At 46.2% G+C, this 144,179-nt stretch overlaps 1 protein-coding gene and 4 long non-coding RNA genes across 5 annotated transcripts; 4 read left to right on the forward strand and 1 right to left on the reverse strand.

Moving 5' to 3' along the window:
• The first annotated feature begins 13,078 nt into the window (after positions 1-13,078).
• LOC135365807 (uncharacterized) lies at positions 13,079-13,770 on the forward strand. The gene is made up of 2 exons (XR_010413925.1): positions 13,079-13,241; positions 13,594-13,770. It is a non-coding gene; the product is annotated as an uncharacterized LOC135365807 (long non-coding RNA).
• Positions 13,771-23,268: 9,498 nt separating this feature from the next.
• Positions 23,269-25,059, forward strand: LOC135365808 (uncharacterized). The gene is made up of 2 exons (XR_010413926.1): positions 23,269-24,576; positions 24,913-25,059. It is a non-coding gene; the product is annotated as an uncharacterized LOC135365808 (long non-coding RNA).
• An 8,264-nt stretch (positions 25,060-33,323) lies between these two features.
• Positions 33,324-69,128, reverse strand: LOC135365809 (prostatic acid phosphatase-like). Its single transcript, XM_064598522.1, has 4 exons — positions 69,091-69,128; positions 68,178-68,669; positions 51,070-51,360; positions 33,324-33,850 (listed from the first exon to the last, which is right to left on the reverse strand). Exons 2-4 carry the CDS (start codon positions 68,627-68,629, stop codon positions 33,427-33,429), a joined length of 1,167 nt encoding a protein of 388 aa, XP_064454592.1. The 5' UTR covers positions 68,630-68,669; positions 69,091-69,128; the 3' UTR covers positions 33,324-33,426.
• An 18,854-nt stretch (positions 69,129-87,982) lies between these two features.
• On the forward strand, positions 87,983-88,728 carry LOC135365811 (uncharacterized). Its single transcript, XR_010413928.1, has 3 exons — positions 87,983-88,066; positions 88,486-88,605; positions 88,702-88,728. It is a non-coding gene; the product is annotated as an uncharacterized LOC135365811 (long non-coding RNA).
• On the forward strand, positions 88,717-89,827 carry LOC135365810 (uncharacterized). Its single transcript, XR_010413927.1, has 3 exons — positions 88,717-88,801; positions 88,886-89,074; positions 89,713-89,827. It is a non-coding gene; the product is annotated as an uncharacterized LOC135365810 (long non-coding RNA).
• Positions 89,828-144,179: the final 54,352 nt, after the last annotated feature.

A 144,179-nucleotide genomic window follows, 5' to 3' on the forward strand; every position in this document is an offset into this window, starting at 1 on the left:
TCAAGTTCCTTTGGTAGGGGGATAGTTGACCCTCGTCCACGGTTCTGTGTTCGGGTGCCAGAGGGAAGTCCCTCGTGAGCGCGTGCAGTTCTTCGGGATAGGTCAGGTCTACCACGTACAGTATCCCACTTCTGAATCGTGAGGAATTTTGAGAAAATCGATATCGCCCCAGCTGGAAGGATCGACCCACTCAAAACCACCTGTCGGAAGATGGAAAGTCATGGCATAAGCGTACAAACTGTTTACATCTAAGTACTGAATAAATTTTTTCTCTTGTTGAGGGTCGTAATCGTCGCATCCCTCGTGATTAGCCCGACAATATCTGTGGAAGCTGTTACAAATGCCTCCCCTGATTCCCTTTTCGATCGTTTCGTACATTTCACGATCGCTCATGAGCTCGAGTTTGACTTTGGTGAGCTTCAGTGCGCTGCTCCACGCGTAACTGGCGTGGATACGGTGCGTAAGATATCTATCCCATCCGTCTCTAGCGTATCTTCCTGAAATACAGCACGACGTCGCAGAGCTGACAGGTGTCGAGCGTGACGTAGAGACGCGTGTAATCGCCAAGGTTGCTACATTCAAAATATTCAAAAATATCACGGGCGTACTGATAGTCCTCGTCCGAGATATCTTCATCGTTCAGGTCATTTTTGAAAGCTTCCTTTGGCGGTAGCGCGGGCAAATCGTACGCTTCGAAACTGTCGACGAAGGTGTACGGATAAACGCCTTTCCTTAGGAGACAGCGGAAACGGTCATCAAACATTTGGCGCGTACAAAGGAAGGCGCTTTCGCCACCGCTGGTAAGTAGCGTTTCCACCAGGTTCGACAAGGAGAGGTTGAAAAACTGTGTAGTATCGCGGAAATGGAGATCCCCAATGTTGAACCCTCTTATCTTTTCCGAACTCGAAGCTAAGATCCACGGTTCACCCAGATTTAGAACGTGCATTGTGGCGGAGAAGGGAGCTCAAATCGTATTGCAGGTTGTGCACTAACACGACGAGTTCTTTGGTGTTACGACACGTAAGGTTACACGTATCACACAGCGTCGCGACAAAATTCGAGGATCCGGGCTCTACGAAACGGGTGTGGTCGTGATGCGAGACCTTCCGCGTCTGACGGTTAAATTCTACCCCACAATATTTACAGTGTGTTGCGCATTGGTGACAAAGGTGGTCTTCCGGACTCATGACCAACGGAGAGGGGAGGCGGTTCAACCTATCGATTTGTTCGCTAAATCCCTTGAGCGCGAGCAAGCATTTTTCTGACGCGTTAGGTCCCAAATACCCATCTGCGTCCATTATTTTTCCATCGCACTTCTTACTAGAACGATGCAGTACGAGCTCATCCTGTGCACACTCACTGCGTCCTTAACGAGCGCGTCCTTTTCCAAAACGCTTTCCGTGTCCAGTACCGCGAAATACGGGTAGGGATGCATGTACTGTATCTTGTTGAAGGAGACACTTTCTCCCGCTTTTGGCATTTCAAAATCGTTTCATTTACGTCCCGGCATAGGCGTTCGTGGCGCTCCAACGCCTCTCTCGTTAGATGCCCCTTGGTGCATTTCTCGCAATAAAAATAGTCACTTCGTCCCATGAAAGTGCTAAATTTTCTGATTCCATAGAAATGACCCCTAACCTCGAGCAAATGTACTTTATCCGTATACAGCATAGAGGGAACCCTCCCCGTGCTCACCGTCGACGTTTGCTCGTCGAACACGTAGATGTACACGGAGATTTTTGTTTTTTCTCTCCCACAGGGAAATGTCTTCGTAAGTGACTGGGAAGCAGGGCGGCCAGTACGTTACGGCGCGTCTCCGGATTCGTAGGATCCGTGTATTTCTGTATCTGACGAAATCGTTGGGGTTATTTTTTAGCGGATGTAAGAGCGCCAGCACGCTATACTTGAAACACTCATTTTCGTGGTTCCACGTAGCTTGACGTTTGTCAGGATCCTTCTTTTTTTCTTTAAGGACGCGGGAAGTTCGATAGTGCACCCAATCCGCTTCGGTTTCAAACGTATTATTTTTAGGTCGACACATTGAACGTCTCTGGAAGTGAAGCCCGACCCTTCTCTCGAATGTTTTCGACGCGCTGCGAGGACTCTGCGATGGCAGCATTTAACGCGCCTTCGATTTCATTGACGGTTATAAACCACTCTCATGTGAAGATTTACGTGAAGGAGGTGCGAAGTTATCCCGTCGGCTCCGTCCTTAACCATGAGCGCCTTCGAGCACAGACAAAATTTGAAAGGGCATGGGATAAGCTTCCAGGACGCGCATGATTACAGGAGCTATGCTCGGTAGATAGAGTCGCAAATCGTCAACCGTTGTCGTCGTGCGGGGAACAGAGAAGCGTGTACCTAGTAGCCCGTTCCGTCAAATGGCTCATCTGTGACAAAAAAAGGAAGGAATCGACTACCTCCGTGGACGGAGGGATGATTCTCTACGACGTGTCTCGTAATTCTACGATTCTGCGACCCTCCACGGGGACATCTTCCCATCGAAATTCTGGGCTTGCATCTGGTGTTTCAACTCCCACCCACCCAGACAGAGGAATGAAATCTGCATACGACTGATCCCCTTCCCACATGAGTAGTTCGTCCTGCATTGTCGTGCCCATCTAGGGGCTCGTCGTCGTCGGTCGATTCATCATCTGTTTGATTCATTACAAAAGACGGACTGATAAGTGTTTCGTCATCATCATCATCATCATCATTATCATCTGAAATGACTATCGGGCTGTTACCGAGATTCTCTATTCTATCCTCGTGTTCTCTTTCTACGGCCACGAGCATGGCGTCGATGGGGTCGTACTGGCATACGAGACAGCGTGGCACTGCGACCAAGCACAATCAATACGAGATTCCCCCTCTAAAAAAAAAAAAAAAAAAAAAATACTCACTCTTCTTCTTGATAAGAAACACTTGAGGTAGTAGTTGTTTCTGTTGATGTTGTGGTTGTTGGGGAAAGGATGGACACAGTTAACGGTGCCCCTGTAGAACTTGTGCGTGATGAAAGATTGTGTCAGCGACTATCATCCCCCCTAAAAGTACAAAATTTAGAACAAACATAGCAATCATCAAACACATTCGACTTACATGTTTGTTTTCAACGAAACGGTCCACGTCGTTGAGGGATGGCCCCTTGCGGGCTTGCAATAATTCCCTGCGAAGACTGTCTTTTTATAGTTGACACCGCTCTCCTCTTTCTCTCCCCCTCTCAGTCTTACCGGAGTGAAATCGACACTTGCGTTCCAAGCTCCACCTCTTTTTTTTTTCTGTCGTAACCGTCGTTTCGATGCTCTTGATTTTTGTTGTCTTGTTGTTGTTGTTGTTGTCACCGTAACCATTGTTTCGGAAGCTCGTTGCTTGTACATGAAGGCAATTGATGTTCTCAGGCCTGAACACAGAAGATGAGGGTTCGTGTCCAGCCTCCTGTTTTCATCACGTTGCTTGTGGTTGTTGTAACCGTTGTTTTCGAAGCACGTTACCACGTGCAAAAAAAAAAAAAAAAGAAAAAAAAAAGAAGGGAGGGTCTTGGATGAAATCAAAAGCACCGTTAGGAAGACAACTTATCTTTAACGAGTATCCTAACCTAGCGTCCTCGCCCTACGTCCCCCGCATCATCCTCCGGGTCGTGCACTATCAACCTGCTAATATAGAATCACGAGAGTGATTATCTTGTCAAAAATAAAATAATAAAGAGCTTAATGGATTACGAATTGGGGTCCGCTTCGCCTGTGCGCGCAGTATTCCACTGGAAGATCAGGGAGTGCATAATCTCCTCGATCATTCCATTGGATAGGTGGGATGGCTCATCGACATCGAGGTCGGTGAGGTCATCCACCCAGGCTCCTGGGCACTGACACAAGGTTCTGGTATAAACGGGTGGCGATGTTGACCCCTTGCCCTCCCATTCCTCCCTGTAATAGGCGAGGAGGATGTGTTGAGGGCCTCCTCAACGGCGTCGTCCAGGGGGAAAACGAGGAACTCCCAAAAAGTCCTCGAAGACCACCCTGGGGACGTCGTTGTAATCCACGAGTTGAAGACAGCGACACGATACCCAGGATGGTGTACCCTATGCAAATGTTAAATAAATAAATAAATAAACAACACATTCTATGATGATGAGCACTCACCGCTCGACGGCTCCATGACCCGCAACAACTGCGTCACACTTTCGAAACGCCTCATCGCGAATTTCGGATGGACTTTTCGAATGAAGACTAACTGGTTGACTGACTGAGTGCATGTTGGGTAGGTTGCTCCCACATATTCACTTGTCATGCTCAGGTTGCACGGTTTCGTATTCCTCTATTGAGCAGGGTTCTCACGAACGATTAGCTAGCGCGCGCGCGCGCGCGAGAGAGAGAGAGAGAGAATGAAGACAGGGAAAATTTTTATTCGGTATATACAGTTATTCGACCTCGTCGACGTCTCCTCCTTGCCTCCTCCTCCTCCTCGTCATGTTCATCGAGGATCCAAGGGTCGTGCCTCTATAAATAAACAAAAAGAATGAAACATCGAACAAGAAAGATCTCTCGGAAAACTTACGGGATTTGCGTTCGCATCCACCGTTCGAGGATGTCTCTCCATCCCGCACTGCTCACTTGGTCCACTGAGTGGTGAGGGACCGGAGGAGGCGCTCTGCGGCCTCAAAACTTAGGGGAAGAATACCTTCAAGACAGAGCTCTCCCGCTAAGTTTCGGGGGAGTCTAAAAAAATAGCTCTCCGTCCAGTCCCCGACGCATAGCAAATCTGCGTCACATCAGTCACGTAGTAGCCCATGAAAACTGCCACCCGTTGCGTCCCTGAATTTCAACGTCCTCACTGAACGTGAAGCACTGAAAGAAGGCCTCCACGTCCATGCGGGGGGACGTCGCACCCCGTCGCCGGTATCAGTTGGAAGAACGCTTCTACCACTGCGATAACTGTAAACCCTACAGAAAATGCATGAAATAAAATAAATAAATAAATAAATAAACAAGACGCTATACGATGTCGAACAGACTTACCAAAGAGGGGACGGATGTGGACAAGGAGGTCGAAGATGGATTGGAAACGACGAGCCATATCGCTTGGTAGGTTGGTTGGTTGGTTGGTTGGTTGATGATAGGCAGGGAATAGAAGATGAGGTGGCAAGAGGAACGGTCCATCTTATAACCGTGCTTTCTCACGCTCGCATGCATCCGGCGTAATAGTATCGCTTACGGGAAACCGCCATTTTCTCGTTCAATATGACGCGCGCGCCCGCGCGCGCGCAATTCAAATGTTAATAAGACAGTTGTTATCGTTGCTTCCAAATGATGGTTCTGACCGCTGTTTCCAAACATGTCCCAACACGTTCAAGGACGATAGAGAGAGAGGGAATAAACGTTAGTATAAATTTCGAAGCAGTAGCGACAGTTTGAGCAATCGTATAGAAAACCATGCTCAGCTTGGAAGATCCTCGTAAGTGATGGCCGTTTTGAGAAAAAAAGTTTGTTTGAAGTGTTTCGTTTTCAGTTTTCAACAACTTTGCGGCTCGTGAAGTCGGTTTCTTCCCACCTCACGTGTTCGGGAGATTGGCAGCGCACGCTTCTTCTGCACCAACTGCGGTGGTTTGTGGTCCAAAGGTACGCTTCCTCGTTATTTTTTTTTTAATGCGTTCTATAACCAGTCACATTTTTTCAGAGCAAAAGCATTGGACGGACCGATTGATTCGACCGTTTCTCGGCTGTCGGACGGTACCGTTCGACGTGCATTGTAAAGGAATTCGTCTCGTAAAGCAACAAGAACAAGAAGAAGAAGAAGATGGAGGAGATGGATCATCAGTGTCACTCTGTGACTGAAGAAGACTGTGCGTGTATCTGTTTTTTTTTTGTTTTTTTAATACGTGCTTCTTACACTCCTTTCGTGCAGATTACGAATGGCTACTGACGGGAGATCTGCCCTTGGTCCTAACCTTCAAGCCTCCTCCGAAGACGTTCTTTTTGCGGATTGGTGATCAGCTGAGAACCTGTCGTTGCGGTGGACTTTGGTCGAGAAACCCAGCCATTGGTTAGACTCGAGCCTTCGCCCCTATTTGGGCTGTCTTCCTGGCTACGAAACCAAAGCTGGAGGCTAACTCTCTCTCTCTCATGTAACCTCTCACGATAAATAAATAAAAAAAAACGGTTGTCTACTCTCATTCATGTGTCAGTCATGACGCCCGAGCAGCGGTTTGCAACCTTTGTGCAAATGCGAATGTATCGGGACTTGCTACGATTACGCGATTATATTCACGGTGATGGCTGCGAGGGTGACTTTCGCTCGATTCTCAAGACGATACCCTTACGTCTGTTCAGCACCAGTGGGAGGATTACAAAGAAAATGAAGCGATTCGTAGATTACAAGCTCGAGCTGTTGGAAAAGTATAAACGAGGACTGTCAATTGACCCGTGTCTCATCAACGCGGGTTTCAACCGACCTATCGTCCGTCGCTACTGGCTTCTCCACACATCCCTCGACGTCACGGTGACCGGCAACGACGGCGAGCGTCGGGTCAGCACGTTGGAAGATCGTCTCGCAAGGGTCTTGTGTATGTCGTGAATAAATAGACTATTTTTTACGAAACGAGTTCGCTCACGAGGAGACGTTTATTGTTTCGTCATTCTCTTCGAGGTTACAGGAAAATATGGATACACAATTTTTCAAGCTGTAGCGGTTTCGACATGCGCGTGGCTACGTAGATACAAAAAAGCCCGCAGTAAGGCGAAAAGGGTGATTGAATACACTGGTCGTTATACTCGTCCACTAGTAAAGTCCTTCGAAGGTTTGCTTCGATGGGGGAAGTCCGTAGCTGTCGAAAAACACTGCAGACCCGTCGTAGTTTTTCATGTAAAGCACCCAGTGCTGCCCGCGATTTCTTCGCTCTTCGGTATTGATGATTAAATAGCCGGGCTTGCGTAAAACGAAGGCTTCGTCGGAAGCGCAAATGCCTCTCAGCATGGAGGAAGCGAGGGGGTTCAGGGACACGAGTTCCAAGATGTCGCTCTCGTACATTTGTTCTATGGGAAGGTGACCGTGCGGTCCTTGTCGACGCACATGAGCTTGGGACACTCGGAAATCAAGAGGACGGTGACCGCGTGTGGAAGGGCTTTAGCGAAACGTAATTGCAGGCGAACGTTTCCTTTTCGCCACTCGTTCAAATGCGAAGGAGAAGAACACTTGTCCACGTCCAAGTTGAAGTAGAGAAGGAACCCGTTCGTTTTTAAATCGGTCGTAGCTATACTTGAAATGTTTCTCTCCCAGTTCTTGCAAGAAGTTAAAGTAGGGAATTTTGACGAGGTCGTTCTGAAAGTCGTACTCGGCTCGCACTTGCTGACCGTCCACGGAGAGCATCGAATGAGACAGGTCGTAATGGCGGAATTTGTAGGGGTTCGACTGGATGTCACCGAGAAAGTCGGACGTGGCGAGCAGGACGACGCATAATTTGGAAGGCACCCTTTCGGGATAAACGTTTTCAAAGTGAGCGTCCAAGCTCCCGGCACTCAAACTCCGCACTTTGGTTTCCAATCCGCGTAAGACGTAGATAGCAGGTGTGCTCTGAAGGCGCCGCTCGTATTCCAAAAACAGGGAAGGTGCCAGCGTCACCTTTTTCAAGTGTAACGTCATTTCTTTAATGTCCACCTCGTAATTGTACGTTTTCTTGTCTTTCGGGACCGATAAGAGTTTAAATTCGTCGTTGTTTAATAGGAAAATGATGCGAATTTCGACGGCAGGTAGCATCAGTCGCGGCTGTTGGAACAGGTCGGTATTGATCTGACCGACCAGGTTAAAGTATTTTCCACCCTTCGTCGCTTCGTAACGTTGTTTCGGACCGCGAGACGAGACGTCGTAATCGTTCTTTAAATGTTCGTCCGTCCTCGACATAGAGTCCAGCCGCGTGCACTGTTTCTTGAGCCATAAGCGTGGAATGTAGCACGACGTCCAAAATACTCCTGTAGGCGTACAACTCGTTGGAACTGACGAGCTTGTTGTTCGCATAAACGGTGACCGTCTTAAACATGCCGCTCAACAGATGGTTTATTGGGAAAACGACATCTTTCTCGTCCATTTCTTCCCCGTCGTCGCGAACAATGCGCGCGGTCAAAGACACAAAGCTACCGTAGAGATCCAAGTGCGCCCTTTGTAAATTTTGAATACAAAACTCGATCACGGAATTATTTACTCCGTTGACCGGATAAAAAAGTTGGTACGAAGTATCTTCCACTCCGTATGAACAGAAGGGCGGTCGAATATCATCACGTCACTCGTAAGACAATGCGGTGACCGTTGAGTCTGTATTTTTCCTTTCGTTGACGTCATGACGGGAGCGAAGTGGATATGTGACCCTCTCGCTCAAAAAGAACCAAAGATGTCTGCAGGTGCTTCGACAGGTGTGGCTTTTTGTTGTCTTTTGCGGCGTATCCTCCCATTGTTCTTCCCCGAGCCCTGCATGGAATCCAACACGTCTCTCCCCGTCGCAATTGCTGTTTTTTTTACTGCGCGCGATATTCCTTCGCCGTCGGCCAAATTTCGCGCCAAGCGCTTTAACGTTTTCTTGGCGATAGGTTTTATTTGTTGCCAGATGGGTACAATAAATTTGGATATGTTGCTCAACACACCGCCACCGCGTTGAAAAAGGGGACCCGTATACACGGGGATTATTTTTGAAGAATTACGGTACATATTTGAAATGCAACGTTAGATTGGTTCTACCTTTAGATCGCAAAGGTAAACGTCTTCCCGTTTCGTCTGCGAGAACGATCGTCACTGAGGGAATTTCGAATTGAGACAGGTTAAAATACTGGATGTTATCTAACGTGTAGGTAACGACGTGCTTGTCTTTCTCGTAATAAAAGGGTAGTATTTTTAATATCGGTTTTTTTCCGCTCCCCACGTAGGTGGGTTCTACGATATCCGTGTAGACGATTATGTTGTGAAATGGAGGTTCCAGGAGTACCTCGACTGAGCTCGTGGCATCCTCCTCCTCCCATGTGAACAGGGTACGCGATTCGAAACCCAAAAGCACGGCCAGGTACTCGGAAAGTCTTAGGGTGGAGGTTCCCTCGGAAAGCCGAATTTTACATTTCTGTTCGGCTCGATCGAAGCTGAAGTGCACGCGTTCACCAACGCGTTGGTTAATCGCATCCAGAAGTGCTTGGGGCGTAGCATAATAGCCGGGAGGTAGATGTACTTGCAATGATCGAGGAATTTTCGTCTTGATCACGAAAGAAAATTGACGCGTTACAGGGAGCGAGGTGCGCAGAGTTCCTTCTTGCCCCTCGACGGGTGTGAACTGTAGCAGCTTTAAAAAAGGTTCTGGAATGTTGAACTCTTTCGGTGTTTTCAGAGAGTAGACGTTATCCGCGAATTCTAGCGTTGCTTCCATCTTGTGCGTCTGGAAATACTTGTTGAGTGTGTTACGAAGGGACGTGGTTTGCGAATTCAAAGTGACGTCGCCGAAAGCGACGGGTGAGGCGTGCTCCAATAAGATGGAGGTGGCTTCGCGCTCGCTCATTTTAAGAGGCTTCACCGCACGACCTGATTCGCGTGATGCCAGTAACGAGTCGAGCGCCTGTGCGAGCCGAGGGTCCAATTCCACGGCTTTCACGTCTTCGGGTAGTACAAAGTCGTATCGCGATTTATTGTACACGAAAGAAACGCTAAATTCCGAAAGGGCTTTTCCCAAATCCCTCTCGAGATCCGAGGTGACGCGAAAAGTTCTCCCTGCTTCGACCGTGTCCTCGAAAGAAACCTCGATTTTTGCATCTTGCTTTTCGTATCCGATATTTAAAAAATCGTTACTTATGCTGAGATCCATCAGGCCGACTTTATAGCGATCCGAGAGTTGAAGGGGAGTATCGAAAGCTACCGTGAAGGCATTGAGTTTATTCGAAGGAAACTTATCCATGCTGGCGTTCGAGAGCAGGTGGACGTAGATGTCTGACGTCATTTCCCAATCTTGACCACGTCGCTGCTCGGAACCCAACTGTCGTGTTCTTTGTCGTAACCGAACCAGCGAACCAAGGAGAAGCTCTGACCGTTCAGTTGCTTCTTTCTCAGCACTTTCGTTACTGGCCAAGGCTGATTGGCGTCTCGGGTTACGACGAGTACCTCCTCCGGGTAGAAAGATCCGTCCACTTCCTTACCCCGGTAATCTTCCAGGTGTACGACGGGAGGAGAGGTGTCTCTCAGGCGGGAGACGGTGAAAATCTGAGGCGACCAACTCCCTTCCGAGCTCTTATGAAAACCTTTTCTGTGAAGTAGGACCCTCACTTTATCCCCCAGTTTGAGCTTCTTTTTCACGGAGGGTACGACGGGCTTCCCATTTATCTTATTGAACAGCTCCAATTCGTTTTCGGGTGTGACTTCGGACGGGCTGATGCCCAAAGTCCTGTGTTTGGTGTTGTTGTAGTCGCGCACGATCTTGGGAAGCGCGGAAACAAAGTGGTATTTTCCCGTTACTCTAAAATAACGGAATATTCTGTCGCGTAAAGTGCGTATCACGCGTTCTGCCTGCGATGCTTTGATTACTGGAGAGAAGGTCGAATACAAGTGTACCTTCTTTCGTGAGAGATACTCCTTGACGGTCTTGTTGTAGAATTCCCGCCTCTGTCGCAAAAGATGCGTGTAGGTACGTTACCACCCCGAAAAAGTCGCATCATGGCCTTTTCATTTCGGCGGGGCGTTTCGTCTTTAGCGGGAGGGTGCGCAGAAAGCGGGAGAGGGAATCAATCGCCACGAGAATGTAGCGGTAGCCACCGTTGAATCTCTTGTATTTTGAAAAGTCGGCGAGATCCATTTGCCACACGTCGTTGATCTTGAGCGCGATGATGCGTCTCCTATTAAATTTTCTTCTCACCGGATGGTGAAGGGTGTAGGCGTCCAGCTTTCTGAGAATGGCAAGAGCCTTCTTTTTGCTCAAGTGATGCGCTTTTCTATAACGTTCCACACCCCCCAAACCACCCTCTGGTTTCTCATATCCCTCCATAAGTCGTCCACGCAATTGAGGCTTGCTGCTGCTGCTGCTGCTGCTGCTGCTGAGACTCGCGAGGTTTGGGAAGGGAAATCAGGCGCAATAGTTTCGAGACTTTGGGGAACCAGGAAGGTTTCTTCCCCGTCTTACGTTGTAACAAATAATTAACGAGTTCGTAAACGGAGGAGTGTCTGATGGGCTTGCCCGACACGGAGACACAACCCTCGCTATCCCAGGAAATAACTTTTTTTAATTCCGAGACGACTCTTTCCGCTTCCTCTTCGTCAACCTCTGGAGAGAGGAGCGAATAGTCAAAGTCATTTGTAGCGTCGGACGTCTTGTTTTTATTGTCGTAGGGATCGAATCCGTACTGCTTGAGTATGCGGTACAGTGCCTGCAGTATGAGTTTCACTTTGACGTCGTCACTCTCCTTAGAAGAAAGAATATTTCCGATAGAACTGGTCACTTCAATTCTCTTGGCCATTGTCGAAAAGGTTCAACACGGCGGAAAGCAGGAGAGGAACCACCGACGAAAGAACGCCCTGCCCTCGCTGCTGAGACAGATAGTGCTTCAAACGTTGCGGATTCTTGTGAATCTTTTTGTATGCGAGCCGGCGTAAGAAGCGTTTGTGCTTCTTCAAACGCGCGAACGTATCTGGAGCCAACGACACTTTTCCGTTCAATACATTGAGACAAATTTCGGAGAGGTGTTTCATGTCGGAGGAGGAAGAACGTCTCAAGACGTGACGACGGCGCGGAGGGGGTAAAGTGGAAAGTACTTTGAGTAAAGTGAGATGAGGACGGAGATTCATTTCGGAGCGTAGATATATTGACGTTCTCCCGGAAAAATATTGCTACGCAACCTGTGGTCCTCGTGCGTATAGTTGTGAAGATCCACGAGTAAATAAGCGTGGGGTGACGACATCGCTTGTTTATATGCGTCCAGAAAATACTCTAATCTTTTTCTACCGAATAGCTGTTGGCCGAAATGTTCCATCTGGTGCACGCTGCGCACGGTGCGCCACAGGACGACGTAACTGGCGTTGTAGGATATAGTTCTAAAATGGCTACTGTTGAAAAAGATGTTTTGTACGAGTAAGAAGATCGACGCGTTGGCGTGGTGAGAACCCCGAATGAAAAGATCGGTCACCTCCTTCAAGGAATTGGCGTCGGTCATATGATCGTCGACGATGATGAGCGTGGCGCGCGACGTATCCCACTCGCGAGGTAGCTCCTTGGTAAATTTTACGGAGTCCCCAAATTCGTCCTGCATGCTCGGTGACGCATATTTCTGCACGTAGAATATTTGCGAGGGAGGCTTGTCCACGACGTTGTTCAGGTTCCTCAACACGTTCGTTACGAATGTGGATTTACCGCACATGGAGGGGCCGCTTAAAATACAACGAAAAGGATGGCGGAAACGAAAAGGTTCGGGGTTAGACATGACGTGTGTGCACACGTTGCGCGAAGAAAAAGAAGAGACTGAGACTCATAGAGAAATACATCGCTTTATTTACACGTCGTCGTCGTCGTCGTGCTCGAGGTCCGAACTGCGTTCCCAATACAGATTATCCAGACTAAAGGTGGACTTTTTTCTCGTCAGTCTGTCCGCCGCTAAGATGCGGTCGAGCGTCTTCATCTTGTCCTGACACATTTCTTGACGTGCTTGCAACCATTCCAGGCGGTGGACTTGAAAAGCTTCCTCCACGATGCCGCGAATAAATTCGCGAAGTTCTTCGTTTTTTGTCTTTTCCTGGCGACGGCGAGAAACGCAGGAGAATAAACCACACATGGTGTTTTCCAAGTATTGGTCTGAATGATAACGCGCGGATAGCGCGCTCTCCCTTTATACGGCGCTTCCAAATAAAAAACGTAAAGAAATGGGCGTCAGAACGAAAGCGAATCCTCCACCACCACCGCCACCACCGTGCTCGAAGCGCATGCGCGAGACGTGAAGGGCGACGAGACCAAAACCGAAACGTCCGACGGCAGACGTGGTGGCGCTGCGAGCGCGCGAGACGTGAAGGGCGACGAGACCAAAACCGAAACGTCCGACGGCAGACGTGGTGGCGCTGCGAGCGCGCGCGCGTGTGACGTATGCTCCGCGGAGAGGGCGCCAGATTCAGTTTTCTGTTTGCCTCTCGTCGGGTGCGGACGTCTGGCGCGTCGCTCGTATCGTGACCGTTGATGTGCTGGTGAACTCTTTAGTCATGTAAAGAAGATGGAGGGCGGTGTGTGTGCACACAGATATGCTTGGATGTCGGTGAGTTGTCGTTTTAATACTTCTTCTTCTGTTGTCGCGTTTACCTACCCCCTAACTGCGATTACTTGTCAGCGTGTATTGGAGTAGTGTATGTTTGGCGATTTATCTTGTTGCGATTAGTAGAAAGTCTTCCCCTTGTTGTTATTATTCTTGTCCGTGCATGCCCAAACATGTTTGCAATTCCCTTGTACGCCATTCTGTCAATGACCCTTGTTGCTATACTCGTCGGTGCATGCCCGCACATATTCGCGATGGTGAAAATTTTGTGTGTGTGTGTGTGTGCCTGTTTTCGCGCGTGTTTTCCCCTCGTTAGCACTTTTTTTGTTTTGTTTCTTTCTGCATTCCACGGAAGTCCCCATGATGACAGCGGTGCTGCCACCTGACGTGATGCTTTCCGACCTGCCTGGTGTGACGCTTTGCAAATGGCGGCGCCCATGGGCTGATGCTGTTACCGAACCTGGACTGACACATTAATGAATTGAATGTGTATAGTAATGACTTGAATTATTAAATGAGTTTAGAAAGTGCATTTATGCGTATGTGCGCTTCTTTTCGTGTGTCTCATTATAGAATAACACGACTTAACGATAATTTGATATTTTCCTCCTCTCTCTCTCTCGTTGGAATGAATAGTAATTGAATTTATTAATTGAAAATTATATTCTACGCTCTATTATCGCATTCTTATGCGTGTATGAGCGATTTTAAGTGAAAAATCGAAAAAAAAATTTTTTTAAAAAATTGGGTGGGGGTGCAAATTGCAAAATTGGGGGTAACAGGGGGGGTGAGAGAGGAGGGAGGTGTCAAATTGCTCGCTAAGTCGTATTATTCTTTTACTATTCTTCGTTACATTTTGCGCACGTTAACATTACTTGTAACGAGTTCTTTTTGACGGGTAACTTCCCGACCTATGCTCCAGGGCGTATCTTGTTTACTGGGACGTTCTAAGTAGTAATGTAACAACCCAAGATTTACACAGAAAATCCACGGCAAGTATTGCACTTTTTACTTTAAATTATTTTAAAATTACTTTTAAAATTTTTAAAAATTTAAATTTTTAAAATTTTTAAATTGGGCAAAATCTGACTCAGTGCAATACTTGTCGTGGATTTTCTATGTAAAACTCGGGTTGTAGGAAATAAAAAACTAGATAGAAAGGAAGCAGACAGTGGGAAATGATTTATTTGAAAATCAACGACGCCATCATGAAGAAATCACGCCGGTGCGGGCGACTGGAGCACGACGGTTGCAGAGGCAGGTGGCACGCTAGTTCCAAGGCATCACACCAGATGGCGCCAGCATCGTAGCTCTGTACGAGAAACACAGAGAACAAGAAAGTACTAGCGACACGTAAAAATGGCAACACTGCTCGACAAGTCTAAGCATGCCAGAGCGCGGGGAAAAGGCCTAACCGCTACTGCTAAACAGCACGGAGAAAACACTACACATTGGGGGGAAAGGCTTAAGGCAATCGACTAGGCCTAACCACAGCGTCACAACACTTCGCGGCTAACACAAGACGGGAACCACACGATGGTAAACGTGCGTCAACAGGCTTGGACACCGCTAAACAAGTCTAAACATGCGAGAAAAGGCTTAACACGAGCACGGTAAAACAACGCGCAAACATCGGTAAATCACTCACCTTTTTCCCCGCTGCGACGGAGCGTCCGCTCTCGTCGACAGCCAGGGATCAAGTGACGACGGAGCGAACGACCGCACGTCTTTTCCCAACGAGAGCCAGAGGTGGACTGACGTAAGCGCCACTCTACGGGTGCTACGCATGCGCGCACTCGTAGCGCCCTCTGCGCGCTCCTCCCGCCACCTGCGAGAGGCTAAGCGCGAAGAGCATTCCTGCGCCCTCTTCTCTCGTTGCTCATTGGTCGGGAGGCTAAGTGAGAAGAGCATTCCTGCGCCCTCTGCTGCCCGTTCTCATTGGTCCAGACATCATCCTATTGTCTCAGGGCTACACTGTTTTTTTTCCACTAATGCTCCTCTAGACAAGGTCAATCTGCAGTGAAGCCACGGTATGACGTCATCATGCACCTGCGTGGCTCAAGGACGCGTGCGCTCTAGACAGGGGACTTATTATTTATTGAATCACTATCCCAAGATTATTTCCTTTATTCTTCTATAACGATTGCATAGGAAACTATTGCAGAAGAGCACCATGCATGAAAGCTGATCGAAGGAATTCCAAAGTCTTACTAAATGAGACTTGCAAAAGAACAGAATATCCTAACATGTAACTCCATCAACGGCTAATAAGAGGACTAGGCACTCAACAAATCAACGCGCGCAGAACTCAGGGCAGCGCTATCGTCAAGACGACAATGTTCCTTGTCAAAAAAGACAAAATACAAAGCGTTAACAAAGGAAAGCATGCATATCGGGGCATGTCAGGACACGTCAGGACGAATTCGCACGACTGTTGGGCAACAGAGGAAAACGAACACTTGAACAGAGTGAAAAGACGCTCACTATCATCGGACACGTACACTACATTCCCTCATTGTAAATCCGCTCGTCACAAAATCCACCTGCATCGTCGAACACCATTCACCAGTGACGAACCACACATCCGCACCCCATCAGAGGCAGACAGAACCCCACCTAAGCTAAGCTCTTCTACTGACGATCAACGCCAGGATCATAATTACCGTGTCTACACCCGCCAGTGTCCAAGAGAGAAGTGAATCCTTGCGCCCCCTGCAGGCCAGTCTCATTGGACGTGACGGCATCCTATTGTCTCAGGGCTACCCTGTTTTTTTCCACTAATGCTCCTCTAGACAAGGTCAACCTGCAGTGAAGCCACGGTATGACGTCAACGCATGCAGGTGTGTGGCTCAAGGACGCGTACGCTCTAGACAGGGGACCTGTTATTTATTGAATCACTATCCCAAGACTATTGCAAAAGAGCACCATATATGAGAGGAGATTATAGCATTTCATTCCCAAAGTCTTACTAAATTAGACTTTCAAAAGAACAAAATATCCTAACACCTTCAATGCCTACATACAACGAGCTAATCGAGACATGTCCATCCCTTCCGAGAGCCTGGCAGCTAACTGAATAATGTCGCTTTGTTCCTCGACTGTATAAAGTCATGCACCTGTCCCCCTTGCGGTTACTCTCTGAACTAAATGAATCACAAAATTATTAAGAATAGCACTACTCCCATTCAAGGCAGCACTATCGTCAAGAATGTTCCTTGTCAAAAAAGAAAAAAAACTACATTTAGAAGGAAAACATGACAGAACAGGCCAGGGCATGTCAGCGCATGTTTGTCAGACAACAAGGGGGAAAAGCAAAGATAAACACTTGAACAAAGCAAAAAACCAACATCAAACTATTTCTAAGCACACGCACTCCTCTTATTCAAAAACAGTGCTCATCATAAATCCGTCCAGGACAATACATACCATTTTTCTATTGCTACGCTTTTTTCCAGTAACGGTCAATGCATTGCTACAGACTGCGTGACGTCATCACATCCTGCCTGAAGAAGACAGCGGCAAAGACAGACTCCTATTATTTATTGAATCACAAGATTATTTCCTTTGTCCTACTCTTAGTGATATTCATTCTTACATTAAAATTCAACAAAAAAGCACACCAGTAAACTACCACTGCTCTTTTAAAATAAGAAGTGAGTCCACTCAACATCATCGCCAGGCTTATGTAATACACGACCCTTTCTATGCTCGTATACTCATTGTCTGAGGCTACACCTGCGAGAAAAAATGCGCGAAAGCGAAAGGGGCAAAGTTCCATTCGCGCTCGACGGAGGACTAGACAGAACGCCTTTACGGGAACATGATGGCATTCCAACCATATTAATGATTATTGCATTGCAGTTTAGAAAAACTACTACAAAACTATAATTTTAGGAGCCTATTAAAATTCTACTTTCTATGGAAACTATAATTGCCCTGTTACTTGGATCGCTATTAATGAAGCGCTCCAATTTTTTCTCTCTTCCCATATCAGCCTTGTCATGTAGTGAAGCAGACTCACATCCAAAATAATTAATTTACACCGAGGGTGCCGTGCTTCAGGAATTCCTATCCTGCGCTCAGATGCAAGCATTTCTTCACGGATACCTTTAACAGCTGACTTCCTCAACATACCGAGCTCCTAACAACATCTAACAAACAATCAGAGAAACCCTCTTCTCAGCTGTATCATGCGACTTTCTTCTGCGTAAAATCGGTGATTTGAGGAAGAGAGCAGCGACAAATTGCGCGCACTTGTGCTTGACTTAAAAAACCTGAAGCATAGGCTAATAAACTAAGAAAAAGACACTCATGTCTGGTATCTAATAGTGCCACATACACAGACGCATTGCCATTGCGTAAAGAAAGCACAGGACAGGGATACACAAATTCCTTTAAGCGAGAAGGGAAAAGGCTTAAAACCTCAGGTCACCACACTTCGCTACGCGGCTACGGATCGCGCGCGTCCAAACCGCGGGGCCCGCGTTGCGCTCGCACGGGGAATCGCGCGCGTCGCGTCCCGAGAACGGGCCCGCGTGCGGCTCGCGTGGGGCGCGGTTCGGGTGCACTGTTTTATCACTTAAACAGCAACAGAGCTGACATTGTAGTACCGTCGCGATAAATTTTTTATTCCGGCGACAGCAGAACGTATTCAGAGAAGGCTTTGGGTGTGTAAAGTCAGCCCAAGGCGTGTTGATGGAAGCGCGCTGCTCTGTTGTGTACGCAAGCTTGCAGCCAGCGATGCTGGAATGATTATTTTATTTGATTTTATTTAGAGTCATTATCGGCTCGCCTATTTAGTGAAGACCTATGAACACATGTTAAGTGGTTTGGTTTAAAAATGGTGAGAGCTACAGTGTGTAGCGAATGATGTTCACATTTACGCGTCTGTATAATGATCGCTGCGTAGAAGCACGGCACCGTTTTCTTCGTAGCGAACATGCATTCCTTTCTTTCTTTATTGGTTCGCGCCGGCCGAGTGGCGATATCCTATTACATCCGGAACGAGGACCGATTGTCTTGCGTAAGCATACATATCTGTGCCGTCTTTTGGCGATGGTAGGATAATTATTGACCTGAGGAATAATATGGATTTATGTGGTTGTGAAAATAGACTTTGTGTGTGTGAGTGTGAGAATGTGAGTGTATGTGTGTCTGTGTGTGCGCGCGCGCACGCGCTGGGACCCCACTTGACACGTAAGTGTTTGCCTTTTCGTGTAACACGAGTGACACATTTATGTACTATTGCGTGAAATAGTGGTTTAAAAAATAAGGGCAGTATCGTTTGCATTGCTATCTGTAGGATAGGACGAGCGTTTTTAATGGAATTACCTCGCGAACCTAGTGAAGTCTTCGTTTTGGACAGGGTATTTTATGACAGCCGGTCCTGCTGTTGTTTGTTTGTTAGTATGTGTCTGTCACGTTCGTAGCGCTGTTCAAGCTTTATTTGCTTTGCAAAAATTCAGACTTTATGGTATTAAGCTGTTCGAGTAGAAGTGACTTTCCCTGCTCGCTTAAGATAAATTGTGTATCCCTGTCCTGTGCTTCCTTCATGCAGGGACAATGCAAATGAGTATTTAGCATTATGCAGTAATTATCTGATAGCAGAAATGGGTGTCTTTGTCACAGTTTATTAGCGTGTGCGTCGTTATTTTATTTTTCTCTTATAGCTATGCGAGCAAAAGTGCGTGTAATTTTTCGTTGCTCTTTTCTTATTGGCATTCCAACCATATTAATGATTATTGCATTGCAGTTTAGAAAAACTACTACAAAACTATAATTTTAGGAGCCTATTAAAATTCTACTTTCTATGGAAACTATAATTGCCCTGTTACTTGGATCGCTATTAATGAAGCGCTCCAATGTTTTCTCTCTTCCCATTTCAGCCTTGTCATGTAGTGAAGCAGACTCACATCCAAAATAATTAATTTACACCGAGGGTGCCGTGCTTCAGGAATTCCTATCCTGCGCTCATATGCAAGCATTTCTTCACGGATACCTTTAACAGCTGAACAGCCGAGCTCCTAACAACATCTAACAAACAATCAGAGAAACCCTCTTCTCAGCTGTATCATGCGACTTTCTTTGCGTAAAATCGGTGATTTGAGGAAGAGAGCAGCGACAAATTGCGCGCACTTGTGCTTGACTTAAAAAAACCTGAAGCATATGGTAATAAACTAAGAAAAAGACACTCATGTCTGGTATCTAATAGTGCCACATACACATACGCATTGCCATTGCGTAAAGAAAGCACAGGACAGGGATACACAAATTCCTTTAAGCGAGAAGGAAAAAGGCTTAAGACCTCAGGTCACCACACTTCGCTACGCGGCTAACACAAGATAACAACAACAAGATAATAGCGGCGGGTAAAATTGCAACACTGCTAAACAAGCCCCAACATGCCATGATGACGTCGCAAGGCAGGAAAAAAAAGCACGCGCGCAGACACAGCAGCTCAGAAATGCACAAGGAGAGGTGCTTTATTGTAATTTCTCCTCCACGCTCACATACCAGCACAAATACTTATAACTGCATACAGCTTACTCCATCATCATATCGAGTAAAGTGAATACTGACACTCAACAACATCTAACAAAAAACACACAAATTCCATTCTCATGAACTCTCCTCTACCGAGCGGCTTTCTCCTGCTCTACCTCGATGCTGACTTCCCCCCCCCCCTCACCTACATTGTGAGTAAAAGCAGTGAAAGAAGAAAAGAACCGCGAAAAATTACACGCATTTGTGTCACAGGACAGGGATACACAAATTTCCTTAAGTGAGCAGGGGAAAGGCTTAAGTCGAACCGCTCAGGAATAATCGGAGAATCACGGCTTATCGCTATACGCGGCTAGCACATCATGACAGCAACAGGATATTAGCGAATGGTAAAATTTGCAAGACATTACTGAACAAGTCCAGACATGCGACATCGCATACAAAATACTGCTCATCGGGGAAAAGGCCTAAGTCTGCGGCGGATCATCATAGAGCATACACAACTTCATTTTTTTCTATTTTGCGTAAACTAAACGCGGTTTGCTTGGAAAACGACGTGCAAATTTTCTTAGGGAGCAGAGAAATATAGAAATTTCTACTCCGTGCTCAGATACCAGCATTTCTGCTCAAAAACCTGCAAAATTAAGCACTGCTTACTTCGTCAAGATATCGAACACCCAACAAAATCAAACAAACTACCCCACTTCCACTGATAGAACATTATTCAGCTATTACGCAGGAGGCTTTCTTCTACATAAAAGTAGAGAAAATAAGAAAAGAGCAACGAAAAATTACACGCACTTTTGCTCGCATAGCTATAAGAGAAAAATAAAATAACGAGGCACACGCTAATAAACTGTGACAAAGACACCCATTTCTGCTATCAGATAATTACTGCATAATGCTAAATACTCATTTGCATTGTCCCTGCGTGAAGGAAGCACAGGACAGGGATACACAATTTATCTTAAGCGAGCAGGGAAAGTCACTTCTACTCGAACAGCTTAATACCATAAAGTCTGAATTTTTGCAAAGCAAATAAAGCTTGAACAGCGCTACGAACGTGACAGACACATACTAACAAACAAACAACAGCAGGACCGGCTGTCATAAAATACCCTGTCCAAAACGAAGACTTCACTAGGTTCGCGAGGTAATTCCATTAAAAACGCTCGTCCTATCCTACAGATAGCAATGCAAACGGTACTGCCCTTATTTTTTAAACCACTATTTCACGCAATAGTACATAAATGTGTCACTCGTGTTACACGAAAAGGCAAACACTTACTTGTCAAGTGGGGTCCCAGCGCGTGCGCGCGCACACACACAGACACACATACACTCACATTCTCACACTCACAAACACAAAGTCTATTTTCACAACCACATAAATCCATATTATTCCTCAGGTCAATAATTATCCTACCATCGCCAAAAGACGGCACAGATATGTATGCTTACGCAAGACAATCGGTCCTCGTTCCGGATGTAATAGGATATCGCCACTCGGCCGGCGCGAACCAATAAAGAAAGAAAGGAATGCATGTTCGCTACGAAGAAAACGGTGCCGTGCTTCTACGCAGCGATCATTATACAGACGCGTAAATGTGAACATCATTCGCTACACACTGTAGCTCTCACCATTTTTAAACCAAACCACTTAACATGTGTTCATAGGTCTTCACTAAATAGGCGAGCCGATAATGACTCTAAATGAAATCAAATAAAATAATCATTCCAGCATCGCTGGCTGCAAGCTTGCGTACACAACAGAGCAGCGCGCTTCCATCAACACGCCTTGGGCTGACTTTACACACCCAAAGCCTTCTCTGAATACGTTCTGCTGTCGCCGGAATAAAAAAATTATCGCGACGGTACTACAATGTCAGCTCTGTTGCTGTTTAAGTGATAAAACAGTGCACCCGAACCGCGCCCCACGCGAGCCGCACGCGGGCCCGTTCTCGGGACGCGACGCGCGCGATTCCCCGTGCGAGCGCAACGCGGGCCCCGCGGTTTGGACGCGCGCGATCCGTAGCCGCGTAGCGAAGTGTGGTGACCTGAGGTTTTAAGCCTTTTCCCTTCTCGCTTAAAGGAATTTGTGTATCCCTGTCCTGTGCTTTCTTTACGCAATGGCAATGCGTCTGTGTATGTGGCACTATTAGATACCAGACATGAGTGTCTTTTTCTTAGTTTATTAGCCTATGCTTCAGGTTTTTTAAGTCAAGCACAAGTGCGCGCAATTTGTCGCTGCTCTCTTCCTCAAATCCCCGATTTTACGCAGAAGAAAGTCGCATGATACAGCTGAGAAGAGGGTTTCTCTGATTGTTTGTTAGATGTTGTTAGGAGCTCGGTATGTTGAGGAAGTCAGCTGTTAAAGGTATCCGTGAAGAAATGCTTGCATCTGAGCGCAGGATAGGAATTCCTGAAGCACGGCACCCTCGGTGTAAATTAATTATTTTGGATGTGAGTCTGCTTCACTACATGACAAGGCTGATATGGGAAGAGAGAAAAAATTGGAGCGCTTCATTAATAGCGATCCAAGTAACAGGGCAATTATAGTTTCCATAGAAAGTAGAATTTTAATAGGCTCCTAAAATTATAGTTTTGTAGTAGTTTTTCTAAACTGCAATGCAATAATCATTAATATGGTTGGAATGCCATCATGTTCCCGTAAAGGCGTTCTGTCTAGTCCTCCGTCGAGCGCGAATGGAACTTTGCCCCTTTCGCTTTCGCGCATTTTTTCTCGCAGGTGTAGCCTCAGACAATGAGTATACGAGCATAGAAAGGGTCGTGTATTACATAAGCCTGGTGATGATGTTGATTGGACTCACTTCTTATTTTAAAAGAGCACTGGTAGTTTACTGGTGTGCTTTTTTGTTGAATTTTAATGTAAGAATGAATATCACTAAGAGTAGGACAAAGGAAATAATCTTGTGATTCAATAAATAATAGGAGTCTGTCTTTGCCGCTGTCTTCTTCAGGCAGGATGTGATGACGTCACGCAGTCTGTAGCAATGCATTGACCGTTACTGGAAAAAAGCGTAGCAATAGAAAAATGGTATGTATTGTCCTGGACGGATTTATGATGAGCACTGTTTTTGAATAAGAGGAGTGCGTGTGCTTAGAAATAGTTTGATGTTGGTTTTTTGCTTTGTTCAAGTGTTTATCTTTGCTTTTCCCCCCTTGTTGTCTGACAAACATGCGCTGACATGCCCTGGCCTGTTCTGTCATGTTTTCCTTCTAAATGTAGTTTTTTTCTTTTTTGACAAGGAACATTCTTGACGATAGTGCTGCCTTGAATGGGAGTAGTGCTATTCTTAATAATTTTGTGATTCATTTAGTTCAGAGAGTAACCGCAAGGGGGACAGGTGCATGACTTTATACAGTCGAGGAACAAAGCGACATTATTCAGTTAGCTGCCAGGCTCTCGGAAGGGATGGACATGTCTCGATTAGCTCGTTGTATGTAGGCATTGAAGGTGTTAGGATATTTTGTTCTTTTGAAAGTCTAATTTAGTAAGACTTTGGGAATGAAATGCTATAATCTCCTCTCATATATGGTGCTCTTTTGCAATAGTCTTGGGATAGTGATTCAATAAATAACAGGTCCCCTGTCTAGAGCGTACGCGTCCTTGAGCCACACACCTGCATGCGTTGACGTCATACCGTGGCTTCACTGCAGGTTGACCTTGTCTAGAGGAGCATTAGTGGAAAAAAACAGGGTAGCCCTGAGACAATAGGATGCCGTCACGTCCAATGAGACTGGCCTGCAGGGGGCGCAAGGATTCACTTCTCTCTTGGACACTGGCGGGTGTAGACACGGTAATTATGATCCTGGCGTTGATCGTCAGTAGAAGAGCGTAGCTTAGGTGGGGTTCTGTCTGCCTCTGATGGGGTGCGGATGTGTGGTTCGTCACTGGTGAATGGTGTTCGACGATGCAGGTGGATTTTGTGACGAGCGGATTTACAATGAGGGAATGTAGTGTACGTGTCCGATGATAGTGAGCGTCTTTTCACTCTGTTCAAGTGTTCGTTTTCCTCTGTTGCCCAACAGTCGTGCGAATTTGTCCTGACGTGTCCTGACATGCCCCGATATGCATGCTTTCCTTTGTTAACGCTTTGTATTTTGTCTTTTTTGACAAGGAACATTGTCGTCTTGACGATAGCGCTGCCCTGAGTTCTGCGCGCGTTGATTTGTTGAGTGCCTAGTCCTCTTATTAGCCGTTGATGGAGTTACATGTTAGGATATTCTGTTCTTTTGCAAGTCTCATTTAGTAAGACTTTGGAATTCCTTCGATCAGCTTTCATGCATGGTGCTCTTCTGCAATAGTTTCCTATGCAATCGTTATAGAAGAATAAAGGAAATAATCTTGGGATAGTGATTCAATAAATAATAAGTCCCCTGTCTAGAGCGCACGCGTCCTTGAGCCACGCAGGTGCATGATGACGTCATACCGTGGCTTCACTGCAGATTGACCTTGTCTAGAGGAGCATTAGTGAAAAAAAAAACAGTGTAGCCCTGAGACAATAGGATGATGTCTGGACCAATGAGAACGGGCAGCAGAGGGCGCAGGAATGCTCTTCTCACTTAGCCTCACGACCAATGAGCAACGAGAGAAGAGGGCGCAGGAATGCTCTTCGCGCTTAGCCTCTCGCAGGTGGCGGTAGGAGCGCGCAGAGGGCGCTACGAGTGCGCGCATGCGTAGCACCCGTAGAGTGGCGCTTACGTCAGTCCACCTCTGGCTCTCGTTGGGAAAAGACGTGCGGTCGTTCGCTCCGTCGTCACTTGATCCCTGGCTGTCGACGAGAGCGGACGCTCCGTCGCAGCGGGGAAAAAGGTGAGTGATTTACCGATGTTTGCGCGTTGTTTTACCGTGCTCGTGTTAAGCCTTTTCTCGCATGTTTAGACTTGTTTAGCGGTGTCCAAGCCTGTTGACGCACGTTTACCATCGTGTGGTTCCCGTCTTGTGTTAGCCGCGAAGTGTTGTGACGCTGTGGTTAGGCCTAGTCGATTGCCTTAAGCCTTTCCCCCCAATGTGTAGTGTTTTCTCCGTGCTGTTTAGCAGTAGCGGTTAGGCCTTTTCCCCGCGCTCTGGCATGCTTAGACTTGTCGAGCAGTGTTGCCATTTTTACGTGTCGCTAGTACTTTCTTGTTCTCTGTGTTTCTCGTACAGAGCTACGATGCTGGCGCCATCTGGTGTGATGCCTTGGAACTAGCGTGCCACCTGCCTCTGCAACCGTCGTGCTCCAGTCGCCCGCACCGGCGTGATTTCTTCAAGATGGCGTCGTTGATTTTCAAATAAATCATTTCCCACTGTCTGCTTCCTTTCTATCTAGTTTTTTATTTCCTACAACCCGAGTTTTACAAAGAAAATCCACGACAAGTATTGCACTGAGTCAGATTTTGCCCAATTTAAAAATTTTAAAAATTTAAATTTTTTAAAAATTTTAAAAGTAATTTTAAAATAATTTAAAGTAAAAAGTGCAATACTTGCCGTGGATTTTCTGTGTAAATCTTGGGTTGTTACATTACTACTGTTCTAAACCTCAACGTGGCTGGACGTGTCTTGTAAACTAAGTGGACGTGTCTTGTACGGAGCTGCCTGTGTCTTAACGCTACAGGCAAGCTCCGCTGCGTGATGGGCTACAAATAAAGCTTTCAGTGCAACAGTTTGCTGTGGATCTCTCGTGGCACAATCTTTTGTTTGCCATTTAGTTGATTATTTCATGGGGTCTGTTCTCTGCTTTACGAGCCTAGATAAGTGGGCCTCTTGGTTTACGGTTTAGTAACTCCTTATAGTGCAGGCCCGCGGGGAAAGTAAACAGCCTGTGAACATCAGTAATGCTCCCTAATGTGTTTTTTTTCTTGTTTTCTGCTTACCCCGCAATTGAAACTCTCAGGTTCTACTATAGGACGGCACATAACTGGTAAGTCAACAGGAGCAATGCCAAAAGTCAATCAATGAAGTAAAAAGGGCAAAACCTAAAGTACACTAAGTAGCGAGCGCTAGGTAGCGTAAAGTAGCGAGCGACAGGCCAAATATGAATACGGCCGCCAGATACCAGCAATGTCAATAACACTACTGCTAAAAGTCAATTACTAAAATAAATCGTATCTGGTATCTGGGGGTACGGTTGCTGTCAAGCTGCCTCTGCAGCTTTTTTGCTGTACCTCTCTTTTCCTTTGGAAATAAACACGAAAGTAAAAAAAAAATGCTCGCAATAACGAACCACGGGCAAGATATCAATAAAAAGTGAATCACATGCCAAACATTTGGCTATTCTAGGTCGACCTGAAACTGCAGTGTTCACATGGCTCAATTGACTGTCCATTACAAGACAACATATATTTTTCTAAGGGTAATAATTTTCATGCAAAAAAAGACAAAGAGCAGCAGTGGGCCAATTTTACTTGTACATTCCCGGAAGTTTGGTTTTTATTACATGCTGTTCGCATAACGGCTATTCGTAATTTTAAACTTAAAACCGCATAACATCAATGTATTTACATGCGTTCACCTGACTGTGTCTATTTATTTCGAAACACATTTTTTCGCCAGTTGTCGGCTTGCGCAATTTTGCACCGACACGCGGAATCGTACAAAGGTTGGGTTCAATGCAGAAGTAGGACAGCGGGAACTATCAAAAGAATGCGAACATAGTCGAAATGCGGGAGGACTGGCTTTAAAATAGCACAAAGCTGCTGTACCCTGGAAACCGATGCGCAGATTCCAAGTCCTCGTGCCTTTCTGTCCCGCTGTTTATAACTTTTGTGCTGGAAAATCGCTTGGTAAAACAAAGAGGTTTCCAAGCCACGTTAAAAGCAACTTCCTTGCAGCTTTCAAAGCAACAACAACAACAACTTTATTTTGACTTTGGAGAGTGGGGAGGTTCATCGCCAGTAGCGATACTCTACCCCATTGCTGGTGGGGATGTGGGGAATAAAATAACGAGCCCATTCACAATAACGATCGAAGTCCGATGGTGTCCAGAAATGTCAAAAGAGCTTTGAGCGCAGATCGTTGCTGGGCTGGATTGGGCCAGGGACCAAGCAATTTCCATAGGGAGAAGGGGCGAGAGTCCAGCTGTCGAAGAGACTCGGAGAGAGCGATTCGAGAAGGTTGGTAGTGGGGGCAATGAAGAAGAATATCCTCCAGGTCACAGTGGCAGCAGGAGGGAGAGTCAACTTGTCTCAAGCGGTAACGCCACTGAGCTGCAAAGGCCACATCGAGGCGCATTCGGTGGATTAATGCAGCATCTTGACGAGAGGTGTTTCGTGGCATGCGGAAAGCGAGCGTTGGATCAACTCTGCTCAACATAGAGGGGGGAAGAATGTCGGTTGTCCATTGGCGGGAAGCCAGTGGTGTCACGAGGCGTCGCAGAATGGAACGGCAGTCTCCTCTCAGCAGAACAATACTTGTCCCTTTCCGATACGAGAGTGCTGCTTCTGGGGCGCTGTCGGCCTGCTCGTTCCCCACGACACCACAATGGGCTGGAACCCACTGGAGAACTAGCCTGTGGCCTGCTGCGTAGATAGTGTGGTAAGCCATTAACACATCTGTGACTAGGGGTGCGGATGGGCCTCGTATGCCGGAATTTTCAATTGCTTGAAGCGCAGATTTGGAGTCTGTGAAGACTGCCCATTCCCGCGGTGTAAAATCAGCGATATGTTGTTGAAAGAAATGGATGGCATAGAGTTCCGCAGCTGTGGAGGAGGTTGGATGTGAAAGGCGTCGTCCGTACATTAGGCCTTCGGATGGTATGACGAATGCTGAGGCGGACTTGTTGTTTCTGGATGCGCCATCGGTATATGCTGTCGTAAACTCAGAAAACTTGTCGTCTACCAGAGCATGAAATTGGGCTCGGAGGACTTGAGGGGGGACCTGATCTCTTCTTTCCAGAAGGTTTGGAAGGCGTACAATAGTGGGCGGTACCGGCAGAGACCAGGGGGCTTCCGGCGGTATAATGTCCTTAGCTATGAAGCCAGTGAGAGTCTGGCGTGTCCCCTGCGCTACTCGATAGAAGTCGCTTTCAGGGCGGTATCGAATTTTCCTGAGGAGAGGGTGACGGGGAATGTGAGCACGCAAACGGAGGAAGGGCCGAGCCGTTTCATGTTCACGTAGAACCTCAATCGGGAGTTCACCAGCTTCAGCCAGTACTTGTCGTGTTTCAGCCATCCTTGGAACTCCGAGGCAGCGACGAAGGCTTCGAGCAAACAGGGACCGAAGGGTATTTAATGATGTTGTTGATATCCTGTGCAGAATAGGAAGGCTGTAAAGCACAGTCCCCTCACCAGCGCCGCGTGAACTGCGAGCAGGGAACGCGGATCACAGCCCATCCTGAGCCAGAAATATGTTGAACTGCGGGGAGCCATCGCTGCACTTTAGTTGCAAAGTTTTTAATGTGCCGAGCCCAGCGCAAGTCCTAGTCGATTACCACGCCAAGGAAGCGGTGGAAGCGTACCGGCTCAAACTTCTTTGCACCAACCCAAAGAGGGAAATTGGCCATAGCTTTACGTGTGAAAGGGAGCTCGACGCACTTTTCGGGTGAAAGGTCCATCCCAAAGTGCATGAGGTACGTATGTACATTATTTAAAGCGAGCTGCAGGCGGCGCTGTAGGGTTGGGCGTGATTTTCCTACTGTCCAAAGGGCGACGTCATCTGCATACACGGAAAACGACACTTTGCGAGGAATTAGTGATTGTAGGCCGGCCATCACCACATTAAAGAGTGTCGGACTCAGAATACTTGCTTGGGGGACTCCTTGATGAACAGGATGCTGAGGGCTTTGGCATTGGGACGTTTGGACAGCGACAGTTCGGTCCGTAAGGAAGTCTTGGAGCCAGATGAAGAGCCGACCGGATACCCCAAACGAGCGCAAGGCGTGCAGCACACAAATGTGCGAGGCGGTATCATGCCTGCGCTTGATGTCGAGGAAAACGGATAGGACGATCCGCCGATGGGCACGAGCATGTTGGACAGTAGAGACTAGGAGAACATGGAGCTTCGGTGACGACAAAATCCAGCCATTTCTTGAGGGAACGCACGTTGTTTTTCGAGCCACCAGTCGAGGCGATGCAAAACCATTCTCTCCATCAGTTTTCCCATACAGCTTGTCAGGCCCACAGGGCGAAAGAAGGACGGGGTATTTGGGGGTTTGCCTCGTTTCAAGATGGGAACAAGCAATGCCTCCTTCCAGATAGATGGTAAAGATCCTTGTTGCCAAGACGTATTATACACATGAAGGAAAGCTTGGAGTGACCGCCCGTCAAGGTTTCGAAGTGCGGCATAGGTGATTTGACCGGTTCCTGAGGACCAGCCGGCGTTCATAAGCTTCATCGCTGCCTTTAGCTCGATTAGTGTGAAGTCAGGGTTCATAACTTCCGGGGAACGGGGCCAGTCTTGGCGAAGTTCAAATGTCAAACTGTGGACAAAACTGCGGTGTAGTGGCGTCGTCGAGGCAGCCGCCGGAGTCGTTAGTACCACACAGAAGTTCGTCGCTAGCGTGTTTTCGTCTGCACGCTTAACGATAGCCAAGGCCGCGAGAGGATTCTTTTGAGGAGGCGCCTCCTTCAGAGATCGGATTGTCCGCCAGATCTTCGTGGCCGGATCAAACGGTGGAAGATGGTGGCAAAACTTACGCCAACGCTTCCTGTCCTCTTACTTGTGTTACTTGTGTGTTACTTGTCTTAATTGTGTTACTTTAGCTTTCATCCGGCGGTATTCCACAATGTCCGTAAGTTGCCCTGTCCGACGAGCCGTTCTTTCTACTCGGCGACGTAGTGCTCTAAGGTGGTTAATTGCTGGGGAATAACCGACATGGCCTGTTACCCTTTTAGACATGACCACCGCTTCCTGAATACCGCGGGTAATTGCTTGCGAGAGAGCCTCTGGGGACATACCGGTGTGCACAGATGTTCTGAGGCCCGCACGAAAAAGTCTCCAGTTTGTGAAAGAAATCAGTCCAGTAGTTGCTGAGAGGGGCAGTCTGTCGTGCGAAATATATAGAGGAAAATGATCCTACCTCTAGTGCCGACGTCCGTAGCGCACGACAAGTGGCGAATTATGTCGGTTGAGCACCACGAGAGGTCCAATACATCGAGTGACGTTGGGGATCGCATGTAAGTGGGCTCGCGATTGTTCTGCAGGCACATATTATTATTCTCCATTGCCTCCAACAACCTCCTTCCCCTACCGTCCGTCATTCGGCTTCCCAAAGCCGAGTGATGGGCATTGAAGTCTCCCAGTACGAGCGCCGGGGCTTCCAGAGAACCAAGTAAGCGTTCGATGTCACGCGGGACGTATATAGATACTGACGACCGTTAACAGCATGGGGCCAAGGCGGATCCTGCAGGTGACGTAATCATAAGAGCGATGACAAACTGACCCGATAGGCGCAACAACGAGGTCATTACGAACGTACAGCGCTGTTCTGCTCTCAGAGGATTGATGAGATCGATAGATCGTGTATCCATTAACGCGATGTGTAGAATCCATGCCGTGTTCGCATACAGCTATGAAAGGGAACTTGTACTGTTGTAGATGTAAGTTAAAATCTGGGAGCTTGTTACGCAGGCTTCGAGGATTCCACTGCATTGCCATGGCCTTTTTATACAATGCCGTCATGCTGATGCAAAGATAATGCCTCCAGTGCCAGAAGCGCTTGGACCTCGGGCAGTTGCGACGCACCAGGGAAAGCAGAGACAATTGCCTTAAGGGCAGCGAGTACCGCTGAGAAGAGTCCCAGAGAAGGCTAATCTTCAGGGGTTGATGAAGGTAACTGTCTCCTCGTGCCTGCTGGTTCCGTCACACTGGCGTAAGTCTTTGTAATCTGCCTTGATGGACGAGGACGCGGTGGGTGGCTGCTTGTGATGGGCTTAGACGCGATTGTGTTCAGCGACCCTCGTTCACCTGGTGCAGATCGAGGGGGTAGTGCAGGAAATTCTTGTGCATTTGTACCAGACGGGAGTGTGGCACTACCACCCCTAGGAGCGTCAGACGAAAGTCGTAGTGTTCGGTCTTGGTGCCTTTTGGTGGCGGCGGTCTTCACAGGGCATAAAGATAATGATGCGGGATGGCTGGATGTGCAGTTAGCACACTTCGACTCTCTTTTATTGTTGCAGTCTGATCTCTGGTGAGGCCCGGCGCTTATGCCGTACCGTGTAGAACCTCGGCAATTTCGTGTAATATGGCCAAATCGTTGGCAGTTATACCACTGTATGGGGCCTTCTATGTACTCTTGGACTGTGAAGGTCGGAAAGCCGAGGGCAATTCGGTGGGGAAGACGGATTTTAGGTTCAAAAGTCAGGATAACGCTCCGTAACGGGGTAAACACATCACTGCCATCTTCTGCCATGGAATGCCGAACCTGTCGCCGTGCAGATAAAACCCCTGCGTCTTTGAGGTAGAGCACGAGGTCGTCGTTCGAATACTCTCTTGGAACATCATATATCTTGCCCATATTTCTGACATACGATTGGGGTATTGATGGTATCACCGGAAACCAGTGATGGGCAAAGTACCTCAAAATTATACTTAAAGTAAAGTACCAAGTACTTGGTGTCATTAGTACTTCAAGTACAGTACAAAGTACCCAATTCCAAATATACTTCAAGTAAAGTACAAAGTACTAGGCAAAGTACTTCAAGTACTCATCAAGTACATCGCCAATTTAATTTGTATCACTTTGCATTTCACTGTTTAGTATCTGTCTTGGCAAAACTTTAGCGAGCATTCTTGACAAATGCTCTGAAACCATAAAGTCCTAGGTTAAGTGCCAACCCGTGTATATGAACTTAATCAGATGTTCTAATTTGCAGTTACATGTAGAGAGGTAATCAGTCAGCTGTGCTGTGATTATGCAAAATGGTACGTATTATACCCTGACTGATCCAAGATCACCCGCCTAGTGTGGTGTTCCGGTACTAATCTTCGGGTATAAGAGGCTAGATAATTTCAGGGGAAAAAAGTACAAGCCAACAGAGATTATACATTTCTGGGCATTCCTTGCTGCTTTTTGAAATACAACACGTTTAAAAAAAGAATATAAAGAAAATTAAAAAGGACGAAACACGATGTAAGCCTTCATTTTTATACGACTGTGATATGCAACAATGTAATCCATGTGGCCAATTACAAAAACGTAAAATGTAAAAATGAAAGCATGTGTGTCTTTCAGAGTGTTCATCGTGTAATGCAATCACACATTGTGATATAAATTGATTATTCATTGCCAATGAAGGAAACAATACAAAAAAAAAAGAGCATAGAACCTTGCATTGGGAGAACTGAAATGACAATTGACCAAGTCATTGTGCTGCCGGTTGCAGTGTCATAATGTGTGCGTGTCTTTGCATTCCATTCGTGTTACATAATCATAGAAGTGTTGATACTTTTTCAACATTTCAAACCTCTCAACGTAAGATTTGCTTCAACAAATATGCTCTTTAAAAGCCCAAAAATCCCTTTTGGTAAAATGTCATACTGGGAATCTTGGTACTGCATCCCACTAGAAGCGCTAAAATGACGGCAAGAAGACGAAACCTCAGAGATAGCCCTATTTTCGTCTTCTTGTTGTCATTTTAGCGCTTTTAGTGGGGTGCATTTTTGGTACTCTTTTGTGATTTTTTGTCTGGAGTCCAAGTTTGGGTACTTGAGTACTTGATGGAAAAGTACTCGGAAAAAAGTACTTTAAGTACAGTACAAAGTACACAATTTAAAATGTACTTAAAGTAAAGTACAAGTACACAGAAATGTACTTAAAGTACTACTTGAGTACTTGGTACTTCAAGTACTGCCCATCACTGCCGGAAACCCAGCTAAGCACTTGGCTGACAAAAGGTTGCGGGCAGCTGCTTCGGACCGTACGAAGACGAAGAGAGAACCATCTCGGTGGAAACGGTGGTGCATAACCAGTTGTTGGGCTAGCAGGCTCACTAGTGACCGCATTAGGATTCACCTTCCAGAAGGAGTAGTCAGTAGTTGCTGGTCGAAACAGTATGGGAATACCGCCGGCTTGGTTCTTCCTGTAGGTGACAGTGGGGAACGGGTCACGAAGAGAAGTGGCAAGGTTGCCATCGTTAATCTCATGTGTCTGCTGAGGAGCTGCCGGTACCGAAGTGTCCATGGTGTTATCGGGAACATTCGCGGCCTGTGGATTGTCGGGATCACCAGAGGAAGGGCTCCCTACCCGATGTCGTTTGGCAGGGCTGACGGGGACCTGTGGACCTGTGGGAAGTGTCATACAGACGTTGGACCTCCCGTCCAGATTACGGCGGGAGACCCGTGAAAGGTTAGATCGCTCCTCTCAAAAGGCTCCGAAAAAGCCTAAGGGCCGCTCCACATGACGATGGTTATCGTCATTGCTGCTTCGTTCGTGCTAAGGAAGGTACAAAAATGACAACAAAGGTATTTGAAATATTGAGTACGGTACCGAATGGGTACACACGTCTCAGCTATAGCGGTAAGAATCCTGTAGGCTGACAGCAGTCAATGCAGTAAAAACCGTAGGCAGTTCTAGTCCATTGAGTCAGCCACTGCGCCTGGACACCAGCCTCTATAAACCATGAACGCATATTTGCGCGAAGTGCACTTCATCCAGCTTTTTATTACTCCATATATGTTATACAGAACTTCCATGTGTGCGTCGATAAATCCCCAAATTAGATATATCATTCGCGAGACAATATATCAGAGTAGCACAAACTGCTCCTCGCTTACTCCGCACTGTTCGGCAGTCACAGGCTTGAAGGTTTTCTTCACAAAGTCGTTAAACTTGGGAATTGTACACGGAGCCGGGCAGCCAGTTATACGAACAGGAACTCGCTTTTCGGTCCCTTTCCTGTAGAATACTTCAATCTGACGTTCATTTTGACCACTCGGCTTTTTAACCTCGAAGAAAATTGTGGAGCCGTAAGGAGGTCGTTCCTTTAAAGTGCTATTGTTCAGACTAAACATGACAGCGATTACATTTAGATCGTGATAAGAATACAGGTGGAGATTCTTTTTCGTGACGTCACTTTCGGGGATATCCAACGGAGCAAATCCTTTCATGCCAGGCACTGTCTTTGATCCTCGTGGACTGAAGAAGCTCTGCACCTTTTCAGCGATGTCTCTGTAATAATAATCATAAAATAATAATAATTATTATTATTGTGGACATTTTTATAGTTATTATAATAATCATTACTTAACTGACACGCAATGATTAGTGTGACATCTAGAGGATGTCCGCCTGGCCATATAACTGGCCATTTGTAAAGAATTAAAAAAAAAAGCCCTGTATAACTAGGCAACCGCCTGCCCCGCAGTTTTGAAGCAGGGCGACAACAAGAACTACCTGGTAAATTCGTAGTGGTCGGAGAGCTCCAAGAGGACGCGCTCGCTCGGCAGAACTTTTACCAAGGAAACACAACTGTTCAGGAGCTGCAAAATCCAGGATCTAGAAGGATCCTTGTGTTCTTGGTAGCAGCTATGCGCATGAGCTGGTCAACTGATTGATCGGTGAACCAACCACACACATGCTTCGAGAGACTTAGGGCCAGTTCTCACTTGGCGACGCCCGACGCGGCGTCGTGAGCGGGCGGCGGAAATAGACGCGCATTTCCGGAGCCGGGAGAGGAGGGAGGTCGAGCCAAAAAACTGCTATGCCGACATACTTTCACGACATCGGCGAGAGCTGCCGAGAACGACAGCTGGCGACCAATTAGGTGACACAGAAAGGTCACGCCTCCTGATTTTTCGTCTGCTTTGGACGGCGGAATGCCACTGTGGTGGGAACATGAAAATCGTGCGCGCTGACGCGGCGGCGGAAATGCGCCTCTACTTCCGCCGCCCGCTGACGCCGCCGCGTCGGGCGTCGCCAAGTGAGAACTGGCCCTTACAGTACGCCGAGTTGAACTGAAAATTTCTGTTGTGCACGACTTCTGCAAATCTTTCTTACGATATTCTTCTGCTTCTTTGGCTTTCTCTTGAGTAGGTTCACATAGAACTGGCCAACCATGTTTTATTTTTTATTTTTCTTGTGAAATTTCTACGTGTACACTTACTTTATATCACCAGAAAATGCTTTGGCATTGTCACAGCGAAACGAGCGTGCTGTGGTATGAACCCAAAACTACAGACAGTCAAAAGCTTGAAACTGTGTGTGGGGGGGGGGGGGCATCTGGCCACCACTCAAAACATACAGATGTCAAACTGAAACCAAAACTACACGTGCTCAGAAAGGGCAACCAACTTCGGCGGCAATCGGAGACATCAATTTTTGAAACCGACACCGAAACTACAGACGGCCAAAACCTAAAAGCTAGTGGGCGCTTGGTGGGAATTTCAGGCCGAAACCAAAACTACACATGGTCAGAAACCAACCAATCTACCTGACGCTCTAACGCGGCAAGCAACCTGGGTGACGGACTGATCGTGACGTCAACCCGATCGGAAAATGCTATTAAATGTCATCGGATGTTATTGCGCGTTATTAAATTTCATTTGCGTGTTATTATATGTCATTGCGTGTTATTAAACATCGTTGCGTGTCATTCAAATGCTACTAAATGTGCATCCAGGTGTCTATCAAACACTATTGACACATGAGTTCCCATTGTTTAACTGTGTTAACCGTTACCTTATCCTGGCAGCGCGAGTTATTGAAACCTGGGAACCCATTGTTCCCAGGTATCTTATCGTGCGTGTTGCATGTAACCTGAGCGGCCCACTGTTACGTACTGCCATATCTATCACTACTATGTTGGTCACAAGTAAGGTGCTCTTCCAGAGCCCTCAAGGGTTACGTTCAAGTAGTTGCATGTGTGCAACAGCACATACCTTGTCTAAGTTTCGAGTAAGGTAAATCGAAATCTTGCAGTTCATGTGTTTCGGTCATAAATTATGTTTTTCGAAACGTTTCAGGGTTACATTCAAACAGCACTATGTTTGTAACAGTCCATGTTTTTTCTCAGGTTTAAGTAAGGTTTAAGGCTGTTGTATTCTGGCAATGCAACAAAAGCTTGTGTTGCATTCAAGTGGTATCATGTGTACAAAAACTTGTTTTATGCCTTCCCTATAGCAAAAAGCACTAGAATCATTCTGGTGTTTTTGGTGGCTGTGATTTAGGACATTCCTTGTATCGTCAACTGATTTCTTCTCTGATGTTACCATCAGAATTCCCTGGTATTCCTACTGTCTGTTCTCTGATGTTCCACACTAGGACCTCTGATGTGTGTGCTCTGGTGTTGCACACCAGTATCTCTGGTGAGTAGTAGAGGGGCAAGGATTAAATCGACATGGATAGATTCGACCATCGCTACCCTCTGATATCGGAAGATATTTGGAGCAGGATACTTTCCGCCCAAGGAGGAGCGCGAGCCAAGACCGCCCCCGCGCGTTTCGCGGCCGCGCGTAGAGAGGGGTTTCCTTCTCGCGCTTGAACATGCATGAACATGCAAAATACATCTTATTCCCTTTCCACATCTTTTAATACATCCCCGAGCGGGGAGTTTTAATCGTCATTTACCAACGATCAACTCACCTATCAACTTTCTACACAAAATGGGAGCTGCATGGAAGCTTTTCACTCGATGTTTTGGAAAGGAATATGATGATGAGCGGGAGACGGCGGACGAGAAAAAATGGCGACTTAAACAAGAAATATATGAAGCAAAAGCAGAAGCTGTGAGGAGGTTCCTCGCACACGAGCGTCTTATACAAATGAAGCGTCGTTCCGCAAAAAGTCAAGACGATCAAATCGATTGGTGAGATGTACAACAAATCCATTTCTCACACTATCACTTATTCATTGTCTCATTTACTTTTGCATCGTGATGTCTGACGCAGGTCGATTTGCTTTTATCCACCCTGCAAGGGTTATTATTTGCGGTCCTTCCATGTCGGGTAAAACCTATCTCGTTCGTAACATTTTAAGAAATCTTACAGTTGTAGCGGGCCGTGGACAATAACGAAGATGGCCACGCGCCTGAAGCACCTGCCTCAGTTCCACCGGCGCGGCCATGGAGATAGGCCACCGTCATCGCCGCTCCGTGGCATACCATCATCGCCGGTCGGGGCTCATGTAGAGGAAGACCACCGTCCTCTACATTTGGTGACCCGAACAACGAACACCATGTTCGGAGCAATTCGGCTCTTTACTATCCCAAATTCCTGATGACGCCTTCGACGAGCACTACCACAGCGCCCTATACTTGGACCCACCGCCTGCAAACCCCACCGTTAACGTACCCGGCGCCTTTCTACCTGCGGCCTCACTGTCCAGCACGGCCCGCCCACCTCTGCAGCCGTGCAGCATTTCACCGTCCGGCTCACGACGACAGCATCACGTCTGCCCTTCTCCTGTCGACTGACGCGCCGACGCTCACGTACTGCCCCCCTCCACGGTACCGATTCGGACGACCATGCAACGCTCCGACCGGTCACTCGTCATACGATCCTCTAACCAACCATCGCTTGACGGATCCCGGGGACAGCCCTGCGCTGTGCACGGACCCCGGCACACTCACTACCCGCCACTTCCCTTCCGCCTCTCGACGCACATTCGCAGCCGGCCGCGACAACGGAGCAAAGTGCTCGCCTGCTGGTTTCGGCAGTCGCGGCCGCCGACGCCACGGCCCGCATTAGCCAGCGTCTCGGCAGTCTTCACGGCAATCCTCACGGGTACGCAGCATCATTTCCTGGGACCCTATGAGCTCACGCTCCCGTGCCGGTTGCGGCACCCCAGGCCACGACTCTCACGCCCAACGATTCGCCCTTCATCTGCCTCGCTCATCGAGAGCTTCACGCAACGGGTATTGTGCCGTCCCACGAATTCGTCCTGTAGTGCACGTCATCCACGGCCGCTCTCGCTCTCTCCCTCCGGTATAGACGTGATTCTTCCATCTTTCTTATCGCCGCTCCGCGTCTGAGGGGGGAGCCCTGTAGCGGGCCGTGGACAATAACGAAGATGGCCACGCGCCTGAAGCACCTGCCTCAGTTCCACCGGCGCGGCCATGGAGATAGGCCACGGTCATCGCCGCTCCGTGGCATACCATCATCGCCGGTCGGGGCTCATGTAGAGGAAGACCACCGTCCTCTACACAGTATTCACTGTAGTCCCAGAGCAAATCTTTTACGTTAGCAAATATGATGCGACCTGGCAAAATGAATTCGCAAATGATGTTACATTTCAGAAAGAGCTACCAAAGACATGGGATGAGAGCGTGCCTACTTTGATTATAGTCGACGATCTCATGACTGAGAAGAATGTGATGCAAGAAATGGTTCATCTCTATACGAGAGCATCACATCATAAGAACGCATCCATTGTTTTTCTTTGTCAGTACTTATTTCACAACGACGTCAACTATAGAACATTATCTCACAATAGCACATATATAATATTATTTAATAATTTAAGGTCACGCACGCAGCTGGAACTTTTAGGACGCCAGATCTTCGGCAAAGCTCAATTACCATACTTTATCAGTGCATTTGAGCAGGCAATAGAGAAACCATTTGGTTATCTAGTGATTGACCTACACCCTCTGACGCAGTCTCAATTTCGTCTGCGAACAGGCATTACTGGAAACGTTCGACAGTTTGTTTTCTTGCCAAAATGAAAACTCTGCGTCATCATTTAACTTTTCTAAAAGTCCTTGCAACATGTACTACGATAGGAGTTTAATTTCATCAAATCCTTGTACATCAGCCATTGTACCGTCAAAGCAAATCGTTCACTGGGCTTCATGGTTGATCCGAGCTTGGATGGCAACCGAGATAAGGTCGGATGTTATTGTCTAGCCAATGAGATGGATTCGATGACCACAATCCACCACAACGACAGCGTCGCAGATGCTCATCATATTGTATAAAGAAAGTTCTGGGTGGTGGCTTCAATGTCTTCACAAGAGGAAGATCCCCCGTCAGGAGACAATCAGAATCTTAACAACGAATCACATTTTTTTAGAGAGGGAAAAATGGGAAAACTTTCTATACATACAATCGTCCTCGGAGACCGCGTAGCACTTCTGCGCTTCCATCGTCGACTGTGAGGAGGATGTTGAAAAGGAATCCGATGGAGAGGATGTGCATACTATCCCTATTGGTTACGTTTTTCCTTAGTTTGCAATTGGTTGTTTATTACAAAGACTTTTGCTACAAGTGGATTTCTCTAGCCCGCCCCCACATCAACATTTTCACCCTATAAATTCGAGCATGGCGTGCAGTGTTTCTCCAACAAGTTCTGTTGCCCTGGTTGCAGTGCTTGTTTCATTTTGCCTGCCAAATTTTGTTTGGTGTGTGCTGCCCTCCTGCTCAAGTTCCAGGCCAAATTTTGTTTGGTGTGCTGCCTCCTGCTCAAGTTCGAGACCAAAGCTTGTTTGTTGTGTTGCCTCCTCCCCAAGTTTCTTACTAGACCTGCTGAGAGTGAGTATTTTTCTTGATTTATCTTCAGATATTATAACTGAGACCTTTCCATTTTCTTTTTTTATTTAGTGCCTCGCTGTGGAATTTGTGGGTATGATGGTATTGAACAATTAATACAACGTATTGAGGAGAGGGAGCAAGCTTTGCAAATTGATGTTGGTGGTGTGGAAGCGAATCATCCGGAGTGGGAATTGGATTTAAATATGTTACTGAATGATGGACTGTTTGATTCGGATACTCCAATAGATGCCATTCAAAATGACAATTTTGCCGAATTAAACAACCCATTACCACCAGAGCCAAATGTCGATCAGGTACAAGAGCTCTCAGAACATATTAGAGGTGCCCACCCCGGCGTTGAAGTTCCATACCTACCATTCTTTCTAACTCAGAGTGCATTTGGTGGTCATAATAGATGTTTTGTGCTGTTTGCTTCTCCACATGATGACAGTGTGGAAGATCCAATCGATTATGTTCTTTTGTATCAGCATGATATAGTACGAATGTTGCAGGATCAGTGTATACCTGTCCGATTTTATATGCGACTAATTTTGCACATGGTGAAAGAAGTAGGTGACAATATCACAACTAACATTGCATACATATCAACAACATCACAAGAGATACATAATCTTTCAGATATAATGGTTGCACTAAATGAGAGCTTTTCTGAACTCTCGCAAAACGTGGAAAACTATCAACGAGTTGGTAGTGGGTTTGTTTCCAGGGATGTTTTGGAACTTGAGGTAACTATCACCAAATTAAAGAAGAAGCGCATTGGGTGTAAAACAGCTATACCCGATGAGTTGAAAAAAAGATGGAAGACAATTACCAATGTGGACACTCCACCCAACGCCCCTCACGAGTGCTTTAAATATAACACATTGGCTTTGTTGCATCCTCAGAAGAGGCGTAAAAATAATTGGCAAACATATACAAAATACTTGGAAAATTGTGAGTCAAATCCTATTGCTCGTGTGAGGTGGTGGCCTGAGGGTCCAGTCTCATATTCTGATATAGATCTCTGGGAAAATCGTAATCAAGTTGGTGTGTTTATTTACAAGTATGAAGATGGGACATTCATGCCTCTCGCATACCAAAAACGGAATTCTGTGATAGTGTTAAGTTGTTGGAAGTGAATGATCACTTTTTTGGTATCAGAAATTTCAATGCTCTGATGAGTCGTAACGGTCGGGTATTCTGCGAGAAATGTACTCGTGGATTTTGTACAAATGATTCGCTAATCAGGCATCGTCGTGTGTGTAGGAACTTGAAGGAAGTCATCTTACAGTTCCCACCACCGGGCAAAAATATAATAAAATTTAATCAATATTTCAATATGTTCGCCTATCCTTATGTGATAGGACTTGACACTGAGTCCATTCTGGACCCTAATACAGCAGTCAAAAATGCCGTACAACGCCACGTAATGAGTTCATTTTGTGCAGTTCTAGTACGAACTCACGACTCGCAGATCATTGCAAAAGATGTATATTTGGGACCTGATGCTGGTTCCAAGTGTGTAGAATATCTCATGCTTCTACACGACATCGCAGCAATGTATAACAGCGAACCAGCACCTATAATATTCTCAGCTGAGCAAGAGAGTAAACACAATGCAGCCATTCAGTGCGAGTACTGCGGTGTTCTCTTTGATCAAGCTCACCCTAAAACTTGTCATCATGACCACAGTAGGTATGATGGCCCAAACTTTTTGGCCTCTTTGTGCAACCAATGCAACGTTGGTTGTGCAAATAAAGGTAAGATACCAGTGTTGGTACACAATTTGGCCTATGACATCAGTTCTCTGCTTCGTGGTTTCCACGACATGAAATGGAAAACACCACCCAAACTTATTGCAACAAGTAGTGAAAAAATACGGAACTTTGAGTATGGTAATTTCATTTTCCGTGACACTACTCAATATTTGAATCAATCAGTGTCCTGTCTTGTTGACAGTTTAATGGTTTCTGAGGGTGTTCAAGCATTCAAGTGTCTGAAGCAGGTATATGGCGAAGATTTTCTTCGTCTGACTCGGAAAGGTGTCTTTCCATATTCCTACATTAAGAGCTTTGATGTGTACAAAGAGGAAAGTCTTCCACCTAAGGAAGCTTTTTTTAATGATCTAACTAGGACACCTGTGAGCGACGATGACTATGCCTATGCACAGGATATATTTAATCACTTTTCTTGCAGGACCCTCACCGATTACAACAACCTTTATTTGTTATGTGACACACTGTTATTGTTGGATGTAATGCAGCATTTTAGGTTTCTATCCATGAAGACGTATGGGTTGGAAGTGCTTCGCTTTGTGAGTTTCCCAGGTTTCAGCTGGCAAGCCGCTCTGAAGCACACTTCGGCGGAAATAGAGCTCTTCACTGATGAAGAAATGTACCGTACGATTGAGGGCTCCATTCGTGGAGGTATTTGCCAACAATCGAAACGCTATGCTCGAGCTAACAATAAGGATTGCCCTGATTACGATGAAGAAAGACCATCGAGCTATTTGGCCTACTATGATGCCAATTCTTTGTATGGTGGTTGTCTCACAAAGTGCCTTCCAGTTGGAGGGTTCGAATGGGTGCCTGAAGAAAAGTTCTCGAGTATCGATTTTGTTAATCACCCAGAGGATGCAGCTATCGGTTATATATATGTATGCGATCTAGTATACCCTCCAGAGTTGCATGAGAAGACACGGTATTTCCCGCTGGCGCCGCTCAAGCAGAAGGTGGACTCAAGTTGGCTGTCAACGTACCAACATCAACTAATTGAGCAGCTTAATTACAGGACATCCGCTCAAGAGAAGTTGCTTCTCACATGTATGGACAAAACAGGGTATGTTGTGCACTATCGCTTGCTGGGGTTGTACTATAGATTGGGTATGAAAGTGAGCAAGATCCATAAAATACTACAATTCAAGCAGAGCAAGATATTTGAACCATATATCATGATGAACATTGAGCGTCGTAGAGCAGCACAAACAGAGTTTGAGAAGAGCTTGATGAAGCTCTCTATAAATAGTATCTTTGGAAGAAGTCTTCTTAATCCTTCTCGTTTCAGGAACATTAAGGTAGCCTTTAGTCTAGAGGAAGCTGAGCGGTACAGCAGTTCAAATGACTGTGTTCACTTCGAAATTCTCTCTGAGAATTGTGTGCTGTACGAATTGAAAAAAAGAACTATCAAATGTAACTTCCCATTGCAGATTGGATTCTGCGTGCTTGAGCACTCGAAGTATGTCATGTATGAGTTCCTCTATTGTACTCTACAGAGCAAGCTCTCCTGTACAGTCATTCCCATGTACACGGACACTGATAGTTTTATCCTAGAGTTGATGACTGACGATTATGAAGGTGAACTGAAGAAAATTGCAGATGAACATCTGGACCTGTCATCATATCCTGGAGATCATGCATTGTACAGTGACAAAAATAAGGGTAAGTTGTTTAGATTCAAGTGTGAGACCGGTGGTCGTATAATTGAGGAGGTAGTTGCTCTAAAGGCTAAAATGTATTCGATAAAGTTGGTTGGCGATGATCAAATAGCTAGAGCAAAAGGAGTGAAGAAGGATATACTTCGCAAGCATTTGCTTCATGATGTGTACAAAAATGTGTTGTTCAATAGTGAAAAGGTATCTCATGTGCAAAGATCAATATGTAGCAAACGTCAGTGCATGTATACCTTGGAGAATACCAAGCTTGCTCTCATGCCCTATGATGATAAACGTTATCAATTCAATGCCATCGATTCATACCCTTATGGAAGTTGTCAAATCAAGGAACAAAATGTGTGAGTATGTTTCATTCTCATGTTTTAATTGCCATCCTGTAGCATCTTTGTTGTCTTGTATGTTTCTTCCGTTTCAGGTGTGAAGGTTTTTCCGCTGGGGTTTTCTCCTTCACACAGATTGGCAACACAATTGGCAACATAATTGGCAATCCCCCCTAGCACCATTGGCTTTAATTGGCATTACTAAGCATCATTGGCTTTAATTGGCATTAATAAAATATTTTTCACTTGTACAAATGTGTATGTCTATTGCTTGCATGTCTTCAGGAGGAAAGTATGCTATGTTAAGTGCGGTAGGAAAACTCCCCGCTCGGGGATGTATTAAAAGATGTGGAAAGGGAATAAGATGTATTTTGCATGTTCATGCATGTTCAAACGCGAGAAGGAAACCCCTCTCTACGCGCGGCCGCGAAACGCGCGGGGGCGGTCTTGGCTCGCGCTCCTCCTTGGGCGGAAAGTATCCTGCTCCAAATATCCTCCGATATCAGAGGGTAGCGATGGTCGAATCTATCCATGTCGATTTAATCCTTGCCCCTCTACTACTCTGGTGTTCTGTGACGCTCCACTGTTGAACATTATGATGTCTCATCTCGTTATGTACTGGTTCAATCCCGTGATGTACTTGGTCCGTCAGGAACCTCACAATGCACTAAAAGCTGTGCATAGCTGTAGATGTGTGTGTGTCAGAGAGAGAGAGAGAGAGAGAAAGCAGGACAGTGCAAGAGCGTCACCACAGTACGAACACGGTGTTAGTGCTGTCCTGTTTGTTTTTCTCTAAGTGTTCAAAACTATGCACAGCTTTCAGAGCCTCGTGAAGGGAGGAGAGGAGCCAAGTACCTCACGGGATCGAATGCGTGAAACAGCATAATGTTCAATAGTCGAGCATCATAAAACATCACGAAGGGATCCTGCCATGCATACACGAATGTGCAACATTCAACCAACACGGTCTGCTCGTTATTCTGGTACTAAAGCTGCTTGGGAAGCTGCTTGGGATCATTAATGTTAGCGACTCATCAAACCAGTCAACAATACAAGAAGACATCAAAGGTTTCTTTCTACTGCAAAGGTGTCCCAGCTGTTAGCAGGCTACTAATTGTTTGCATATAGTATATACTGAGAATCAGAAATGGGAACAGACAAGCACGTGTGGCTTTCGGTTGCTGCTTCCGTCTATCTTAATCAGCTCTGCTCTCCATTCTTGGTCCACGGCTGGGTGACGGCGAGAGCGAAGACGGCGACTACCGTCCCACGTGGAGGCTCGGTCGCAGGAGCTAGGCCCTCGTCGATCCGACTCTTTGCTCGCCACATCGTCGTCGGGTGCCCCTCTCTTCGGTCAGCCGCAGCCACTTGGGCCTCTATGTCCTAACTTCGGTTGCCACGACGTTAGGGCTGTTGGAAGGAGACTCCGGAGAGGAACCCTCAGGTTGAAGGTGGGTTCCAGGTATCAATGCGCCGCCGTCCATCTTCCTCCGGGCATCCCTCCAGACTCCCGCTCTGGATTGCATATCGATGAGTCTCCGCTGGTTCAGACCCTCGACGCAAACTACTACGACTAATTGTTACGGCCAACCCTCACTTTCTTCTCACTCTCTCTTCCTCTCCAAGTCATCCCATGTTTATGTAACCTTCCCGCGACATGTCACAGTCCGGGTCAGTCACGTACGCAAAGCCAAGAACACATGTGCGTCCGACACTGCATTCTAAGAACGCTGTATTTTCCATTCTTTCCGTTAACATACAGTTATGCTGCCCTTCTACACAAGGCCGCCTCTAGCGGAAAACAAAACTGTCTAAGGGGGATCAGATGTCACCTTTCCCACGGAGAGACACTGCTTACATGTCAACCAAAGTTTTATGGCTTTCAACTGTGGGGGAACACGAACTATTGGGACCGTTTGAAACTAACAGGGCGCGCTGTCCCTTTGATGCGAGAAAATTAGAAAAAGTTTCGCAAACCGATTTTTATCGAAAAGCCCAGCAACATTGCAGCAACAATGCCATGCAATATTCATGTTATGTTGCTAATGACCGCTTTTTTGTTATGCTGCAACGACGTTATTAAAATAACATTGCGAAAAATATAATAATTTATTTATTTATTTATTTGAAAGATACTGCCGGCCATCTCTTGATGGCCATGGCAGAGGAGGCGAGTACACTACATACAACACATACAACATACAGCTATACACAGTGCAAAATGTCAAGCGTTAAACATCTGAAGGCAAGAAAGAAAGTTAGTCTACAAGACCTTGTAAAAACTGGGTTGATGATGAAATTTGTGTAACACAAGAGGGCAATTTGTTCCATTCTCGTACTGTGCGAGGAAAAAAAGAAAATTTAAACACATCTTTATTGCAACGAAACTCACGGATTAATTTACTATGTTTCAGTCTTGTGGATCGGCTCGAATTGTAAGTTAAGTAATCGCAGAACTTGAGCCCATTAGTACCGCCGACTATATCGTGCAAAAACTTGAGACGCCGAATATTCCTTCGTTGAGCCAAGGTTGGCAAACCAGATTTAGCATAGAGTGAAGTCGAAGATGTGTGCTGACCATATGCATTATATATAAATCGAAGGGCTTTTTTCTGCACAGATTCTAGCATGTTAGTATGCGTCTGTACGTAGGGATCCCAAAGAATATCCGCGTACTCTAAAATTGGCCGCACTAACGTAGTGTAAGCCGTCAGCTTCGTTGCAGGCGTACAGTGGCGCATCGTCCTCCTCAGTGACCAAAGTTTACGGGATGCTTTGGTAGCAACTTGTTCAACATGCTCGGCCCAGCTTAGGTTTGATGCTATTGATACACCGAGGTATTTTTGGTTCTCCACTTTACTCAACACAGTAGTGTTAATGCTATACGGAAAGGACAATGACGTTTTCTTCGTTGTAACACACATGAACACACACTTTTTCACATTGAGCTCCATCTGCCACATTTCACACCACGTAACAATAGATTGCACACAGTTGTTCAATTTGACTTGGTCGTTAGTAGTGTTTATACTAGAATACAAAATGCAATCATCAGCAAAGAAACGACACTGGATTCCCGGAATGGCGATGCAGAGGTCATTTATAAAAATTAGAAACAACAACGGTCCAAGCACGGACCCCTGTGGTACTCCGGAGAGAACTGCCAAGGAATGCGAATGGGCTCCACCAACACTCACGAACTGTTTACGATTAGTAAGATAGGAGTGAAACCACTGCAGTATACGATCATTACTTATTATGTTTTTCAATTTATACAACAGCTTAGTGTGCGAAACTCTGTCGAATGCCTTTGATAGGTCTAAAAACACAACGTCCGTTTGACCACCTTTGTCTACAACAGAGGCAAAGTCATGAACTATGTGAACAAGTTGCGTAACTGTTGAGTAACCTCGCCTAAAGCCGTGCTGCTCTTTCACCAAGAAATCACTTTCTTCCAAAACGCTAATTATGTGTTTAAAGACAATGTGTTCCAGAACTTTGCTACTAGTACTTAGTAGTGATACCGGCCTGTAGTTAGTAATGTTTGATTTATCACCGCTTTTAAATATTGGTACCACTTTGGCTACCTTCCAGTCAGACGGGATTTCACCCGATCTTAAACTGGATTGGTAAATGATACAAAGAAACTTTGAACACCACTCTGCATACCGCTGTAAAAAAGCATTGGGTATCCCGTCTGGACCACACGCCTTCTTCGTGTCCAGCCGGAGGAGCCTATCTAAGACACCCTCTGTGAACACTTCGACATCGCTCAGACCAAAGCAGGTAGAAGAGAAAGGTGGTTCTGTACAGTCGTCGTTGGTGTACACAGAGGCAAACCACCCGTTGAATTCATCCGCGATTCTCGCGCCGTCGACAACTGCCACCCCATTGAGTTTAATCTCTTTAATCTTATTGTCCTTTTTAACCAGATGACTCCAGAAGCGTCTTGGATTATGTTTAAGAAAGTTGTGCATAGTAACATTAAAGAAGTGGAAACGAGAACGGCGTACTAGTAAACGCAATTTTTGACGCAATACCGGGAGTGAGCCTTTGTGCCCTGGATGGAACCTTTCTATCCTATTTATTTTACGTTTCAACTGTAAAATCTCACGCGTTACCCAAGGATTACGCTTCTTCCGCTTCACTGTGCGCAAAGGCACAAACTTTTCGATGCACTCCAGCGCCAAATTCTTAAAGAAAAGCCACCTTTTGTCAACAGAGACTGCGGTATCCTCACAAAGCACAACAAATCGGTCAAAAGATTCTTCCAGCATGTCCACAACATCAGTATCACTTGCCCTGCTGAAATCACGATATTTGTTGGTCTCAATATTTGTCCCCCAGTTAATTGACATGTTCAATGTGCAAACAACTGCATCGTGGTCAGATATTCCGTCTGCGATCGACACATCAATTAGCGTATTTGCTGCAGCGTAAGATAAGAAAACGAGGTCAATCAACGACTCGCCATCATTGGTCCTACGCGTGGGAGCATCTACCACCTGCGATAAGTTGTTATCAAAAGCAATATCAGTTAAGAGCCGAGAGTGTTCACATCCGGCTGCAGGCAACATGTTTTTCCAGTCTATTAGCGGGAGGTTGAAGTCACCAGCCAAAATCACAGATGGAAATTCCTTAGATTTCGTGTCGAGAAAGTGGGACAATTCATGAAGTACATCTGTACTTGCTCGAGGGCACCTGTAGAATCCTCCCACCAAAATCGAACAGGTGTGACTCTTTACAGCAACCCAAACCATCTCGCACCCGTGGTCATGTTCAACAACTGATGCAGAGAAGCACTCCTTAACAAGTATGGCTACACCGCCTCCACGCGAACCACGGTCACGGCGGAAAACGCTGAATCCATCAGGAAAGATCTCGCTATCTTGAATGTTTTCGTTCAACCAAGTTTCAGTCACTACTGTAATGTCAGGATCGAACGCAAGTAATATTGACTCTAGCTCCGCCACTTTGTTGACAACACTCCTAGCATTGATATTTAGCAACCTAAAGGGGCGCCGTCAACACGTGTCGTATCAGACGTAAGATTGTCGACATGAATTTTGGCACCAAAGCGAAGCCGCCCAAGGAAAGGCCTAAAAAGGCAGCCTTCAGGCCATACATTGGGGCAAAGAAGCCTATCAAAATCAGCCTCCTGTACCGATATGTGGAATGAAGCGTATGACGCATGCCTCGCGGGCATCTTGGTACATGTAAACTGATCGTTGTTCAATGCGTTTGATACGACCTCAGACAGGTCCTCACTAGAGGTCGAGGGATGCAGCCTGGATACAAAGATGGCTTTCTCCCGCGGAGGTTTTGCCACAGCTCGCAACTTACTGTCTTTGGATGAGCCGATCGATGGCTGGACGCGCCGTCTCGGTAGGATCATACGAAACCCTTCATCGTCCACTGGCCCCTTCGAAGTATCGATGCTCCCTGACTGCTCTGGAAACTTGTTCCGATCATTGGTAGCCACCGTGTTGGGAAGCTGCCGTGCGATGCGACGTTGATTACCACGCTGGCCAACCATTTCTTCCGCCGGCGGTCCCATCGGTGCGAAACGAGTCAAGCTTGTCGGAGAAGCTGTGGTGGATGTCGACGAAGCAGCAGCACCATGAATTAGTACTTCCGCGTATCTGTCACACGGCGTCTTAACAGCGTCTTCGACGGTGGTTGACTGCGACATGTACCTTCGAAGAAGTTCCGTGTTGCGTGAAAGATGCACAAACAGGGCACCATTTTCCGCTCGCAGGGACTTGACCTCCCTCTCGAGAGCGCTAACCTTTTCCAACAGTGTCCCTAGCAACTTGCATGCGTTCGTAGGCAGGTCATCCGTCGAAACCTGCACCCCGCAGTCAACGGCTTCTGTAGCAAGTGTGGAGGCAACGAAAGAGTCGTCAGGATTCCGTCGTTTGGTGCAGTCAGCGCACTTGAACTTGCTCACGCCTTCGCTGACAAGGAAATCGTATTCCGCATCGGTGATGTTGACGCATTCGCAGTGAAAACTACGGGAACAGGCTCCCGAGCAGATAATAAACTGCATGCGGCCCGACAACGAGCGAGCGCAGCAGCCACACACGTCCGCTCCGCGCGACATCATGAACGATATGTTAATATCGTTAAATATAATCGTCTATAATATATCGTATAATATCGTCTATAAATAAAATCTAAAAAATATAAAATCGTCTATAATATATGTCGTATTATATATCGTATAATAATAATAATAATAATAATAATAATAATAATAATAATAATAATAATTTTTATTAGTGCCCAAGAATGGCCGCTAAGGCCATGGTGTTGGCGCACACAATACACATAACTCACAGTGGATACAGTGGATCCTAACAGAGGTACATTACAAACATAACAGGCCTACGTACTTACATATTTACAGACAAATATACCACGCAGTACACGCGATGAAACATCAGCAACAAAACTACATAACACGCATACGTACTTACATATTTACAGACAAATATACCACGCAGTACACGCAATGAAACATCAGCAACAAAACTACAATACATAGATTACGCGCAGCACATAAGTTATAAGATGGAATGAGACGATATACGGTACAAAACAAAGGAAAGAATCACGATTGAAAATTCACTGATGAAGGAAAGAAATAACGTCGCGTTCAAGGGATGCGCTGGAGGCGTGGAAAATATCACATGTGGGGGGAGGCGAGTTCAGAAGCATTTGGCATCGGGTAATTGGATCGCTGAAGCAGAAGCGTTTAACGTAGAAGACTGCTGGATTACGAAAAGCCGCGCGAGAAATACAAAAGTTTAGGAGGCTCAGCAGGAGTGGCGAATCAACACGGGCATGGACGCATTTGTACAGAAATAGGGCGTCGGCGATAGAGCGACGTGTGGCCAGTGGGTGAAGGTGAAAATAGTGCAATAGTGTGTCATATCATACAACAACTTTTTTCCGTAAAAAAAAACATTGTGTATGATATGGAGCGCTCGTTTTTGTACAGCCTCGAGACGCTTTGTATCAGTACTTGAAAGTGCGTTCCAAGCAACAGAGGCATATTCAAGCCTGGGAAGAGCATAGGACTTGTAAAGTTTCACGAAGACAGCAGGAGTCTGAAACTCATTGCATGTATATGACAGGAGGCCCAGCGTGCGAAGAGCGGAAGAACGAACCGCTGTAACATGTTCAAGGAATAGCAGCTTGGCATCAAAAATAACGCCTAAATCTCGGATACTGTCAACACGACATATTTCAATGTCGGAGAAGTATCGAAACACAGAGATATTTGTCTTGCGTGTGAACGAGACAACCTTCGTCTTTGCGCTGTTAATTTGGAGACCGTTAGCACTGCACGATGACAGTATATTGGATACATCTGCATGTAGCCTATAGCTGATTGCTAAAGACCGGCTTCGTTATTTTGCAACAATATTACAGAAACAACATTGCAAAATATTTGATATTGCAATGTTGGTGCAACACTGCCAATGGCCAGTTATTTTACAGTGTAGCAACGTTGGAAAAGGAACACCGGTGGAACACTACAGTCTTGGTGATATATGTGCAAGTGAACACAGTATGCTTGCACGTTCAACAGTCGTCCTGCTCCTTGGCCGACTTCAGGGGAATGATGCCGACATTCGTCTGAAAAGCCTACGGGGAACCTCTGGGAATACCGCAGACAGAACAGTCAGGATTCCCCGAACCCGTGTTACCTCCCAGTCTTTCCAGAGAAGGCGATCATTCTAACCACTATGCCACGCGAGGGCTGTGATCGCACACATGCAATGGAAGGACGCTATATAGAGGGTCAGCACGCATTCACATGTGCGTAAGAATGGATTCTAATTAATTTCAAATTTTTGGTCAGATTACTTTTCCTTGAGGTTATATTGTCCTCGTCTCGATCGTTTTGTCTAGAGCCATCTCGTATAGTGGGTCCACAGTTTTATTCCAGAATATGTGTCTCACAGTCTGAATTAATTCTACCCATAATGGTCACAGTAATTATAATGTTACCTCACTGCAGCACATGAAACACTGCCTAAGGAACATAATCATCATGTTTCCAAAATGCATCGTGCTGCACCAACATTGAACTAGAGAGAGAGAAAAAAAAACACAATCATGAAGGTTAGCAAAACATCTTACCTCAACATCTCACCACCCATTATTGGCGAGAGTGCAGCGCCAAGAAGCAGATACAGCTCGTCATTGAGGACTTTGAGGGCCGGTATTTGGCTCCGAAGTGCATCAGGTAGTGTGAGATTATTTTCGTGCTGCACCAGAAAAGCATCAGTGGCGTCTAAAAGCTTTCTGGATTCAGTCGGTGAAATGCCAGTCAGTTGTGCCACACGCTGTACAGGATTAAGTTTCCCTTGACTACCTCCCGATGAGAGCAATGTCGTCAGCATTGTTTTAATCATCCTGGGGCAATAAAACCTGAGGAATAAAAAGACAAAGAAGACAAAGAATCAGACACATCTGAATTTTTAATAAATTAAGTTTTAAAAAGGTATTTTCGCAAGATGACACTTGGTGAATGTGACACGGGAATTGGAATGTCTCGTGTCACATTCATCTCGGAAATTATCACGTTCGAAAAGTGACATTCGCCAATGATGGCGATGGACAGACCTGCAAAAACAACTTTTTCACAGGTAACTGAATTACCTGAATTGAAGTCGTTGAGTTATATTCATTGCAATATATAATATTAGATTGTAAATTTCTTCTTCTTGCCAGAGTAACGCAGTGTAAATACTAAAATATTTATGGAAGGGTCGACAAATGAACCGGCTAGTGGAGTATGACGACCAGAAATTTTTTATCAGCAGAAACATAGAAGCAAGCCAGAACTGAGGCTGGAAAAGCATATCGCAGAAATTTGGTGAATCCCTGAACAACACTAAAGTAAAACGGTAAAAAACGCAAAGCATGCTAAAAGTAACACTCAATGCATTACGAAATACTTACAAAAGCAAATAATTTACGGTTACAATTACTGATTAATTACGTTATTGTGTTTCTCGGTATTAATTACTTTACACGTCTGCAAGGAATACCCCCAAAGTGTTTGAAATGTACATGGCTAACCATTAATGTATACTTTAATAATGACTCCGTTGCAGGCTGAGCTTGTTTGGGGACCCTATACTTATATCTTCACGTTTCGAGGCTGAAGACAGATTACTGTGTTTCACAATTTTTGCATCTTTGTTTTGTCCCCTAGTCAATATTTCCCGGTCGATCTTCGCCCCAGATACAGGGTAATGTCACAGTCCAACAACAAATTTCGTGTAACATAAGAAAAAAAACACTGGTAATAAGTGAAAGCAAGAAAAAAAAAAGTATATGTTCAGTCGGATACGAAATACGAGTGCCACCAGCAGGTGGCACTCGTCTTGCAATCAATCAAATCCAATCACATTCAAGTTTCAATCGCTTTTTATCAATGAATAAAGTACAGTGAATAAAGTACCAATTTGGGCCTGTGGGTCGCACACAATAAAATCGCTAAAACAGTGCTAAAAACAATAAAGGAGACACAGTTGAATGCACTTGTGCAGAAGCAGTGCGTCCGTCCTGCGCCGTCCTTATTGTTTAAAGCCATTTTATCATACATCAGCGGACTCTAGGGGAAGAGGTTGGTCGAAATACCCTGGTCCTAGGCACACGGATACACTTAATATCATGGTTTCTCCCACCGTACTTTGACAGTGAATAATGGCATCTCTTCTGCGTTGCAGGCCGCAACAAGTAAATGATACCACACCACTTGGCATTACGTTGCAAGTTACGTGAGCAGTGCACGAAGCATAGGTCGGCGAATTCACTCACAGTGGCCATCACCGACATCACTGACCATCCCATCACTCAGAATTGTTGTAGTTGTTAATTTCATATCTCTGATTAGGTAATACACAATGTGAGGGAGGCCCTGTAGCAAAGCTAGAAAACGGGACCCCCAAAGAAGAAACTTATACAAACATAAAGTTAGATTGTGGTGACAAACAATCTAACCAAACATGTGACAAACTATCGAGTACGGAGTGACAATTGAACACATCGTGAATGATACAAAGCATTCATAAAGAAGAAAACATACATATACAAGTACAGTTATGAGCACCAGTGAGACACAAAATAAGGAAACTGAAAAGTTATATTAGAATAAGTGTAAATTAGGAAGTGGGAAGGATATGTGAGGTTGAATGATGGCAATGATGCGATGTGACGTTGATGTTGAATGATGGTTAATGATGTGATGTGATGCTCAGTTTGATTTTGAGTGACGGGTAATGATCTGATGTGATGTTGCAGTTGATGTTGATTTATGAGTAAGGATGTGATGTTGAGTGTGATGCTGAGTGACTGGTAATGATGTGATGTTGACTGTGATGTTGAATGACGGGTAATGATGTGATGTTGAGTTTGAAGCCCTGCGCTGAGTTTGACAGATCCAGGGAGGAGTTGTACAGAAGTATGCTTTGACCATTCATGAATATGGTGCCCCAGTTCCAGTGCACCTGTCCTCGTGTCTTGTGGTAATCTGAGTTTACTGTTAGCGGGAAGGTTCCAGTCCTATGCGTGACCTTGCTTCCGATGGGTGGGATGAGAGGGGTGTTTCCTGTTTAGCGTTGTATTCAAACTTCAGAGTCGGGGTCTCGGTCGGTTGGGGGGCGCTGCGCTTGGATGGCTTAAAGGGACACTTCGCAAGGATTACCGGCCTTTGTGGCCCAGTCGGTAGCGTGTTCGCATTCTGATCCTGAGATCGCTACTTGGAACCTGCCCGAGGACGCACCAACGTGGTGGCAGGGTACAGGCTGCATAGACAAGCCATGCCATAACGTGCAAAACATATATTTATACCCTTTAGTCGGCCCCAAACACGAGCAAAAGTGTTCTTATCATCAAGATACGACATTATATCAAGAGAGAAACACTATGCATTGGCATGAAAATTCGCAATCTAATTATTGCATATTTGCAATATACAAATTTCAAAGCCGCGATTCAAAACGCAGAACACGCAAATATCCGGCCAGGAAGAAAGTGGCTGGGAAGAAGTGGAAGAAAGTGGCTCTGTGAATACCCGACACAAAAAAACAGGGCGAAGTCACAATTCTTCCCCTCACCCTCTACTGGTTCATGCCGACATGCCTCCGTCCACCATGAGGTCCCGGTCATTGCCTCAACCCTGTGCCAGTGCGAGCAGTCTCTGAGCGTGGCCGACTACCGGCGAGCAGTTTCATCACCGCCAAAATTACAATGGTTCCACATACGTAGAAGATGACGAAAACGTGTTAGCCGTACAAGGAGCAGTAGCGCAGCGTCAAGAAAGTTGATTCCATAAAGCCACCAGGGGCAGAGATCTGTTATCGTGTGCAACACACTCGATCGATGCATTGCGCAACAATTCGAAGACTAGGCGGCGGCATACCAGATGCCACTGCAGCCAGTCCTTCCTATTCCACGCACCTCACCTTTACATACACTATTTCAGTACAGCACTACAGCCACCCGCCCTTACCCTCGCCCCGCGAAGACTCGCTCCAAGCAGTGGGCGGGCGCCCCGCCTGCCATTACGACACCAACACAACACAGCGCGCGTTCAATTTATGAATGTGACCTTAAACGGCTGCCTCTCTAGTTCAACATGAAATCTGCCCAGGTGCCAGCGCACGGTCGCAAAAGCCAAGTCATCGCCGAACGCCGACATGCTGCTCAGTATCCAAAGCCTTCGGTCTCGTAATCGGTCCCTGATGTTTAACTTCAAAGTCCATCTTCAAAATGAAGTTGTATTCAGAACGAGTTCTGAAGTTGAATTCTGACCTATGATACCATGGGCTGTGATGTCAAATGATGGGTAATGATGTGATGGGCTGTGAATGATGGCTAATGATGTGGAGAGCTGTGATGTTGAATGATGGGCTGTGTATGATGGGCTTATGTTATGGGCTGTGATGTTGAATGATGGGCTATTATGTGATGGGCTGTGGTGTTGAATGATGCGTAATGATGTGATGAGTTGTGATGTTGATGTTGAATGATGGGTAATGATGTGATGGGATGTGATGGTGACATCGAATGATGGGTTATGGTGTGATGAGCTGTGGTGGTGATGTGATGTTAGGGACTGTGGGAAAGACCGGACATGATGTGACGTTGAATGTGTGGCGGCCCGTGGATGACGATGAATACATGTCTCTGCTGCCGCGTGCCACTGCGCCTGGCAGCCAGTTGTACCGGCACCGTCCTAGCGTGAGGCCACGTCCATCGGCCCGCAGGGACATTCCATCATCGTCGGTCAGGACTAATGTACAGGAACACCACCTCCTCTACAAATTAATATTTCGGGAAATGCCGACCTATGCCACGAAGGGTGTGTAGTGTGCACAGCATTGCGACCACATGAACAGTTTTCCATGCACTCTGGATCACACATCTCTCATGTTCATGATCATATCACCTGCTACCGGTGACGTAGCGCCATTCCCACTGGCGAACTGGCTTGAGGCGACCTTGAAGTGAGCAGATGTTGCAAATGACGTCAGGACTCTTGTAGTGGGTGCGCTGTTGCAGCCGCTCGACGCTTCCTTTGGGCTTAAGCTACACCCAGCTTGAATGCAATATGAGAAAAATCTTATATAACCCCTCCCTTTAATAACCCCTCCCCATGTTATTTTTGGAGGAGAGAGGGAACATATCTGCAGCAGCGCTACTCGTAGTGGCTTATTCGTTCCGCGCATGACAACGGACCGCACAACGCAACGTTGGGAACAGCAACCCTCGTTTCCACGGTCTTGTTTCTTCTTCTGAAGGCATTGTGTAGAACGACAACTTGATGGAAGGTAATTATTCCGAGGCTGGAATATACATACGTTCGTGTCGGTTTACTCTGTTGATGAGCATACGAGCCTACCTTATAGTGTTGGCAAGGCAATTCCTCCAATGGTTCCCTCCAATGGTTCCAATCCCCGATGTGGTATCCAGCTCTCCTGGCATCTTATGTCTTTTTTCCTCAGCCTAAACGTAAAAAAGAGGGAAGGACCTGGTGGGATTCCAAACGGTTTCTTGAGGCGCTACGCAGGGGGGATTTCACTTTACTTACAGTTGATATATGAGAAAGCATGTGAATCAGGGCGGATTCCTCGTGCTTGGAAAATTATTGCGAAAGTTATTCCAATTCCGAAAAAAATCCCTGGCGTCATCCGTCAAAGATTATTGACCTATTTCATTGCTGTCAAGTTGTTCTAAGATTTTCGAGAACATAGTTTACTGTCACCTGTCTAGTTTCGTTGAAGAACATTCTGTGATAAGTGAGCTCCAGTATGGCTTTCGAAAGCGTTCCTCTAGCATATACCAACTTATTGAGTTTGTACATGATCTTGCGACATCCATTAAGGCTGGCAAAGAGGTGGACGTGATATTTCTTGATCTTGAAAAGCTTTTGACAGGGTGTGTCACTCAAAGCTACTCTTAAAACTTGGTTCAATTTTTAATAATAACAAACTTATATCCTGTCTCGAATCTTACCTTACTGAAAGGCAACAGTTTGTGTACCTTGATGGTATAAACTCACGTGTTTTGAATGTAAGCTCTGGAGTTCCACAAGGATCAGTCCTTAGCCCTTTGTTCTTCTTACTTTATATTAATGATATGCCAAATGCAGTTATCTCTAGTATTAAATTGTTTGCAGATGACCGCGTGTCGTACAGGGAAGTAGGGTCACGCCAAGACCAGGAATGTTTGCAAACAAGCCTTGACTCCGTTAAAAGTTGGCGCGACTCTTGGCAGATGTCCATTAATACGCAAAAAAGTGTGCAAATAACAACTAAAAAGAAAAATGTTCTGTCTTTCGAGTAATCTGTCAGCTCTGGGCGACCACTTAGGCAAGTCAGTAAACATAAATACCTAGGTTTTACATTTAGCGAGGACTTGAACTGGGATCAACATCTAAACGATGTTATCAGCAGGGCCAGTAGAAACAACAACAACAACAATAAATGAAGAAGTGATGATGACATGGGATGTTTCCCCGTGGTAGCTACAGGACCCTACCCCACTTCACAGTGGTTAATATGAGAGGATGAATTATGGCTTGCATGAAAGCAAAAAGGGAGCGAAGAGCCCGGGACTGATGCGCAGGGGAGCTCCATGGGCCAAGTACTTTGGACAGGCTGAATGGTCTATGGTCGAGGAGTTCAAGTTGGCGTCGAAGTACCTCGCGTTCACACGTGTATGCTCACAGTCCTCGATGATATGGAGGATCGTAGCTGGGGTGCGGCAAGCTAGGCACAGCGCCGTATTACTGTAACCCAGCTAAACACGGAACACAGGAGTGAAGGCGACGTGGAGTCGTAGACGCCGCAGGAGTGTCGTAAAGCTGCGAGGGAAGCCACCTGGCATCCTAAATGATAATGACGGGTCCACTGCATGGAGGAGCGACCATTGAGTGATGTCACGGAGCCATTGCTGGCGGGCCAAGGGTGACACCAACGCAGACAAGTAGGAGCGCCTATCTCCGTTGGAGAGGATAATGGGCACGGCTCTGGAGATACGGTGGGCCGCAGCAGCCGTCAAATCTGCCTCTTCATTGCCCTGAATGCCGGTGTGGCCGGGAACCCACTGTAGGGTCACCCGGTGTCCCTGATCGCCGAGAACCTTGAGCGCCGTCAGGATACAAACTACCACCGGGGCCAACGAGCCGCGGATGCCCATGGTTCCTACACTTTGCAGGGCTGATTTTCAGTCAGTGTATATCACCCAGGATCGGGGAGGGTATTTGGAGACAGACTTTAGAGATAACAAGATGGCATACAGCTACGCAGAGGTCGACGAAGTGCGACGTGACAGGCGGAACCCACATGAGAGGGACTCCTCCGGTATGACAAAGGCAGCGGAGGAGCCATCCGACGTAGACGAACCATCTGTGAACACAGCCGTGCGGCCTCTGTACTTTGTATCCATCATTTCCAAACTAGACTGCTTAAAAACCGAAACGGGGATCTGGCTCCCCGGCCAGGAGGCCAGGGATGTGTGTCGAGAGGGATGGGCTCGGCAGTGTCCATGGTGCCACTGAAGGGGCGGGCGGGGCAACAGTGAAGCCAGGGATGTTTCCAGATGTTGCTGAAACACATAGCGAGAGTTTACTGTTCTTCCGCCTACGTAGCTTGTGAACCAGAGGGTGGCGCCGGTGGTGAGGGAGCAACCGTAGGTAGTGTCGGATGGTTTCTCTTCGGCGGAGGACATCGATGGGTATTTCCCCGGCGTCGGCGATCACCATCCGTGTCTCAGCGCTGCGCGGGACACCAATGCACGTCCGCAGGCTGCGTGCCAGTGTATACCGAAGCTTGTGTTCAGACGTGGCTGATATACCGTGCAATACCGGCAAGCTGTATAGCAGGGACCCGCGATCCAGAGTTTTGCGGAGCACCAGAAGATCCCGCTCAGTGCAGCCCCAGCGCACGCTGGCAAAGTGACGAATCACATTCCCCTAGCGCTGAGCCTTTGAGATAATGAAGTCAATGTGCCTTCTCCACGACAGGTTGCGGTCCAGGATAACACCCAGGAACCTGTGAAACTTGATTTGTATGAGGGGGCAATCACCAATCCGCAGTTGGAACTTCCGCATCTCTCTTCGAGTAAAAGGAAGGACAGCGCTTTTTTCGGTGGAGATATCCATCCCCGCGTTCAAGAAGAAGCTGTTGATGGCATCCAGCGCTCTTTGCAACCGATGTTGAATTGCCGGCCTGGACTTTCCGACAGTCCAGATACACACATCGTCCGCATATATGGAGAGATTTGCTCTCCTCGGTAGACATTCCTTGAGGTCAACCATGACAATATTAAATAGGAACGGGCTTAGGACACTTCCTTGCGGGACACCCTGCGGGACAGCAGTCTTCTTTGTGTCACCTTCGCCTGTTCTGACAAAAATTTTCCTTTGGCTCAGGAAGTCGGAAAGCCACGCAAGCGCGGAGTAACGCATGAAGAACACCGGGGGGACTTACGGTGTCATACGCCCGCTTGACGTCCAGGAAGACAGCCATCACGATTTGCCTCCGGGCTTTCGCTTCCTCAACAGCAGAGACCAAATCCATCACCGAATCCATTGAACTACGATGCCTACGGAAGCCTGACATTTCCTGGGCGAAAACACTTCTCCTCTCAAGCCACCACTCGAGCCTGTGCAGCACCATGCGCTCCAGGACTTTACCTAGGCAGCTGGTAAGGCTGACAGGCCGAAAAGACGCCAGATCCAAGGGGTGTTTTCCAGGTTTCAGTATGGGAACCACTAGGGCCTCCTTCCACTGAGCAGGGACTTGTCCATCCCTCCATGATTTATTGTAGATCTCTAAGAGGACCAGAAGGCAGGTGTCATTCAGGTTACGGAGCGCAGCATAGGTGACCAAGTCCGGACCAGGTGACGACTTTTTCCGAGAAAACGCCAGGGCCGCCTTGAGTTCTGCAATCGTGAAGTCTGCATACAAGTCGGGGTCCGATGATGGAGGAGCTTGGCTAATAGCGCGCTGTAGCTGCACAACATGTTCTTGAAAGCCTGAGCATTTCGCTGCCTCGGAGCTCGCTGCTATGGTCTTGCAAAATTCGTATGCAACTTCCTTCTCGGGCTTGGAAATCGAGAGAGACATAGATCGCCAGTAGAAAGCTTTGTATGTTGAGGAGAAATCTTTGCGATTACGATCACCACGTGAAGCTAATTGCTTATGAAACCTTAGTACGTTCGGTTATTGATTATGGGTCTCTCGTTTGGCTTCCGAGAGCTAGAACGAGATTAAAAGAGCTTGAAATGAATCAAAGAAGATGTATTGGTTTCGCGAACAACACATTTTCCCGTTTTGAATCACCAAGTCAAATGCTCCACTCGGCAGGGCTTCTGAGTCTTCATATCAGAAACAAAATAATGTGCCTAAAAATTCTCTGGTCTATACTTAACGACGAAACTTGCATTCCCAAGGCCAAGTACTTGACAATTTCCGAAACTGGTAGTCATCGCAGAAAGCACACCAAACATTTAGTGCAATATCGCTTCAAAACTAACTGCTTACGGTACTCCTTCTTCACTAAAACCATTGAAGAATGGAATACGTGACAGCAGACGGCCATTGACTGCGACACCCTCCCTTGTTTTGTCTCCTGTACTACTGAACTTTATCGTGACTCATAACTGGGTTTCCTTTATATATGTGTATGTGTGTGTATGTGTGTATATAAGCATATGTATAGCTAATGTAGTATATTGAGTACAGATTCATGTTTGCTGGCGTATCGTTTTCGTTTTATTTTATTATGATTCTTATTGTTGTTGCCGTTATATTGGTAATGGAATATGCGCACTATGTATGTCCGTCCTTCCACGGCGAGTGAAACGCCAGAAGTATTTCAAATAAATAAATAAATAAAATACAAAGGGACAACCGCAACACAAGCTTCAAGTTGCCTGGGTGCATGAACAGCTGAAATATGGCAGTCCTCGTAGAAGCTAAGGAGCGGCGAGATTTGAATCACGCATCTCTCGTTTACCGGTCGAGTGCTTGCACCAATTCAACCACGCTGGCATCCGCTTTCCGACGACTCAACCGGTTGCCTCATTTGACTCAGTGGACACACATTCACTCTCACATTCTCTCCTACAGTTCCCCTTTCACACAGACATTCATGCGACACAAGCGGGGGGCACGGCATCTGATTAACGTAATGGATTTTTCAAATTTTCAACGATATCTTGTCGTTTGGGTCGTCCAAGTACTTCAAACAAAGAGAGGAAGGTTGATAGCTGGACGTCGAGAAATTGAGCACCTACTACGAACTAATAATACCTATATGAATAAAGTAACACACATACACAGTTTTTCTTTGATGTATTGTACTTTAAAGAAGAACTTTGACATACTTAGTCAGAGTAATTAAACCACTAATTACTTTCGCTCTCGTGTTCTCATAATTTGTATTCATGCGGAAATTTCCTACAATGCAGCATTACAGAAGTAGACCTATGCCGAACCAGCTTCATTTTCCTCCTTGAGGGGCCTGCGTCTCGAGCAGAACAAAGCTCCTCATTTCCTAAATATCTGCTGTCTCAGTCGGCTCGAGAACTAGAACTTGAACCAATGAGCATTGCGATTTGAAAGAGCCTGCAAGTTTGTTGAACGTGGACCTCCCGAAAAGGTATGGTTTCTTTGGTCGTTTCTGTAGAGGGATCTGTAACAATCACTTGTTCTCCTGAGATTACGATTGTTGCTACGATTTGCCAGGAAATTTAGCGAAGCAACTCTCGAAGATCAATGGCGAAGATTCTCGGCTGCTGGCTTGCCCATCTGGTACGCTCTTGTCGACTTCCTTACCGCTTCAAACCTGCTTGACACCCTGTGACAACTTGTGTGACACTGTGTTCGCGCGGTATCTGACATTACGAACCAGTGAGTGTTTCTCTGTGCCTAACGTCTCTCCCTCTCCTTTTCCCCGCCTTCCTTTATGCCTTCTTCTGCTTTACCCACTCTACCTTATTCCTGTTTTTTTTTGTCCCTATTTTTCCCCCAGAAACGCGTTTTGGAGTAGCCAGTCCTGTCTGGGTCTGGACTAGCATCTCCATATTTTTCTTTCATTTCCAATTCCAGTTTCCAATCAACGGTGAAATCTGTAGCACTGTTTTAGTTCGCAAGCAGGAACAAAAGTACGTCTTTTTGGAAACAATCGATCGACCAATAAATAAATAAATTAAGAAATGCCAAATTCGTGTTACTCCGTCACGAAACTCGGAATCCGCGTTACGCCGTCACGAAACTCGGAATCCGCGTTCTTCGCATTTTTCCGCCACAAACGGAATCCTTGGCTCGTCACCATATCACTTATGTAGATTTTTAACCTAGCTCTTTTAATACATTTGTTTTGTTGTGGTATGAGTGCGACACTTTAATGATGGGTGCCACGTCTAGTGCCATAGAACGATTAATTTAACATCGATATTAGATGGCTTTCTTCCTTCTGTTCAAGTGATCCGCATCAATTTCGCTGACCTATATTTGCATCATTATAGTTCACTGTGCAAATTATTTACTACTCGAATGCGGGAAACGTTGTGATATCTGGCCGCTTTAAACAGACACTGCAAGAGGTAACTCAATAGTAACCGAATCACATTTGATGAGTACCTATAAGTGCTGTTTGGTCTTGGCAGCTTTTCCTGTAAATGAATTACTTTCTGGGTCGTGTAACTTTAAATTAATTGTCTTTTCTGAGTAACTAATGCCGCTCTGAATAAAGTACTTTTTCAATGATGTAGTACTGTGCTCCAAATATTATTTTCCTAAATATTTCTATTGCATCCTAGGTACATTACCCCCTCTGTATATGGTATCGTATATGTATACATAATTACAGTACTTGTACGTGTCTGAGCACACGCCGCGTGACTTGGTTTGTATTTCATTTGACACTCAAAGACGTCAATAACACAACGTTCCAAAACTGCCACGAGTCCTACCAAGCTTAGGATTATCCTTACGCTGCGCAATGCTTATCAAGTCCCACATGTGTGGTGAACGCCGTTGTCATCTCACGTTACGGTAACAACAACGTCGGGGTTTCGCTATCAAGTTGCGACTTCAGCGAAGCTATACCATAATTATTGCAGCTGTCAACACACATCGTGGATTATAACAAGTCGCTTCTCGCGTACAGGTGTCTACATGACCCCACTTGCAAATTGCACCTCGGATCGCCGCGAAGGATGAAACTGAAGCAATCCACCGCACATACGCGGGAAAAAGAAATATGTGGCTGGATGATACATCACACTCCGCAGATATGATTACCACAGACTTGAGAATTTCGCGTTCTAAAGTGTGTGATGAAGGCCAACTCCACTTAGCTTCTGGTTTCGGACATTGTAGAAGGTGCATAATGTAAAACTCCGAGACTAGGGAACACGAAGGAACAGACACAACACGAAGTCTTACGGTCTTACTGTTGGTCTTACGGCAAATGTCAAGCTAAACCCATTTTGCCCGCTTCAAGTTGTCATTCTAAAACTGTAAAACGGGTTTTGGTCACACATATCCTACCAAATGCCGTAAAAAATCTTGTTGTCATCATTCCCTCTGTGGGAAGTCAGCTTCTCCGTTTGAATGATGCTGGTTACCCCATCACATGTTACTTGGTGCTTTAAATGTTTTGTTAAACACCTTGCTTCCTGGTTCGCCTGAAACTAAGCCCTCTGTCCCCAAACGGGTGGTTTTACCTTACTTTCACAAAGTGTCTCACAAGTTGTTAGCCGTTGCGAAGAAGTTTCAAGTCAACCTCGTTTTCAAGAACAACCTCCGTCTTGACCACCTCACGCCTTTCGCCAAACCTCAAGTTTTTTGCAAGAATCACCGGAATATGTTTGTCCCCTGTTCTTCAAACGTTGTTTACCAGATCCCCTTAGCTTGTGGTTTCTGTTATATTGGCCAGACAAAACATTGCTTAAATGATCGTTTGAGAGAGCATTCATTAAAAGTAAAAAATGAAACTTCAAACTCTGAAATTGCAAAACATTTGGAAGAATGCTCAGATTGCTTCCCTCTATGGGATGAAACAATTGTAAAGGCACCCGAAGTGGACCCTCACAGAAGGCTTTTGAGAGAGACCCTTTTCATAACTTCTTGTGGGAACTGTGTCAGCAAACCATCCGTAATCCTTGGTCCGGCCTTAAACAGACTGCTCGTTCCCCCGAAATGACCTACTATTTTGTCCTCAACTGGCGTTCCCTTCCCTTCTGTTTGTATATATTTCTTGTATGTGAAGTAAAATTTTCAGCTCTGTTGGAGACTTCGTGTTGTGTCTGTCCCTTCGTGTTCCCTAGTCTCGGGGTTTTACCTTATGCATCATCTTCACCAGCTCGCTTGTTTCCTAGCCATTTTTTTTCATTGTAGAAGGTTTTCGGAATTTCCGGCTGCATGCTTTTGATTTATGCAGCCAGGCTTGTATGTTATTGTACACCGCAGCATAAGCTTGACACGCGGTGCATTGACACACAGAGACATTTTGTACACATAATTATTAAGTGGGTTGTGTTGGTTTGTGTGAAAAAGAGAAATATGGAGATGTTGGGCGAACTCTGCGTTGCGCTGGCTATTCCGTTACGCTGAGTGTAGCGAGGTATCGCAATGCCAAGTATTCTAAAGGGATGTTTGTTCCACAAAAGTCTAAGGAAGGAGATCACAGAGTGTGAAACACGTCCAGGTGCTGCTGGCCAGTCACCAAATACTTTCTCGAGGTCACGGGGGGCGTTGTCGTGTCTCATCAAGACATTTTGGAATAACTTTAGGTGAATTTTAAGTGGGAGCGATTGACGATCATGATATACGATCTGAAAATCACAATTTCTTGCCATTGTTGCTCAATTTCCGAAAACAGCGATACGTATTAATAATTTCAGACTTTCGAATGTTCGAAATTGTCGAGGAGACACCTAAGCCAATCCTTGGCATCAAATTACGCAAAGTGCAGAAGGTCTCTTTATTAACCTCGTAACCTCGTAACGTGTACTCGAGTCGTAAGCCACACATGTGTGGCGAACAGCCTACTAAAGGTAATCGAACGTGGCATCATATGCTGTTGAGATAGAAAGTCATATTCAATAAGTACACTCGGTCTCGCTTGATACGCATGCTGTACAATACAGCGCTTTCGCTTACGAGTTGAAAACAGGGTTTATACACTATGGCAGTGCTCCACAAACTCGGCCACCCAAGGAAATACAACCAAATATATCCTCTAGAAACACGAAACGTCGCGTCGCGAACAACCGCCCCCTTTTCCTGTTTTTCGCGATGCAATAACATTTTCGATTTCAGTGCGTGAACAGTAATTTACGAAAGTGGCGCAGCAATTTTATTTGACAATTAAAGCCAAGGAAACCAGCTGGGCTAGAAACCATCGTACAAAGAAATAACAACAAAAGGCAACGCGTGGCAGTTGGAGCCCCAGTTCCTACTGGCAGTGTAGGACTTGTTTGTTAGAGTGAAGCTTCAAAATCGTGGGCATGGTTTGGACACAGTAGCTCACATTTACGGATCCACATTGAGCATGTCCATGACACCACCGAGAAGCCAAGTTCGCAAAGTACATAATGGCAAACGAAATGACGGCTTTCTTGGGAGTGCTAAGGAGTAGGTACTTTCCTAGTAATCCCACCCTAGCTTTGGGAAGTGGCTTCAGCAGAAAATGCAGACCCAAACCCATGCCGCTCGCGAGCCTCTTCACGACCCCCTGCTGAATCTGCCGCGACCTTCAAGGGGGTCGCGACCCACAGTTTGTGAAACACTGCACCACGAGTTAGAACGCCGTTCTATACTTCAGAAAAAGGCACCGACTGTCGGTTTTATTAGGTATCGCGGTTCATGTCGAGCGTCGCTGCTTTAATTTTGTTTTGTGCTTCTTGGTCAAGGAAAGTTTTGTGTACGCGCTACGAATCAAGCAGCAATGATTCCAACGCTCAGCCGTTTGATAGCATAGATGTTTTTCTTTTTGCTTTTTATTCTTTAACCTCGGACACTAATAATGTTTTCAAACTGCTCGGGCCTTAACGCAATACATATGGTGAATATTCCCGGAAGAAGGACGCTGTAACTTAGGGCCGCAGGCGCAAAGATTTACTTTATCGTTCTTACGTCGAACTTTAACGACCTGCCATCCAACTACCATCCAACGGGCTAATAGAATACATACGCGCCACACAGTATATACAAAATAGTGTGTTTCAGAACCTCATTTCCTTCATTTTTTACATGGACTCTCATTTAAAAAAAATAGCGGGCGACACGGAGTGGATTTACGCAGTTATGACGTGACTCTGAACAGCAAACGCGTTATCGCTCAAGTCCTTGCCACTTCTCCGAGTACACCCCTTAATGGGCATGGGACAGGAGGAATAGAAAGACAAGGAAACACCAGCGGTTTATCATGCAACCACAACAAGAGATGTTGCACCTTGCAGCATTGCACCTGATGTAGCCGCATTCCTTCAAGTAAATAATCAAATATATTGCTGTGTATAACATATTGACCGTCCTATACACAGGCTATGACTCAATGTACCGTACAAATCACGTCTTCTCTTCAAACTCAGCATGCGTGACTCTCTGAACTGAAGTGAGTGTGGCGTTGAAGAGGACGCAGAACACATTCTTCTCAGGCGTCGACAATACGTTCACGTTCGAAGGGCTTTAGAGGCGACCATGTCTCGTGTGGATTGGCGACCGTTTGACATCACGAAACTGTTAGGGCCTCAGTCGTCGTGCAAGGGGCTGAGACTTTGGAAGTACAACTGGGCTACTGGACGTTTTATGACTTAGTAAGTTTGTGTGCGCTCTCATAGTGATTCCTCTTGTTTGACATTTTACACTGACTTGTTTGGAACTGTTGAACTACATGTTGCGCTCCTGCATTTTATGCCGTTCATATTTTTCTATTCTTGTTATTATCTGTGTAGGCGTCCTGGGATAGCCAGTCCGACTCACATTCCTTTTCTTTTCTTTATCACATCACATATCGAAAGCGTATTTGATGAAGCAGTGGTCAGTAAAGCACGGCACCTGTCCTAAAACACTGCGCGATCCTACGTTTATCGGTCGGCCCGTGCTCGAAGCGACGAAGCCGTACCTGGGCCTGACTCAACCGACGACGACTTGGTGTGCGCATGCCACTTCCCTACTGACGATTGCAGCCAGATACGGTGTACAAGGAAACGGCTGAAGCGGGACCCCAAACACTTTGCCCTTTGGACTTGGCCCGACCCGTGCTCTAACTTGTGAGCACGGGCCGGGAGCACTCCTTACAGACCGATCACGTCTTCCCGAAATATGCGTTTTCCTGTACCGTCTGAGCAAGGCTACTTAATGATGTGTCCCTTCACTTCACGCAGAAGGTCCACACGTACAGTACATTACATAGTGTAGTGGTTCCCAAACTGTAGGTCGCGCCCCCCAGGGAGACCGCGACACATTCCGGGAGGGGTCCTGAAGCGGCCCACAAATCTTAAAAAAATGCCACGCCGTGCCTGCTATTCTGCGTTACCAGGAAGCAGGCGGAAGCAGACCCAGAGGTGTCTCATAAACGCGCTTTCATGAGGGGTACGCGACGTTTTCGATGCATCACGCAGCCTTGTTTTCACGTCTGTTTTCACTTGTGCACGAAGGCCAAAGTCTATATCGTAAGGTTCACTCACTCCCACTGAAAGCCACAGAATCTGCGTCTTATCTTGCGTGCACGGACGCCACTCGTTTACGGTGCACCGCGCAGCATCGTCTTCTCGAGCTGTGCTTGGCTGAGGCTGGCCCACACTGCAACTCCTCTCCGTTACGGCCACGGTACGTACCCAGTGCGAAGTTGGTGGTCGTATGGCACGCTTGTGAGCGAAGTGCGTTCTTGATACGGAAAACACGTGTGTTGGACCAGTCACACCTCCATTCCACTGACAACAATGAACGAGCAATAGTGCTATGGTCGGCGGAACTTTGAGTTGTATCGAAGCTTCTACGGCATACGGAGCAAGTAGAGCTTTTTGTTTCGCCAACGTGCTTTCAACGGAGGCAGCCATGTTGGGAAACCAACGGCGACAGCACAGCAGTGATGGGATGCGCTCCCGCGGTGCGCCTTCGCTCATTGGTCAGCTGAATGGCCGGAGGTACCATAACCCATACCGCGTAGAGTTCAGTCGAGCTCAACTTTTTCGGTGCGTGTGCTTTTAGTTTCGCCGTGCTTGCTTGCCATGACAACCGTGCCGCGCTGTATTCGTAACGAATGCAAATGCAACAGTGCGTACCGAGCATCGAGGCCACGGAGTAAGTCTTCTTACTCCGTGATCGAGGCCAAAAACCTAAGAAAAACGTTTCGCGTAGGTTGTCTGTGAGCGAAGCACAGACTAGTGGGTATTTCTTGTAGCTAATTGCGCCGTTAGCAATGCAACGGGTTTAGCGCGGCAACAAAACGTTCGCACGCTACATGCGGCAAACTGAGCTGGCTAGAAGACAGCTGTTAACGCCAGATGCGTCCACTCGAGGTCGCACCGCGGCGCCATCGCCTTGCCGCATGGTCCCTGTAAATGGGGCGTTGTTTATATGTCTAGATAATAATAGAAGGCAAAAAAATAAATAATGATCGAAAGGCAATCGGGAAGCCAAGCAGCCGGACGAACACAATGAAAGGTTGAATTTGTGGAGACCCTGAGGGTGAAAATATGGATAAATACTTACGTGTACTTGTCATTATGCTTGGGTAGACTCATGATGGGTACTGGCTGCCAATCTCGTCCCGCTTTCCATCTTTGATATTCTTCTTTAATGGGGTACATACCGTACAGCAGCAATGCCACGCTGTCAAAGCACCTTGGTTCTGGACTACTTCGAGCCCATACTTCACGTGGGTCAAAAGACAAGCTTGTACGGTATCTCTTCCGAAGATACTCCCCTATCTGGTGCATAGCTAGCCTTCCTTGCTTCGTTAACTGGCCAAAACCATATTGCCAGTGGTGGTTTTTATTTGGATCCCTGGGAAAAGTTCCCAGAGGCGCTCTGGCTCCATGTCGAAACACGACAACGACAAGTTCCTTGCGCACGTCAGCTTTTTGAGGAGCCGCTGAGGTTAAGCTTGTCGTAATGCAGAGTAGGATGCACGCAAATTTTGTGCAAAAATACAGAAGCTGCATTTTGGTGCAGACAGGAAGGGCTGCTTTCTTCTACTGCGCTCTGAAAGACAAGAAAACAGATACCGTATCTTATGAAATGAAAGGCGAATATTTGCAATACAAAAAAAAAAGACTAATGGCATATATTACTATATCCTATGAAATCACAGTAGGGGCTGTAAGTACGTCGTCTTTAATTTCTAAACGAATAGGAGTACCCAAGTAGCTGCATGGCTAATCTTTTGAGTTCTAGGAAGCTCTATCACAATATTTCTGCCCTTCTCTGACCGCATGGCCACTTTGTAAGTTAGAACAAGGACGACGCTAATGGCAAGGTCAGTGGAGCAACGTTCTTTGCTTTCAAACTCCGCTAATTAATTACTGGTTGCTCCATTATCTTTCTGTGATACGTTTGACACAAATGGAATATGAAATTAAAGAGAAAAAACTACAGACACTCAGCGCAAAAAGTGACAACTTACATTGCTAGACCCTGCATGATGTGAGACCATGAGACGCCAGAAGCCAGAGTGACCGTTAACCAAGCGAAAGAAAAGACGCTTTGCACACGGAACCATGCACGTGTTCTCAGAAGGCAGGGCCCGTATAACAATTGAAAAATCATCAGCGTCAATATAAGCGTAAAGGGCTAAAATGAGACGCCAGAAGCCAGAGTGACCGTTAACCAAGCAAAAGAAAAGACGCTTTGCACACGGAACCATGCACATGTTCTCAGAAGGCAGGGCCCGTATAATGATTGAAAAAGAATACGCGTTAATATAGGCGTAAAGGTGATGATGATGATGATGATGATGATTTGGGGTTTTGTGGCGCAGCGACAACACAGGTCATAATGCGCCAACACTGTGATTAAAATGTGACTAGTTAAAAATAGGTGCGATGTTTAAAAAAGAGAGAAAAACAACTGATGAAAAGCAAGCCTAAAACTACAAAACATTCACAATTCCAATGTCTTTTAAAAAACTGAAAACTCGACTAAAAGGGATGATAGCCTCATCACCGAGCAATAGTGCTGGGTGAAGAGGTAAGAAATATGTATAAAACTCCTTAAAATGACGCTGACGATGAGTTTCGTGATGTGGACATGTGATGAGTATGTGCATAACAGAAAGAAGCTCACCACAATGCGTGCATTGAGGCGGCTCCTCTCTGTGAAGTAAAAACTTGTGTGTAACGTATGTATGACCTATCCGTAATCTTGATTGTAACAGACTACACAGACGATTTTCCAGGTACTCTGCATGACTTTGAATGTGAGGTTTGATCAAGTGGAGTTTGTTGCATGTCTGTGTATCCCAGAAGCTCTGCCACTTAGCGTAAATTGATTTCTTGAGTGTTGACCTAATATCTTGGATGGGGATTTCAAATGGGGTAATGTCACTGGAAGTTGCAGCTGCAGCAGCCTGGTCTGCTAATTCATTACCCAATATGCCAATGTGGCTCGGCACCCAGCACAGGATAACAGAATAACCCCTCTTCTGTGCAGAGCTGGCCAAGGATTGTGCGCGTTGCACAAGGAAATTCTTTTGTTTCTGTCTGCTACAGATGGCATTAATGAAGCTCAAGGAATCACTGTATATGATGGCTGATTTTATGCAACCTTGAAGAATGTAGCTCAGTGCAAGGATAATGGCATACACCTCTGCAGTAAAAATGGAAGCTATATTTTTTATACGATGTGACCTTGTGCATGTTCCAGAAATATAGCACAAGTCACTCCTGCGCTAGACTTCGACCCATCAGTATAAATTTCAACATGATTTCCAAAACTTTCTTTCAAGTGTTCGAATTCCTGTTGTAGTGCTGATGTAGCAGTTTCCTGTTTCCTGTACTTTGTCAATGTAGTATCAGACCTTGGAGGTGGTTCCCAAGGTGGGAGCCTTTTACCACACTCCAAAACAGGGGTGTCATAGCACGAAAATTCGTGATCCAGAACATCCCCCTCAATGCGCATAGAAAAAGGAGGGGCTACCGAGGGTCTGTTTATAAAGAGTTGCTTAAACCGTGTACTTGTGACAGAAGTGAATGCTGGATGTTGCGGAAAAGTTCTTATTCTTAGTGCATATGATGCTGCGAGGTAAAATCGCCGTCTTTTTAAGGAATATTGATGAGATTCGACATACAGGCTTTCGACCGGTGAGGTTCGGAAAGCACCGAGAACGAGCCTGAGTCCCTGGTGATGAACAGTATCTAAGGATTTCAACACAGACTGACGGGCAGAGCCATAGACGACGGACCCGTAATCTATCTTCGAGCGAATGCAAGATGTATACACACGACGGAGTGTTTCCTGGTCAGCACCCCAGGATCTGTGAGAGAGGATTTTCACTAAATTCATTGACTTGGGGCACTTCACCTTCAAGTTTTGAATATGAGACTTGAAGGAGAGCTTAGAGTCGAATATGACACCAAGAAATCTGCTCTCCGATTTTACAGGTATATCTTGCCCATTAAGTTTGAGCGTGGGTGGTGGAAATGCTCCTCTCATTCTCACAAAGTGGACACACACTGTTTTCTCTGTGGAGAATTTAAACCCGTTCAGTGAAGACCATTTGGCCATTTTATTTATACACAGCTGCATCTGTCGTTCACATCTTGACAAGCTTCCCGAACAACATGATATTTGGACGTCATCCACATACAAAGAGTACGATATGGAAGGTGGAATGACACTTGCTATAGAGTTAATTTTAACCAAGAATAATGTCACACTAAGAACGGATCCCTGCGGGACACCATTCTCTTGCACAAATGAACGGGATAAAGTAGTTCCAAGCTGTACTCTAAATGTTCTGTGCTGAAGGAAATCAGCAATGCATTTAAAAAGGCGACCTCTTACACCAATGGAACAGAGGTCCTGCAGGATACCGTATCGCCAGGCGGTGTCATACGCTTTTTCCATATCAAAGAAAACTGACAAACAGTGTTGCCTTCGGACAAAAGCTTCACGAATAGTTGTTTCTAGACGAATGAGGTGATCCACTGTGGAACACCCCATTCGGAAACCGCACTGGAATTCAGATATACAATAATTTGTTTCTAGGAGGTGAATCAGTCGGTTGTTTACCATTCGCTCGAAGGTTTTACCTATGCAGCTCGTGAGAGCAATAGGACGGTAACTGGCTGGATCTGAACCTTCCTTCCCTGGTTTTAGGAGGGGTATTACAGTGGCAATTTTCCATGCAGATGGTAATGTGCCCTGTATCCAAACATGGTTGAAGAAGTTGAGTAAACATTTTTTTGATAAGTCAGACAGGTGGTCGAGCATGGAATATGTAACTCGATCTGGGCCTGGAGCAGTTGCTTTTGCAGCTAATAACGAGCGTGAAAGTTCTACCATGGTGAATGGTTGGTTGTACGCAGAACCATCGCCATCATGTATCGCAAGTTTTTGTTTTTCAGCTCTTTGTTTAGTTTTAAGAAATTCACTTGTATAATGGGAAGAACTGGAAATGCTTTCGAAGTGTTCACCGAGGACATTAGCCTGTTCTTCTAGGCTTTGGCATGCTTGGCCATTGACTTCTAAAAGAGGAACTGAACGACTGAGATGTTCCCCTCTGATTTTGCGGAGTCTGTCCCACACCACTTTGGATGGGGTGTTACAGGACAGAGAAGAAACAAAGTTGCGCCAAGAGGACCGCTTAGCTTGTTTTCGCGTCCATCTGGCCTTTGCTCTGGCCTTTTTAAAGAGTAAGAGATTTTGTGCTGTGGGGTACCTCCGAAATATACCCCACGCCCGATTTTGAAGTTTGCGAGTTTCCTCGCATTCACTATTCCACCAGGGTTTAGGTCGCTTTGGGAGACGACCAGAAGTCTGGGGAATGGATCGTATTGCCGCATCAAGGATGACGTTGTTGATAAGATTGCTAGCTTCCTCGATCGTCACTGTATCAAGAGGAATCAGTGAGAGGTCACATTTTTTTGAGAACTGATCCCAATCGGCCAGTTGAAATTTCCATCTGGGAGGGCGTGTTGTCAGAGTGTTGATTAGAGTACGAAATTTTAACACTACTGGGAAGTGATCACTCCCCCGAGGATTCTGTTCAACTGTCCAGTCGAGAAACTGAACAATCGATGGGCTGCATAGTGAAATGTCTATGGAAGAAAAATTTTGTGTTGCAGAGTTCACATAGGTAGGTAACCCAGTATTCAGGAGGCAGAGTGACCCCGAAAGGAGGACCCTCTCCAACATTTTCCCCCGTGCATCTAGCTTTGCACTTCCCCACAAAGGATTGTGAGCATTCAGGTCGCCCAAAATTATAAACGGCTGGGGGAGTTGATTGCATAGATTTTCAAAATCTCTTTGCTCTATTAACACTGATGGGGGCAGGTAGAGTGAACATACTGTCAAAGTCCTGTCGAGGCACACTTCGACTGCTACTGCCTCCAAGTCTGTAACGAGTGGGAAGTGTTTTGCAGGTATGCACTGCGGAAGGACCACAGCCACACCACCAGATGCACGTGCGCTGTCTGTGCGGTCCTTCCTGAAAACATTATGGCGACGGAAAGGGTTTGTTTTCTTTGTGTAGGTATGTTTCTTGCAGGCAGAAGCAGACAGCTCTGTACTTTTCAAAAAGATCGTGTACATCATCAATGTTACTGTGGAGGCCTCGACAGTTCCATTGAAGGAATACCTGTCCCATAATTAGAATGGAAATAAAGAAGAGCAAATGGACTCTGTACATTGTGTGTTAAGGGGGTGTGACCCTTGGCGGGGGAAGCCTCTGTTTCTCTTTTGCCTTGCCTCTACCTCGACCTCCATGTTTTTCTCTTTGCTCCTTCCCTTGGGAAGGAGCTCCCTGGTCCAGCGTACTCGGAAGACTTGACGACGATTTCTGCGACATGCAGTCATCGTCGTCAAGCTCCATTGAGTGTGTGGCAGTCTGGGATGAGCTCCCAGTGAGCCCATCCCAAACTGAAAGCGCGCCATCAACCTCCGTTGAGATTGTGGCGGAAGCCGGCGGAGGCGGACACTCCGCAGACTTTTCTTGTGTTTGGGGAGTGTGGAGTGGAGGCCCACAAGTTTGGGTCCCCACGGATACTCTGAGCGATGCCACTCCCCGACGCACCGCTTCAGAGAAAGATCCCTTTTTCTGAAACTCCAGTTGTATTTTCGCTTCTTTGTATGTCAGCTGCTGTACAGTCTTAATTCTCAAGATTTCTTTTTCATCGCTAAAGCGTGGGCAGCTTCTTGAATAAGAGGGGTGGTTGCCTTCGCAGTTCACACAATGGAAAGCACTCTTACACGACTCTGCTGTATGGTCATTACCGTCGCCCGCGCACTTGGGGCATATCAGGTGTCCACGGCACACTTGGGAATGGTGGCCAAATCTCTGGCATTTAAAACATCGACGCGGGTTGGGTATGTAAGGTCGGACGTGACAGTTTACATACCCAGCCTTTATTTCTGTGGGGAGCGTGTGCAATTGGAAAGACAGAATAATGTGCCTAGTCCGTATTTCCTTGTTGTCCCTGCGGATGGATATCCGTTTGGCATTTATCATCCCTTGGTCTCTTAGGCCCTCCTCGATCTCTGTTTCGGAGCACTGCAGTAGCTCCTCACTAGATATAACGCCTCGGACTGTGTTGAGTGTGCGGTGTGCAGTCACTGAAACTCGAATATCACCAATTTGCTTTAGGGACAACAGTGCTGAGCTCTGCTGCCTGCTCTGTACCTCAACCTGGATGTCACCAGTTCTCAACTTTTTTGCATTGTATACTTTACCAATGACTTGTTCAAAAGTTTTCGCAACGAGGAAAGGAGATACGCTAGCTAGGGGTTTTGATTGATCTTCAGCATGAACGATGAGGATCTTAGGGAACCATGGTTCTGCAGTGGAGTTGAAGAACTGTAATGTTTGGACCTCGGTGCGGTGCCTTTTGTGGCGCCGATCAGGTTTTTTTGAGTGTGTGTTATCCATAAAGTGGAGGATGTGATTCGGTGCAGAAGTGTGTCACCCACCATGGAGCCCAACAAGGGAACGTGTCCCACACGTTAACACTGCCTCTGCACTATACCCGAGTGCAGTTTTCTAAGGAAGAAGTACTGCCCAAGGTTGACCCTTGCCGCCAAAGAAGGTGAATAAGAAAAACAGAGCAGGGAGGAGGAGATGAAAAGACAAAGTAAGGAAAATAGGAGATGGCGACTAGCTGAATAGTCCTGGCCGGGCCTTCCAGGACCACCCGTCTATGGGAAGCAGAGGCCAAAGTGGTGTATTGCTTTCCCAGAGGGGCCCCGAGGGGTCCAAAACAACCTCTGGTTCAACTCAACCACCAGGATCCCCCTTTCCCCAAACACGGAACAGCCACGCACAGCTATACGTGGGGGTCTCCCTCCTGCGGCGACCCACCCGTGAGTGCAGGAGGGGGCTACTGCGGCTGCTGCCGGGCGATGGGGGCGCCAAGTTCCCGACGCCGGGATAGGCGTAAAGGGCTAATATACTGCAACGCAAAGCATCGGTTTATCGGTCAAGACGAAATCTTATGCGTCAGAATATAAGAGTAAATCATGTTCTCCGTGTCATTTACGCATAAACCTCCGCCCTTTACGCTTACAGCGAGCGCGTTTACGGGTACTAGGAATAAAACAGAGATTGACGGATACGGCGTACGCGATTTTGTCGAAATTTATGCTTAGTAAGGGTAAGATAGGACGTAAGCGTAAATTTATACGTTTCGTTTCTGACAGTGTAGGGACAAGGCTTTAATACATGTTTGAAAGAGAAAAAACATATTACAAGTCGACCAGACCACCCTGCCTGATCCGGCGCGAAATCACCCTGTTATTCCCCAACCATTGTCAGCCAATAAGTGTATTTTGCCACGACACGATTACACCCTGACTGTCAAACGAATGTTTCGAAGAAAATATATAGAGCCTCGTATTATCGTACCTAGTCAGGAAAATACGCAACATATCAAAGGCTTCCTTAATTCTGAAGACGCGAGTTGCTAACCGTTGTGCAGCACTTTAGCATGTGTAAAGTAACCGTTTAATAGCACAGATATATAAGATGAGTGTTGCGTCAGACTGACAGGTGGCCTGACTTAGTTGGCATCCAGTTAGAAAGTAAGCGTTTAATAGCACAGATATATAAGATGAGTGTTGCGTCAGACTGACAGGTGGCCTGACCTAGTTGGCATCCAGTTAGAAAGATGCAGCTCCCTGTGAGACGTCAGTGGCATGTCAACGTCCGAAGAAACACGCCGTGAAGTTGTGTGTAAGAGAAAAGTTATTTCAAAAGCCAATTTGCTCGATTTATTCAACTTGTGTTAAAGTACTTTCGTCCACGGGTCCCTAAGCAGTCGTTGGTATTCGCCTTAAAATGGAACTCCGAAACAAAATCATCAGAAAGATTGTGGGTAACCCCTCCTAACCCCTGCGATGCCAGGAACATCTGTATGAAATATCTCTCGTTCAAAATTCTATGAAAATCTCACTGAACCTATTGGATATCATGTACACAAATCTCATTCAGTGACAGTAGTAGACGGTCGAGGATATTAGCTGTATCCCCAGAAATAGGAGGATAGATTCGACCATGGCTACCCTCCTCGTCTGATATCGGAGGATATTTGGAGCAGGGTACTTTGCGACAAGGAGGAGCGCGCGCCAAGACCGCCCCGCGCGTTTCGCGGCCGCGCGTAGAGAGGGGTTTCCTTCTCAGATTCGAGTATGCATGAACATGCAAAGTACATAACCACCAACTAAAATGTTATTGCCCGCCCATCTTATACCCTAGTCAGACAGCATTTCAAATGTCAATTGCGAGAAATGGCCTTCGGCCTCTCAAATGGCCTTTGTTCGGGGGCGCCTGCCAGACAGGCGGGAAAGGAGTGCTCCTCAACTGACTGCCCTCACCGGCTCCCTTTTTTGGTTTCGTTTTCCCTGTCTGCTGTGGAAATTTGAAGTTGGTCTGTGCGCCACAAATCAAGATGCAGAAGCCATATGCATTTACACAGTTTCACTCCATTATGCACATTTTATAGGTTTTCCTACATTCAGCTACATTGGGCGCGAGGGTACAATGGCATAACACTGTTGTCGAGATTGCTCCTTCTGCTCCTCAAATGTCGTTGGGGGCCTCCTTTCGCGTTGATGGTCATTTCGTAGAAAGGTCCTTTAAGGTGCCGTCTGACACGACTGTTAATCTAGTCCCCATACAATTTTCATTCTAAGAGACACTACAAACCTTACTTTGTTTTATGAATCCAACACACAAAATATATAAAAAAATGAACTTCACCCCATAGCACGCTCCTAGCCAACAATCAGCTCTAATAATATCTGCCCTGATTTGTTGAAGACGGGAGGCGTACGCCTGTTTTATGACAGTTATGAACATTTTCGAGCACAATAGGGAAGATAAGTTGTTTGTTCCAACATTACTCAATTAATGAATTTCTTATTAAGTAAACAGCATAGACATACGGAAATAATGAGAAACACGAATAACAGCTAATAAAGAACCAAAACCCATCACATAAACAACAGACACATGCAGGAAAATAAATGAAAAAAGAATCTATCAAAACGATAAACATGCACGGACGAATAGTAGAGAAACACTTTGAACGACACATGATGAATAATTTAATACAGCGCAGAGCTAACGCTGAATAGCAGAGAAACACTCTAAACGGCGCATCTGCCAACATGTAAACAACAGACAGGAAAATATTATTGAAACAAGATCAACAGCTAATAGAGAGCCAAAATCCAACACGTACACAAGAGGTACACAAAGGAAAATAGTTGAAGAACAATGTAACAAAACGAGAAACATGCACGGATGAATAGCAGAGAAACACTCTAAACAGCGCATCTACCAACGGTAAACAACATGCTGGAAAATAATTGAAAAAGAGTATATCAAAACGAGAAACATGAACGGATGAATAGCAGAGAAACACTTTGAACGATGCATCTACCAACATGTAAACAGCACACAGGAAAATAATAGCAAAACAAACTGCCAAACATTACGAATTGAAATGGAAGTAATATATCTTTTGAACTATCATAAAATCAACCTTGCGACCTAACAATATAGAATTTTCATCCTACTCAGGCACTATAAACATTACCTTGACAGAGCTATCCAAACACGCAGCACAGCTGTGCTTTGCACAGTACAACCAGACTCGAGACCCGGTGGGGTCACTATCTCCCTCTATACAGCCCAAAGCGAGGAAACCGAACCTCCTTTGTCAATCTGTGGGGTGAGGAAACCCTCTCTCTTTTTCACATTCTTTCCTCCAAAAGGAAATATTCTTAGGACCGGTGTACAGAGGCGAAATTTTTTATTGATCGCAAATGGACATTGGAATTATTCGATTCTCAAGAACACAATAAGAATTCTATCAACAAACAATAGCACGCAAAAAATCCAGGAATAGACGTCAATATCCATGCAAACTGGTTTTTAGAGAAACATTATCTAAGCAAATGAGAAATATTATCAGCGCAAACAATACCAAACGCTGCATTTTAATGTATTTCAGATCAGACTCAACTATCATGCATACATTATTCTAAACTCACAAAATATCAATCGAGTGAACCTCTGAAGCAAAGAGAGAAAGTCAAGTTTATTAAATGATAGAAACAATACTATTGACAGACGTATCCAAAACACGCAGCACAGCTAAGCTTTACACAGTGCAACCAGACTGGAGCCCGGCGGGGTCACTCTCTCCCTCTATACAGACCCAAAGCGAAAAATCTGTTGTCAATCTATGGAGTGGGGAAACCCTCGCTCTTTTCACATTTTTTCCTCCAAAAGGAAATATTCTTAGGAGTGGTGTACAGAGAGGAAATTTTTTATTCATCGCAAATAGACATTGGAAGTATTCGATTCTCAAGAACACAATAAGAACTCTATCAACAAACAATAGCATGCAAACAATCTAAGAATAGACTTTCTGTCAGTGCAAACTGGTTTTGGAGAAACATTATCTAAGCAAACGAGAAATATTACAAACAATACTCACGCAAACAATACTCAACCAAAACGAGAAACGATGCATTTTAACGTATTTCAAACCTGACACAACTATTATGCATACATTATTCTCAACTCACAAAACATCGATCGAATGAATATCTGAAGCAAAAAGAGAAAGTCAAATTTATTCAATGATAGAAACAATACTTATTCGAAAACGATTATCAAATTTAAATACATCGTTTTATGACAACTTTGCAATAGTAATTTCTACACGCAGAAGCCACAAACAATGCACACAACTTAAAAATACATTCCCAACTAGTAGAATATTTTTATTAATATCAATCAAGTGATCATCTGAAACAAAACCAAAAGCAGTAATTAATTTAGGCAAACATTTTTCGTAACCACGCAGCGCAAATATACATCACAGAAACATGTCTTTTTCATTCAGGGCCCACTAGTGGAAACGAAGTGAGAGAGGGAAGCTGAGTTCCCGTACACTTTCGTTAAGGTTACGCCCGCAGGGAGTAGGGGAATCCAACAATGGTCTTGGCATACAATGTGTAGTTATAAAGCCATAAACTGATTCCCGCAAGTCAAGTTAGGGAAGGAGGGTCTCTAGCGCTGTCTTGTACGTAGAATCATTGAAAGCACACGTTTTTTCCTTACACATCACATTTTTTTGTAAATTGAATTTCATAATTCTCACGACAGGTGGAACGTTCTAAACGCGATAACATAATAAATTTTTAACACTACAGAACAGAACAGACAATTGCTATACATTGAAGAAATGGACGGATTTTGTACTCGTTACCATAGGTCATGGGAGGACCTGATAAACAGCTGTTTCGAAAAGGAGGAGCCTCGAAACGATTCAATTATCGATGCATTTCGATACATCCTAGACATGGTCGTATTCGGAGATATGGCGCAAATTATGGAATTCAAGATGCGAGAACTTGTATGCCGAATCTACAATAGTTATAAAAATATTTGCACGTCAACATCGGAAGGAAAGGATTGATGGTGGAGTTTTTGAGGTTTGCTAACGAAGAATTGAAATACACTAGACCAAACGTAATTGTAATCATTGCAATGGGCATTGCATTAATCAAGAAAGCAATCAGATCAAATTATCATATACAAGCAGTCTATATCGCACGATTCATTACGGATTTGTTGAAATTACACTTAACGGTTGAAAGGGAAAGTACATAAAAAATCTTATCACGTGATATATTCCACCCTAGATGCTGTCTGACCATGTGCATGTTTATTCGCTTTCACTGAGATGAAGCTCTCACTTTTCTTTCAGGTGCTTGTACGCTGCATTGAATGCCTCCCATCTTGACAGCAGTACACGGAATGGTTTGAACACTGCTTGATCACAACAGTATCCCTTTCATGAACAGAGCTCCTAGAGCTTCTACACATTTCTTTTATTCTACCAGTCAATGATGTCGAATGAACAGAAGTTCAATATTGTCGTGCAAGGTCTGATGTATCATCACTTATTGAAACTCAACAAACATATCAATTGCGGTGGACCACAGGACGATTTTCATCTAATATTCTCTTGTACGCCATTCAAGAATCTTCATACAAACAAAGGAAACATCAATAAGAGGCTATGCAAGTTCATTGCTGCAAAGTGCAAGTTGTTGAAGCAATACAAACACGGCGACAACATATCACCCGCGTCAATCAACGCTGGATTCAAGCGCAAAATAATCAGAATAAACTACTTGATGTCTTCGGTATTCATCAATCAAGACAACAAACGAAATAATAATTGTTAATAATTGGGTGTTTACGTCGCGAGACAACTGAGATCATGAGCGACGCCACAGCGGTCGGTCTGTGGATTGATTTTTGCCCACCTGAGGGTTCTTTAACGTGCGATGAAAGCTCATCACACGGCACCCCGTATTTAACGTCCCTCGCGGAAGACGGCGTGTCTAAGCAACTTGTACCCTGCCACCAAGTTAATGGCGTCCTGGGCCGGGTTCGAACCCGCGATCTCGGGATCAGAAGGCGAACACGCTACCAACTGAGCCACCGAGGCCGGTCCAACAAACGAAAACTTCAAAGTTTGGATAGAACTGTAATTTATCGAAATAAACATGTGTATAAATGAAATAATAATTGTATTCTTTGTCATCATTGTAATGCATTCTACACATCGCAACGAAAACAGCTTATGACTAGATTGAAGATTGCTAAGGAGACGTTTATTCCGCACTATGTACAAGGATCTTCGCATGGAATCAGCGCTGGCAATCAAAGAGATATTACACGACCACACTCTATACAACACCGACACCCGAAGGAAAGAATTGAAGAAGAATCGCTAATAGAAATTTAGAGGCATGTTACATCAATTTTTGTTTACAAAAGAGCATCACTAATATTTTGCGAAAGCTTATTTTATGAATTAAATTGCACAGTGTATATATTTTCTCAAACGATTGCACAGTTGACAATACTATGTTGAAAGGAATCCATTATCAAATGACGCGATGCAAGTGATGGACAAGCACGATGCGCTAGCGGAGTCTACAATTGTAATCATCATAACATGCGGCACACAGTTCCAATAAGATTTTGGGAGAATTGAATCACACAACTGTCATCAAAAATGTTTAACCACTATACAATGAAGATGAGCACTATCCATAAGATATGTAATTATAATAAGTAAATATTCCTTTCGCAAACTTAACCAAAGCAGCACACATAAACGTAGCTCCATTTCACAGAATTCATTAGCCATTCTGAAAAACTATGGGTCTATTCATTATGTCACGGCATATGAGGCACTACAAATGCGAAGGACATACTTTAATTTTAGGAGATTTTAGCTCATAATGAAACACAAACTCCAACACCAAACGTTCTTGTTTAAATTTTCAAAGTCAAAACTGTACACTCTTTCTTGCAATTTTTTAAGATATTGATTAAAAAGATGTCTATATAGTCACACATTGTATGCAAGATATTTGTTTGTACATTAATTGCTAAAATTTATCAGATCACATTCCAGAGCAGCGGTGACAATCACACATCAGTAAGTGTTTAATTAAAATTTGAACTGCTGCCGCAATTTACGAATTGACTTGTAGAAAGTGTAATTTCTCAGCTTTAGCTGGCTCACTTTGATACGCGAAGGTTTTAAGAACTCTTTCACGGTGACGAGGAATTGAATCGAGTGTATTGATATTTTCTATATACTCTATAACGTAATGTGAATTCTCCATGTCGCGGATAGTGAAAGTTATGAATATTTTTGGAACGAAATTTCCGAAGAAACGGTCATCCGCGTCGTCGAACCCGTTTCCGGAAGAAAGCAACACGCACGCGTGGGATGCCGCGTTAACGCGTCGGGCGCCGAATCGCGTTCGGTTTCGGAAGGGTGTCCGGCAAACGCTGGCTGGCTTGTTGCCGAAACGCATTCGACGACGCGGATGACCGTTTCTTCGTAAATTTCGTTCGAAAAGTAATAATATAAAATAAAAACAGATATAGGGGTGCAAATACTGATCGTCGGATTTTAAAGGAATCCGTCCATGTGCTGTGTTTGACGTGCAGTAAAATATAGCTTGCTAGACCTTTCACTGCGGTCTTATTGCATGAATGTCTGCAAAGGGTGCCTGGCAGGAGGTTGCAGGGGGCATTTTATTTCCGAACCGACAAAAATAATAGCGTTTCACTGCCCAAGCTCCACATACGATGCATGCCTGAAACCAAACCAGTAAGAAACACGGACACTGCCTTGATAGCGATATAATACTCCAAGGAATTTCTCACTTCATTGTTGGTTATGTGCGAAATCAAGTTAAACTTAGATACCTCACGCTTTGTTTTGACTGAGATGCGAAGAGGACTCCCGAATATGCTGAAGTTCGGAAGACAAGCAATAAGTTGTATCTGTTCTGTCTCGGAAAGGAAATGCTGCTGCATCTAATGCATTTCTAAGTTGTTTTGCTTGTCTTAGTGGCCTACGGGCCTTTTATATATCTCTCTTTTTTGCTTTTTAAACTGTGACACTCACTGTTTGTGATGAGAAATACGCTAAACAAATACAGATGAGAAACCACGAATGGTAGCTGGTGACTGAGGTTGAAAATATACAAAAACACACACATGCTGACTGGGTGCTGCAAATGTGCCCTCACTTCCCAAAATAAATAATTCACTAAGGTACCTGCTTGCTCCCAGAATTGTACAAGCCGCATCATTTGGTAGCTCCCATAGGAGGTCCTGAGGATATGACGGGGAGTGTCACTTTGTCACATTTCTAACAAATTGAAGACCTCGTACGGAAGTCCTGGGGCTGTTATCCCTGTCCGCTGATGACTTTCCTTTGACGTACACAGGAGGTCATTGTGTTCTTGGGGCAGGTGGCTCTAGGGACCATTAGGAAAGCTGAAAGCACTGCAGAAAAGTCCTCGAAGCATGTGCTGTACATGCCATAACGGAAAACTTTCCTTCTGAAGCGCACAAAGGTTTTTGCCTTTTTGACGTGTGATGCAGTAGATGCTGTCTGACCATGTGCATGTTTATTCGCTTTCACTGAGATGAAGCTCTCACTTTTCTTTCAGGTGCTTGTACGCTGCATTGAATGCCTCCCATCTTGACAGCAGTACACTGAATGGTTTGAACACTGCTTGATCACAACAGTATCCCTTTCATGAACAATAGAGGTCTGCCATATACCCTTCTGGACTAACCAGACAGCCATTATACAGTAAAATACATTCGACAGACATCAAAGCTTGTAATGTTGCTTTATTGATCACTGTGTTTATGAATGAGCATACAAGTGATAGCAGTAAACAAGCAAACAATGAAGGAGAATTTGAAGAAAGAATTTGAATTTGAATGAAGGAGAATCAATTTGCAAGTGCTACTTCGCACCAACCAGTAACGCAATGTATGTATGCTTTTTTTTATTCTGTTCAGTGCACAGGTGTTTGCCACAAGCACGTTCCAGTCCATAAGGTCTAAGAGAACATAGGCTATCACCTTGTCTATAATCGATTTATATATCGACTTATGTATCGATATGTATCCATCTTATATATCGATTTATATATGGTGACTTATTTGGCGTCGTACGCCAACTTCGATGCCTCCTTCATGATGGGTCCAAAGCAAGGCCAGTTTGTGCCTCGACATCTACATGGTTTTGTCTCTGTCGTAGTATTCGTTTTTGTTTTATTTGATGTAATTATGGTGTTTTAATTAATTTCTTTGCATTGACTGTTTGTATGGTGCACCATTAGGGAGGCCCTCTGGCCGTTCACGGGCACCAGAAAAAAAGAAATAAATAAATACAAAAATACAAAATCTCGCGTTCATGACTTTATTAGTATAAGAAGGCCTTAGGTGGGGTCATGCCAATGGCATCAACAGAGGCTTCTCTTCAGAGGCATCCCTGTCGTTGACAAAAATTTTAGACCTTTTCGGTGTCTGTGCACATTCACCTTTGCAACACTTTCTCAATTTCTTATTATAAATCTCCCATGTTTTCCCTCATACCAGTCCAATTGCAGCCATTGTTGCGGGCTCAGGCCTTTTGCAGACCGCTACTATTTCACTGTAGCTCACATCTTGTTGCTGTTTCACTCAGGAGGTGATCTACATCCTCTGCGAAGATAAGGTATGGTTATGGCTAAGTGTCTTCCCTATGCTCTTTCTATCGAAACATGGTCCCTCATGGCTGTCATGGCTGTTGACAGCGTGCCAGGTCAAACCTAGACACATTGTCTCGAAATCTTGTATATATTGTTTCCTGAGTGACAGCTGATGTGTATATGTAAGCTCATACTTCTCCACATGCTAAGTTGAAGCTCTGCATTTCCCTCAGAATTGGAACTACACCTGTGAAGGTGGTTACAAGTACGCTGTATCTACGGGTTTAGCTCAGCAAGTGCACGGAACTTGACTGCAGATTCAATATTTTCTTAACCCTCTGTTACAAGATCCTCTTGTGGACTACATGGCCACTAAGCATTCCCGAGCATGGCATTTGCATATTGCAATCGTACAAGCTTGCTCATTTTACCTTTTACTTCATGAAATCTTTTATGTCATTGTTGCAGATAGAATTATTGTAACAGAAAATTCAACTACGCAAAGCCTGTGTGCCTTGTTTTGTATTATTTTTTTCGTCCCCTCAATACTTTCTAACAAGAATTTGGATTTCCTCCTCACTCCCTTCTTTGTTCCCTTTCTCTAATGTACATCAGTATAAATATCTGTACCAATTATGCTTGTATCATGCCTAATAAAGGACAGACTCTATTCGAAAGCTTGTGTTTCAGTAAGATTATTCGGATGTTTGTCTCTTATGACCGTGAGTTCTCATAATCCTACCTGTGTCGGTAAAGGGAGCCTGCGACCTTTCTGGTAGGTGCTGTAGGTGAGGTCTGTTGAGGTGACTTTAATATTAATCAGCTCGAGTAACCACGGAACCTGGTCAGCAGCAAATACTACCAGGTGTCATTTGAACCTGTGAATACATAAGGCGCTGTGAATTCACACCTTGGCTGCACTGAAAAGGATTGTGCACGGCAGCAGGATGTTTCCTGCAGCCATCTTGTTCACTTCTGGCCGAAGTTTCCAAGATAAATTGTGTTCACTTGGGCACTCTGCTTTTGTTGTGAGAAGCGTGATGCGAACATATGTGGCCACTTTGAGAGATGCACCGGAAGTTCTGAATATGATGCACATTTGATGTACTTCTTCTGGTCTGGTGAAGCACAGGGCACAACATTGCAAAGTAGAAGAGCTTTTGGTATCGGCAAACTTGTATCAGCAGGCCATTCAAAACTGTTGTCTTCAGATTTCCAGAATTACTCAACAGCTGGTTCCACCAGTGCACTGTTAAAAAAGACCGTAAATTTACAGAACGCCGCCCACGGAACGAGAGCTTCTCTTTTTCATTGCTGCTCCAATTCCGCAGCGGCACATGAACCGTTGCTATCCCGTCGTCTTTTCTAGGAATGAGTAGAGCAATATCGCTGAAAATGAAATATTTTGTTCAGACCACGTCACGATTATACTAGCAGAAATATGGAAGACGATACATGTCTTCAGCGAAGCATATATTTACCGTTTTTGAACGATCCAACAGTGATATCGCAATAGTCGGGCCTAACTTTTTGCTCGGATGAATGTGGCAGGCTCAAGGGCGCCGGCGTCTCGCCGTCAGCGAGTGCGCAGCGCGGAGCAATACAGCATTGTCACCTGAGCCGCTACTCCAAGAACACACACAGTCCTCAAGATGTCCCCACAGTGTCATCGTGTCATCGTCCTTCGAAGTCTCTCCCCAGAGCGTCCTGAGGATGAGACTCGTGGATTGTCCGTGGACAGTCATTCAGGTACGTCCTGTGCCCGTCCCTAGGGGAAGCTAGAGGGACGGGAATATTACTTTATATTCAGTTTACCTGCTAAGACTCCCAAAATATTGAGTGACACATTTGTTTTGTTCTTCGGGCCAATCCTACGGGTTGAATGCCGTTTTTCAGAAAAAAGAAAAAGAAACAAAACATTTCTCTATCACCAAAAAGGGTGACTGGCCATGACATGGAGCATTTATCGCGGAAAATGCAAACGCGCAATTCTGGCGCACTGTTTTTAACTTTCGAACGCCATACCCCAATGCCTCAGCCCAACAACAGTAAAAAACATGGACTTCGCTGTAAGGGAGAGTCGAGACTTCAAGCAATTCCTCGCTTGAATGTTGTTTGTTTCTGTAATAGAAATAAACTCTGACAGCTCACCGTTTGTGTTTTAGTGGGAGGCTAGCAAGACTATCGGATTCACAGAAGGTCGCATAGCAAGTAATAAGTAGTATCTGTTGTCTTTTCAGAAAGCAGCTTCGGTACCTTTCGAAGTGAATTTCTCGGACTTTGTCACTGGTGTGCCTGGCAAGGTTTATTGTTGATCTTTTATATTTCTGCTCTTGCTTTTTATTGAGCCCTACCCATTGTCCGTTGGAGAAAAACGAACAGCTAGACATTATAGCGGCAGCTTATCAAGACAAATGGACAGTAATCAGTGAAACAGAATGTAGTGGTCTCTGACAGAAACAAATAAGGTACAGTAGAAGGAATCTAGAGTTTGTCCCTGATGTGCCATCACACTGTCCTAAAATTGTCCTTAAGGATGACCTGTGGACATTCTGAGTATACTGTGGGGACGCGGTGTAGTGCCAAATTGACACATTGAGGACGATTTGAGGATCAGGTTTGACCCTCCTGAGGACGGCACCCCGTCCGTGAATGATATGCTTAGGCTATCCCAAGGATGACAATGTGTTCTTGGGGAAGCCCGCGAAATTCTTTCCTCGTAGACGCATGAGACGCTCCGTGAAGTTTTAAGTGTTTGGATGTGCATCTGGTGTTTGGTCTTTGGCCGACTGTACCCCCGCAAAGCAAAGGTGAGTTCAAAACCTGTTTCGTTGTTCAACCACTATACCAAGTCAAATACGAGCACCACTTGTAAGCTTGGTTGCAAAAATTGTTTCGTTGCATACGCGTCTCAGCAACGGTGTGTAACAGCAGGAAAGCAGTGTCTGTGTGTGTCACTGTGTGTAGATCATGAGTAGAAACGTAAAGAGTTGCCTAACGTTCAGTCGTTCAGGGGGAGGCTACTGAAATAATTTGTGTTTTGCTGTGATCTCGCGCAAAAAAATGATAAATGTTGTGACTCTATTTCCCCCCCTTGGAGCTGGAGTAAACGGAATTCCTCTGTTGTGGAATGTTCACCTGAAAGTGTCCCAATCTCCAAAGTGGATATCATTCCGATATGGCCTGTTATACTTTCCATTGAAATCTGTTGCATTTGCACTATAGGAAGGCCTCCTGTTTGCAAAATTCCGATCCTCTACAGTTGGCAATTCATCAAAGAGGTCACATTTCACAGTCTTTCCAAACAAATGTACCTTTCACTAGTCTTAGCGGCGTCAAAATTTTCACCAGTAACGGTTTCATGCTCGCACAGCTGAAGGCTGTTTATAAATGGATCCCTTTTTTGCACTCTCTTGGTAGGTGATATACGGGTGCACTTTGTTGCTGCAGAAATTTTCTTCTCGTCGAGCTCTTTTCGACCATCTGCTATCACATGAAGATTTTGCAAGTGATGTTCCTTGTACCACAGAGGGACGTAATGGTGCTTCCAAGAACTATAGAACCAATTCCTCCATGAGTCATCCTGACGAAACGCCAACACATTCAACACAAAAAGTATTGTCTTGAAAGTTTTATTCTGTGGCTTCTTGCAGCCAGCCGTGTGGACAGTGAAGAAGCAGATATTGCACGCTGAAAACAGATGCATCGTGCACTGTGAGTTGACAGTCCCTTCTTGTGTGCTTCGGAAATCACTATTCTTGGGACACTATCTTGTGGTCTCCAGAGACGAGTACAACCTGCGCTATGGGAAACCGGTACACATCTTTGTGGAAACTGGCCCTGAGGTGATGCCAATTTTTCTTTTTTACGTAACACCATCAAGCTTTCTACCAGACCTCAGGCTATACCATTCATACCAGGTCTTGAATCCCAGAGACAAGTTTATATTGTTGTGTGCGACCCTCAGAGTTAATGGACAGTCATCCATATTCAGCTTATGAAGTAATAAACTCTGTTGTTGTCTCCGTCAGAATATTGCTGCTCAGCCATGATTATGGAGGTATATATAGCCTGTTTAACCAAATTTTTGCAAAATATATACGCTACTTCCGGTTTTGCTTAATAACTTCGTTTTCTGACACAGAAAGTTCCATATGAGAGGTACATATCTTTCCCTGTACATGCTACAGTTGTTGCTATATGTGTGTGGTCTTCAGAGCTTGCTCAATGCTGCTTCTTTTTCTCTTTCTTTCTTGTTTACTAGACGTTTCTGAAGATCAGGAGTAGAGATCACAAAACGAAAAACTTTGTGTCAGTAACATGTCTTGAGGAGCTAATCAGAGTTGCTGTGGGTCATGGAATTTGTCAGGAGGGCAACATACAGGTATGCCACTTTTGTTATAACGTTTATAACGCTCGTATGAGCTTCAATTGCATTGTTGTTCTAAAAATCTTTGTAACACCAGTTATTTCTTTCTAGGTGTATTTAATGGATGAGTTATCACTTCGATCTATGGTTGCTGGTGCTGAGAAATGCCTCGATGACATTTTCATTGTTAAAAATGGACTATGGAAACAAGGTATAGTGCATACATCTCCAGATGCCACTTTGCCCTCTTGCTTGGGGCTTTAAGTGCCATTTTTTGTTTTGCTTTCCTGTTTAGATCAGTCAACATGTGTGAGTGCACCTTCACCAATCCCACAAATGCCTCTGCTCTCACGAATTTATTACCCTTGGGAGAGCCTCAGCAAGACAGTACTTGATGCATTGGAAGCAGACAATATTCTGCTTCCCTCTCAACGACAGGAAGTGGCACACATGGCAGCGTCATGGCCCTGCATATCCATTGAAGGTGGGAGGCACTCCTGATATTTATTCACAGGTATATTTGCTGTTTGCATGGCTTACCTGGATAGGGTACAGCAGATATAAAAAAATGTGGTGACATGCATTGAAATGTTGTAGGAGAGCATATGACATACTGGTAAAATATAGCATTTTGAAACTCACGTGATGTAGTAGAGTAACAAAAAACTGGTTTGGAAGTTTAGATGGTGCTCTAGCTTAGATTATCTGCGGGCCTGTCTTGCAAGAACCCTCCTTATATTATACTACATATTTACTCGGCTGGTACGATACATACTGCGGTAAATACAGCAGGCGATGTAACACATACGTATAGCAGAGGCCATATCAACTGCTACCCTTTCAGAGACATTCATATGCTTCACATATGGTGGTGTCTCTGCCATGCTGAACTATGCTCATAAGCATGTTTCACGGATGAAAAAAAAATCCTATCTATGTGCTCAGAAATTTGTAGTGCCAATTACAGTGGTGGACGTGTAGTGTTCTTCATAAACTTATTTGGAATGTTGGTAGAGAAATGGAGTGATTGTCCTGATCATTACACCATGTGAAACTAAGAATATTTCATGCAATTATTTTGAATACTCATAAGGAAATTTTATTAATTGCTTGTGATCTTAGGCACCTGGTTGGTATCATTGAGAACGAAGGGAGCCAGCAGGCATAAAAAAATCAAGAGGGCTACATACATAAATGCGTGAGGCAATGAGGGCCGCAGATGAATATAGCAAGAAGTGGGAACATGTAAGTTGTAAGTGCTTCCTATGAGCATATTACATGTTTTTATTCATCAAATAATTTAATTTGTTGTGGAAGTATTATGACTAAGGAGGCTCAGTAATGCTTTCTTTTCTTTTCAGCTCATGTGATACATAGCGGTCAAATGTTCCGCCACCAAAGTCATGCACAAGTTATTTGTAGTCTTTTGAGTAATTTCCAAAATAAAGGGTTATTATTGAAAAGCTATCCTCTCTGGACACACAAAATATGAGAATTGAACAATTAACAATGAAACAAAATCTCTGGACATCTCGCATTGATCATAAGGACTGTAAAGGAAAACAACAGGAAACCAGCTAGCATCATGGTCGACAGCATTTATCCCTGTTTTAAAGCGGAATCATCGTTTCATTACTACTCAGGGCCCCGTCATTATAATTAGTGAATTGCTGCCGTAATGAAGAGGCACATCACGAGTACAGTTTCCTATACTTACTGATATATAGCAGTACCTTGCCCAAACGGCACTTCAGCCGTGATGATGTACTATTTACTGAGTGGTAGCCGTTGGCAGTTCACAACAGACTCAACACCGTTTTTCTCAGTTACGGGTGCATTCCTGTACATTCGCCGTCTACCATCAGAGCCGTAACGGAAGACTACGAGGACTTGGCTGGCATCAACGGATAGCAGCATTCGGTCCCGTTTTGAAACGGAATATTTTCTTACAGTGTGGTGCAGATATTGTCATATCATGCACCTGCAAGGCATGCAGAAGTTAAAATATTAAACAAAACAAGAGCTTGACCCACGTGTGAGCATGAGTGTGTATGGACAATAGGTGTTGAATTCATCACTGGATAAAGGTTGAGAGGTGTTGACGGTAAATCATCCGTTGACACGCTTTTACTTCCGAGTTTCACATTCTTGTCAGTCACGATGGAAGCCTGTGTCGCTGATATGAATGAAGAATCCGGTCAGTGTCTACAGCGCATAATTTATTTGACACTTATATTCTCCTGCGAGAGCTCGGGGCCCCCCAGGGGAAGGAAATATTGCGTTTGGTACATTACGCAGCGTAGGCATCACAAAAATCTATTTGAATTTCAAGTGAACCACATATATATGTATCATTCTTGTGCATCGGTAAATACATACCTCGTCTGCACTGGTGTTCGCATCGTCAGACGTCACACGTTGAAACACTGGTGTCGGGAACTGTGTCCGTGTGAAAAGTTTTCGACAGCTACCATTTCCTACAACTCCTCAGAGAAATGGGTTGAGCAAAGACGCCGTGGCTCACGAATGTCTTGACCAAGCGCTTGCAACAACTTTCGTTTCCGTGCATTTTCCGTTGAAATCTTGTGGCACACAACTGGCGAAAGAGCATACTATGTCGAAAGAGCAAACGGATGTCCTGACACAGGTGAAGCTGTGTTCAATTTCGGAAGGAAGTGAACTTTTTTCCGTACACAAACCTCGGAAGGCGGCAAGAAACGCCGTCGCCGTGCAGTGTGGTTGGGAGGAGAGCAAAGAGAGGGCGCTGACCGTATTTTGGTATACTGTTTCTTCGATATTTTGAAGAATTGTCTCAGTAATTCTTGTGATTCTAAAAGTAGTGTTTATTGGAGATTAGTAGCCGGTCGTAAGTTGATTCCTATTGCTAGCTATTGCTACTGCTAGCTATTGCTATTGCTAGTTGATTGCTAGCTATCACGTGACAGGAGTACTCCCATCATCACTTTTTTAGCTGTTACGGGGAGCAACCTACCGTCCGATTTAATTTTTCTAATTTATGTTGTGTAATAATTAACCCGCTTTGAGTGCTTAGGCTCTATGTGAGGCATCACACAGGCAAACACTACCAGGTCGCACACAGAAACAGGGGGTAAAATTTCACTTTACAGTTCCTTTGAAAAGGCGTATGACAGTGTGCAATCTAAATCAATTTTGCGAGCACTCCGAGATGCCAACGTAGGAGTTCTCTTCCCGTCATGGCTGCGAGACTTCATCACAGACCGTTCTCTCTTAGTACGCACTACGGAGGGGATACTGCTTCGCATCAGGTCCAACGAGGTGACCCACATGTAGCGTACTCAGCCTCCTATTGTTTAATCTCGTCGGGCCTCGCTTTCAGCACAGCTGCCAAAGCACTCGCGTTACAGTCTATGCGGGCGATATTTGTATTTGGACATCTACCCTTCGTCGTGATGTGATCCAACGTCGTCTGTCATTATCTCCCCGACCGACGCCTAACGATCTCACCTGCCAGACTGTAGCCATGGCCTTTTCAGTGAAATCATTTCACAAGAACCCATTATCCCTTGCCGGGTCGCCCATCACATTTGTCTCAACGTGCCGTTACTTGGGTTTCACCGTTGACTGAGGCTTGACATGATCCCCTCACGTGAAGACACTTGCTGCTAAAGCTTCGAGCCTGGTTAACTTCCTTAAGCGTGTCGCATGTGCGTCCTGGGGCCTCTCCAGCCGTGACCTTCACAGAGTCCATACGGCTCTTCTCTTGGGCTCACTACTTTATGGCCTCCCTATCCTCCATGCAATCAGTCCCACCCAAGACCGCGAGCTTCTCAACATTCAAGCCGGCAGCCTCCGTGTCTCCCTAGGGGTCCCTCGGACAACGGAGACCTACTCCGTCCTCGCACAAGCTAGAGAACACCCTATTCCTACTCCACGGGACTGCACCACCCTGCGCGTATACGCCCGCTGTCTGACCCACTCTTCCCATCTCCTCTGTCAGACTGAAGAAAGCTCCTTGCTTCCGCCTTCGGTACTGCAATTGCCCCCCTAAGGGATTAACCCCGCCCACGACACCTACTCCCTCCTTGGTACCAGCTATGTCGACCCTTGAGCGTCCTGTCATTCAACCTGCAATTCCGGACATTCCTCGAAGACACGAAGCTCCTCCAGTAGTAGCCAATCAGCTCTCATTGGCAAATATACCCGTGCTGTCGTCAAATCATCATACGTGACCTGCCCAGCATGCTCATTCAGGCATACAATCAGCTCTGTGTAAATGGTGACGTTCTTTCTCTGCAGTGGATTCCCGGCTTGCCTGGTGACTAACACGCAGATGCGGCTGCACGACGTGCTGGCACAAGTTGTGCCCCTTACTGTTTCTGCTTGTTGTATGTCTATACGTCTCCGGTGTGCTGCTCGGGCCCAAGCTTTCGGAGCTGAGGTTGCCTGATACAACAGTCACCTGCAATCAATGGAACCCGCAGTGGACAGCGGTATTACGTGTTGCTGCACTCGTCACGAGGAATAGCTCCTGCACAGTCTTCGTCTAAACGTCGCCCGCACACCGCTTAAACTGTTCAAAATGGGTCAATCTAGCAGTCCCTTCTGCACTAGCTGTGGTGTGATGGGTGATATTCCCCAATGCATCCTAATCTGCCAGCAACACCTTCTGCACTGTGACGCCCTCTGTCGTCGTCTATCCCAGCTTGGCTACGACACTATAACACTGGCTACCTTACTGGGTTCGCGTTCGTCAGTCGACCCACTGGGCAGTCACCACTGCGCTCCTCCGCTTTCTCCACGCCTCGAACCTTGTCAACGTCTTGTGTGACCATGTGTGTGACTTTTCAATTTTAGTTTTGTGTTCTTCCTTTCCTTTTGTTCTTTGTCTTTTCATTTCCTTTTCTATTTTTTTCTTCCCCCACAAGAGGAAATAAAATCTATACCACTACAAGGAAGATATTCTTAATCAGTATGATTACAATCAAATTACAAGTTGTATTATAAAAAGTTCAATATTCCTATATGTGAGAACCATCATTGCAATAGCGTGAATATCTGTCATAACATTTCGAGCGCGATAGGGAATCTAAGTTTCATATTGCAACATTACACAACTTTTAATTAATTAATTTCTTATACAGCATACGTAAGATAACAGCATAGACGTAACGAAATAACGAGAAACAACACAATCAACAGCTACAATTAATAGAGAGCCAAACCTGCGCACCATCCAACACTTAGAGAAATAATAGCTAATCAATCTATCAAAAGGAGAAATATTACAAATTTAACACTATGGCGCGGACTTAACGCTGAAGAACAAAGGAACTCTCTAAGCGGCGACACGTAAACAACAACAGAGGAAAATAATCTATCATTGAACCATCATAAGATCGTCCAATATACAATTTTCATTCTAACAAACACTACGAACCTTGATGTAGGTATCTCAGACATAGAAAATATGCACTGTTTTTATCTCGTTTTTTTTAAACTCTTTTCCTCAAAGCCAGGAGACTTTATGCCTCTATCTCTATGACCAAAACGAAGCAACTCCCATGCTTAATCACTCAAAGGGTTGAGGGCTATATTCCTTACTCCAGCAAACAGGGCGCTCTCGAGGTCAGATAAGATAGTTCAAAGGCGATATATTTTATTGTACATATTTTATCGCAAATAGATGTCGGCATTATTCGCGAGAATCACTGTGTTTTCGTATCCTTTCCTCGAAACGGAAGTCTTTCGTCAAAGTGGTTGACAAGACAGCTAAGTGAACATCTAGAGAAAGTCCAAATTATTAAATGATAGCAACAATACTCAATCAAAAATGAGAAACTAATGACATCATTTTTGTGATAGCTTGAAAGTTCCACATAGAGCAACCACTCAGAAATATCAAATGTGAAATGCAACTCAGAGATAAGAGGTATTGCCATCTTAGAGAATATTTTTACCATGTCAATCGAGTGAACAATTGAGACAAAGTCAACACAATAATTCTCACGACAGGCTGATATTATAGTATTCTAGAACAGATAATAAAATTTTAATCAATAAAATGAGCATAGATATGCTTTTAATTAAGTGTAGACGTGCACTTGAAAACAGAAGAGACAATTACTCTACATTGAAGAGATGGACGGATTTTGTACTCGATACCATAACTCATGGGAAGATGTCATAAAACACTGCTTCGAACAGGAAGAGCCGCGAAACGATTCCATTATCGCTGCATTTCAATACGTCCTTGACATGGTCGTATTCGAAATTTACTTAAAACTCGAAGAAAGGGTCAACCGCGTCGAGGAACCCGTTTCCGGAAAAAGCAACACGCTCGCGTGCGGTACCGCGTTAACGCGTCGGGCGCAGAATCACGTTCGGTTTCGGGTACGGCATTGGGGAAACGCCGCCCGGCGTGTTGCCGAAACGTCTTCGTCGACGCAGATGACCCTTTCTTCGAGTTTTAAGTAAATTTCGTTCGGAAAATATTCGTAACTTTTAATATCCACGACATTATGTTATAGTGTATATAGAAAATATCAATCCATTCGATTAAATTGTCTGTCATCATGAAAGAGTGCTCGTCGAAGTGAGCGAGTTAAAGTTTGCGTATTGTGAAATTACACATTCTACAACACTGATCATAAAGCGCAACACCTGTTCAAATTTTAATTAAACTCTTACTGATGTGTGGTAGTCACCACTTCTCCTTAATGTGAATTGATAAATTTTAGCATTTAAGCAACAACCAAATATCTTGTATAGTATGTGTGACTATATGCAGAACTTCTTAATCTATATCTTTAAAAAATGCAAGAAATAGTGTGCAGTTTTGACTTTGAAAACTTAAAGAAGAAAATGATCTTTAGTGTGGAGTTTGCGTCTTACAACATTATGAGCTAAAAACTTATAAAATTAAAGTATGGCCTTTCCATTTGTGGTGCCCGGATGCTATGACACTAAAATAATGTGATAGTTTTTCTGTATGGCTACGGGAAATCTCGAGTATATTTTGAGAATTGGATCTACGTTTATGTGTGACGTGCGCTGATCTGCTTATTATAATTAATATAACATATATTCCATTGCGTTTATGCATAACGCTCATCTTCATTGTACATTGGTTAAGCATTTTATGATGGCGGTTATGTGATCCGCTTCTCTCAAGATCTGATTGCCACTTGGAAATTATTTCATATACGTTTGTGTGCCGTGTGTTACGAAGATTACGTGATTAGAAATGTAGACTTCGCACATCATGCTGCATCATGTGTACTCCACATCATGCTTGTAAAATAATTCATTTGCATCGCGGCATTTGATGATAGATTCGCTTTTCGCGAAGGCTTCGTGTTATCTCACAGGCACAGAACTCGAATGCAATTATAAAAGTTGATGACACTGTGTCGCGAACGCTTTCACTTATCCCGCCGCAATCAGTTATCTAGCCTTATTTCCCGTTTTGTCCTATCTTGGACGGCTCATTTTTCCTATCCAGTCATACAAACGGACAACTGTTTTGACGAAAATATTTATTCCGCACTCCATTCGGGTTGCTTGTCAAAGACGCCTTTTCTTCTTTTACTACGTCTGCAACTGTTTGAGAAATATGCATGCACTGTAGAATTTAATTCATGAAATATGATACGTTTTCACAAAAAATTAGTGATCCTATTTTTGTCATCATAGACTGATATATCATGCCTCTAAATTTCAATGACCGATCCTTCTCTGGCAATTCTATCCTTCGGATGTTGAACTTGTACAGAGTGTAGTCGGGTAAAACTTATCTCATGGTCACCTCTGATTCCATATGAGAATTCTTACACACAGTGTCGTTTCCTTAGCGATCACTGTTCGCAGTCTAGCCATGCTAAATGCAAAGTGTTTTTCATTGTGATGCGTAGAATTCATTATAATGATGAAAAGATTACATTTATTGTTTCAGTTATATGCTTGTTTATTCTGATAAATTACAATTGTCCTATTCCAATCCTTGAAGTTGCGTTTGTTGCCTTGATTGATGAATTCGGAATGTATTACAAATGATGTCTTATTATCGGTCGCTTGTATCCAACGTTCATTAATACAATCCATACCTTGTCGCCGCATTTGTATCGCTTCAGTAACTTGCACTCTGTTGCGACGAACTTGCACAATCTCTTATTGATGCTTCCTTTCTTTGTATGAATGTTCTTGAATGGCGTATAAGACAGTATTAGATGAAAATCGTCCGGTGGTCCACCGCAGTTGATATTTATTTATTTATTTACAATACCCCAAAGGCTCTTGCGAGCATTGCATGGGGGAGTGGGGTTGTACAGATATTAGGTATAACAATAAATGCACTTGACAAATAACGGTGTGAAAAGAAAGGAATCAATTCATTATTAGTGAATGGTTAAATGGTAGATGATATCTTCCTATGAAACGTGGTGTGATCAGTGAGCTCAAGCAATATTCAAGGGCAGATCATTCCAGTTAATAGTAGTCTTACAAAAATGATTTAGCAAAGATATCAGTGTGGCAGGCGAAACGAGTTACCTTGTACAAATGGTCGAAGCGGGGAAAGATTGTGGAAGAACGAGTGATAGGGGAAATGCTAGGCGGAATGGTATGAATGAACTTGTGAAACAGAGACAACCTTGCAATGTACCGACGTCTTTCTACCCAAGCAGCACAATGTACTGAAAGTCGAGTGCAATAGGGGTGGACGGTATGTGTCTTATCAATGTTCTTTAGTTTCATCAGTCTGTTCAAGGCCTTCCACCTACCCGTCCACCCCTATTGCACTCGACTTTCAGTACATTTTGCTGCTTGGGTAGGTTAGGGAGTTGAACTTGTTGTTTAATTACCGAGACTGAAGAATGACGTGAATCACCAACGATGAAACGGGCTGCTCTATTCTGGATGGCTTCAAGAGCGCAGGATAAGTATTGTTGAGGAGGGTCCCACAAAGCTGAGGCATACTCCAGTTTTGAACGTACTAGTGATAAGTATGCTAGTTTTCTACTTTCCTGGGGTGCGAGTTTCAGGTTACGTCGAATATAGCCAAGAGCCCGGTTAGCATTGCCAGCAGTGAATTCAATGTGCTTGTTCCAAGTTAGGTATTGGGAGAGATGAATGCCAAGATACTTATAAGAGCTTACTTTAGTAAGAGCAATGTCGTTTAGTGAGTATGGATATGGAGAAAAACGGCCGTAATTGCGACGGGCAAAAGTAATAACATTACAGTTGTTAAGGTTAAGAGGCATCTGCCAGGTTCAGCACCACGAATGAACTAGTGAGAGGTCATGTTGTAGAGCAACCTGACCAGAAAAGGAAGAAATCTTGCGATAGATAACAGTCATCGGCAAATAGCCGTGTGGTGGAAGAAATATTATTAGGGAGGTCGTTAATATAAATAAGGAAGAGAAGGGGACCAAGCACCGATCCCTGAGGGATACCAGATGTTACAGCAAAAAAATCGGAACGATGATCATTGCATATTACGAAGGAAGGAGCGATTCGTGAGGAAGTCTTGTATCCAATAATAGGTTTTACAGTCAATATTAGTAGCACGAAGTTTCTGTAAGAGGTAATTATGAGGCACTTTGTCAAAAGCCTTACGGAAATCTAGAAATACGGCGTCAGTTTGTGCAGATACGTCAGCGTTAGAAAAGAGGTCATGAAGAAAAGATGCAAGCTGAGTTTCGCAGGAACGGTCCCTACGGAAACCGTGTTGGAGTGGGTAGAAGAAGTCATTCTTCTCGAGAAATCTCGCAACATGTGAATAAATAATGTGTTCTAGTAGTTTACAGCAGATACTTGTTAGCGATATGGGTCGGTAGTTACTAGCTAATTGGGTGTCGCGAGACTTAAACACTGGGATGATCTTCCCTACTTTCCAATCATACGGTAGCATTGAATTATGCAAGGACTGTGAAAAGATGTAGGCCAGAATCATACTAGAGGTTTGCCTGGTCATGATTAGTACTTTGGTATTGATATCATCTGGCCCGGAGGATGTGGATGATTTGAGTGACTCGATTAGCTTGCAGATGCCTTGGGAAGTGATACATTCCAATGGCACGCATCCTTCTTGAGGTATGTACGTAGTATGGTCCTTATGGCTTATAGTGAAGACAGAGGAAAAATGTGCAGCAAATAATGAAGCACACTCGTTCGGGGGTATTGAAATCCCACCGGAGTCGGACAGACGGATGGCGTTGTCCTTAACAGGAGATATCTCATTCCAGAATCTCCTCGGGTTGTGAACAAGGAGCGAAGGTAAATCCTGGCGGAAGTATTTGTTTTTGGCTTTTTTTAGTGCACATTTGTAAGAGCGAGCGCACTCGTGATATTCGTTCCGGTGGTCAAGAGCAGTTGAGGCCTTGACCTTCTTAAATAATCGCTTCTTTTTGTTACGAATGACTTTTAGTTATTTCCTAAACCAAGGAGCCCTTTTGTGAGTTATTATGCGTAACTTAGGAACATGAAAGTCGACAAGCCAGTTACGAGTGTCGCGAAAAAGACACCAGTTTTCGTCAACAGATCGCTTGTGAAAACACAAAACAAACTCATCATGAAATGTTCGTAGACCGCCGTTAATCGCGTCAAAATCGGCGCGTTTATAGTCTCGAATAGTTTTGGTGACTATGCTATTATGGTGGATGGATGAGGCAGAACATGAAATGTACAATCTTATGGTCACTTAACCCATCAAAAACAGAGAGGGAGGTAACGTCCTCTGGATGCGAGGCAAAAACAAGATCAAGTATGGATTCAATTGAAACAGTACTTCTAGTTGGTACAGATACAAGTTGCTGTAAATTAAAAGTTAACGAAAGGTCGATAAAAGCTCTAGCATCTGGAGATGAGCGGGCACTCAGGTTAGTCCAAATCACCATAGTGAAATCACCAAGCAGAAGAACATGACTTTTTGGATGCTTATTGCCGATGCTAAAATGTCACGCAAATATTGGACAAACAAAGCAGAGCAATTAGGTGGGCGGTGACACACATCAATGACAAAGTCAGGGTAGGTATGGGACAGCGACACCCAACATGATTCAATTTCAGTATCAACATGAATAGAGGTAGCGGACAAGTGCTTTTTAACGACTATCAGTACACCACCTCCTTTACTTGCCTATCACATCTAAATACATGATAGTCGCCAAAGCAAGTGTTCATCTCTATATCGTGTATATCAGGTGACAACCAGGTCTCTGTTAAGATGACGATATCCGAGGAACAGTCGTACAAAACACTACATAAAGTGTCAAATTTTGGAATAACACTCCTAATGTTCATAAAAACCACGGAAAGCGAAGACACTGATCTGCTATTAACAACAGGTGATACACTACTCACATCTTGTAGCTACGCCGTTAATTCTTCAACATGGGATTCGTCGTGGTTGTATTGGTAGCACTTCGAACCGAAGCTTGTCATACCTGAGCTTAAAGGGCTGTGACTGATTTTTGCCAAATTCGACCAGTTTGCGGCGGTTGAGTCGCGTGGCACTAGAGAAATCGTTCGAGATGCTTAAGTCGGTACCCTTAAGCGCTTTTCTACACGTTAGAACCTGATCTTTAAGCTTGAAGGAACAGAACTTTGCGATAATCGACCGAGTCTTATTCGTACAGAATGTGCCTATGCGGTGAACACGCTCAAAATCAGAGGGCGTACACTGCATGCCTAACTTTGTATTGTGAGAGCTTTATTCGATAGGTCAGATCGCCAGGGATGCTGATCAGCAAAAACGAGCGAAAATCGCGCCGCGGGCTACGGGGCACCAGTCGACAATAGCGATGCGTCTGCATCTAATTCATTCTCACAGTATTACATACATCAATAACCTTGTGGGGGAAAAGAGGACGAAGAAGTTGGGAGGTTGGAGGACGACGAGGAAGTTAGTGACAGGTGGTAAAAAGGGAGGACGACGAAGGGTTTTGGACGCAGTGTGGACGTGGAAGCACACGGTAACGGACCTCAACGGAGTGTGGACGTGGAAGCACACGCTAACGGACCTCAAGACGGTGGACCTGGAAGCGCGCAGGAACAGACTGCAACATGTGAGTCATTAAAGCAGCGGTTGTTAAGTATATCTTGTAGTTGCATTTATGCCTCGCTTTCCACGGGAGTCGAATGAACGGGCTTTGCCCCCGAGAGTGGGAACAGGCTCCCACAAATGGCGCCCAGACGTGGGGCTCGAGCTCGTTCGCTCGATGACGTGGAGGACGTGGCACGTTCTATTTTTTTCGTTCCATTTTAGTGTGTCAAGTTTTGTTTCAGTGTGATACCGCCGGATTGTGGTAGTTCAATTACTTCGTGTTCTTTCATTTTTTTCTTTGTATCTCGCTTTGTTGGGGCAGCATTTTTGCTGCTCGTTTTGTTTGAGTATTCTAGTTGTGCCCGGTGCATGACCCGTGGAGCTGATGGACCGTACACCGCCTCGCGGGTACAACCTCCGGAGTGGAGCAAAAGCTCCGGCACCCCCACGGTCCCACTCAGAGGAGCGGCCGGTACACGTCGCCCCGGCGCCTACGGAGCCTAGAGGACCGGCCAACGATGTGAAGGCACCTGCCATGTGCCTCCATCCCAAGGTACGTCGACTACGGTACCTGCAGTGCCACAGTCAGACACCACAGCAACGGCAGAGCTTCTGTCACGTATGGCAGAGCTGTGCTCGTTGATGACGCGACGCCTTGATGCCGGGTTGGTTTCGCTCTGCAGGCACAAGCGCCCGTCCGACTGACAATCCCTGTTCCTACCTTTTCAGGGTATACCGATAGAAAGTCAGTCGCAGACTTCTTAGATGACCTTACCGCCTATCAGGCTGGAATGGGAGTCTCAGAGGAAGTCCTGATCCAACGTATCCTGCAGGTTGCTTTGGTAGGAGACGCCGCCCGCTGGCTTCGACTGCAGTCGAGATTCACGTCCTTGCAGGATTTCAAGGAGCGGTTTAAAAACGAATTCCTTCCCCCGGATTACGAATATCGTATCCTGGAGGAGCTGCACAAACGTACTCAGCATCCAGATGAGATGTTGGCAGAATTCGTACGGGCCCTGCAAGAGCTGTACAGCAGAGCAGAACCAACTGCAACAGAGCAGCAGCGAGTAGCACGGGCTATCCGTCAGTGCCACCCCCGCTTCCGGCCCTACCTTCGAGCCCATCGCTTTGATAGTCTTGAAGCGTTGGCGCAGGAGGCTCGTACCATACAGGGCGACCTCCTAGCCGAACTCGAATATCGGCCCGCGCCGCCGCATGAATGGGCGTTAGAACCAGCGGGAGCAGCCTCGGTCGAACGCCTACCTGCAGTGGGACAGGATGAGCACCACCGCAATCCTTATGCGGAGCCATCCCGCCGAGCAATTGATCCCTTCCGTCATGGACAGAGGGCGATCCCCGCAGGAACGAGCCATGACAGACCCGTCCTGCCTAATTATCGTGGTCAACCCGGCAATACAGCTGGCGAAACTACCGACAGGCAGCGGGAACGGCAGCGTCTGCCGCGCCCGCAGCCGCAAAGGTTAGTCGGCTGTTGGAATTGCGGCAGCCCCGAACATTTCCGTCGGGACTGTCCGCACCGAGGGCCGAATACCCGTAATGTGCCAACGGGAAACGGCCGCAGCCGACGTCCATGAACGCTCGCTTAACGACGTCGGCTATCTGCCGAGAGAGCGAACGAACGGTCGCTAGCAGCGGCCTTGATCATGCAAAAGCTGGCTCTGCAAGCAGCAAGGCAACCAAAGGAGACGCATTAGCTCCTTTTGCTCTCTCTGTTCGGAATGGCATTCAGGACAGAGAACCAAATATCGCAGTTCGCATTTTGGGCAGAAACTACATCGCCCTTATCGATACGGGAGCTACACTCTCTCTCATCGGTGACTGTGTTTACGAGCACTGCCTGCAAAGACAAGTAGTTCTGCAGACTACTGAGGTCACCCTTCGTCTTGCTTTCAATGACGTCATTCCAGCACAATCTGCAGTTGTGCTCTGGCTCCGTTTCGATGGGAGACGGCGAAAGCAGCGCTTCGTCCACCTTCCTGGCCTGGCAGTGCCCGTCATCCTGGGCAGGGATTTCATCATCCGGCACAAGTTGGCTCTGGACCTGCCCAATGGAGGATACGTATACCACGGCTCGACAGGGTTCTTCCCCTTCGCCACGGCAGCGGACGATTGCACGGCACAGCAAGCTGCAGCAGTCTCCACCGAACCGTCTGCACTCCCGACTGTCTTGGGGTCATTCCATGGTCCTGAGGAGGAGCGCCGTCAGCTTCAACAAGTACTGCGGCAGTACGACGGTATCTTTACGGAAAAAACCGGTAAGACGTCTCTGTTACAGCATAACATAGACACGGGTAACGCTATGCCCTGGCGTTGTAATCCAAGACCTCTGAGCGTACATAAGCGTGCTTTGTTAGACGCTGCTCTAGAAGAAATGCTCCAAACCGGTGCAGTTCAGAGATCCCAGAGCCCTTGGGCGTTTCCTGCCGTCCTGGCTCCGAAACGTGATGGTACGGCAAGGTTATGCGTCGACTATCGTCGACTTAACGCAGTAACTGTAAGGGACTCCTATCCCTTCCCGTCCATCGAATCAATCATGTATTCCCTGGGCAACGCTGCGGTGTTTTCAACGCTTGATTGCAGCAGAGGGTCCTTGCAGATCCAAGTTGCCCCGGAGGATGTCCCGAAGACAGCCTTTACCTGTCATAGGGGACTGTTCGAGTTCGTACGGATGCCTTTCGGTCTGTCTAACTCACCAGCCAGTTTCCAGCGGTTGATGGACACCGTATTAGGAGATAAGTAAAACTTCGCGATGGCGTACATGGATGATGTCGTAGTGTTTTCCAGAAATTTTCGGGAACACTTGGAACACCTGTCAATCGTTCTTGCAAGGATGAAACAGGCGGAGCTAACCAATAACCCCCGCAAGGTAGAGCTTGCATCGCCTAGGATCAGCCTTCTCGGCTTCGTGGTGGACGGAGGCACCATCAGTCCTAGCGATGACAAGCTAAAGGCGATCATGGAGTTTCCGGTTCCCGGTAACGTAAAAGCCTTGCAGCGTTTTCTAGGTATGGTTGGCTTTTACCGGCAATTCATTCCTAATTGTGCTCAGTTAGCGCAGCCGCTTAACCAGTTGTTGCGCAATGACACACGCTGGCATTGGGGAGAACAGCAGGAACAATCCTTCCGAGCTCTATCTCATCCAATCGCTAATACGGCCAGGCTATATTTGCCCGACCTAAATAAACCGTTTGTTGTGCAAACAGATGCTAGCGATTATGGTGTTGGCGCAGTTCTCTTGCAGGAACATGACGCTATTCTCTGTCCAGTGGCTTTTGCAAGTCGCACGCTGAATCCGGCAGAACGGAACTATTCCGTCACAGAAAAGGAGTGCCTGGCGATCATCTTCGCTCTCAGGAAGTTTGATCTCTACCTGGATGGCAGCACTTTCACCGTCCATACTGACCACCAGGCACTCTCATGGCTGCAGCGGCTCCACAACCCAGCTGGACGTCTTGCCAGGTGGGCCCTGAAAAGGCTACTCCTTCAACGTGGAGTACAGACGGGGCTCCACGAACGTGGTAGCGGACGCACTATCCCGTGCGCCTCTACCGGAGGGGGAAGAGGTAGGCACCGAGGCGCCTTCTCAACTCCTGGCAGCAGCACAAGTGGCACGGGACGGATCCTCGTCCTGAGGCACGGTCGTGAGCAGAGAGCAGCTCCTAGACGCTCAGAGAACGGACGGCCTTTGTCAGCGGGTGTCTCAATGGTTAGCTGAGCAGGTCTCGGCAGACACCGGAACGTCTGACGGACGGCACGACTCCTATCTGCTGGGCGCGGATGGCATCCTGTTCAGGTACATACCCCAGGCGGATGACGATGCCGGTACATCCCCATTCAGAGTCGTAGTGCCACGGAAGCTGCGTAAGTCTTTCATACGTTACTTTCATGACTTGGCCTTGGCAGGCCACAGCAGTGGCAGGAAAACTTATGAAAAGTTATGTCGTGTTGCGACATGGCCAGGAATGAGGCAGGACGTAGCTAAGTATGTTCGTAGTTGTCCGATATGCCAGAGAGCAAAACCTCGTGGTGGTTTACCCCCCGGGCGCTTACAGCCGGTTCAGAGCAATAGGCCCTGGCAGATAGTTGCTTGTGATGTGATGGGACCTTTTCCTCGTAGTCCTAGAGGTAACCAGTACCTGTTTGTGGTTACTGATCATTTCACAAAGTGGGTTGAGCTGTTTCCTCTCAGGACGCTGACTTCCCAAAGAGTATGGGAACAACTACTCGACACCTTTTGCCGGTTCGGGTTTCCCGCTCAGCTGATCACTGACAACGCAACCTACTTTACAAGTAAGGTGTTCTCAGATTCTTGCGCTGTCTTAGGCATTCAGCACAAGAAGACTTCCCCGTATCACCCTCAGGCTAATATTACCGAACGTGTTAACCGGAACCTGAAGATGATGTTGGTTGCTTTTACTAGTCAGCACCACCGTGATTGGGATCTTCGCCTGACTGAGCTGGCGTTCGCTACACGGACGACGGTCAACAGATCGACAGGCTTCACCCCGGCGTTCCTGAACTTGGGACGAGAGGCTCCTTTTCCAGTAGAGAATGCTCTGGGCCTCCGGGATGGCAGTACCCAGCCTCCTTATTCAAGGTACGCTGAGGACCTCCAGAGCCGACTGGACGTCGCAGCTCGGACGGCTCGGGAGAACTTGGACGTTGCAAGGTTGGACCAGGCTCGCCAGTACAACCGTGGACGACGGAATCTCACCTACAGCGTCGGTGACCTTGTCCTTCGACGGACTCACCCGCTTAGTGATGCGTCACGCGGCTTTGCAGCTTCGCTCGCAGATAGGTGGGACGGCCCCTTCGAGGTAAGTCCGTGCTCCTCTGGCCTCACTTACAGGCTTCGTCGCTGCGACACCGGCGAGGAAACTGGGCCAATACACATCTCGGATCTGAAAGCTTACCACCTTCGAGACCCCGACGGAGAGGAGACCGATCATCAGCCGTCTCCTCCCCAGGACCTGGACCGGGATTCCGCTTCCGGACCAGCTCCCAGTCGCTACAGTTTGCGTCCCCGCAGGCGGCGCACGTAGCTGCCACTATCCTAGTCGCTAAATCCTAGTGCTCTTGTATAGTTGGTCTTTCTTAGTGTGATTTCTGTTTCGCAGTCTTCAGCTATAACCTTCTGGGGGAGAGCCTTTTCAGGTTCTCACGGTTTGAAATTGCTTTCTCACCGGATTCCCCTTTTCTTCCCTGGCAGACTACGATGCCTCCCCGTACGAGACAACGCGGCGCCCGGGACTTCCATTTTACCCAAGGCCGCCCGGGATCAAGCGGACCACCGGCACGATCTAGTTCGCCGTCACGACCTGCTCTTCGCTCAGTGGCCACCTGGACGGTGGTGGCGGAAGACCGCCCTGTTGGATGGATGGCTCGCTCCAGATGGTCGTCGCAGCCACGCCCCCTCCGGGGTGAAGATCCTGTTTCGGTACCCACACCTTTTTTGACACTGACGTTGTCCGACCGTCACCCCCGCGATCCACCGATACCCCTGTCCGAGGAGGAACAAAGACTGCTGTGCCCTATGTGCAACGTCCCAGAAATACACAGGGCGACTCATCGTCGAGGTCTGCTACACAGAACCAGGGTCGACGCCGCCCGTACCGCCGGAGACTTATCAGCAGCGCTAGCGACCCTGCGACGCCTACGCCCCGAACTGCTGCGGGAGGCTCCTCAGCGGGCAGATCCCCCGGAAGACGTCATAATTGACATGTTGGAAGATTTTTGAACTATTGTTTGTTCGTTCGTGAACTTTTGAATTTTGAGTGTTCGTGGTAGTTACCACAAGGGGGGGAAGTGCAGGGAAAAAGTGGACGAAGAAGTTGGGAGGTTGGAGGACGACGAGGAAGTTAGTGACAGGTGGTAAAAAGGGAGGACGACGAAGGGTTTTGTACGCAGTGTGGACGTGGAAGCACACGGTAACGGACCTCAAGACGGTGGACCTGGAAGCGCACAGGAGCAGACTGTAACATGTGTCATTAAAGCAGCGGTTGTTAAGTATATCTTGTAGTTGCGTTTGTGCCTCGCTTTCCACGGGAGTCGAATGAACGGGCTTTGCCCCCGAGAGTGGGAACAGGCTCCCACAACCTTTGACTCAGACTGAGTCCAGGTCTCGCTGGCTATGTCAGGAATCCCATAGAAAATAATATTTGACCTACGAGAACGGTCTTCAAAATCATTCATGCGGGATTCCAGGGCCCTTACGTGGGTTGCGTTGGTGGCGTTCGATAGTTTGATCTGAGATATCTCTGCTTGAATGCCGTTGAGGAAATCTGTTTGAGTGCTTTTGGCGTCCGACAAGTCTTTTTCAACTGAGTTCAGTTTGGAGGACAAGGCTGATAAGGATTCATCAGTAGATTGCTGCCTGAGCTGGAGCGTTCTCACATCAGCTAGCAACTTATTAACATTCGTATCTAATCTGGACAGGATTCCCAGTGCGGTACCTAGTTGTTCTTCCTGTGCCTTAGTCATAGGTCCGGGATTTGTTTCAATGTCACCGGATAACAGAATTACTCGCAACATGTATACATACGAATGACACAAGTTACACAGGTAAGCGAATTGTATTGTGGGGGTGACAGCAGCAGTAACAAGCAAACATCATCACTACAATATGATGCACTGTGACTGACCTGCAATACAATGAAGAACGGGTAAGGCATCATGCTCAGACTGCTGCTGCCTTTCCGACTGAAGCTGAAGATGTGCAGACACGGTTTAAATTCGTCCTGCTGTGATGACATAGATGCGGAGCGGAAGTAGGGGGCCTGTAGTAGCGTGCCGTCTGGGTAGACAGTGAATCCACGTGACGAGCTGCCGTAACCGTCTCCTGGCGCGGAGACAGTGCCCTCGCCGGGGACATCATAGATAGCCGGCGACCATGTGTTGATAGGTAACGGCACGTGTGTGCCGCAAAAAGCAGAAGATAGCAGCAGCTGCCATACAATGAAGAACGGGTAAGGCATCATGCTCAGACTGCTGCTGCCTTTCCGACTGAAGCTGAAGATGTGCAGACACGGTTTAAATTCGTCCTGCTGTGATGACATAGATGCGGAGCGGAAGTAGGGGGCCTGTAGAAGCGTGCCGTCTGGGTAGACAGTGAATCCACGTGACGAGCTGCCGTAACCGTCTCCTGGCGCGGAGACAGTGCCCTCGCCGGGGACATCATAGAAAGCCGGCGACCATGTGTTGATAGGTAACGGCACGTGTGTGCCGCAAAAAGCAGAAGATAGCAGCAGCTGCCATACAATGAAGAACGGGTAAGGCATCATGCTCAGACTGCTGCTGCCTTTCCGACTGAAGCTGAAGATGTGCAGACACGGTTTAAATTCGTCCTGCTGTGATGACATAGATGCGGAGCGGAAGTAGGGGGCCTGTAGAAGCGTGCCGTCTGGGTAGACAGTGAATCCACGTGACGAGCTGCCGTAACCGTCTCCTGGCGCGGAGACAGTGCCCTCGCCGGGGACATCATAGAAAGCCGGCGACCATGTGTTGATAGGTAACGGCACGTGTGTGCCGCAAAAAGCAGAAGATAGCAGCAGCTGCCATACAATGAAGAACGGGTAAGGCATCATGCTCAGACTGCTGCTGCCTTTCCGACTGAAGCTGAAGATGTGCAGACACGGTTTAAATTCGTCCTGCTGTGATGACATAGATGCGGAGCGGAAGTAGGGGGCCTGTAGAAGCGTGCCGTCTGGGTAGACAGTGAATCCACGTGACGAGCTGCCGTAACCGTCTCCTGGCGCGGAGACAGTGCCCTCGCCGGGGACATCATAGAAAGCCGGCGACCATGTGTTGATAGGTAACGGCACGTGTGTGCCGCAAAAAGCAGAAGATAGCAGCAGCTGCCATACAATGAAGAACGGGTAAGGCATCATGCTCAGACTGCTGCTGCCTTTCCGACTGAAGCTGAAGATGTGCAGACACGGTTTAAATTCGTCCTGCTGTGATGACATAGATGCGGAGCGGAAGTAGGGGGCCTGTAGAAGCGTGCCGTCTGGGTAGACAGTGAATCCACGTGACGAGCTGCCGTAACCGTCTCCTGGCGCGGAGACAGTGCCCTCCTCGGGGACATCATAGAAAGCCGGCGACCATGTGTTGATAGGTAACGGCACGTGTGTGCCGCAAAAAGCAGAAGATAGCAGCAGCTGCCATACAATGAAGAACGGGTAAGGCATCATGCTCAGACTGCTGCTGCCTTTCCGACTGAAGCTGAAGATGTGCAGACACGGTTTAAATTCGTCCTGCTGTGATGACATAGATGCGGAGCGGAAGTAGGGGGCCTGTAGAAGCGTGCCGTCTGGGTAGACAGTGAATCCACGTGACGAGCTGCCGTAACCGTCTCCTGGCGCGGAGACAGTGCCCTCGCCGGGGACATCATAGAAAGCCGGCGACCATGTGTTGATAGGTAACGGCACGTGTGTGCCGCAAAAAGCAGAAGATAGCAGCAGCTGCCATACAATGAAGAACGGGTAAGGCATCATGCTCAGACTGCTGCTGCCTTTCCGACTGAAGCTGAAGATGTGCAGACACGGTTTAAATTCGTCCTGCTGTGATGACATAGATGCGGAGCGGAAGTAGGGGGCCTGTAGAAGCGTGCCGTCTGGGTAGACAGTGAATCCACTTGACGAGCTGCCGTAACCGTCTCCTGGCGCGGAGACAGTGCCCTCGCCGGGGACATCATAGAAAGCCGGCGACCATGTGTTGATAGGTAACGGCACGTGTGTGCCGCAAAAAGCAGAAGATAGCAGCAGCTGCCATACAATGAAGAACGGGTAAGGCATCATGCTCAGACTGCTGCTGCCTTTCCGACTGAAGCTGAAGATGTGCAGACACGGTTTAAATTCGTCCTGCTGTGATGACATAGATGCGGAGCGGAAGTAGGGGGCCTGTAGAAGCGTGCCGTCTGGGTAGACAGTGAATCCACGTGACGAGCTGCCGTAACCGTCTCCTGGCGCGGAGACAGTGCCCTCGCCGGGGACATCATAGAAAGCCGGCGACCATGTGTTGATAGGTAACGGCACGTGTGTGCCGCAAAAAGCAGAAGATAGCAGCAGCTGCCATACAATGAAGAATGGGTAAGGCATCATGCTCAGACTGCTGCTGCCTTTCCGACTGAAGCTGAAGATGTGCAGACACGGTTTAAATTCGTCCTGCTGTGATGACATAGATGCGGAGCGGAAGTAGGGGGCCTGTAGTAGCGTGCCGTCTGGGTAGACAGTAAATCCACGTGACGAGCTGCCGTAACCGTCTCCTGGCGCGGAGACAGTGCCCTCGCCGGGGACATCATAGAAAGCCGGCGACCATGTGTTGATAGGTAACGGCACGTGTGTGCCGCAAAAAGCAGAAGATAGCAGCAGCTGCCATACAATGAAGAACGGGTAAGGCATCATGCTCAAACTGCTGCTGCCGTTCCCACTGAAGCTGAAGATGTGCAGACACGGTTTAAATTCGTCCTGCTGTGATGACATAGATGCGGAGCGGAAGTAGGGGGCCTGTAGTAGCGTGCCGTCTGGGTAGACAGTGAATCCACGTGACGAGCTGCCGTAACCGTCTCCTGGCGCGGAGACAGTGCCCTCGCCGGGGACATCATAGAAAGCCGGCGACCATGTGTTGATAGGTAACGGCACGTGTGTGCCGCAAAAAGCAGAAGATAGCAGCAGCTGCCATACAATGAAGAACGGGTAAGGCATCATGCTCAAACTGCTGCTGCCGTTCCCACTGAAGCTGAAGATGTGCAGACACGGTTTAAATTCGTCCTGCTGTGATGACATAGATGCGGAGCGGAAGTAGGGGGCCTGTAGAAGCGTGCCGTCTGGGTAGACAGTGAATCCACGTGACGAGCTGCCGTAACCGTCTCCTGGCGCGGAGACAGTGCCCTCGCCGGGGACATCATAGAAAGCCGGCGACCATGTGTTGATAGGTAACGGCACGTGTGTGCCGCAAAAAGCAGAAGATAGCAGCAGCTGCCATACAATGAAGAACGGGTAAGGCATCATGCTCAAACTGCTGCTGCCGTTCCCACTGAAGCTGAAGATGTGCAGACAGGGTTTAAATTCGTCCTGCTGTGATGACATAGATGCGGAGCGGAAGTAGGGGGCCTGTAGTAGCGTGCCGTCTGGGTAGACCGTGAATCCACGTGACGAGCTGCCGTAACCGTCTCCTGGCGCGGAGACAGTGCCCTCGCCGGGGACATCATAGAAAGCCGGCGACCATGTGTTGATAGGTAACGGCACGTGTGTGCCGCAAAAAGCAGAAGATAGCAGCAGCTGCCATACAATGAAGAACGGGTAAGGCATCATGCTCAAACTGCTGCTGCCGTTCCCACTGAAGCTGAAGATGTGCAGACAGGGTTTAAATTCGTCCTGCTGTGATGACATAGATGCGGAGCGGAAGTAGGGGGCCTGTAGTAGCGTGCCGTCTGGGTAGACAGTGAATCCACGTGACGAGCTGCCGTAACCGTCTCCTGGCGCGGAGACAGTGCCCTCGCCGGGGACATCATAGAAAGCCGGCGACCATGTGTTGATAGGTAACGGCACGTGTGTGCCGCAAAAAGCAGAAGATAGCAGCAGCTGCCATACAATGAAGAACGGGTAAGGCATCATGCTCAAACTGCTGCTGCCGTTCCCACTGAAGCTGAAGATGTGCAGACACGGTTTAAATTCGTCCTGCTGTGATGACATAGATGCGGAGCGGAAGTAGGGGGCCTGTAGTAGCGTGCCGTCTGGGTAGACAGTGAATCCACGTGACGAGCTGCCGTAACCGTCTCCTGGCGCGGAGACAGTGCCCTCGCCGGGGACATCATAGAAAGCCGGCGACCATGTGTTGATAGGTAACGGCACGTGTGTGCCGCAAAAAGCAGAATATAGCAGCAGCTGCCATACAATGAAGAACGGGTAAGGCATCATGCTCAAACTGCTGCTGCCGTTCCCACTGAAGCTGAAGATGTGCAGACAGGGTTTAAATTCGTCCTGCTGTGATGACGTAGATGCGGAGCGGAAGTAGGGGAAGTAGATATGTTAGTTGAGTTTCAATAAGTGATGATACATATTGAACTTCTGCTCATTCGACATCGTTGCAGGGACTGGTAGAAGAAATTAATTGCGAACATATCATGTGATAAAATTTTATGTACTTTCCATCTCAGATATGTGTAATTTCAACAAATCCGTAATGAATCGTGCGATATAGACCGCTTGTATATGCTATTTTGATCTGACTGCTTTCTTGATGAACGCAATGCCCATTCCAATGATCACAATTACATCTGGTCTACTGTATTTCAGTTCTTCGTTAGCAAACCTCAAAAACTTCGCCACCAATCCCAGTGGCCCTTCCGACGTTGATCTGCAGATATTACAGATATATAAGTTATTGCACCTTCAATTCCGTAATTTGGACCATATCTTCATGTCAAGGACGTATTGAAATGCAGCGATAATGCCCCTTCCCGAACAATACTCCCATCCCCTCGGTTCGTAACGAAAACCGTGGCCCGCTTCCCGAACAATACTCCCATCTCCTCGGTTTGTAACAAAAACCGTGGCCCCCTTCCCGAACAATACTCCCATTTCCTTAAATAGCGACCGGTTGTATAATCTCTCATTCAGTTTGGCACTGATGATTTCCGTCGCATGACGGACGAAACGTCTGAGTAAACCTTGTTATTTTGTTATGTGAAGTCGGAGTTCTCTACTTTTTTGTCTACCTTTGTATACTCCAGAAGGAAATTTTTCCCTTATGGCATGTACAGCACATGTTTCGAGGACTTTTCTGCAGTGCTTGCAGCTCTCCTATTGGTCCCCAGAGCCACTTGGTAAACTGTTTGTAGGCAGCGTACCGAAACTTCCTGCATGTACCATGGGCAGCGTAAAATTATGATTTGTAACTTTACTAATAACAAACCGAAGGCACACATGGATGAACTCACTTGTTCACTTTGCTCTTCCTTTTAGCAGCGTACTCGTCGCTTTCTCTCACGTAGCAGTAGGATACCTGGTGCAACTCAGTCTTCAGCCACAGTACTGTAAAGTCCATATTCCTTGAAATGCAACCGCTGCGCTGCTTCAGTAACGTCTCTCTAACGGCAACAAAGGCATTCGTCTGCCGTCGGCATCGGCACGCATCTGCACCAAGGACACCTGAACCGAAAGAGCAATGCCATATTTCCGCTTTGACGTTCTGAACATTTTCAACACACATGAAGAGTGCTTCCCACGGAGGCTAGGTGACTGCAATGACGGTAATTCATCTTCCGTTGACGATTCTGCGGATGATGCCGTGTCATACTGCGTCTACCGCGTGAACTCGTACGAACAAACGTTTTGCGGGCGTGACTGCTGGACTATCGCAAACTGGAGGGCATTCAAATTTGGAAAAATCAACATCACACGACATGGACCTCAAAAGAACATTACGCCTTCGCCACAGACGGGGAGGCGGATTAGAAAGGCGAGACTAGCCGTAGCCCACACGAGCCAACCCAGTGTTGTGTCTGAAGAAGTACTGAGCCTTGCGCTCGAATGCAATCTTTGAAATTCGATTACTCAAAGAAAGAAGGGATTCAAAAAGAAATGTTTCGTAGCTGAGATGTACTCTTCCTTGGCTTTCATAAAATCATGAGATAACCCTGGGTTGAAATTCACTTTACAGTTCCTTTAAATGCGATAGATAGCTGTGGGAAGAGGTACCTCCAGTTAGCATGTTTGGTACCTTAAGCGTGTGACAGTTTCTGTGTGGAAGGCTCGCCAGATCCTGTTCGCTTCACAGGCTGGGATGACCACGTTCTTGTTCTTCCAAAGCTTCTGGTAAAACCTTGCAAACTGGTGATACACAGTATATCCGTATCGTCTACACAGATGTACGTAAAATATAGTTTAGGCAAACAGGTGACCGGTCACACTACAGGGTGTGTGTGTCGTGGCATTTCCACATGTACTTGAGAGCAACTGCATTTTATCTGTACACACCTTGTATATTACTACACATGCTGTATTCCTTTAGAAACCAACATATTTTACTTTTCACTGAATCGAAAGCAAGGACGCTCAATATAGCTAAAAGCCTACACTAAAAACCTAAGCACAGGGCAATACATAAAAAGGTGACTCAAAACACAGCACACTGACAATTACACAGTTGCCTATATTGCTTTTCTCCAGTACAGAGTTGTGTATTGTGTCGTCTTTTTTATGTGCCGCACCCTTACAAGGTATGGGGTTTTTATGTTCTTCCAAACAGCACATAAACAAGTCGACTAAATACGACTTTAATGCAGGACTAAGCCAATTTTGAGCGCCCAAACAACATCGACAGGGCCACATGTGACTATGGTCGCTCAGAGGCTCCCGCTGCCCACGGAATTCGACATATGCCACTATCAGGACAGTCGTATTGAGGCATAGAAGTTGGAAATCCTCGTGGATTGTAATGCACTCACACTGCTGTCATTCGGCTGCGCTTTCGAGCTCCTTGCAGCACAAGCATTTGATCTCCATCGACATTATGATACACCAGCCGCACCGGTACCTTAAACAGCAATCACGCATTAAATATGAAGACACGAAATTTCAGAGAACGTTTACATGTGCTCTCACAGTGTGCGTGATAGAAGGTGTCTGTCGAAGACAGGCGACTGATCCGGTTTGCTTTGTCTGTGACCGATGTTCGAAGAGTTTTGACGTCGGCTCGCATTCGCGGCATCGGCGACGTTTCGAAAGCGAGGCTCCCGAACTGTTCAGCACACATAATTTTCTTCTCGATCGCAGAAAGGTCAGGAATAAAGTTCCAGGCTCGAAGGCTCGGCATTTCTAGCTTCGACGTTCATATTGAAAATCGCTTTCCAGGTGCCGCCGCTCTCACCTAACGTAAACCTACGCAAACCTCACGTAACCCTACGTAAACGTAAACCTAATGTTTTCGTCGCGCACACGGAAATTCGCGGATATCCACTACAAAGAAGCTCGATTTCGGCGCCGATTGCGCGAGTTGAGGAGGAAAAGCCAAGTCGATTTGTAGTGCTACTGAACACTAACGAGACCAGGCAACAACATGGCGGTGGAATTGCCAGGTCAGAGCGAGCGCTCGGGCTGAGCGAGGCAAGGCTATTTATTATTCGCGCCTTGATGTGATGGCGTTGGCAATGCACGCGAGGGCCGAGATGTTGCTGGACAAAGGGCGGCCATAGTACGGCGGAGCCGCGAAACGTAGTTTGCTGGTGAGAGAGCAGTGCTGCCTGGCAACGGGCAAATGAGATCTCCGGGGAGGCGTAGGGACGTGCCGTATACCAGCTCGGCGACGGCGCAGCCTATGTCAGGTTTGAAGGTGGAGCGGATCCCCAGGAGCGCGAGCGGTATGACTTCTGGCCAGGGTGTTTCGGGAGCAGCCCGGAGGGCAACCTTGAGCTGTCGGTGGAAGCACTCCACGAGGCCGTTTGACGCCGGGTGGTAGGCCGTCGTTCGAATCCGCTTGCAGCCCATAGTGTTGACGAGTCTAGAGAAGAGGGCGGACTCGAACTGGGGACCTCGGTCTGACGTGATGATAGAGGGTACACCAAAGCGCGACACCCAGGTGTTCAAGAGGGCGGCTGCAACTCTGGATGCAGTGGCGTCGGGTACCGGTACAGCCTCGGGCCAACGGGTGAAGCGGTCAATGATGGTGAAGATGTAACGATAGCCGGATGATATTGGGAGTGGTCCCACCAAGTCGATGTGGATGTGAGCGAAGCGACTGTCTGGCGCGGGAAACTGAAAAGGATGGAGGCGGGTGTGCCTGTGAACCTCAGCCCGCTGACACGGAATGCAGGCTTGAACCCAGCGCTTGATGTCCTTGTTCATGAAGGGCCAGACGTAGCGCCGAGAAATGAGTTCTTGAGTTGCGCGTATGCCAGGATGGGACAATGAATGATAGGTCGAGAAGACTTCTCGTCGAAGTACCGCCGGAACAAATGGGCGGGGTCGACCTTGTGAGGTGTCGCACGCGACAGGGTGTGTAGTGCCTGGCAGGTCGACATCCTCTATGGTTAAGGAAGACGGAGGGTCACTTCTGAAAGATGCGAGTTCTTGATCGGATGATTGGGCCTGGGCCAGTACGTCGAGGAGCGAAGACTGACAGGTTGTCCCAATGAAGCTGACGCGAGTGAGAGCGTCCGCTACCACATTATCTGCGCCACTGATGTGCTGAACGTCTGTGGTGAACTCCGAGATGAATGCGAGGTGGCGGGTCTCACGAGGGGTGAAGCTTGTGCTGCATGAAGAAAATGCGTAGACGAGGGGCTTATGATCGGTGAATACAGTGAATTGTCGGCCCTCCAAGAAATGGCGAAAGTGCTTGACGGTGAGATATATGGCCAGGAGCTCGCGACCGAAGGCACTGTAGCGAGTCTCCTGGGGCTTCATCTTGCGTGAAAAGAATGCTAGAGGGCGCCAAGCGCCAGAGATACGTTGTTGGAGGACGGCGCCGACAGCTGTGCTGGATGCATCGACCATGATGGACGTTGGGGCGTCGTGTTGAGGATGGAATAGAAGGGACGATGAAGCGATTGCCTGCTCGATTGCCTGGAAGGCAGCTGCCGCTTCAGGGGTCCAAACCAGCACAGAGTGTTTCGAGCGCTTGGTGGCGAGCAGAGCTTCGAGGGGACTCAGTTTGGCTGCGCATGATGGCACAAAGCGCCTATAAAAATTCACCAGCCCCAAGAATTGTCGTAGTTTGGTCACGGAAGCGGGCTGCGGGAAGTCTTGAATGGCAGCTACTCGGGATGGTAAAGGCATGATGCCCTGGCTGTTGACATGGTGGCCGAGGAAGTCGAGTTCTCCGACTCCGAATTCGCTCTTAGCGGCGTTGATAGTGATGCCGCTCTGTTGTAAGCGGGTAAACAGCGCCCGAAGATGATGGTCGTGCTCTGTTGGGGAGCGGCTTGCGACGAGGAGGTCATCCATGTACGGGTAGACAAATGGTAATCCGCGAATGATGTTGTCGATGAACCTCTGAAAAGTCTGGGCAGCGTTCCGCAAGCCAAAGGGCATTCGAAGGAACTCAAACAGGCCAAATGGGGTCGTAATGGCGGTTTTTGGTGTATCCTCCTCTGCCATAGGAATCTGATGGTAAGCGCGGACGAGATCTATTTTCGAGAACGTGGTGGCGCCTTCGAGATGAGCTGAGAAGTCCAAGATGTGCGGGATGGGATAGCGGTCGGGGACGGTTGCTTTGTTCAATGGGCGATAGTCGCCGCACGGGCGCCAGTCTCCGGTCTTCTTTGGCACCATGTGCAGCGGCGAAGCCCACGTACTGGATGACGACCTGATGATACCAAGTTCAAGCATGTGGTCAAATTCTGCCTTGCCACGCGGAACTTTTCGGGTGCGAGGCGCCGAGGGCGGAAGTGAACTGGTGGGCCACGGGTGGAAACGTGGTGAACAACGTCGTGTTGTACGGGTTTCGTCCACTCGGGTGGTTGGGTCAACGCAGGGAAATTCTTCAGGATAGAGGCGAAGGGGACGTCCGGCGCAGTGCAAGATAGTACTCGGGATGGTGGTGCAGGGAGGTTAACGCCGCAGACTGACAGGGACGTTGAGCGATCAATGAGGCGCCTGCCGTTGACGTCGACGAGCAGCTTGAAACTGTTGAGAAAGTCTCCTCCGAGGATTGCTTGGGTGACGTCGGCGACAAGAAAAAGCCACCTAAAATCTCTTCGGAGCCCGATGTTGAGGGTTAGAGACCGTTGGCCGTAAACGGGTATGGTAGAGGCGTTGGCGGCTCTTAGGCTGAAGCATTGCTGTCGGGGTCGGCGTGAAAATTTGTCGGCGGGTATGACGCTTACTTCCGCGCCCGTATCAACGAGGAAGCGCATCCCGGTGGTACGGTCAATGATGTGGAAAAGGCGGCTGCTGGTGGACGCGGGCGCGCTTGTCGTGGAAAGGGTTTTCGGCTGTCGCGACCACGAGCAAGTTAGGAGGCAGCGTTGTGCATCGCCGCCGAAACGGTGGTGGTAGCGACAAAGTCTGCTGGAGGATCGGGAGCACGAACGCGCAGGAAATGATGGGGAGTCTGCGCGATGGTCAGCGCGGCAGGAAGTTGATGATCTTGGTCGGCATAAAAGGTTTGCGACCAGCTGGGTAAGGTGACGAACCTGCTGAGACAAGGCATGGGCGGAGCTTTCGAAGCTGACCTGGGAAACAAGCGGAGCGGGCAGTTCCCAGAAGCCGGAGGAATTGACGACTGCCATGTCCAGGTCCTTCAGGTACTGTCCAAGGTATTGTTCGGGTCACCACTGTAGTGCTACTGAACACTAACGAGACCAGGCAACAACATGGCGGTGGAATTGCCAGGTCAGAGCGAGAGCTCGGGCTGAGCGAGGCAAGGCTATTTATTATTCGCGCCTTGATGTGATGGCGCTGGCAATGCCGCCACAGATTTCCAGCTCCCCATTTGGCAAACCTTGCCGCCGCGCACAGCCAAAATATTTCGCGTGTGGCTTGGAGGCATATTATAGCTTCGTAATAGATGCAAACGAAAGACTTGTTGAACTTCCGGTCAGAGTCCCTTTAAAGACTAACCATGTACGGGTCTGTGCACACTTCTGTAACACCGCGCATACAAACGGTCGCTCTAAGCAAAAATCTGCCGGGCCCCCGGCAACGCGAGTTGCTAACGTCAAGGTCAGGTTCTCACCTTAGTGTTAGCAACTCGCAATGTGACGAGCACTGGCGCACTTTTGTGAAAAGCTGCCGCTTGTTTGGGGGTCGTGCTACTCTTAAGTGTACACAGACATTAGACCTGTACTCGATATTATGCTTCCACCAGCTTCGTGTCGTTGAACGTGACCGTTACTTCCATAAGCAATAAAGTTATACGATACGTGTTGCATCATATCTGGTTCAACATATCTTGCGGTTCTTAAACACATCGTTTGTTCCACTTTCCAACACCAGTTGGCATCGGAGAGACATCATTTAACTATGCACTTTCTCTCAGTGTTTGTGAAAATTAGCAGGCTCAAAACGTTATACAAAACACCGTGTGAGAAAGTAGAGTATATATCTGAGCACCTAAGTAGCCGATAAATCTCCCCAGAAATATCACAGCCTCCAAAACTTTTTTTTTAAGTTGGTAAGCTCCAGTGTCAAAATGATTGTGGCCTGTTGACCTCTTTTTATTTCAACCTGGCTGTGATGCTGGTACAGCTGCATGAAGACACGAAATTGTATAGTACCTATAGTAGCTGCAGTGCGTTCTGGAAGGTACATCCGTAGAATCCAACTTGCGCAATTCAACAACGTTAGTTACACGGCGACAACGAGACGCTTGAGAACATTCTCCGCGTGAAATTCGCCCTGCGGACAAATGGAGGTTGCTGTAAATACTGTGCAACCCGACGCCTTCCTCAGCATGTTTACAAACAAACTAATGTATCCACAATCCAATAGTTTATGCATATGTGGTTCTGTGCCTCTACGCTTCTCATAATCCATGTGCAAGTTGCATGCCCCTATCTAATGCTGTTTATTCTCCCGGTTTTGTGAACGGATTAACGAAAACGATTTTGGCTATTTTGACTACGTTTTCTTTCATTCTTTGGCGTGCATTGGCTATATTTGGGCTATTTCGGCAATCTGTTTTGGCGGGAGATGGGTTTGGCACATGGCAACATGGCGGGGGCTGGTCACTCCGGAGCGGTTTCTTCGAAACGGCATCGTTGATTTTCGAATAAATTGTTTCTCTCCACACTATTTCTATCTCTTTTTTCTTTTTTGTGACCACTGGTTGCCAGCAACGCACAGTGTGGTGTGGACACGAGTTCGATGCTCCCCAATTAGTGTAGTGACTCCCTGGCTGGTCCCAAATACTGTGGAGGTTCCTAATTGTTAATTAATTGCTAAATAAACGTGTATACATTGGATGTGGAATGCCGGCGGCGAGAGGTCAATGATTATTACTAGAGGCAAGGCTGAGTTTTAGGCAGTATCGTCAACTGCAGGATGGGACAAGCCTACGCTTGCTCTGCAAAAATTGTTGCGTAAATTTGTGTTGCAAGTCTAAACGTGGCCAACATGTGACATGCTTTCAGACGCCCAACGGCAGCTACCGTTAGACGTCTAAACGTCTTGTTAAGACATTAGATGTCAAGACGCATGCTGCGAAATGTTTCGGCCATGTCGCATGGATCGCCCTTTCTAAATAATCTATACCGTAAAGGACAGCTTGTAGACTGCTAAATTTATCGGTATCTCTAAAGCCTGAAGTTAGAATCTAAAAAGAAATAGGACAAAGAAGAATCTAGAAGATATACCGCCGAATTCATGAACAAGCCTCGACTCGACGCCCCGCCTCGTCTCCAACGAGTGGAGGAGTGTTCTGCTCCTCCACTCGAAGGGCCCATGCGTTTCATGAACCGGTTTCGGGATTCCTCCACCAAGGCGCTCCTCGAGAAATCGTCCTGGAATAAAGCTGTAGTCTCGTGCCCGGCCGTCTTTCGGGACACCTCGGGAATGTTGATTTTTGTGCTTAAAACACACATATGGCATGAAATATTAATATATTTCATTACTTTATTTCGACCAACGTGCATTAGAAATACAAAACACTAAAGACTGCATATGTTTCAAGAAGGGTACAGGTGTTTCGAACAGGGAAACAGACCGATAGGTTTTCTAGTTTTCTGGTCTGGCAACTACAACCACGACGGAAGCACCTTGCTTAATTGCATGGTAACCTATCACAATGGTGACCAACCTGGTATCAAATAATATGAAAGATCGTGTCAGAGCTTCTCACTATTTTATGTTACTATAGCTACCGTGAACGCTCTTTGTTAGGAGATTGCTACGTTTAGCATGTCGTACGAACTTCTATGGCCCCATTCGCGTCCTGCCTTAACGGGGGAGCATGCTATCCCACCCAACAAAAGGAATTGCTACTACTGGGACACCTCCCAGTTACCCTACAAAAGGGGATAAATGCGACAAAATTCTCGCGACCGTTTGTGCGTTTGTGGATGCTTTTCCTTCGACTGCAAAAATAAAATACATAAAGAAAAAGAATGAAGTAAGTAAAGAAACATGAATGAAAGCTTCGTAGCTGGAGCGGTGGTTGGTCGAGCTTGATACAGTGTAAAGTTCAGGGAGAAACATAAGCATTGAGCTGGCAGAGCAGATGCTTAATTTTTAGGTGTCTCATAAATGCAAAGGTTTCATTTTTGGCGCCACTTTTTCTGGAAAACATCGTTCAAACATGCCTTCTTTGTGCTGAGTAGCACGACGGAAGGAAAATTTACTACACCTTCTCTTGAAAAGTGTGCTTGCGAGAGAGTATGTGATTTTTTCCACAAGGCGGCACACCGTCGGCATTGACACATTCACAGGGTCTCCAGCGAAACGTCCGAAATGTCCTAACGCCACAAACTCACATGTCGATGGACAGTTGTAACAGCGGGGGTAGCGGCAACACACGATTGCACAGACTTTCTTCCAGCGGCTGCGTATCCAAAAGGCTTCGTAAGGTTGTCTTCATGAAGCGGTACCGTATACCATATGAGGAGCTCGTGGTCGTCAAAAAGATCGAAAGGAGTTTGATGTGCCCTTTACTGGACGTCGTCCCACAGTGGTAGTGTCGCGTTAGCACCGAGTTAAAGGCCATCGTGGCACAAAACGCTCGATGAACGCAACGAACAACCTGTATTCCGCCATGACACCAGCCAAACTCGAGTTGAGGAGCGCTGTCGAGGTAGCGCCGATGATACCTCCAGATTTTCGAGGAATGAGCGGAGGAATTCCTCCACTCGGGGAGCGTTTCGAGTCAAGGTCGATTTATGAAGCGCGAAATCGCCCTGGAGGAGTTCCCTGAGTCGAGTTCCGAGTCGAGGCTCGTTCATGAATTCGGCCGATAGATATAGCAAGTCTGAATTTTTAGATGTAAACTAGCGCACCATGTGTTACCTGGGTCGTGCCCCTTTTCTTCAGTATACTTCCTAGCATATGGGTCCCTACTATTTTATGCTCTGAGTGTGATTATTACCCTTTTGATTGCTATTAACTTATCCTCTGTCAGTTCAGCGTACTAGTACCCTATTGGTTAACCTGTAGCACTTATCAGGGTGAAGACGTCATATGTGATGCTCCAGTGACCGTGTAACTAATGACGAATCTGAGAGTTTCAGATGCTTTTGAGAGATTAATTTCGGTGAGCAACCAAGCTGAGATAGCACACACACGACGTGGGAAAATGGACATATTGTTGAAAGACATCAAGTAATTTACCCTAAAGTGTGTTGCAGAGGGAATTGGCGACGGGAAATACGGCGGCAAGGGTCGGCGTTCAGATGTCTATGATCTTATCGGACATTATTGCCATAGCCTCTTGGGTGACGCTGCCAGACGCGGTAAGCATCATCGGGACATTGCTAAGGAGTTGCTGGCAAAATAATAAGCGTAGGATGGAGACGTCAGGCGGCGAGCCTCGGTCACCCAAGTGCTATTGCATGAGGTGTAAGGGCTGTCACGGCTTCTTGTCGCCTAAATCCTCAGGGGTAAGGAGGTGCCAGATGCGCTCTTGCTGTTACCCGGTCGTTCCCTCGAGCAATGCTTCGTGGGCGTTTTCGGGCGGGTAAGAGGTTATAATGTCCCGTACTTCAGCCTCTCTTGGAGGCACAGGTGCGCCGAGTACAAGGTAGACTCTGTCCAGCTGGCAGACATGCCACAGAGGGCGAACTGAGACTCAGTGATGATGATGATGATGATGATCGGTACTTTTTATGGCACTTTGCTATAATGCACCACAACGGTCTTATAAGTGTCATCAGTTAAGAGGGAATGATAAGGTAAAACTCTATAGGTTAAGGGACTCTACATGTTGGCAAATAAGAGCGCTGCGACATAGCGCGACAGAGCGAGCGCTACGACACAGCCCATAAAGACGAAATCTTGATTGCTACCGTGTTGCTGGGTGATGCAGGAGCAGCTCGTGGAGGTGATCGCGCGATGGCGATCTTCTGACGATCGCTGATCGCGACGTCCATGATCAGGCTGCTGATTCTACATTCGGACACCGGGTATGAAATAAACAACAACGATCGGAGAAGGAATGATTTTACTTCTTGTGGTGGCCGTTGCTCCGCACCATGCGCATTCCCAAGTCGGAATCACTATGGCGGCGGAGCCGCTACACTCTTTTGTGTAATCGTCACCATCATAATCTAAATGCACACAACCAAAGAAACGTGGGTGTAAGAGAAGTAAAGACGACAAAGAGGGGGAAGACTGAGGAAGAAGAAGCACCATAAACGAAGATGAGTTTTTTGCCTGGCAGGACCATGTTGTGGACGTCTTTTTACGCAGTCTTCATCTCAGTCATCGCAGCATATCCTTCGAGGACGACGACCGCGCGGTTACATCGCCATCACCATCAAGCAGGGCAGCCACCATCATCGTCGTCATCCCTGCAACGTCCATCGTCACTACAACGACTGGTCTGAATCGAACACAACAAGATCGGCATAATGCTGAGGAGAAGGAATTGTTTATACACTACCTACAAATAATCTATGGGATAATTGCGCTCATTCTGGTTGGCATGGCAATCATATACAGAGCGTGCTGCGAGAACCTCGAACCGCGAAATGACCCGAAGCGCGAACGGAATAATCTTCCTAATCGAATCCGCCGTAGAAGTGCCCTTCAATGCTCTCCAAAGAAGCCACACCTTTGGCACTTTCATCCATACATCGGGACAGGCACACGCGGAAGTCATCAGCCACCACGCGTCCATATGTACACAGTCTGTTATCCACCCTCAGGATTTCTTCAAGGCGTTATGACCATCCCGCGCATGTCAGCCAACGCGCCTATCCATCGTTTGTCGCATTCGTCTTCTCGTACTTCAGCAGGGCACGACCAGGCACGTTATCATGCATCCCAGCTGCGACGCCAAGGGCTGACATCCATGACACGCCGCGCTGATTAGCGAGTAATGCTTCAAGAAGCATCTGTTCCTTCGCTCGCATCAATCTCAAGGACGGAACGACGACCTTCCGCCGGTAAGGTCATCACTGTGTTTTGGGACTGTGAGGGCGTCGTACACATTGACAGACGTACTGCGAACGTAAGACTTGAGGCCGCTTTGCTACCACTGTGGAGAAGCCACCTACGTCTACCGCCGTTACCCGACCGACGACTGGTTTTACCTACCAGGATTTTCCCCTGACGCCTGTCGCCTTCGGCGCGGTAGTCGCCCCACCGCAATTCAAGACTCTACGGCAGCAGCATGCTTCTGCTGACTCACGATGCAACCAGTCTCTGAGCTCGACGAACTCGACGAACAGCAATACAGACCGCCGTGACGCTCAAGACCTTACCAGTGACCTGCAAATACTCATCGACGACCACGAGACAACTGCGTTAATTGATAACGGCGCCGACGACAATGTTAAAGTGTACGTTGGCTTCGCAGGCTGCAGACAAAATACCATGAGCCGACAGACTGCCACGTCTATGGAAGGCGCAATGCAACGTATGATCTTTGAAGCATCCACACGGAAGAGTAACAACGGACGGCGAGGCGTCGAGCGACGGGATGAGAACCACGACACGCCGCGCTGATTAGCGAGCAATGCTTCCAGAAGAATCTGTTCCTACGCTCGCATCAATCTCATGAACGGATCGACGACCTTGGAGAGGCTTCTCTACTACTTCTTCTTCACCGACGCGCGCATTCTACAATGTTCGCCGCTGTGTATAAAAGCTTGTCAGCTCCCAGCCGGAGCGGTCTTCATCTTACTTCTGTCTAAAGGCTACCGCTCTTGTGTTAGCCAGCTAAGCAGCTAGAATAAAGCGTTCGCAGATTATTCACCGTCTCGCTCGTCTGTTTGCATCCGTGACAATATACAGGAGATATCTTGACGACGGTCGCCAGTGTACCTGTGGCGTAACGCCTACGCTCTTCGGTTTGTTGGCTATACGGGCTTTGTCGAGGCTGGCCTGCACAACAACCCCTGAAAATTTGGAATGGTATAAGCGCGAGTACCGTGAACACGTTGCATGGAGACTTCGCATCTGCCCATACTAGAGAGTTTTAGCAGGCATGAAAGTGTTCGCGATAACGGGCCCGAGAATAAACGAATCGCTCCGTTTCTAGGAAGCGAGTGACATCACATTGCTAAGTTTGTATTTGATAAGTTCCTTGATCTTATGGTTTTCGTTAACCTATTTGGATCTAAAACTCGCAATTTGCGATTTCAGATATTGCCCTTGTGATCCGCACGGGGGCCCTCCGTCGCCCAAGTCATGCGCATCGCGCAATGCGTCGTGGGGAATGGTTTACATTCGTGCTTGCCTGACTGTTGCTCGAAGGAAGCTGGGGAAAACCGAAACCATTTGCGCTCTTCTTCTGTCTGACTTATGAAAACTGAATCCCAATGTGCAGTGGGGCATTCGCAACACGGCGTTCACTGGCGGGCCATCCATGGAATTTCTGAAATCGTCTATTGACCCCACATGCAGTACATTCTTAAAAATGAACTTGCCGCAGAGCATGCTCCTAGCCAATTATATCTGGAATGATATCGTTATCGGCCCCGATTTGTTCAAAACTGGTGGCGTACTCCTCCCACTATCAACAAATCAGGGCAGATAAGGATATCATATAATCATATCATCTATATAATAGCAAGGAACCAGAATTGATCATACGCCGACTAGAATTTGTGTATGGGATAATCTCCCTCCTTTTGGTCGGCTTACCAGTCATACAGCGCCGGCTTCGAGGACCATGAACCGCAAGCGGTGTTGGGCAGCGGTTGCGGGTCCGAGCTCGTCTGTTCCGCATCGTGGAATACGCAGCACTGTTTGTTTGCGTATTTTGTAGTGCTAGAGAGTATTTTATTGCTATTGTTTTTTTCGTGTTCGCGTGTGTTTTTTGTTTGTTTGAGCTTTGCAGCTCCGCCCGGTTCCGAACGCTGAGCCGATGCAACGTTCGCCACCACTTCGCAGGTAAAGCCTCTGTAGCAGAACCGAGGTCCCTGTCCATAAGAGGGCTCGTTCTCAAGAGAGGGTGGTATCGAACCCCTCGACGCCTTCGGAGCCGAAGTGACCAGACGAGAGGAAGGAGGTACATGTGGTGCCTTCGTCCCAATGTACGTCGACTGAGGTACCTGCCGTGCCGTTGTCCAACGCGATTGAATGGCAGAACTCCTGTCACGAACCTGTCCTGTGTCGAACCACGTGGTTCGACACAGACTGGGAAGGCAAAGGTTCGACGGTGGAATTAGAGTACGGCAATAGTATTTTTCGCATTCTAATGTTTACGCACCTACATATCGCAGTGAGCGGTCAGATTTCATTCGCAAAATTGTCCTTTTTTTTAAGGTAACCAAAATGTTCTCCTTACGGGCGACTTCATCTGCGCGACAGACCGACAGCACGGCAGACAATTAGAGAACTTGAACGATTGGTAAACTCTATTGGCTTGGTCACATGACTACGGGAATGCCTATGAATTCACCTGGGTTCATTACAGGAGCCGCCATATGCGACTGGACAGACTTTACGTCTCTCCAGGATTGTCGGGTTCTGTCTCCCGCTGTCAAACGCGATCTGGTCGGGATTTCACGGGTCACGTTCGTGTTGTGTGCTATCTTTTCATCGCCTGCTAAATTTTCGCTCTGGCTTCAGTTTTTGGCGGCAGAACGTGTCCTTGCTCAATGAATGACTCGGATATTAAAACCGACGTAAAAAAGTTGGCTTGCGGATGTTCGTTCCTCGCACGAGTTTGAGGCCAGTCTCTGGAAGGCTCAGTAGCTGGAAGCAGCACACCATTTCCTACGTTGAGAATGATAAAGCGCGGGTGTGAGAACTGGTATGGCAGAGACGTACTCAGGCAGGTGTTATGTGTACTTCACCAACTTCGTTCACGCAATCCTGTGTCTGATATCGGTGACTCGTGGAGGTGTCTATCGTCTCTCCGAGTGCAGTCCTGGCGCAAATGTGTCGCACAACGCAATTTGGTGCGTTGGTGTCGGGAGGCATGTTGCTCCCGGGTGTTACTCAAGTGCTATGTGGCAGAAAAGCAAACCTTGGGAATCACTGAGCTCCGGTCAGACGATGGCTCAATTCTGTATGATCCCGGTGACATTCAGAAAGCAACACGTGAACCTGCGCGTCCCTTTATCACGAGTCACCTTACGACGAGCCGGTTGCCTCCTTGTGCCGAGAGTGCCTACTTGTCGCGATATTTTTTAGCTAAGTGCGCATTGTTGTTTGTGCCCCTACCTGTTTACCTTCGTTTTACGGCAACGGCAGTACTTTTTCTAGGTGGATTTGACATACCCTACCGCGGAGTCGAAGGTTCTCAGGTCCCCTCAGTTGTCTACCAAGCGGAAAAAAGTCAAGATGACGTTCGTGGGATCTAGCTAAGTCAGGTGCGTGTGTTGTACTACCATCTGGACGTTGCGAGAGAATATCTCAGATTAACTCCGGGAATCTATGGCAAAAAACAAGAGTTGAATGGTGCCATCCAGGATAAAATATTCAAGAACAGTTCAAGGAAGTTGATCCGCTTTCCTTCTCCACGCTTCTGCCTATAGGACAAAGTCGACTTGGAACGACATCAAACTCAAAATGTGGAATAAAAGCGCCCTCGTTGAAGTTGAATGATTTGTGTTGTATCGTCCTTTTATTTGTCCCAGCACTGTTTTTTAGCGATATTAAGTGTCATTTTATTCGAACCTCACGAAGTTTTGACGTTCTGTCCAAGAAGAGTGCTCGACAAGTGATCGGGGTCACATCACCTCATATTCTAGTGACTTGTATGCCTCTTGGCCGTCTCTCAGCGGTGAATGGCCCATCGCAGCGTTATCCCATGTATATGTATTCGTCGCAACAAGTCTATTTTGATGACGCCTTCACATCATCAGTCATCTGGCATCTGGCCTATCGCTCCATGGCAAATCTAGGCCCCAAGGCCACACGAGGCGTTTTCCATTATTCCACCACACTGGAATGAGGCAACAGTCATCCCCATCCTCAAGCCACTGAAGCAGCAAGGCCTGAGAGAATCATATCACCCCTTATGCCTCAGCAGTTGTTTACGAAAAACTATGGAGCGTATCATTAATAGCCGACTCAAATGTAACATTGAAGGAAACAAATGCTTAAAAGAACAACTAGCTGGATTTAGTCGAGGCCGGTGAACAATGGGTTGCGTGACAGTCTTAGTCACATACGTTCAACCAGCAAAAGCCAGTCAGCGTTTTCTAATACCCGTTTTATATATAAGTCGGAGGGCGTTCGACACAGCCAGCCACGTGCACATACTCGCAGCCCTTGTGGAGCTGGGAGTCGATGGGAAAGCCATCCGATGGATTGAGAACTACCTCACCGGGAGAACAATCTTGATAAGAACTAGAAATGGGCATAAATACATTTTTTGAGTATTTGAAATACAAAATACTTCGTTGAAAGGGGTACTTAAATACTCTTCATAAATACTTTTCAACATGAGTATTTGAATACGGAATACAAATACAGTATTGAAGTGCTGTAACTACTACCATAAATGCTGTGAAGAAAATGCGAGCGACAAACTTGCCATATAAAATGGTTTGTCGCATGCGCATGCTTGTGCCAACACGGCACAACTGCGCCCGAAACTTGCCCTATTTATCCGAAAAGTAAAATGCAAGGATAACTTTGAGATATGAGTCAGCATTTGTCAACGCGAAAGTAGAAGCGCTCCCGTTTTAATTTTCCTGTGTATACGGGGTGGGAAAAAGCTGTCGCACCGATCTGTCCCCATGCAATCTGTCTCCCCTGGGACAGTGTTTTTTGCCCCCTAACCGCATACAGAGGAAAGGAAAACGGGAGCGCTTCTACTGGAGAGTCGTAAAACGACCATCGGATCGCCTTATTTCCAGGCCCTTTCCACGCGCTATAACTGCCTCAATTGCTGTTCTGGAAAACGGTAACGTTACCAGTGACCCCAAGGGATCCGATGTTCTCATCGGGTCAATCTTCAATCGTTGATAATTAGAAAGTTAATGAACGAAAGTTAACTAACGCATCGTCACAGAAGCTTAACTAAGCCATCTCGAAGAGAGTCTTTAGCCGTAGAGTACATTCCCAATGGTTAAAACTGGGAAGAAGTGATTTTTCTATTTTCAAAAATTACTTTTATAGTTACAGTGGACACCCTGTATATTGTACTTAGGAGTATTTGTAAAGTAGTATAGCATAGTAGAGTATAAATACGTTTTCCAGGTCTGTATTTAAATACAAAATATAAATAGATGTACTTATATTTTAAATAGTACTTGAATTACCGTAATTTAAATAAATTAATTTAGTAATTTAACGAGTATTTTAATTGCAATGCATTTAAATACTGCCCATCCCTGATGAGAACCGATAACGGAGATTGTCACCGCCACCAGACATCTGTGGGAGTTCCTCGGGGGGTCTCAGCCTTAACGTCCAGATGGTTCAGGTATCAAGGTACTGCCCTCTAAGTAGAATGCACGGTATATGCGGATGATATCTGCTTCTGGGGAAGTGGTATAAGGCAAGACACCGGAAAAGCAAGCTCCGGTACGCTCTGACATCGATTGAGCTCTTCCTTGAAGAGAAAGCGACAGCTGTATCTCCGGAGAAAACAGTGTACCTACCGTTCACTGCTGAACGACTGCCAAAGTTCGAGATAACATTTCAAGGGGAATCAGTCAAGCGCGTAACAAAACACAAATTCCTCGGCATACAACTTAATACAAATCTAACCTGGACAGACGACATAAAGCGTATACGTATTCGGACCAAACCATATCTTACTGCTATACGAGCACTGGGAGGATACCGATCAGGGAACACCACAGCACTTCACATTCTTCACAGTTCCCATATCGGACAAACTCTGTCATGCAGCCTTCTAAACATATATGGTCTCTCGCCCTTTCATAAGAACAAGCTTCAGCCTGTCATCGCTCAAAGTCAGCATCCAAGCTTCAACAACGAAAGCGGTCAGCATTACACACATGCTTTCACGACCTGGCTCAGAATCTTCCCAGACATCGAATGAAGGGCTTCAGCGGCGCTTTCCCCCTTGGACACTTCAACCTGTCCCAACAGCACCAGATATTCCTGGTATCAAAAAGAAAATGGACGCAACGGCAGTTCTGAATATGTCACATATGGCCTATCTTCACGACTTTTACTCAGAGGCTGAGAAAATGTGTACGGACGGGACGTGCACCGACATATGATCCTCTAGTGCGATACACTGTGCGTCTTTCATGGAAGACTACAGGTTCTCCCACAGGACCTCCTCAACAAACGCACAGCTCTACGCTATATACAAGGCATTCAAATCTATCAGCACACCCGACAAGCCCGTCTGGATAACCTGCACAGAATCGAAACCTGCCATCCAATCGCTACAATTGCAAGACATGAACAACTCTCTAGCCTACAAATTTTACATTGTCCATGAAGATGTAGTTGATAATAGAAAAACGGTTGCACTCCAGTGGGTTCCCTCCCATTATGGCATACCAGGAAACCGAAGCAACTGTGTCGCCCATACCGTTTACACCAGACGTTGCGAAATGTCTTCTCACTCCAACTGCTGAGGAAAAATCCGTCAAACTGTGGAAATCCTATCTTCGTCCATCAGACTAATTAACATTCATGGACCCTGACCTAGCCTTCACACCCCCACGGAACGTACCAGGAAGCTTACAGCCAGCCCTCCACCGAACTCATCTGAGTGTGCTACTAACGAATAGTGTTGTGAATCGCTACAGTTCATCGTCCTCCACAGACTTTCCCACTTGTGGCACCAGCAGAGCCACACTACACATAATCATATGCAGTTCCCAAAATACTCTACACTACAATCAAGGCGTGAGAGCACGCTCGCTAAGCTGGACTATTGACATCTCTCTTTCGTGGGGATCATGAGATTCCGGCAAAATGAAACCCATCAGACGGCCGCATTAGCAGTACTGTGCAACTATTGAAAAGGCTCCCGTATTATCACCCGTTACTAACACGTATGTAAATTAAATCACAACAGCACCGGGATGTACATCACATCCCAAGTCATGTACACATTCATTGTGTGTGTGTCTGTTGTCACATGTGTCTTCTGTTTTGTATATATATTATTTTATTCATGCGTTATTGAAACACTTTCAAGAAATGAAGCAGCGGACCGCTGGTGGGTGTCACCCAGCTCCAGTGTTTGTAAATAAACAGTTATTCTCTCTCTCTCTCTCTATTTTGATGATACTGATTGCGGTGTTGCATCTCGCGGTAACTTGGTGAAGGCATATGGATGAGCCCCACAACGTGAGAACCGAATTGCTACATTGTTCTGGAAGGTTAGCCGTGCACTCAGAGCAGAACGTTGGTGAACTGGATTTAATTAAGCACCAAGGTAAATATAAATGGTTGCGAAGGCGGGAAAAAATACTAAATCTGTGTTAGCAACCCTACGCCTTCATGATACACATGGGTGCGTGGTTCTTGAGGGCAAACCACGAAGGTAAACAAAAATAATTTAATCGGAGGCGCGAATAATGTGTGTACTAATGCAACATGCATGGTTTTTATATAGCAATTCGCGTGGTCTGCCAGTAATACGTAAGATTATAGAGAGAGCCGAGTACGCTTCTCGTTCCTGTTCCTCTCCATGTTGTTAGCTACGAGTTTGCTGTACGTTGACTGCGCACTTTGTGACTGTTCATAGCCGTTTTCTTCTGCATCGTCATCTTTTCAATTTCAAACCACCTACTCCAATATGGGGCATTCCTCGGAGGAATGCCACGTTTCAGGACAGTAGCCAGCTATAGCTTTATTTCAGTGTCAAGAATGCGGACAGTACTAACTTTGGAGACGGACTTTGGGACGGTAAAGAAACTGAATAGAGATTGTATTGAGGAGCTGTTCGGGGGGAAATCTATACTTTTCTTGTTCGATGTACATACGGCATGTATACGTTGTCTTTATTTGTGATGCTTGGTGTTTGTCTGCACAGCCCTGAGGTGACGAGTTTGTAAGGTAAAACACACTGAGATTTATTTACGTTGATGTACAAAATCACTGTTGTGAGTCACTCAGCTCAAGCAGCATAGAGGCGAGGCTCCTTTTTATAGCAGCAACTGATGCCCCATACTTACTGGACGTGTAGTCTGGAACAAACAAAACATCACTTAACAACATGGAGTCACAAGGCAGTAATCCCCAGCAGAAAGTAACTAAAGGCTGCGGACCCAGACCACTATGAACAACGCTGAACAGGATGCATGTCCAATTAAATCAGGTTAGCAAATAGAAAGCTGAAGAAAGCAATTGGGATTTTACAAAGCTCAATCCGGTTCGTCCAAAGGCCCTTACTCCGGCATATCTGTATGGGCCAAGCCAGCATGATCGCTGGCATTGATGATTGTTACCAGCCAATTTCAACACTGGTGGTCATATGGTACACTGAGCATTTAACATTGCTCTACCTTATGCAAGATGTCCCAGAAAACATCTCATTCAGTTATGAAAATGTGCCACCTAGAACCACATGGTCAGCAGAATGTCTGTGCTACACCCTTTCTCCTCCTTATGTAAATGTTACGTGCTTCACGTCTTCATGCAGTCTCCTAACCGCACGCAATATCAAGCAGCTCAGTCAAAAGATATTCGCGATTTACACCTTTTCGTGCCATTGTAACCGTGCAGAATGTGCTGCAGCTCAGTCCGGAGATATTCTGTAGCATTTCACACCATCAATGGCGTCGTTCCCTGTACTCCTGCCTTAACTTCCAATGCCTAGGGAAAGAACGAATGCTCAGCATAAGACGTGGCAGAACATCATTTCACCTGTAGTTTTGCTTAAATTTTTCTTCCACCAGACCATTCTTCGATGACGTTCCTGGTGTGATAGTACAGCTATAGTGCTTAAAACTGCTATGGATTAATTCAGATGGCACCCGGATTGAACCGAATGGTGCTTGGAATATGACTATGGCACTTGGACTAATATGGACGGGAAACCTGGACAGGTGAAGGAAAACATCTGTGCAGAGACAATTTCTGTATAGGGGAAGCGTCAGCTATCCTCCACTTCGCTGGAGAAATTTGATGCAAGTATGCATTGTGTCCCAAAATGATTTGACGAGTTTAATTCTTGAGACAACAATGATCATGAGATGCAAGCTGTACAGTGCATACATTCAGTAAAAGAAGGACAAAAAGCAAATATGTATGTGGCAGTGCAAAATGAATACATTTTCACTCTATGTAGTACAAATCAGCAGCCTTACGCTTTTCTGACATGCGGCAAAGCTGTCCCCTGAATCCTCACACGGCGTGGTCGGAACACTCAACTTCGGCATGGTTGGAACTCCCCTGTTTACACGTGGTCGACACAACCACCTTCTTGTCCGGCTAATTGCGTGCGCAACTTCTCCATTTTTGCTTGGTCCCCTTAAAGAAAATGGGTGGTTTCCATGTGTACTTCTTACTGACAATGCAAAGCTGCTTTCTACTAAGCAGCAAACACATGGTACTAATGCAGTGACTATCCTGTAGACCAGACCACATGATAAGCATCCATTTTGTTAACGGTCTCATTAGCACCAAAATAAAAAAGGCGATGCATTTTGTTACAAATTGGGTTGGGTTAGGGCCGCAACACCTTTCTTATGTTCAAGTATTAGGTTAAATTAAGTATGGCATAGCATTTTTCCACAATTCAGGCGGACGATTTAAGAATACAATCATTCTCACTTTGTCATTGTATCTAACGTTAAATAAAAGGGAAAATTTTGACATTACGACCAACGCCTCCTCTATAAATTTATAGATGAGGATTTATAGAGGAGGCGTTGCTACGACGATGTTGACAACTACCAACAAGCGTCCGGTTAGCGTCCGTTTGACTACGCGTCCTGTTAGCGTCCAGTTGATTGCGCGTCCGGTTATAGCATTTTTCCGCATTTCAGGCGGACGCTTTAAGAATACGAGCATTTTCACTTTAGCATTGTATCTAACTTTAAATAAACGGGAAAATTTTGACACTACGATAATGTTGACAGCCACCAACAAGCGTCCGTTTGATTAAGCGTTCAGTTAGCGTCCGCTTATCTCCAAAACAAAAAAAAGTGCTGTATTTTTCCTACACATTAGGTTAGGTTAGGGACGCAACACCATTCTTATGTTCTAGGTAGTATGACATAGCATTTTTCTGCACTTCAGGCGGACGCTTTAAGAATACAAGCGTTTTCACTTTGCGTTGTATATAACTTTAAATAAAACGGAAGCTTTCGACACTGCGATAATGTAGACAGCCACCAGCTTACCAGCAGCAACCAAATATGCTGGCGAGGGCTCCTCGGACTTGTCCCACTTGATGTCAAATGCCTTTCCTGTGTAACCTGCAACCAGGCTTGGTTTCTTCGCAATAAGCGCCGCGGTTTTGACGTCCATCAAGCATCGGATAGGATAAACATCCCACGTTTCCTCAGAAACCCATTTAACCAAAATAAACGTCATACTGTAGACGTATATAACGCGAAAAGCTGAATTCAAAAACAACTTGGGACAAGAACGCGGCTGTTTGAACGTGGATGTGATTTTAGCACTGTAAGCATCCTTGGCAATCCTTGAGATTGATATATTGAGTGCACCTTGCAGATTAATCCTTACTTTATCACTGTGGCTCTTCATTGTGCAGCAGCGCACCACCGCGCAACATGGGTTGCATTGCTTTTGTCATTAAATCTGTAGCTTTGAGAGCGCAAGGCGCACCGAGATGTCCATTTAGCCACAAGTGCACGTTGTCATGCTCCTCTAAAGGGACACAGGAACTTGGAACCTTTAATTCCTGCATGTTTTGTACAATGCCAGCAGGTACAAAAAAGGTAGCCCTGAACAATTTTCTTCATGGTAATAATGCCGAAATATTTTCACAATTGCACACAGGATGGAGACTCAGTCAGACCACACATTGAATCAGAGGATGCAGATTCGCGTACTACATCGGATGAAGAATCCTCCTCCTCAAGAAAGTACCGATGATGACGATTCTGACAATGAGATGGACCAGCCGACTGCTCATCAAGGTCAGGAACACAAGCCCGAACTCGTAAGTGTAAGCATATGTTTGCATGAATGTTTCACATCGCTAACATTTCTCACATTTCCAAGATACTAAACTTGCTAAGGATGTTGCACATCCAATAAATAAGGAAATTGACTGGTGTCCTTTGTTGGCGTCTACACATGTCTGAGACTTCGTGCTTGATTTTCAGAAAGAAGAGCTGTACAGCAATGCAAAACTCACAAAAGGAGAAAGCATGATTCTGGTCATGACACATGCTTTTAGTTACTCCTCATCGGAGCAAGCTACAGAGGACCTTCTCAAACTAATTGAACTTCACCTCCCAGAGGATGTCACAATACCACTCTCCAAGTACCACTTTTTCAAGGTGTTTTGTGAATCAACGGATTCTGCAACGTCATTCCTTTACTGTCCAGCGTGCAAAAGCGGCCTTGGTGCAGCAACAAGTGCTCAGGCGGTGAACTGTTCGAAATGTGGCCTTAGCCGAAGTGCCTCTGAGCTTCTGAAGGATGGTTTTCATTTCCTATTGCTGAATATCGAAGCCCAGCTGCGCTCTGTGCTTGAACTCTTTGGCATTGTGCGGAAAGAACTACGAACTCCAAAGTGGGACGTTGGCGATATAACTCAGAGCACTGCATATGCCAATGTCCCGTTGTCAGACTACGACCTCACAGTGTCTAAGAGTACTGATGGCGTCCCCGTCTTTGAAGCATCGAACTATTCAATCTGGCCACTGCAGTTGCAGATAGATGAACTGCCGAATAAAGATAGACAGGAGAATCTAGTTCTTGCTGGCCTCTGGTTCGGCACGTGCAAGCCAGAAATGAACACTTTTCTCCAGCCATACGTGGAAGAAATTAACCTCTTGTCAATACAACCTTTTTCGTGGACGGATCCATCTGGAGAGAAGATTTCGTCGAGGGTGTTTACGGGACCATATGTGTTGTGGACAGTGTGACACGGTGTGCCGTGACAAATATGGCTCAGTTTAATGGGCTACACGGGTGCCTGTGGCGTGGACATAGCAGTCAGGTGATCGAGAGCGGCACTCAAGGTTATATCCAGATGGGGACAAACAGCCAAAGAAGAGAACCGACGCCTCATTTCGCAAAAATGCTGCTGATGCAGAAGCCAGTGGGGATGCTGTGCCAAAGTGTGGCATAAAAGGAGCAACAGACCTTCTGCAGCTTGCATATTTTTTATTTCCTCTCAATTTTGTGGTAGACCACATGCACGCTGTCTGTCTTGGATTTGTAAGAAGCACTACGAGGCTCTGGTTTGGACAGAAGGGAAGGACACATCCCTACCAGATCGGTGATAAGGTGGCAGATGTCGATAAACGTCTTGCGGGCTTGAAGGTTGTGTGGGAGGTGACACGTCTTCCAAGGTCAATCACGGTCTGGAAGCAGTGGAAGGCGTCCGAGTGGAGAAACTGGCTTCTGTTCTATTCACCAGTTATAATGAAAGGTCCGCTGCCCAAAAAATACTTCATCAACTGGATGAAATTTGTGGAAGTGATGCACATTCTACACTGAAAGACCGTAGCCGTTGACAGGTTGCCCATGGTTCAGAAACAAATGGTGTCATTTCTGAGAGAATATCAAAGTTTGTACGGTAGAAGTGCCATGAAGTGCAACACTCATCTTCTGTTGCACCTAGTTGATTGTGTTGCAGAATGGGGGCCACTTTGGGGTATCTCGTGTTTTTGCTATGAGGGCATGACTGCTGAGCTTCTTGGGTATGTCAATGGCACGCGTTACGTTCAGAAAGGGATAGTGGAGAGGTACCTTATACGTCAGTCATTGCGAGCATTGATGGGAACCTTCCATGTAGACACTTCACACACAAGTTACTCTAAGGACTTCATTTCTGACCTCATTCGAGGACACAAACTGCGCAAGCTTGGAAAAAAAAATCTCAGAAGCTATCCTCTTTGGTAAGGGGAAGCGTGATGGAGAAGGCATGCACTTTCACAAAATAGGCATAAGTAATTTCAGGTTCTGTACAGCAGCTCTTGATAAGTCACGAAGGAACAATTCATACATTTTTGCTGAAGGGAAGTTTGGGCGCATAGTAGATATAATTGTCTGTTGTGAACAGATCGGGTCTTGCAACTGTAGTCGACATGCTCTGTTCAAGATACGTGTCTTAGAACCAAAGGAGAATGTGTTAAACCTCCTTACTGCTCAGAATGAAAGATGCGGATTTGTTGAGGTTGTCCCTACTGCAGATGAGGTCTGTGTAAACGTCTTTGATGCTGAAAAATGTGTTACAATGACTGTGAACGACAAGACATTCCTCTGTATTGTGCACGTTCAGTGTGTTTTGGAATGTTTGTAGTTGTTTAAAGACCTCTTTTTGTTGCCTTGTGCAGTTTTAAGGCCACAGTGTAATTACATGATTTGAGTAATACCCCTGTCAGACCGACTAATTTTGTGTCACTCTTGCTGACCAACACTTACACTTAGGCAACTCCATTCCTACATCTCTACCGGTTCGGTGGATTTCTAACCATCTACTTACACTTACTGTTATCTTTGCACTGTCACACATAATCTGTTAGTGACACTCGACACAAAGTGCACTAAACCTTTAGTGAGTTCCCCAAATTGACTTCCCTGCGGCAGACAGAGTGTGTAGCCTGAATGGCTTGCATGAAGGTACAGGTAGAAATGATGTGAAAAAGTAATGGACCGTGACAGCCGCAACATGTTTAAACAAGTATTTTCAGCAGCTCATTATCTTACTTTAGTAGAGCGCCAAAAAAGAGAAAAAAAGAAAAGAAAGCCTTTTAGTCGTCATTCGCAGTTTCTGCGGCATGGCAGCGGGTATTTTTGTTGTGGCACATGTTTGAGGCTAATTTGTTTAATGTTGGAACAAGGCTTGCAGGAAGTGTTTCGAAATAAAACAAATTTTCACAGGACAGTATCGTGTCACACGCCTTAAAATTTTGCAGCCGTTTATTTTTGTCTATTGTAATTGTCATCATCGCTTAGTGGCACTTACTTAAGCCCATGTAGCAAGCACATAGTGAAAATGACATTTGCTTTGGATGAGCGCACCTCACGAAAATACCACTAAATTAGCCAGTGTGACAAGGGTAGAACTTTCACAGCTCTGTATGCTTTGGTCTCTCGTAGTCTGTGGCCCATCATATGACAGATTGTGTTTGCATCTGGTGATACGTGTTTATTAAGCATGCCTGTTGTTTATCCTGATGTACTTCTGTTCCGCAGTGACTTTGTATGATGCTACCCTTACCATTTACATATTATGCTTAACATTATACCACCTCTATTAGAGTTGAGGGTAACGGATCACCCACCTACAGAATTATTTGTGGACAACAATGTATAAATAGAGTTTTCCAATTTTGTTCTGAATGTTTTTATTTTCCTTTTCACTGATTTATTTTGTGAAAATAAATAAATTTGATAGCTGCAAAGACAGTTACTGACTATTGTGCCGGTACTGTGCTACATAAGGTGGGAAAACACATTTCGATGGAGGATATGTCTCTATACAGATTGGGTACAGAATATATACATTCTGGATTCAGATGTCTCGACAGAAAATAAATTAAATTGATAGCTACAGAGCCTGTTACTGATAGTGCGCAGGAATCTAGCTACATAATGGTGAGAAAATATATGTTTGATGGAGGATTTATCTCTATAAATAATGGGTACAGAATATATACATACTGGATTCACATGTTTCCATAGAAAACATATAGAACCCACTATTTAAGCTCTCTATATAGATCCTATGCAGTTTCTATCTACAAGATAGACACTGGATTTTGTACTGGAATTTGTACATTATCCCTTCGTGATAATTCAGTACATAGGCTGCCATACTGGTTATTTTGCACATTATTCTGTCGTGGGTATTTATGATGAAAGATGGAAGTCATTGAAAAGTCACTATGTTCCAGCCTCAGAACATCAATTGTCTCGTGTGGGTATTTATATTGTTTACAACAGCGAATTTACCTGTGATAAAAGAAAGAAAGCCCCCACCTGGTCTCCTGTGTCTTTTGTTGCACACATGTCGCTAGTGTTGATTCTTCTCTGTTTGCAAATTGTTTGAGTTTTTGCTCTTGGGTTTGCTTTCAACAGCGATTGTGATACTCCACGGCTCTACATCACGATGGAAGGAACGCGCAGCGCGAGCGCCGGGCCCGCGCTATACTTAATGGTGACGTACCAGGTGACATCATTATGACGGAATTTGTAGTTCGCAACGAATGGGTTGCGCTGACGGTCTTTATCATGGCCGCCCTTGAAGACGTGGTGGCCAATGCAAGGTTCGCTACCATTTGTATTTACCTTGTAAGCACCGTGAGCTGATTGTTGGTGTTAGTGTAAACGTGAAGTTAGTGGTAGGCTAAAACGATTAGGAAAATTGGCTCACAAATTTTGTGACTCATCTAACCAGTCAACAATACAAGTTAGTGGCTGTTGAAAGTTGGCTCTCCTGCTTGATGACAATGCATATATATGTTGGTTATTGCTTGTGTGTGTAAAGGTGGCTAGGTTTCACTTGTCCCATCCTACATGTATGGGATCGGATCGAATCGGATTGGATGGTATTGTATCGGAGAATTGTATGAATTTGGTGGCCCATTGGGAGGTTCATGACCTGCCGTCTTGTTCCGATCACCTCTACATCACTTTCACGTGTTTTTCGGTCAGTGTTAAAAGTCAGTATAGGCTTACTCGGAGAGGACGTGAGAAGATGAACAATAGTATACGGGGGGACGTATGGTTTAAATTGGTTAGGAAGGGACGGATTGGTTTCCGACAATGACCTGGAGGCCCTGGTGGCGGTGATGCACCACAGGTTGCACATTTACAGAGTTAGAGAGATGAGGAGGTTTGTGCCACGGAAACGGCTTGTGGGGTGGTGGAGTTCTGAGTTAACCAGCTTTAGAAACAAGGTTCAGGCTGCACGACGGCGGTACCAGAGAGCTAGAGGTCCGGACAGCGAGAACTTTAAGGGATTATATTACAGGTATTTGAAGGAGTACAAAAATATGATTATTAAGGCTAAAGAGGACTATTGGGCAGGTATGATTGAGGGGATTTCTGTTAGCAAATCCGTTTGGCGCCCCTTATAGGCTAGTGTCGGGGAAGCAGAAAGTGAAAGGGATACTTCCGCCTGTGCGAAAGCCAGATGGGACTATTACCGATACCTATCCTGAGACCTGTGAAGCAATATTGATGCAGTTGTTCGGTAGGTATAGGTCTACCGATGTTCCCCCACGGGGACAGGGGTTAGGTGGTGATCATACGTCAGGAGTCGCAACGGATATAGGATTTACAGAGGTTGAGTTTAATCATGTGTTAGGGAAATTAAATCGCAATTCACCGGTTGGGGTGGACGATATTGATATTAAGATGGTCAGGACACTTCAGTCTGCCCATGACGCGTTCGTAAGATGGGTGTTGAACAGTTGCTACGCCAGGGGATACTTTCCGAAAATATGGAAGATGGGAAAGATTACACTCATACCAAAGAGAGGTGGTATGTTGGCTGAGGTCGAAGACTTCAGGCCAATAAGTGTCCCGTCCGTGATTGCTAAAATTTATGAAAGGTTGATTTATGGCAGATTGGATTTTCAAATGTCTAAATGTAGCTTCTTTTCGGAAAACATTTTTGGATTTATGCATGGTAAATCGTGTACTCTGGCACTGTCGCGTATGGTGCAGGAGCTTAGGGCAGCCCATAGGACAGATGGGTGTGTAGCCTTGGTTTCACTAGATGTTTCAAATGCCTTTTTAAGTGTCTCACCTTGGCAGGTATTGTCTGTGTTGCAAAGAGTAGGGTGCCCCGGTAATCTTGCCGAGGTCGTGAGAGGGTTTATGGTTGATCGCAGTTACTGCGTACAGATTAAGGGTGAGTTGGTTTCGGTTCACGGCGTTGCGGGATTTCCTCAGGGATCCCCGCTCAGTCCGTTGGTCTGGAATATCGTTGCAAATAGTATTGTTGATTTGCCTTTTGGGGAGGGAGTATCCTTGTATCTGTACGCGGATGACGTCAACGTTCTCATATAGGACACGTCAGAGAGAAGGGTGTAGAATAGGGCACAGGCCGTTATGAGCATGCTGCTGGAGTGTAGTGCGCGGAACGGCGTAAGCTTTAATAGTGTAAAAACAAAGCGATTGGTGGTAGCTAAAGGTAGCAACTACGTGGGTAGACCGCCGGTTGTAGCGTTGGGGGATATGAGGGTTAGGTTTAGACGACAAATTAAGGTTTTGGGCATATTGATAGATGATAAACTGTCCTTTTTGCCTCATCTTGATGAGGTCAAGGACAGGGTAGTTAAGTTGACATTTTCTTTATCAACTTGCTAGGAATAATAACGTGAAGAGCTTTAAGGTTTTTATGGAACTATATCGTAGATGTATCGAACGTGTTATCCTTTATGGTGTGGGGGCATGGTTTAAAGACGTAGAGAATGGGGAGATGTTGGATCGGCGTGTGTTCATCCAGCGTATTCCACTCCTTAAGGCATGCAAGGGGTACAGTACGGTTCCCAACCGTGTGTTACCGGCTCTGTGCCACGTTCTACCGATAGAGTTGAAGGCTCGGGAGGAAGTTTCCTTTTCACGTATGGCAGGCGAGGCAGGACATTACAGTGGGACACTGCAGGATTGAGTGTGCACACGTTGAGTACCCTTTCCCTGTTTGGAGGGTGCATCCTGCGGAGTGGGTACAAGTTGGTTTCTCGCGGCCTACACGGGTCGTTTATTCCGGATATACGCTATTTACTGACGGCTCGAAGGCTGGTGACAGTGTGGGGGCCGGATTTTGTTTGCTCCATGGGTTCGAGGTTGTACATACGGATATGATAGGTCTTTCAGGCGAATCGAGCGTTTTTGAGGCTGAATTGGTGGCATTGTTTCTTGGTTTGGATTATGTTTCGCGGGTTCCCGCTTGTCAAGAACTTACGATATATACTGACAGTTTGTCGCTACTTCAGGCGCTCCACAATCCGACCCATGGAAGTGCAGAGGTACATTTGTTAAAAGGGAAGATAGTGGATATGGGTAAACGAGGGCTGCGCCTACGGTTTTGTTTTATTTATTCCCATACTGGTGTGTGGGGCAACGACCTGGCAGACAGGCTGACAAATCGGGCACGAGAATCCGCAGTTGGCTGGGACCCAGGGTTGTCGAAGACAACGATTCGTAATTTTATTAGGGAGGATGCATGGAAGACCTGGGAAGAGCGCTGGGTACAGCTCGACCATTGGACTAAGAGGCGGATCGTTAGCGTACTCTTCGGGGAGAGAGTGGTCCCGGACTATTTATTTATTTTATTTATTTATTTATTTATTTGTACTTTGGTGCCCACCAACGGCGGTTAAGCCTAACGTGGTGGTGCACCAAACACAAGAAACACAAAAAGTAATAGGACTGCCAACAAAGGCCAACATTCAAAGTGCTAAAACAACACTTATGGTTACAGCGACATTAATACACTCTTAAACTTAGCGGTTGTCCGGAAAATGTCCACATCACCATTCCGTGAAAAGAATTCATTGTATGTGCCTTGCATCCTAGTCAATGGGCAGCATTTGCATGGAGTATGGGAATAGAAAGGGCGAGCCGCACGACTTCGCCTGACGGGAACGTGTACATTTACTAAGCCAATTAAAAACTCCGAGTCAATGTTTCCGTGAATAATTCTGTGTAAGAACATCAAGTCACGATGTTGTCTTCTGCATTGCAGGTTGCGAATTTTAAACCGGGATAACATTGTCTCATACAAGAAGTAAACATTTGGAAAATAGAACTTGTCATATACAAACCTAATAAACCTTTTCTGAACTCGTTCAATGCATGCAGATTGCGTAGCTGTGATAGAGTTCCATACAACTGACCCAAATTCTAATTTGCTACGGACGAGGCACATATACAACCTCAGCACAGAAGCGAGACTATCACATTCCCTGAACAACCTTTGGATAATACCAAGTACGCGTAAAGAGGCATTGTAAGTTTTACAAACGTGTTGACGGAAGGTCAACCTGTTGTCTAGGTGTATGCCTAGATTGCGCACATCAGTCCTTATAATACATCTCCCAAGCACAGTATAATCGTACAATATGCATTCGCGCTTTCTACTGTAGGACACGATTAGCGTTTTATCAACATTTAACTCTAAGCCATTAAGGGTACACCAGTTCGAAATCGCATTTGCATTCGCATTAAGGAACTCCACGACAGTGGAGTTCCTTACTGAGGCAGTAATATCGTTCACAAACAACAAGAACAAGAGGTCCAAGAACACTTCCTTGCGGAACTCCGGAAACCGAAGTGGAAGGTCTTGACAGAATGTCAGAAATTCGGACGATATTTTGGCGGTGAGACAAGTAGCTATCAAAAACAGTGCAATAAGCAGGTGGCACACCGTATAACCCTAGTTTTTGCAACAAAAGAGCATGGTTCACACTGTCAAAAGCTTTGCGCATATCAAAATAGATAGTATCTACTTCCCCACTACTGTGTACCACAGGACTAATTAGGTGAACGAAGGAACAAAGGTTAGTTTCGATTGATCTTCCCTTCATGAACCCATGCTGGGAAGAGCTTATCGCACTTTGAACATGGTGATGCAATCGTTTATGTAATACCAATTCAAAGATCTTCGCGAAACTACACAACAGTGAAACGGATCGAAAATTCTTAATTGCATGGGAATCACCACCTTTAACAACTGGGATTACAATTGAACACTTCCAGTCGATCGGAAAGTATCCGGAATTAAGTATAAGGTTGAAGACATGGCACAATACTGGGGACAGTATTTCAGCGCAACCCTTTACGATGAAAGCAGGGACACCGTCAACACCAGCAGTTCATTTAGGCTTAAGCTTTTGATAGCACTCAAAACTTCACTTTCACCAACAAGAGCACACTTGAGGTCGCAACCTGATTGCGCAACAAAGGGACTTCCCTTTGGCGCAGATTGCAGATAACAGGACGAAAAATACTCGGCAAACGCATCAGCTACGGCAGAAGGGTCCGAAAGACACTATGATCCATCCCTGAGCGTGATTCTGTGATTATCTGCCGCCCTATGATCTCTTACATAACTCCAAGTGAAGTTAGGAGTGGCTCGTAATTTTTCACTAAGATATTTAGAATGCGCACACTTATCTTGCCGAAAGAGTTTTTTTCGACAAAGAACGGATGTTTGCAAAAAGACTGTACCAGTATGAATTCCCAGACTTCCTATACATGCGATGATAGTGTCTCTTTCGTCTCAAACTGTCCCTTAACTCTTTGGAAAACCAAACAGGGTACTTGCGCCGCCTCGCGACAACTTTTGGGATGAACATGTCCATTACATTGGTTATAGCACCAGTTAAAATATTAACAGCAGATTCGACGTCTTCACTATCAAGCACGGTTTGCCAGTTGAAGTCCCGCACGTGTTG

This window comes from Ornithodoros turicata, chromosome 8 (assembly GCF_037126465.1).
Source record: "Ornithodoros turicata isolate Travis chromosome 8, ASM3712646v1, whole genome shotgun sequence".
NCBI lineage: Eukaryota > Metazoa > Arthropoda > Arachnida > Ixodida > Argasidae > Ornithodoros > Ornithodoros turicata.

Coding starts and splice junctions, on each gene's coding strand:
- LOC135365809 (XM_064598522.1), bottom strand. CDS start 68,629: ATGCAGCTTCTGTATTTTTGCACAAAATTTGCGTGCATCCTACTCTGC. Junction 51,361..68,177: donor AAGCATAATGACAAGTACAC/GTAAGTATTTAT, acceptor TTTATTCCTCAG/GTTTTATTGCCCCAGGATGA. Junction 33,851..51,069: donor ATGGGTGGTGAGATGTTGAG/GTAAGATGTTTT, acceptor TTATTATTACAG/AGACATCGCTGAAAAGGTGC.